This window comes from Talpa occidentalis, unplaced genomic scaffold (assembly GCF_014898055.3).
Source record: "Talpa occidentalis isolate TD23 unplaced genomic scaffold, MPIMG_talOcc4v2.1 talOcc4.16, whole genome shotgun sequence".
Taxonomy (NCBI): domain Eukaryota; kingdom Metazoa; phylum Chordata; class Mammalia; order Eulipotyphla; family Talpidae; genus Talpa; species Talpa occidentalis.
The window spans coordinates 68,532,346-68,675,489 of NW_023601653.1; the positions used below are offsets into that span (position 1 = coordinate 68,532,346).

Sequence of the window (143,144 nt, forward strand, 5' to 3'; positions counted from 1 at the left end):
AACACCTAACTCGTAAGCAAAATATTCAGGGAGAACACTCCAAGCACAAGGGAACAGGTCTAAAGAGGAAGTCTAAAGAAATGACAATGAATTTGATATGTATGAGAACAAAGGCCAGGGGCTAGAGATTTCAGTGGATAGAATAACAACAGATGAAGTGGACGAAGCAAGCCTTAGGTAGGGTAACCATGACTGTCTGCCAGGGCATTTTTGAGAATGAATGCAGCCTATTCAGTCACACCAGGGCAGTAGCAGTAATCTGGGATGTACCATCACCTGATAGGCCATTAGAAAGGAGTCTGGATACCCCTAAGTGTGATAAAATGCAATCAGATTTTCAGCAAAAGTCTAACATGGTCCAGTTTTAAGAGATTACTTTGGTTATGTGGAGAACGAATTAGAGCCAGTGCTCATTTAAGGGGCATAGATTCCTGGAAACAGCAACTTTAAATGAAATGAAATCTGGTGAAGAAGACAGGTTCCCAAATGGATCCACATTGGCAGGGACTTTTTTCTCATCAATATTTTGGTAGATTTGGGGTGTTTCATTCCCTCTAACATGCTAAGTACCACAGTGTAAGGCTATCTCTGGGGAGTCAGGAAGGCCTTATGGAGCTCACACTGGGGCTGAGTAGAGATAAAAGTAGCCATTCACATGTTTGTAGTAAGTAAATGAAAATGGAGGGAATGAAGGCACCGGGATGTTTTCACCTAAAAATGGTAATCACTTGGTCCTGGCGGGGGAGTATAACTGACAGGAGGAAGTAGGAAAGAGCATAGGAGAAAACCAGAACTTTCACTGGGGAAAGAAAGCAACATCATTAATGTTCAAAGCAACGCACTAAGGCTTATTCACTTAACCGGCATCTAAACAATATTGCTGTCTTCATATTCTAAAAAAACCTGCTCAGCCACAGCAGGTCCCAAGCGGCCAAACCAAGACTTAAAGCTGATTTTGTTAAAGGACAAAAACAAAACAAAGCCAGACCTGTGATGTCGTATGTACATTCAGAATTTTTATTTCAAAACAAAGAACCACAGTAACATTAATAGAAAATCCATTTGGAAATACTCACAAAGGGAAAACTTCCATAATGCATTACTACCAAACACCGTTTTTTGAGGAGCCAGAAGCAAAGGTGCAGTTAGAGGAACCTCACCAGTTCCAGCCAAGCCCCATTGCAGTTATAAGACTTACTACGACCAGAGGGAATGAGAACTAAAATACTGTCATAGGCAAGGGTTTGGTTAATTGATCTGAAATATGTAAGCACCAAGGAGGGAAGGGAGATCAAGCAAACTATGAAAAAGGGAAGAGAGGGTAAGTATCTTCAGGGACTAATCTCCATTTATTCAAGCTCAGGGAAACTAGATGATTATGGAGGTGTCCTGTTGAGCTTCGGCAAGCCTTAACCCCTCCATCTCATCCACGTCTCCGAGATGCTCCAGCGCTAGAAGTCTTCAGCTTATTTCTTATCCCCTTAAAAGAATGCCTCCCTCTCCCCTAAGACTCCCCCACTGCACCCCCAAAAGGTAACATCCCAATGTCACTCTTCCCTACTCCCATTACCTGAGTCTAGAGTGAGGTGGAGTCTTCCACCTTAATCTCAAGATTTAGGGAGCTCCTCCCTCCCACTCTCCAACAAGGAAAGGCAGCCAGATGAGATGGAACTGTACAGTTCGGAAGAAAACCAGATGCAAATTCCACCCAACAGAGGCAGTGTTATTTCTATAGAGGGCAGAGTTTTAACACAGTCAATCCAAAGGGGCTATAGGAACACAGAGGAAGCAAGTTACCAATACTTCCACCTAGAGCAAAGTGACAGTGCACATACATTCATACTCAAGTGTGGGCCACACTGCACGTTACTCACACTAGTTTAAATGTGGTCTGTAGGTGACTCAAGTCCTCCAAGGGCACTTGACATAACACTATGGTAACATGGTAACAAGGGTAACTTGACATGGCAAGCCATCAACAAGCATGCGATGACCCTAAAGTAACATACGAACTAGTAATAACCTTTATTATCTAATAACCAGAGCTGAGGTTTCAAATTCCAAGTTTGCTTGAACATTCTCCTCTGAATTTTTTTTAAAGCTACAGGTCAAAAACAACACAACCAACTAAAATCTCCTAAAAAACAAAATGGAGAAATATCGAATACTTGAAAAAAAAAAGAGTCCACTACAAGAGAAAGAAGTTGTTTGGTCCAGTGAGGGGAAGAGAGGATTTGGAGAAATAATATTCCCTTCTCTGGACTCCATTAAAATTAGATCCCATCGACCACCATTACCTACAATGCCCATTTTGGTAATAACCCCAGATTTCAAGTAATAACTACATATAATCTTAAAGAGAAAAGTCCCGAAGGAAACCAGTAGCTTCTTTATACAGGCACATGACTTTTCTGAGAAATAACTCTTCATAGTTTCCATCTGAAATTGTTAAGAGGCACCGTGCAAACTTCCCACACCCTTTCCAATGCATATTCCATTTCTCGATTCTTCCTCTATTGCACCGTAACCTCTCCAGCAATCTCCCACCATATAACTTCTCTTTAAACACCTCCTTCTAACACCTCCCTCTAACCTCAATTTCCTTATGTTTTCATTATTTGATAAAATTACTTTACTTTACATTTAAAAAAATAAACATTTATGCCATAAAACCAGAAGATAAAATAAATAAAACACAAGTTATTTTGCTCTGCAGAGCTGTATGGAAGTGAGGAAGGTGCTCTTCGATAATCCTTCTCTGCTCACACTCTCATGTATGCATGTTTCCTGGTAAGTCTAAGTTTGGGGGAACTGCACCCTCGCTCTTACTCCCCCATAGGTTCTCGTGAGGCAATATTGGAACCTAAGAGAAGAAGAGCTGGCAAAGCTGTCAAATGCCAAGTGGCCAATCCCGCCTAAAGTGAAGGTAGGTTCACTTGGTCTCTCCTAAACAGAAGAGAGTGTCCAAGAAATGAAATATTTAAAAAGCCAGCGAGAATACAACTAACCCCAGAGTTGAGCCCACGAGCACACTCTGAGTGCTCATGAGTGTGTGGGATGAGAAAGGAATCACGTAGCAGCATTCAGAAACAGTCCTGGGTCACAACCTGATGAGGTCTCCCCCTCAGTCAGGGAGAGGTCATTTTTTCATGTCGGGAGGGAGGTGGGCAGGAGATATGGCTTAGACATTGGTGCTGGCCTCTTTAGTAGGCTCGATGCTGTTCATCTCCACAATGTGGCCTTTCTCAGCTCTGTCAGCATCCTGCACCTGATCTTCAAATGCCCGTGTAATGTCTTCGAAAGTCCTGCCACGGGTCTCAGGGACTTTGAAGAAGGTGAAGATCAAGAAGATAACGAGGAAGACGGTGAAGACAATAAAAACGTAGGCTCCTAAGTAGTACTAGTGAAAGAATATGAGAAAGGAGTGTCAATACAAAATTCAAGTCATTGACAAATGCCAGTTGCCCTCATACCCCTATTTCTAAGAGACTTCATGCATGACTCTGTTATGAGTCCACTAACTTACCATATCTTTCTGTAATTTTGGGTCATTCCTTGTCCTATTCTTTAAAGCTAGCTGCTTCTAAATTACTGCATTTTAGGACTTTTGATTATTCCTTTTAAAATCTGGGTTGCTGGGGTCTTTCCTGGTGGTGCAAGGGGGTAAGACGCAACCTATGAGGCGTCCACAGTCACTGCAGCACGAGTTAGATCCCTGGCCAGGGAGCTACACCACATGGTGCAGCAGACCTCTCCTGACTCGCCCGCTGCTCCCCTCAGCAGTGTATTTCATTCAGTTGGTCTGCCTGTTCTGTTCCCCACTCTGTCTCTGGTGTATCTTCTCACCATCCTGCATCTCTGGCCTGTACTCCAGTTCTTGTATGCATAAATAAATCTTTAAAAAAATAAAATCTGGGTTTCTGAAAGGCTCATGAAAATAGGAGATGCATTGTAGATGCTGGCTTTTTTTTTTTTAAATTTTTATTTATTTATTTATACAAGCACTGGGTACAGTCAGAGGTGCGGGAGGGTGAGAGAATTCACCAGAGCCAGAGCGGAGAGTAGAACAGAGAGAGTGACGAAGTACACTGCTGAGGGGAGCAGTGGGCAGCAGGAGAGGTCTGCATACCATGTGGGACCCTCGCTGGTGGCTGGGGAGCAGCCGGGGATCGAACTGGCGCTGCAGAGGTTGCGGGCAGCTTCGCAACCCAGCACTCAACCGCTGCGCCACCAGGGAGGCCCAATGCTGGCTGTTTTATTTAACCAATTAGCTCTAGGTCATTTTATAATAGGGCCTACCTGATTCATAAGAGCCCATGATGGGTGTATTTTTAAGATCATGAAGGCATTAATGGTAACCCAAATTATGGATTAAGTATTCTGCTGGAATCTTGCAGAACAAGCAGATCTACTGAAATACACTGTTGAGGGGAGCAGCGGGCTAAACAGGAGAGGTGTGCTGCACATTGTGAGTAGCTCCCTGGCAGGGAGTGAACTTGTGCTGCAGTGGCTGCAGATAGCTTCGTAGTGCTGAGACATATAACCCCTGTGTCACTAGGGAGACCCTTAGTTGGAATCTTTTGAGGCATATTAAGTACCACCTTTTTTTCTAGGCAGAATTTTGCCTGTACCACCTCACATTTGTGGTCTTTTCCAAGTTCCCAGTCCCCCCGGCCCCCACCTTCAATATTTTGGGCTGTCATTGCTTCTTTTCCTGTGTGTCATTGAAAACAGGGCCGGGGGTAGGGAGAGGGGCTCTAGTTTAAAACCCTAGGCATCTGATCCTTCATGGCACCAGTCACCATTAAGGTGTATCTCACACACATTGGCCTAGGTGGCCAGGTGAGTCTTATTTTAATGTACTTACTGCAGCCGAGGGGAAGAGCAGTCCAACCAAAAAGTTGGAGGTCCAGTTGGAACAACCAGCCACCGCCATGGCAGCTGGGCGGGGTCCCTGGCTGAAGAGTTCGGCCACAATAAACCATGGAATGGGACCTGGACCAATTTCAAAGAAAGCCACGAACACCAAGATAGCTGCAATGCAGACAAAGCTCATCCAGTTGTAATGATCCTGTAAGAGAAAGGAACAGAAGAAAGTCAAGCGCAAAGTCAGCAAGACCGAAGAGAACAGACAGATAATGAAGAGCTCCTCTCATCCTGTAGTATAATGGAGGCACTGGACTTAAACGTGCAAAGTTTTGAGATTTTTGAATCCTAGTTGTATGATTGCACATGTCATGCACTGAGACCAATTCATCATCTGTAAATGGGAATGGTAATTGTCTCAGATGACTGTAAGCATTAAATAGTACATTTATGAGCCCTATGCTATGTAGATAACTGCTATAAAGATTATAGCAGTTTAATTATCTACCTCTTAAAATTCAGGCCACATGCGTCTCCCAAAGTTGACTCCCATCTCCAGCATCAACTGCCCACACTGTCCCAGAGACTAAACTGTCACCTTCCTCCCCTGAATTCTTTTCACTCACCTTTAATAACAAGGAAACAGTCATGAGGAGGGAACAAACAGCCATCCCTCCAAGGCCTATTATGTGGAGAGTCCTCCTTCCTGCTTTTTCCACCAGAAATAGCTGAAAGCAAATAACAAAAATATGGCCAGTGGTCCCTGAATCTGCCTTCTCCACAGCAGGACCCTCGTGATAGTCACACTCCCCCTTTCTGGTTCTAAGTTCAAAGCCCTACAGTATCCCTTCCGTAACCCCCTCTTTTCCATCCACTCCATATTTGTGTGAAGAGAATGAAGACTACTTATACCCATATTCATTATCTTTTCCCCAAGGATGAATTAAGTGCCCCCTCCAAACAAGTATGGTAGGGAGGTACAAGGACATGCTACCCATCTTTGAACAGGTGTAGCCCAAATTCCTTTTGCCCCACCAAACTGTCAAGTCATCCAACTTACAGAAACTACAGTGAATAAAGTGTTAACCACACCCGCACCAATGGTGGCATAGATCGGCTCCTTGACACCTGCATCTTTGAAGATTCCTGTGGAGTAATAGAATACCTGGTAGGAAACAAAAGCAGACGCAACTTTGAAATAGCAACTGTGCACAGCAGTTAAATAAACTCAAAAGTCCCAGGAGGCAGGGAGTCCCTTCCAGGTTTTAATTTTATTCAGTCTTTTCTGCGAGTGAATAATCTTTAGTATTTTATCAATGATGATATAATACTTGCAACGAATATGCCAATTTTCTTCCCTAGAGAGAAGCATGCACACCAAAAACCTAATGGACACACACACTCTATTCTATCTCTCACTCCTCTGGCTTTATTCCTTTTCTCTTTTTAAAAGATTTATTTATACAAGAGCTGGGGTACAGGTCAGAGGCGCGGGAGGGTGAGAGGATTCACCAGAGACAGAGCAGGGAGCAGCAGGCAAGTCAGGAGAGGTCTGCTGCACCATGTGGGTAGGTCCCTGGCCAGCTGGGGATCGAACTTGGGCTGCAGTGGCTGTGGATTGCTTCATAGTGCTATGCTTAAACCCCTTGTGCCACCAGGGAGGCCCTACACCAATTTTTAGACTGTAAGGTCCAGGCTGGGGGTGGGTAGAATGCCAAGGCACCCAAGTTCCCAGATCTAGTTTGGGGAAGGGTCTGCATTATCACTGATGATATCTTATAAAACAGATCAGAGAGGATCGTAAATTTAAAAAGTGAGTGGCCCCAAGAGGGCTAATGAAAATTAGATAAATCTATGATGCGCCATATATTCAAAGAGTCTGGAAGAGGATAAATCCTAAGTCCCCAAACGATAGGTGATGAATTTTACCTTTTACTTATTTTCTAATTTTTCCATGTGTGAAACGTGTTGTAGAAATAATTTGAAGAAATAAAACATAACCTGGGCCTCCCGGTACCACAAGGGGTTAAGACAACCTATGGGGCCTCCATGGTGCCCCAAGGGGTTGAGCACCACACTGTGGAGCAATCCACAGCCTCTGCAGCATGAGTTTGGTCCCTGGCCTGCCAGGGAGCGGCCCACATGGTGCAGCAGACCTCTCCTGACTTGCCCGCTGCTCCCCTCAGCAGTGTATTTCAGCTAATCTGCCTGTTCTGCTCCCCACTGTCTCTGGTGAATCCTCTCACCACCCTCCACCACCTCTGGCCTGTGCCCCAGCTCTTGTATGCATAGACAGATGGATCTCTCAAAAAAAAAAAAAAAAAAAAGGGACACAACCTATGAAGCTATCTGGGGCAATGCAGCCTGTACCCCAGCTCTTGTATGCATAAGTAAATAAATCTTAAAAAAAAAAAAAAAGAAAACAACCAAATCCAAAGAGGGATGACAGACATTTTCAGAGTGGCCACTACATGGCAAGCACTAGAAGGACTGTCCATAGGTGAAGAGGTGAGCAACAAGCAGCACTGCTCACTGCTGGGCAGGTGTTCTATGGAAACGAGTAGATACTCACGGCATTGATCCCAGAGAGCTGCTGGGAGAGCTGTAACATGATGGAGATGATGATGGGCTGCCGGTAACTGCGCACGCGGAACAACTCCAGGATGGTGGCTTTCTTTTCTTGCGCCATCCTTACACTCTCGTCTTTCATCTCCTGGATTTCCGGAGTCACATCCTGGGTGCCCCACAACTTCTGGAGGACTAGCAAGTAAAGTATAAAGATAAGGTGCCATTGCTGGTTTTTTTTTTTTTTTTTTAAGATTTTATTTATTTATGCATACAAGAGCTGGGGTACAGGCCAGAGATGCGGGGGGTTGGCCAGAGAGAGCATCTACCAGAGACAGAGTGGGGAACAGAACAGGCAGACTAACTGAAATATACTGCTGAGGGGAGCAGAGGGCAAGGCAGGAGGTCTGCCTCGCCGTGTGGGTTTCTCCCTGGCTGGCTAGGGATCGAACTTGTGCTGCAGAGGGTGCGAATTGCTTCATAGTGCGGTGCTTAACCCCCTGCACCACCAGGGAAGCCCGATCAAGTGCCATCCTTAATTCACTTTTCCATGAAAGCAGCTAGAAAGAGTCCTGAGCACAGTGATGAGCCAGCACCAGTGCCTTAACATGCTTTAAGGCACCTCATTCCTGAAGGGTTGAAAGTCCGACTTAGGGTCATTAGAAAACTTTCCACACTTGGATTCTGAGGGTCCTCACCCTAACACAAATCACAACCCCACAATATATATATTTTCTTAGCATAGAAGACCTGGGGTGTAGGCCAGAGGAGTGGGGGGAGGGTGAGAGGATTCACCACAGACAGAGCGGGGAGCAGAACAAGCAGACTGACTGAAATACACTGCTGAGGGGAGCAGCGGGCCAGACAGGAGAGGTCTGCTGCTCCATATGTGAGTTACCTCCCTGGCCAGGGATTGAACTCAAGCCAACTCAGCCAGTAGCGGTGATACTGTGATAGCGCAGTGACTTAATCTCTAGGCCACTAGGGAGACTCACTTCTTATCATGAAGGTGTGAAGGATACTTACCCTCCTTAGCTCTGTCTTCCTCCCTTCTGTTAATGAGCAAGAATCTAGGACTTTCAGGGCAAAATGGAAGGGCCGCACTTTGGATGACGGCTGGAACAATGGTCAAGCCCAGAAGCACGGGCCAGAGGTCTTCAGTTCCCAAGATGCCTTTCAGACCGAAGATCTAGAAAACAAACACGGATAATACTATCAAGCCCACACTAGACTGGCCACAAATCCATTTAAAAAAAATTCCAGAAAACAATTTTTTCTTTTTATCACAAAATAAACTGCTCCTTTTCCTTTCTCTGCCCTGCCTGCTTCCTTAGCTGCCTGTGAACTAGTTAGAAAAATAACTGAAACTTAGGTTAAGTTGAATATGTGCCAGACATTTCATGTTTTTATCTGTTAATTCATCCTATGAACCATGAATTCACCCTCATTAAGTGTAAGTCTTAGATTACCTGCGCCACCAGAATTCCCACGACGATGCCCAACTGGTTGAGGGTACCAAAGGCTCCCCGTAGGGCAGTCGGAGACACCTCTCCAATGTACATGGGCACAAAACCAGTGCAGAGTCCGCAGAAGAGACCAATGATCAGCCGACCGATGATCAGCATTTCAGCTGACTGTGCTAATTTGCAGAAGCCCATTAAGCAGCCTCCTGTGATGGCCAACAGGTTGACAATAAGCATTGAATTGCGTCTGAAAGGTTAAATAAACAAAGTTAGCATAACAGTCCTTCTCATGTGACTCCAAATTCTTATACCTTCTTTTTTGGTTTAACTTTTCCAGTTTATTTTTTAATTTAATTTTTTAAAGAAGATTAATTTATTTATGTGTACAAGAACTGGGGTACAGGCCAGAGGTTCAGGGGGTGAGAATTCACCAGAGACAGTGGGGAACAGAACAGGCAGACTGATTGAAATACACTGCTGAGGGGAGCTGCAGGCGGGACAAGAGAGATCTGCTGCACCATGTGGGTTAGCTGCCTGGCTGGGGGTTGCACTCATGCTGCAGTGGCGACCCATAGCTTCATAGTGCTGACAGCCCTTTTCCAGTTTATGAGGACATTTCTAGTTAAGGTAACCAGGATCAATGGTTCTTACACCCTATATGCATCAAACCCACCTAGAATACTTGCTTAAGAGCCTACTCTAAGTCATAGAAGTAACGCAGGATTTTAGAAAATCCCAGGCCAATAGTTCTCCAAGATGTCCACAAACTAACAATATTAGCTAGAAATTAAAATAGTCCTACCTTGAGCCTCCCTGGTGGCCTAGGGGTTAAATCTCAGTGCTATTACCAGGACAGCCTGAGTTCGATCCCCAGGCGGGGAGATAATCCACATAGGGGAGATAATCCACATAAGGCGTGGCAGACTACTCTAGTCTCATCTGCTGCTCCCCCTAGATCTGCCCTCCACTCTTGTCTCTGGTGAATCTTCTCACCCCTCTGGCTCCACCCCAGTTTTTGTATGCAAAAATAAATGTACTCTTTAATAAAATAAAAATAGTCCCATCTCCTTCCATATTGACTAAATCACTAGGTCTGACTCTGAGGTGGGCTGGGGCAATCTGTGTTTTAAAAAGCCCATCAGATAGATCTTCAACTAGATGAAATAAAACACCATGGTTTTCTAGGTAACTCTGATAGAGACGCTCCAGAAACTCACTCAAGAGAAATGTCTGGGCCAGTGTTGATCTTTTTGATTTCTATCGCATCTTGTTATAGCACAGTTGCTCAGATGTCACCAACATATTAAGGATGACAGTTTAGACTAAACTGTGAAAACTACCTAAGACAAAATTGTTTCTGCAACACAGAAAATTTTATGCAAAAAGCAGTCAGTTTCATGTCTCCTGCTGTAGACTAGATAGGTCATGCCATTAATGATTACTGATAACCAGTATAAAATAATAAATCCCTGCATTTATGTGCTAAGTGTGGGAGGCAAAACAGCTGATTTGAACAGCTGATTGAAGACAGAAAAGATCAGTGTTGAAAAACTACTGGAGCTGTTGGAGAACGAGCACCCTGATAGCTCAAAGGTTTGACTGGGGACACTGGAATTGGAATTACTTGGGGAACTTTGAGAAAGTACTTAGAAACATGGGGCTTTCTCCCCAGATATGGATTTAAACTGACTTGGGGCATGGGACCTTTAAAATCTCTCACAGAGAGAACCTCTGTGAAAAAGAAATTTCTTTCCTACTTCTTACTTTTACCATCTCTGCATTGCTTTTCCTTTCTACTCCTCCTCTATTAGGTCCTTTTGTTAATAGAATAATAGGAAGAAAGGCATAATAGTTATGGAAAGAAGATCTTAAGATTCTAATGGCTTTAGTAGACAAAAGACTGTCAGAAAAAATTCAAACATTATAAGACAGGTTGCCTTAAAATTTTTTTAAACTTGAAGTCCATTGCAGAACATGTAATTATCAAGTTAACGGTTCCCTTACCGGTCCTTACTGAAAGTATTCTACCCTTTAAGACATTTTATTTAGCTAGCTCACAGTGCAAGAAGATTCAATTTTCTTCTCTTGGTAAAAGAACTTCAGTTATTTGGCTGTTATGCTCATTTGCCACAGACTAAGAACTATAAAATATTTCCTACCAATCTGTTATGTGAATCAATGAAAACACTTGCAGCAAAACTCCCAAATGTAAAAAAAGCAAACAACTTCTAACCTTGTAAATAAAGTATGTTTCTGGAAAATTCCAGTGGACTTTACTACCTGGCAGAGTCAGGACCAGTTGGCCTAGGTTTCCCCTAATCAGAATGTGAGGTACCCTTATTCAAATACATCATCACTTCCAGACCCTTATTCTCAACACCTGTCCTCAATGCAACCACAACAGTCGTTTTTCTTGCCCATTTCTGGTCAATACCTGCCAAAGCGGTTGACAAAGAGTCCAACGGAAAAGGAGCCAACCATACCACCAACGGAGAAGATGGCTACAGACAAGGACCACACGGTTGTGAGCAACACGGTACTGGGATACTCATTTGTTCTCATTTGCAAAGTGATATTCAGATAGTCCTTTATGATCTGCAAATTAAAATGGTTGGTGGGAGGCAGATTGTTAAAATTGGATTAGAAAAATTATCGATTACCTCCCGCTTCCTATGAGAGAATCCTAATAATTACTTTATAGGTAGAAGACTCAAGGAATGAATAGATGGGGATGGAAGAGACAGATGACACATCGGAGTAAATGGTACTAGTTCTGAAAAGAATAAAACTTTTATTTGTCTTGAAGATCCCTGTAGGTAGTTGCACAGATGTTCAGTGGCTACCCCACAGTCTCCTGAGAGCTACCCCTTTCTTTGTAACTAACCCCCAGGGAATAACAGTGTATCACCATGGGGTGAGAGAAGAACCGGTAAGTGTTCAGAGTCTAAGAGATCCAGTGAGCTTTTTTTTTTTTTTTTTTTTTTAAATTTTTTTTTTTTTTTTTAAAGATTTATTTATTTATTTATGCAAGCACTGGGTACAGTCAGAAGCGCGGGAGGGTGAGAGAATTCACCAAAGCCAGAGCGGAGAGCAGAACAGGCAGAAGGACCGAAGTACACTGCTGAGGGGAGCAGCGGGCGGCAGGAGAGGTCTGCGCGCCATGCGGGACCCTCCTCAGGTGGCCGGGGAGCAGCCGGGGATCGAACCGGCGTCACAGAGACTGCAGGCAGCTTCGCAACCCAGCGCTCAACCGCTGCGCCACTGGGGAGGCCCTCAGTGAGCTTTTTTGCTTCAACTAATGATTCAACTACACTTTCCCATCAACATACTGTCCCACTTCAACCTTAGCAAACTAGACACCAAATCTGTCTTAAACTCTTAATTCTTGAAAGCCTGCTGAAAGGAGAATCATCCCCCTATTCTAAATTCTAACTCCGCGTGCCTGGCACTCACCATCTCGGGAGCATTGATGACTCCAGTGTTGAAGCCAAACTGGAAGGAGCCTATAGTGGCGGTGGTGATGGCAAAGACCAGGTACGCGGTCACCTGAATGGGAAGGAGGAAGGAAAGAAACAGTCGGTATAACTTTTCATTGGGCCTATGAGTGGCAGGAAAATAAAAATCTAATGAGATTTAGGCAATGAATGGGTAACAAAATACGTTACAATGAAGACCTGATCTGGAGATACAGACTCAGTAAGCGGAATGCACCTGGGGAAAAGGGTAAGAAAGGAGTAAAGAGGAACCAAATTAGTGGATTTGGAAGCTTTCAAAAAACTCCTCAGGAAGAAACAAAGAGTTGGGCTCGAGTATAAAGGATTTAGGCCAGTAAAGGAAAACACAGTCTTAGAATTCTTTTCCACAAAAGCCCGGAGCAGGGAGGGAGGTGGTGGTGCTGGGTGCCTTCACCACTGGGATGTTCTGAGAGCATCCTTCTGGGTCTCATACTCCACAGAATCTACCCACAGCATCCAGGCCGCATTTGAAATTCTTTACTGACTACAGTACTGCTATGGCCCACCCAGCAGGGGGCGAACATAAGTCGTGTACAAACCAACAGATTATTTCTTGGGGGGGATGGGGGGAGAATGAGCATCTCTCACCTCCCCCAAATAAAACAAGTGGGTGTTGTCATAACTTTCAACCTCAAGATAGCCCAATTTTTTATGCCCAAGGACATCCCCTACGGACCGTTACTTATCTTAAACTCCTTCTCTCTCAGTGGCAAGCTAGGAGTTTCCGTTCTCCAAATTGACCTTGCCTCTGGGCAACCAGGGTAAGTAAGTGCCCCAGGAGGTCCCCAGCCAGTGCTAAGCTTTTTGTTTAATCCTTTCCCCTTTCCGAAAAGCCTCCTGCTTTCCTCTCAATACCTACTACCCGTTAGGGCCTCTTCCTTCCCATTTTTCATCCCTTTTATTTTCCTTTATTTTCCAATAAGTTTACGTGTAGCATAAAAGCCTTTCTCCCTACTAATAAGGAATACAGGATACAAAACAGCCTCAAGAGATTCTGCACGCTTAACCCACACAATAGCAAGGGCAATGGGAATTCTTAGTATCCAGGGCATCCTGTACGTTACTGAACAGAGGGTTCGACACTTCCACTATCCCCAAACAAATCCCAGGTCCCCTTTTCAAGGTCTAATACTTCCAGGGAAATTCTCAAGTTGGCTGAGACCCACACTTAAAATCAATATGACCAAGCAGCCCCTGAGTACTCGTCATACCAGCCTCAGTGGCTCTAATTACGTAAACTCAGCCTGGCAAGGAAATAAATACTACTCCAGGTGACATTCCCTGCGACCAAGGATGAACCGAGCTGGCATAAATCCTTGATGGGGCTTTGACATGTAAAAAGAGCTGCTTTGAGCCCCGTAGCATTGTCGGCAGCAGAGAAATGGAAAGGCCTTACATTTAAGATGGCTAGGTGACTTAGAGTAAAATACAACATTGCCACCAGCATGAAGGTTTGCCTTTCTGATAGCCCCCAAACAAGCAAAAATAATCGTCAATTATATCATCCTTACCCGATAGGTCCCCATGGCCCTAATTACATTCGTCTCAAATCTTCACGACAGCTGTAGGAGTGGGATTCCAGCGATGCCTCTTCCAGCCAGCAAAGCCTTCAAGATGTCCTCGTCCTCCGCAGCAAGTTTTCCCGAGCCCCCCGCAGCGCTGCCTTCTCCCTCCCTCTCATCGCTAAGAGGCGATCCATCGCCCATTTATAATCTCCGCAAAGGGAGGAGCCTGGACCAAGCCTCCCAGCCCCACCCCAAGCCCCCGCCCCAAGTAATCTCGTGACCTCCCAGAATTTTGTGACACCAAACTCGGCCCCCACCTTAAGCAACAACTTAATCCCTCCCTCTTCAAAACGACATCCTGCAGCCTCCCCTACTCCGTTGTTTTTTTTTTTTTTTTTTTTTTTTTAACCTCTCTCTCTTTTCCTCTTTAAAACGGCGAAAGCCTCTTAGTTTCACAGACAAAATGCCACCAGAAAAGCCTCGAGGGAGGGCAAATACACTTTTTTGCTTCTGGCATCCGCTCAGAATTGAATCCATCTATTTCGAGGTGAGAGCAAATGCTGTCTCTGTGAGACAAAGTCGAGAGGGTGCTACTAACCGAGGTAAGGTTGTTTAAAGGACACGTGTAAGCAGAAAGGATTCAGTAATTCTATGAACTTATCAGCTGGGTTTTTTTTTTCTTTTTTTTGATTGTAGGCTCATGATTGCAGGATCATGAAGGCAACTGTCTCAAAGCAAAAGGAGGCAAAATTTGGGCCCGTTTGGGGCTCTGCTTGTCCTCTGATCAGCATCACTTCCCCCAGGAAGAGGGGGACCTGCCCGAGTGGGAGGCACACCGGGTCTCCTGGGCTTTAGACTGCCTTCACCCATCCTGAATTCTGTCATTTCTGTAACGTTTTGCTTCTAGTCTCAGGTTCACAGCATCTAGAGACCGACCAACCACCAAATTCAGTTGAACAGGTATCTGCTGAAAACACACTCTATATGGGGTACTTGCCCCCCCGCCAAAGTCTTGATCCTTAAAGCATTGCTAGCGTTTCTCTTCTTCCCCTTAAAAAATGAAAAAGGGACAAGGCCAGTTTGTGATTCTCACACAACTGGAGAGATGGTCAACATCCTACTAATTACGCTGTGATTTTCTTGAAAGTGGGGGATAAAGAACCGATTACTAAGCTATAAATGCAAATTGAAGGAGTGGAGCTGACAGGGAAAACGTGGAAAAACACAGGCGGAGGATAACAGTGGTCAGGGGAGAGGCGTCAGCTCGCGAGTCAACAAAACGGAACAATTTAGCTGTGGGTGAAGAGTTGGGTAAAGGAGAGATAACATCGAGGCTCGAAGGGAGGCGAGTATCAGTGGTCAAATCCCCAACACCCATTAAGTTGCAGCCTAGCAACGCTTTCGGGCTAGGGGGAGAGAGTGTTGAGAGCAAAACCCCAGTAAATGGCTCCACTCTTTCCACTGTAGGAAGTGCATCGTCCTTTGGGGTTTTGGTTGTGGGTTTAGACTTCAAACTGCTGGTGCGGAACCAGAAACAACCGGATTATGCTGTCTCCTCCCCTTAAAAGAGGATTTTTTTCTAAATTGGTAAAGTGGCTGAAAGGACGAGTGAAACGAGTGAAACGTGACAAACATCGAAGAAAACCTCCCTGAAGTCACACCTCCCCCTGCCCCCCACCTCCCCTGTCCTTCCAGGAAACTCTGAACCCAGCGGCCCCTTAGTTACCAAGGCAACTGATTTGTGCAGCCAAAGGAAAAAAAAGAATATCCCATGTAGCTGGTCTGCCCAGTAGATTATAATTTGGGCCACTTGTGTAATATAAAATTTCTAGTAGCCACTTTAAAATTTTTTAAAGAAACAAAAAATTAATTTTAATAATTATTGCATGTGACCTGAATCATTCCAAACAATAGCCTTTCAGCATGCAATCAATAGAAAAACTATTAATAAGATAGCTGACCTTTTTTCCCACTGTCTTCCTCCCCTCCCACCGAGCTTTGATCTTTATCAAAGCTCTATTTTAGACTCTAAGGCTTCTACAGTTAAAGTAATATGTCATTCTGGCAAGAAAGCAAAGTTGTGTATAATGGGAAAATATTTTAATTGCTTCCATTTTAATGAGTTAAAAATGAAAAGTCCATAGTCCCACCAGCTCCATGTAGGAGCTCAACAACTAGTGAGCTGGTGGACCTGGTGGTTTAGAGTAAGACTGATGTAAGAACTCATATTTTCCTCCAGCTTTTTCTCCACTCATTTTTTAATCTTGGATTTTCAATATTTGTTTCACAATATCATTTTTGAGTCTAAAGCACTTTCTTTTCTTCTTTTTTTTTAAAGATTTATTTTATTTATTTGTACATACAAGAGCTGAGGTGCAGGCCAGAGGTGTGAGAGGTGAGAGGATTCACCAAAGACAGAGTGGGGAGCAGAACAGGCAGATCTACTGAAATACACTTCAGTGGGCCAGTCAGGAGAGGTCTGCTGCACCATGTGGGTAGCTCCCTGGCTGGGGATAGAACACATGCTACAGTGCTGCTGAAAGCTTCATAGTGCTGAGACTTAACCCCTTATGCCACCAGGGAGGCTCTAAATTACCTTCTTTTCTTCGTTCCTCTCCCTAATCTTACAATAATTATTCTTTACATTTTGTAAGCACCCATGGCACCCATGAAAGAAGAGACTACTCTGTTCTACACTTCGCATAAATTAGAACTGGTTCCCATGTCATTCCACAACAGTCTTCGCCCTGGTAATTATATGCTCAGTATTTATTGAACGAATGCATGAGTTAATTGTGAGGGCCCAGAATTAGACCTATCCCAAATGTGTACAACAGCTATGGAGAAAGATAATGCTGAAGATCGAGTTTTAGATATTTGAAAATCTGTCCATTATTTTCTTCTTGGTTAAAAAATTAAAAGGGTGGAGGTTGAAAAAGAGAGTTTTGAAACCTGTTTTCTCTGGCTAATCCTCACTATGAGAAAATTATCTTTGAAGAAGCTAAGTAGGCTAGCTAGTAGAGAGAGAAACTTTTACTTCTATCTATATATGTTATATATGTATAATATATAACAATATTATAACTTATTAAGCTGAGTCTCAAGAATCTCAAAATGTTCTGAATATATTGAATGAAATGTTCCTTAAGCATGCAGGACCTAATAAACTCTTGTCCTTCAGAAACCTGTTCAGTACTGGGCTTGTCCCAACCAAAACACCAATTTAGGCATTCCTCGCCCCAGGCAACAGATAGTCATTGCTCAATACAACTCTTTGTCCATGTCCTTGAGGAAATGGGTTGGTTGACTGGAGTCTTTGATGCACTTTGGGAGTCGCCCACTAGAGTCTACTCTATTGTAGCCCTAGTCGCATCAACCTAGAAGGGAGTATGCTGGGGAGGCCAGCAAGGAAACGTCTTAAAACACATACCCGTGTATTTGGTTCCTGGGAGATATACTGCCATCTTTTCTAAAAACAAAGGAAGAAGAAATATGGTGGATATATTTAAAAATAGAGTAGGCTGGGAAGGAATGTTGCGAAATTACCACCCAGTAGTTTAATATAGGTCTGCTTAGAAAAAAGTAAATGAATAATGGAGCAGGATCTCCAAATGCAGATTATCTGCAAACCTTTAGTCTCATCTAGCTTTGTGATCCTCTGGGAGAAGGATGTTTGCCAGTGTGATAACCAAGTGGAGAAACAAACAAACCAAAGTCCTAAAATCAGAGAAAACAGGGCTTAAACACTTTGAGGTAATAACAAGGAACTGCTTCTTTTACACAACAATGTAATGGCATTTCGAGGCACACAAAAAAGCACTGCTCTAAAAACTGCTCAAGTTAATCCTATTCTTTGTATTTGTAATATTCGTCATAAAGAAGAACTTTATACCTATCTTATTAAGATAGGTCTAAACAGAGTCAATTTTGAATCTGAAAACACTGTAGAAAATAAATCCCCAGGGTGAAGAAGGCAAAAATTTCAGAAATGTTGATTTTCCTGTCTAAACTGGGTTTCAACCATTCATTATTCTAATTGATCCTCAAGGACTTAATCCCAGTTCCCAGACCCTTAAAAGGGGTCTTCCCTCCTCCAATTTCCATTAAAAAATAAATCCATCACACACTAGTGCTACATGAATTACACGAAATCAAAATTCTAATTGTATCAGTCTTCTACTCATATGTCTTCAATGGTTATCGAGTAATATCTAGACAAGTGCCGTGCAAAAGAAGTAAAATGTGAGCCATATAGGAAATTTAAAATTTTCCATTGGTCACATTAAAAATATATTTAAAATGAGTGGTTCATTTTATGTTTTTAAACTAATGTACCCCAAATATTCTCATTTCAACACGTAATAAATATAAAACATTATCAATAAGATATTTTACAAATTTTGGTAGTAGATCTTTGAAACCCACTCTATATTTTACACTTGGCAAACACATTTTAATCAGGACACTAAATTTCCAACAATCAAGGAGAAACATCCTCTTAAATTTGTATTTCACGGTCTCCCCGGTGGCGCAGCGATTGAGCGCCACGACGCGAAGCTGTCTGCATCCTCTGCAGTGCGGGTTCGATTCCCTGTTGGCCAGGGAGAACCCCACATGGTGCAGCAGACCTCTCCTGCCCCGCCCGCTGCTCTCCTCAACAGTGTCTTTGGTCCGTCTGCCTGTTCTGCTCCCAGCTCTGGCTCTGGTGAATTCTCTCACCTTCCCGCGCTTCTGACCTGTACCCTAGTTCTTGTATAAAATAAATAAATCTTAAAAAAAAAAATTTGTATTTAACAAAAAATATTTTACACTACTCCAATTTTTATGTTCAAAACTAAATGACTTGTAAAATGGGATAGAATTAAGTCAGAGTAGAAAAATAAATGCAGGATGATTTCATTCATATGTGGAATACAGAGAAACAAAGTAAAGGAACAGATAACCAAACCGAAACAAATCCTTGAAATTTGACTGCCATCAGTGAGGCTGCCAGAGGGGCAGTATTGGGGGAGGAGGTGGGAAAGCAAAGAAGCAAGAGGGTCCTGTATTCTAAAGTGGAGGGATATTGGCACATTTGAAGAGGTGTGAGCCTAGACCCCTAAAACCTAATGTTGCAAATGGATGTAACCGCAACAAAAACAATTTAATTTTAAAAAAATAAAATGGGGGGCCTCCCTGGTGGCATAAGTGGTTTTAAGCACAGCACTATGAAGCTATCAGCAGCCACTGCAGCAAGGCACAAGTGAATACCATAAGAGCAGGGATTTTGTTTCATATTCAGTCTCAGGTGTTTCAAATTGGACTGGACATATGAATGAATGAATGCATGCATGAACAAAAATTTATCAACACTTGAGTTCCTACTAAAGCATTTGGCTTAGGAATATTATACAGTTATGTTTACTAGCAAACACTTGGCAGTGGAACTAAACTTAATGAGTACGTTAACCATTATGTAGGGTTTTCTTTTACTTTCTCTATATCCCTGAGGAGTTATCATTGAATTCATAATATGGTGCAACTGGAAGACTCAAGACACAAAGTCATCATGCTCATAATAGACACATTCAAATCATTCTACTTGTTCTGGTGACAATTACTGAACATGGGACAAAATACTGACATCAGGATGACCCTGAAAAATCTGGGGCATCTGATCATTGTAAAATATAGTCTTACTATGAACTCTCTGTGTAATTTTTAAACTATGAAAGTTTAAGTGGTTGGTGCAAAAAAGTTTCTTTTTTTTTAAAGATTATTTATTTATGCATACAAGAGCTGGGGTGCAAGCCAGAGGTGCTGGGGGTGAGAGGATTCACCAGAGACAGAGTGGGAAGTACAATAGGCAGATCTACTGAAATATACTGATGAGGGAAGCAGCGAAGGAGACAGGAGAGGTCTGCTGTGTCATGTAGGTCAGCTCCCTAGCCAGGGATAAAACTCCTGCGGCAATGAATGCCTATAGCTTCAGAGTGTTGAGATTTAATCCCTTGCATCACCAGGGAGTCCCCAAGATTTCATGTTTTTTGTGTTAATTACTGAGCATAAATAGAAACCACCAGCATCTTTTTCTTTTTCTTTTTTTATATGTTGCAGTACCACTTCCAGTCATAGGTCACTCATAGCATTAAAACACTGTCAGTAATTGTAAAACAGTATATGTCTTAATGTTGAGCAAAATTCTCTTTAATTTTCATTCAGCAGCCTCTCTGGTGGAGCAAGGGGTTTAGCATCAGCACTGTGAAGCAATCCGCAGCTACTGCAGTATGAGTTCTATCCCTGGCAGGGAGCTGACCCACATGGTGCAGCAGGCCTCTCCTGTCTCACCTGCTGCTCCCCTCAGCAGTGTATTTCTGTCAATCTGCCTGTTCTGTTGCCCATTCTGTCTCTGCTGAATCCTCTCACCCCCTGCACTTCTGGCCTACACCCCATTCTTGTATGCACAAATAAATAAAAATAAATCTTTAAAAACAAAATCCGGTATATCTTTTGACTCCCTGAAAACTTAGCTACTAATAAATAGCCTACTGTGGACTGGAAGTATCATGGATAACAAAAAGAGTCAACACATAATTCGTATGTTAAGTATATTATATACTGTATTCTTACCATCAAGAAAAAAAAAATTGTTACTAAGAAAATCATCAGGAAGTGAAAATACATTTATAGTGTTGTACTGTATTGAGACAGCAAGCTTACATTGTCTGTTTACAAGAAAATCTGTGTTAAAGTGGACCTGTGAGTTCAAACTCAATCTTATTCAAGGGTCAAATATTCTTTTTTTTTTTTTTTTAATAGAGGCATGTTTTATTTATTTATTTGTTTGTTTGTTTGTTTGTTTGTTTTTTTATACATGCACTGGGTACAGTCAGAAGCGCGGGAGGGTGAGAGAATTCACCAGAGCCAGAGCGGGGAGCAGAGCAGGCAGAAGGACCGAAGTACACTGCTGAGGGGAGCAGCGGGCGGCAGGAGAGGTCTGCGCGCCATGTGGGACCCTCCTCTGGTGGCCGGGGAGCAGCCGGGGATTGAACTGGTGCTGCAGAGGCTATGGGCAGCTTCGCAACCCAGCGCTCAACCGCTGCGCCACCGGGGAGGCCCTAAAAGTCTTTTTCAAAAAAATTTTTTGGGGCCTCCCCGGTGGCGCAGCGGTTGAGCGCTGGGTTGCGAAGCTGCCCACGGCCTCTGCGGCGCCAGTTCGATCCCCTGCTGCTCCCCAGCCACCGGAGGAGGGTCCCACATGGCGCGCAGACCTCTCCTGCCGCCCGCTGCTCCCCTCAGCAGTGTACTTCGGTCCTTCTGCCTGCTCTGCTCCCTGCTCTGGCTCTGGTGAATTCTCTCACCCTCCCACGCTTCTGACTGTACCCAGTGTATGTATAAACAAAACAAACAAACAAATAAATAAATAAAACATGCCTCTATTAAAAAATTTTTTTTTTGGATTTTATTGCCTCATAAGAGTCTTTTTTTTTAAAAAAAAAGATTTATTTATTCATGCATACAAGAACTGGGGTATGAGCTAGAGGTGCGGGAGGGTGAGAGGAATCACCAGAGACAGAGCAGGGAACAGAACAGGCAGACTGACTGAAATACACTGTTGAGGGGAGCAGTGGGTGAGACAGGAGAGGTCTGCTGCACCATGTGGGTATCTCCCCTGCTGGTTGGGATCAAACCAGTGCCGTGGAGGCTAGGGACAGCTTCACAGCGCTGCGCTCAACCACTTGCGCCATCAGGGAGGCCCAGAACTAAAAGTCTAAGGTTACTAATTTTTAGAAAGATTTCATATCGTTTTCATCAATGCTATATGAATCATTCAATACCTATTTATTAAACACTGTGTTGAACTCAGCCACTTGAAGAAAACAAGAGCAGGGCAGTAAATATGCCTTATCTACCAATGACAGATAGAACACGAAGAATCCATTTTATTAATGAGAAAATAACTTGTCCGGGTTTAAGGCTTTGCTCCTAGAAACCAAGTGTGTTTCCTTAAAACAGTTTATAGCCAGTTAGAAGCCCTGGTAACAAAATGGACTTGTGAATGGTGGCTAAGGGGGCGCTCTTGTGAGACTGTGCCCCTAACTTGTGGCATCTGATGCTTTCTCCAGGTAGACAGTTTCAGGGTTGAGTTAAGTAGGGTGACCGATTTGTTTCGATGACCCCTGAAAATCACTTGGTAGTGTGGGGAAGTACACAATGTGGAGACTGCCCTGACAATACACCGAAGACTGTGTGACTTAAAGTACAGAAATGCATTTTGGTGCTGAAGTCCAAGGCAAAGGTGTTGGCCTGAAGCCTTTCCCCTTGATTTGTGGACTGCTGGCGTCTCCCGTGTCCTTCTCACACGACCTTTTTCTTTGTGTGCGTGAGGCCCTGGTGTTCTAGTGTGTGTCTGAATTTCCTCTTCTTGTAAGGACATCAGCTAGATTAGATTAGGGCCTACCCCAAAGACTCATTTAACTTGATCTTCTTTACAGGATCTACCTCCTAATACAATCATTCTGAGGTACTAAGAGTTAGGACTTCAATGCAGGAATTGGGGGGAGGGGGCACAAATCAGTCCATAATACCATGTTATTGGGGACATGTTTTTATTTTCTTCCATCTTGAATAGCCTGTCCAAATGGCTGCTGGTCATACTTCAATAACCAGCATTTCTTCCCCTTTGTGAAACCTACCCAGACAAACCTAAGAATATGCAATTTCTTTTGTGTCACAATCTACCTCAACATATGTGTATTATAGTGCTTATTAAATCCCATAGCAATTACTGGCTTATAGACATGCTTACCAGTCTAAACTGTAAGCCCTCAAAGGCAGAGACTTTATTTTACCTATCTTTACATCCCCAGTGTTCATGAGTAGGTAAACAAAAATGTTTGTTAAATTAACTGACTATAACATGTCTGAAATATATCTCTGGGACTACTGAGTATCTCAGCAAACTATAACTTAGTAAATGATATCACATGATTATACAAATGATTCATTAATCATGGTAGTAACTGATAGAAGTCTCAAAAAATGTACATTAGGTAAGAAAATCTCTTTAGGGATTTAGGTGAATGGGCTTGAAAATTCAGTTAAGATGATTCCATTTTCTTTATTTCCAAAAAATCCTTCCTTCAGTATTTGACCATCACAAATACACTAGCACCCTCAAAGCTTTACTTTTCATTCATAAAGCATGAAGCTAATTTTAATAATTTAGAGTCTTCTGTCCCTTTGGCACCACCAATCTCTGAAACTGATCATTAGTTAAGCTAATGACATTAAAAGACCACTTGTAATAGTCTAGGCTAGTTCAAGTTCCCTTAATTGGTAAGCTGTCAGGACAGGCCATGCTTACTCTAATGCTCTAGGCCATACTCCTGTTGACCTGTGGTAGCCCCTTCAAAATGGTTTTTGTGCCCTTGCCATGTCCCTATCATTGATTGAACATTTGCTTGTTTTGTGGTATAAGAGGATTCGTTTGTACTTTCCTTTCTCCAGACCTGGAATCATCCATTTCTATAAGAACTCCTGGTCCCCTTAAAAAAAAAAAAAATTTGGGCCTCCCCGGTGGTGCAGCGGTTGAGCGCTGGGTTGCGAAGCTGCCCGCGGCCTCTGCGGCGCCGGTTCAATCCCCGGCTGCTCCCCGGCCACCAGAGGAGGATCCCACATGGTGCGCAGACCTCTCCTGCCACCCGCTGCTCCCCTCAGCAGTGTACTTCAGTCCTTCTGCCTGCTCTGCTCCCCACTCTGGCTCTGGTGAATTCTCTCACCCTCCCGCGCTTCTGACTGTACCCAGTGCATGTATAAACAAAACAAACAAACAAATATAATAAATAAATAAATAAACATGCCTCTATTTAAAAAAAAAAAAAAAAAAATTTAGAAGCCAAAGTCTGAGCTCCAAGAGTTGCTATTGCTTTTAGAATGTCACTGGTCCCAGGCCTCCCTGGTGGCCCAAAGGGTTAATAATGCACAGCAAATCAGTGAAATAAGCCAAAAAGAAAAAGAAAAATACCGGATGGTCTCACTCATAGCAGGAATCTAGAAAACTTAAATAAGGGACCAGGAAAATGAATAACTATAAGAAAGTGAAAATCAAAATCAGCAAAAAACTATGAACCAGAGACACTTTTGGGGGGGCGGGGCGGGAGGGGAGGGATTGGGGTCAGAATGGGGGGCCTGCAATTGTATGGGGAATATAACAATAAAATTTATTATCTAATAAAAAAAATGCATAAAGTTGAACTGAAAAAAAAAAAAAATAATGCACAGCAAAATGAAGCTATCCACAAACTTTGCAGCACAAGTTCGATCCCCAGCCAGCCAGGGAGCAACCCACACGGTGAGGCAGACCTCTCCTATCTCTCTCGCTGCTCCCCTCAGCAGTGTATTTCAGTCAGTCTGCCTGTTCTGTTCCCCACTCTGTCTCTGGCGAATCCTCTCACCCCCAGCCTATACCTCAGTTCTTCTGGCCTATACCTCAGTTCTTGTATGCATAAATAAATAAATTTTAAAAAAAAAGGGGCATCCCCTGGTGGCGCAGTGGTTGAGCACTGGGTTGCGAAGCTGCCCGCAGCCTCTGCAGCGCCAGTTCAATCCCCAGCCGCCAGTTGAGAGTCCCACATGGCACGCAGACCTCTCCTGCCGCCCGCAGTTCCTCTCAGCAGTGTAATTCATCAGTCTGCCTGTTCTGCTCCCCGCTCTGGCTCTGGTGAATTCTCTCACCCTCCCGAGCTTCTGACTGTACCCAGTGCTTGTATAAATAAATAAATAAATCTTAAAAAAAAAAAGAATGTCAAACTGGTTCCAGGAACACTCAATAGACAAAGCTTAGGAATCTTGGGAATACGTGTTTGTGTGCATACATGTATCTATACATATTTATATCAACAAGATATCTGCCTGTATATACTGGAAACCACGAGTTCGCAATTAATTCTAATTCTTTCAACTCCATTGAGTTTTTTTCTCAGTGTTCTCTGATACCCTGTTCCAGGCCATCCCACGTGTATATTCCTCCTCACTCTATTTGTTTGATATCCCCTTTATATGACTGGGGGAAAATAGATCTCACTATCAAGTTGTAGAACATACAATTTTTTGAGTTGGTTTCATGTTCTTCATGCTGCAGTGACTGGTGATAGCTTGATAGCACTGAGACTTTAACCCCTGCGCCACCAGGGAGGCCCAGATTCTATTTAATTTTGTAAGAAACCACCAAACTGTCTCCCAAAAGGGCTGTATCATTTTGCATTCTTACAGGCAATGTTTGAGAGTTCCTGTTCACATCCTTGTCAATATTTGGTATTATCTGTGTTCCATATTTTAGTCATACTAATAGCTATGTAGTGGTATCTCATTGTTGCTTTAAGTTGCATTATTATGATACATGAAATGGAGCATCTTTACATGTGTGCTTATTTGCCATCTATATATCTTCTTTGGTTAGGTGTCTATTAAGGTCCTTAGCCTATTTTTTTTTAATTTTATTTTTATATTCCCCTTACAATTGCAACCCCCTTGTTTTGACCCCAATCCCTCCTTTCCCCGCCCCCCTGCCCCCCATAGTGTGTCTCTGGTTCATAGCTGTTTGTTGATTTTGATTTCTTCTTTCTTATAGTTATTCTTTTTCCTGGTCCCTTATTTAGGTTTTCTAGATTCCTGCTATGAGTAAGCTTAGCCTATTTTTTTTTAAGATTTATTTATTTATGCATACAGTAACTGGGGTACAGGCCAGAGGTGTAGGGGAGAGAGGATTCACCAGAGACAGAATGGGGAACAGAACAGGCAGATTGACTGAAATACACTGCTGAGGGTTGCAGTGGACGAGTCAGGAGAGTTCTGCTGTGCCATGTTGGTCACCTCCCTTGCCCACTGGGGATCAAACTCATGCTGCAGTGGCTGCGGGTAGCTTCAAAGTGCTGCATCTTATACCCTTGTGCCACCAGGGAGGCCCCCATTTTAAGTTTTTAAGTCTGTTTGCCAATTTCATCACCAGCCACTGCGGAGAGGAGAGGAGAGGAGAGGAGGGGAGAGGAGGGGAGAGGAGAGTGCAATCCCCCACCAAGGAGCTACCCACATGGTGAAGCAGACCTCTCCTGTTTCACCCACTGCTCTCCTCAACAGTGCATTTCAGTAGATCTGCCTGTTCTGCTCCCCACTCTGCCTCTGGTGAATCTTCTCACACCCCCCCCCCCACACCTCTGGCTTACACCCTGCTTCTTGTATGCATAAATCAATGAAGATAAACATTAAAAAAAATATCTAGAAATATAAAGGTGTCAGTATAGTTGGCAAGTGAAGATCTGAAGAAAAGGAAGAACCAGGTTACTAAGAGGGAGAAGTGTGTCTGTGGCATAATTCAAGCTAAAATAAACCATTACCTTATCCAGCAGCTGCCTACAACTTCAACCCCAAACTCTCCCCAGCTCCCATATGCTAAACTAATTCTGAGAGATAAGCAACACACACACACACCCTCCAAGTTTATATTTATAGACTTTCCCCAGGGCTTTCATAAATGTTTTTTCTCTAAGATTAGATGTGATACTCTCTCCTTGCAGAACCTCCAGGGCTCCCCTCAAGTGATCTACCTTCAAAGCAGAAGCTCTTTATCTTAAACCTCCCCTTACTGATCACAGCTGCTTGGGTATGGCACAAATTTTCTGTTCACTCCTGGTACCCTTTTTATTTTTTTAATTTTTTAAAAAATATAATATTTATACAAGCACTGGGTACAGTCAGAAGCGCGGGAGGGTGAGAGAATTCACCAGAGCCAGAGCGGGGAGCAGAGCAGGCAGAAGGACCAAAGTACACTGCTGAGGGGAGCAGTGGGCGGCAGGAGAGGTCTGCGCGCCATGTGGGACCCTCCCCGGTGGCCAGGGAGCAGCTGGGGATCGAACCAGCTCTGCAGAGGCTGCGGGCAGCTTCGCAACCCAGCGCTCAACCACTGCGCCACCGGGGAGGCCCTAAAATTTTTTAAATTTTTTAAAAAAGACTTACCCATCCATGCATACAAGAGCTGGGGTACAGGCCAGATGCGGGGGATGAGAAGACCCACCAGAGACAAAGTGGGGAACAGAACAGGCAGACCGATCGAAACACACTGCTGAGGGAAGCAGCGGACGAGACAGGAGAGGTCTGCTTCACCACATGGGTTGCTCCCTGGCCCACCAGGGATTGAACTGGTGCTGCAGAGGCTGCAGATTCCTTCATACTGAGGTGCGTAACCCCTTGTGCCACCGGGGAGGCCCTGGTACCCTTTTTAACACTCAGCTGAGACTTGGCATTATTATGCTTTCTTTTCTTTTTTTAAAAAAAGATTTATTTATTGGGCCTCCCCTGGTGGTGCAGTGGTTGAGTGCTGGGTCGCGAAGCTGCCCGCAGCCTCTGCAGCGCCTGTTCGATCCCCAGTCGCCAGCAAGGGTCCCACATGGTGCACAGACCTCTCCTGACGAGCCCGCTGCTCCCCTCAGCAGTGTATTTCGTCAATCTGCCTGTTCTGTTCCCCACTCTGGTGAATTCTCTCACCCTCCCACGCTTCTGACTGTATCCAGTGCTTGTATAAATAAATAAATAAACAAATAAATAAATAAACAAATACAAGAACTGGGGTACATACAAGGTGCTGGGGTGAGAGGATTCACCAGAGACAGAGTGGGGAGCAGACCAGGAGGATCCACTGAAATATACTGCTAAGGGGAGCAGCAGGCTAGACTGAAGAGATCTGTTGGGCCATGTAGGTCAGCTCCCTGGCCGGTGATTGAACTCATGCTGCAGTGGTTGGTGATAGCTTGATAGCACTGAGACTAAACCCTTTTTCCACCAGGGAGGCCTCCAAGTTCCTACTCTTATAGCGCTTAAATTTTGATATAGAAGGCTTATGGGGGGCCTCCCTGGTGGCGCAAGGAGTTAAGTCTCAGCACTATCAAGCCATCCGCAAAAAACCACAAAAGTTAGAACTGCCATATGATCTAATAATCTCACTTCTAGATATCTATTCAGAGAACTGAAAGTAAAGTCTCAAAGAGATATCTGCGCCCCCATGTTCACAGCAGCACTATTCAGAACAGCTGAAGGTAGAAACAAGCAAACACCCATGCCTGTGTGGATGGACAAACTGTGGCAGATCAGCAGGAACAAGATTCAGTCTCAAACATAAACCGTGAGGCCGTTATGCTAAGTGAAATAAGATAGCCACAAAAAGACAATTCATGCATGACTCCACCATTAATGAGGCAGCTAAAGTAGGAGAGGAAATAGCTGAAGGTAGTGACATGGAGTCAAATGAAAGGAGAAAGGGAAACTGTTGGTTAATGGGTAGAGAGTTTCAGTTTAGCAAGATGGGAAAGTTCTGGAGAGCTGTTTTACAACAGTGACCACTATTGAATTGTTCATTTTAAAATGCTTAAGATGGACAACTTTACGATATTTTTAGCCACAGGAAGTAAGAATGAACACAAATTTAATGAAGTTTCTATAAGTCTTAGATGTGTATGGCACCATTGCCGCTTTCTTCTTTCAAATTTCTCCCTTTTTTTTTTTTTAAAGATTTATTTATTTATGCATACAAGAACTGTGAGACAGGCCAGATGTGTGGGAGGTGAGAGGATTCACCAAAGACAGAGCAGAGAACAGAACAGGCAGAATGACGAAATACACTGCTGAGGGGAGCAGCGGGTGAGTGAGGAGAGGTCTGTTGCACCATGTGGGTAGCTCCCTGGCCGGGGATTGAACTCATGCGACAGTGGCTGCAGATAGTGTCATAACTTGTGCCACCAGGGAGGCCCAAATTTCTCTCTTTTCTAATAGGAATGTTTATCCTGTATTTGCCCTACCATCATATTTTGGAGGCAAATAACTTTTTTGATTTCACAGGCTCATGCGGGAGAGGAATTTTGCCTCAGGATACATCATACCTGAATGCTCACCTGTATCTGATTTAGACAATATTCAGATGAGACTTTGGAGTTGGAATTGATGCAGGAAAGTGTTGACTCTGGGGAGCTGTTGGAATGGAAATGAGTGCCATTTGCATGTAAGAAAGATCAGAATTTAAGAAGACCCCTTGGGAAGATTTCATGACTCAATTCTGTGCTCTGAAAGTTAATATGTTGAAGCCCTAACTTCCAATACCTTTTTTGGGGGAAAGATTTATTTATTTATTTATACAAGAACTGGGGTACAGGCCCGATGCGCGGGAAGGTAAGAGGATTCACCAGAAAAAGAGCAGGGAACAGAACAGGCAGACTGACGAAATACGCTGCTGAGGGGAGCAGCGGGCGAGACAGGAGAGGTCTGCCGAGCCATGTGGGATCCTGGCCAGCCAGCAGGGATCGAACCAGAGCTGCAGAGGCTGCGGACAGCTTCACAGTGCTGTGCTCAACCGCCTGTGCCACCAGGGGAGGCCCTCCAATACCTTAAATGACTATATTTGTAAACAGGAGCTTTAAAGAGGTTATGCCGTTTAAATGATGTTACAAGAATGGATCTGTAATCTAAATGACTGGTGTCCTGATAAGAAGAAAAAGAGATGTGCACAGAGAAAAGGCGAGGTGAGGTCCACCGGTGGTGGCCTAGGGGTTAAGTCTCAGCCCTATCACCACTAAGACCTGAGTTCCCTCCCTGGCCAGGGAGCTAACCCATATGGCACAGCCGACCTCTCCTGTCTTGCCTGCTGCTCCCCTCAGCAGTGTACTTCAGTGAATCTGTTACGGAGCAACCCTGATATAAAACGGGTTGCCTAGCTGTGGGTCCTTACCCGCGCTGATGGAATTTGTAGTTCCCAGTGTCTTTTGGCTTTGGTATGGAGTCAGGGTGGAGTCCACAAAGCCTGTATGAAATTAGCTTTAGGACATCCTAACAAATCCTCCTGTTCTACTCCCCACTCTGTCTCTGGTGAATCTTCTCACCCCCTTCACCTCTGGCCTACACCCCAGGTCTTGTATGCATAAAAAAAAAGCTAAAAAAGAAAGGGTGAGGTATAGATAGTGAGAATGCAGCCATCTCAAGGAGAGAGCCCACTGGCTCCTTGAACTTCAGCCTCCAGAGCTGTGAGAATAAAATTGTGATTTAAACAACCAGTCTGTGGAATTTTGTTTTGGCGGTGTTAGTAGATTAACACAACAAACAAATATATAACGTCAACTATAATAAATGATAAGGGATCACTTTGAAGAATAACATAACAAGGTCAGGTAATAAAGAACTGGAGAGGTAGATTAAGACAGGGTGGTTGGGGTTGATCTTAGTAGAGATGTTTTGACATTTAAACAGTCTCTGGTGAATCCTCTCACTCCTCCCTACACCCTCTGGCCTACACCCCAGTTCTTGTATGCATAAATAAATAAATCTTAAAAAAAAATGAACAGAAACCTGAATGACATGAGGGAGCAAGCCTTGGGAGCATTTGTGAGAACAGCATTTCAAATACAAAGACATGCATAGGAGGTGTGTGTTAGGCTCGGTGTCAAAAGGAGTGGAACAATAGGAGGGGTAGAACAAAAGGAGAAATGATGTTGGAGAGATCCCAGGAGTGTGATTGTGAAGAGCACTGTAGCAATAGTGAACTACAAAGACATTTTCAGGATTTCAGGCCAAGGAGCAATGTCAACAGACCATGTGGGTCACCTCCCTGGCCTGGGTCGAACTCATGCTGCAGTAGCTGTGGATAGCTTTGTAGTCTTGACCCTTAGCCCCTCACGCCACCAGAGAGGCCCTAGATTTGTTTTTTATTTTTTATTTTATTAATAGAGGCATGTTTTATTTATTATTTATTTATTTGTTTGTTCATTTGTTTTGTTTATACATGCACTGGGCACAGTCAGAAGCGCGGGAGGGTGAGAGAATTCACCAGAGCCAGAGCAGGGAGCAGAACAGGCAGAAGGACCGAAGTACACTGCTGAGGGGAGCAGCGGGCGGCAGGAGAGGTCTGCGCACCATGTGGGACTCTCCTCTGGTGGCCGGGGAGCAGCCGGGAATCGAACGGCGCCGCAGAGGCTGCGGGCAGCTTCGCAACCCAGCGCTCTACCGCTGCGCCACCGGGGAGGCCCCTAGATTTGTTTTTTTTTTTTTTTTTTTTTTTTTTTTATTTATTATTTATTTGTTTGTTTGTTTGTTTATACATGCACTGGGTACAGTCAGAAGCGCGGGAGGGTGAGAGAATTCACCAGAGCCAGAGCGGGGAGCAGAGCAGGCAGAGGGACCGAAGTACACTGCTGAGGGGAGCAGCGGGCGGCAGGAGAGGTCTGCGCACCATGTGGGACCCTCCTCCAGTGGCCGGGGAGCAGCCGGGGATCGAACCGGCGCCGCAGAGGCCGCGGGCAGCTTCGCAACCCAGCGCTCAACCGCTGCGCCACCGGGGAGGCCCCTAGATTTGTTTTTTAAACAAATATTTGTTGGGGGGCCTCCCTGGTGGCGCAGCGGTTGAGCTCTGGGTTGCGAAGGTGCCCGCAGCCTCTGCAGTGTCGGTTCGATCCCCGGCTGCTCCCCGGCCACCAGAGGAGGGTCCCACATGGCATGCAGACCTCTCCTGCCGCCCGCTGCTCCCCTCAGCAGTGTACTTCGGACCTTCTGCCTGCTCTGCTCCCTGCTCTGGCTCTGGTGAATTCTCTCACCCTCCCGCGCTTCTGACTGTACCCAGTGCTTGTATAGATAGATAAATCAATCAATCAATCAATCTTAAAAAAAAAAAAACGAAAAACAAAAACAAAAAAAAAAAAACAAATATTTGTTGGGCCTCCCTGGTGGTACAAGAGGTTAAGATGCAGCACTATGGAGCTATCCACAGCCCCTGCAGTATGAGTTCGATCCCTGGCTGGCCAGGGAGCTACACACATGGAGCAGCAGACCTCCCCTGACTCACCTGCTGCTCCCCTCAGCAGTGTATTGCAGTCAGTCTGCCTGTCCTGTTCTGTTCCCCACTCTGTCTCTGGTGAATCCTCTCACCCCCACACACCTCTGGTCTGTACCCTAGTTCTTGTATGCATAAATAAATCTTAAAAAAAAAAAAGTATTTGCTGTTGACTAGAGAAGATGCTGGAAACTCAGACCTACCTATAAGGAGGCTATTGGTTCAAATAGGAAATGATAGGGGTTGGACACTGGTAGTAGTAGTTAGTGGAAGCAGTGAGTTGTTGTTGGATATGAAATATAGTTTCAAAACAGATGCAACAGAATTAACTGATAATCCCACAGTATTTATTGACAATCTAGATGTTGGTCATGAAACAAAAAAATAGGACTTGATATTGATCCTAAGGGTTTTGGCCTGAGCAACAAGAGAATAGCTATTTACTTTGACCAGGAAAGCAAAGAAAAGAGCATGTTTGAGAGGTCAAATCAAGAATTTTGTTTGCTACACTCCTATAGAAAATATGTTTATTGCAGCACTATTTACAATAGCTAAGAATGGAAACAACCCAAATGCCCCCAAACCGAAATGCCATCCAATCCAGATGATTGGATCAAGAAGATATAGTAGGGCCTCCCGGGTGGCACAGTGGTTGAGCGCTGGGTTGCGAAGCTGCCCGCAGCCTCTGCAGCGCCCTGGCCACTGGAGGAGGGTCCCGCATGGCGCGCGGACCTCTCCTGCCGCCTGCTGCTCCCCCCAGCAGTGTTCTTTGGTCCTTCTGCCTGCTCTGCTCCCTGCTCTGGCTCTAGTGAATTCTCTCACCCTCCCGCGCTTCTGACTGTACCCAGTGCTTGTATAAATAAATAATAAATAAATAAATCTTTTTAAAAAATAGTAAAAGAAGCTATAGTATATACACACAATGGAATACCAATTAGCAATAAAAAAAAGATAAACTCATGCCATTCATAGCAACATGGATGGAGCTGGTAGGGATTATGCTCAGTGAAATAAGTCAAAAGGAACAAGAAAAATATCAGATGATATCACTTACAGGAGGGATATAGGGAAACCGAACAAATTGTCAAAAAAAAAAAAAGAAAAAATTGTAGGCAACTTTAGTTAATTAATTAATTAATTAATTTTTATATTTATTTATGCATACAAGAACTGGGGTACAGGCCAGAGGTGTGGGGGGTGAGAAGATTCACAAGAGACAGAGTGGGGTGCAGAACATGCAGATCTACAGAAATACTCTGCTGAGGGGAGCAGCCGTCAGGACAGGAGAGGTCTGCTGTGCCATGTGGGTCACCTCCATGGCTGAGGATCAAACTCATATTGCAGTGGCTGCGGATAGCTTCGTAGTGCTGGGTCTTAACCCCTTGTGCCACCACAGAGGCCCCCTGATGCAGATTTTCAACTGATTTAGGTAAGTACCAAGAACTGTGACTTGGTAGATCATAAACAAGTGTTATAAATATCAACTTCTATACAAGCGCTGATGGGGAATGCAGTCTATCGTTTGAAGGAAGCAAAGAGATTTCTCTAGCAGTACTCTACAACTATAAATGTCCTTCCTGTCTGTGTGGTTATTAGAGTGACACTATCACCAGGAAAACTCTGCCTAACTCATTTACAGGAAGAAAGCTACTGAATACTGATAATGGAAGTGCTCACGCTGACTCATATCCATCCTGTCAAAAAACCATAAACTAGTGCCAATATGTGGGCAAGGCACAGAGACCAAAGAATCTCTTCCAGTCTGTATCTACAGGGTAAGTTAGCTCTTCATCTACTGGGTAAATTTCATGCTGTGTGACTTTTTTAAAAAAAAACATTTATTTATTTATGCATACAAGAACTTGGGTACAGGCCAGAGGTGCGGGTGGTAAAGCCATTCACCAGAGACAGAGTGGGGAACAGAACAGGCAGATTGACTGAAATACACTGCTGAGGGGAGCAGTGGGCAAGACAGGAAAGGTCTGCTGTGCCATGTGGGTTGCTCTCTGGCTGGCCAGGGTTTGAACTCGTGCTGCAGAGGCTGCAGACAGCTTCACAGGTAGTGTCGTAAACCCTTGGGCCACCAGGGAGGCCCCTGATGTGACCCTTTTCCATCTTGCATTTCATCATTAAAGCTCTGTGTTCTTTTAGCAGGGCTCTTCCCCAACTTTGGTGATTCTCCAGCCTAGCAGAGCTCAGCAAATAATTGAAGTTCTCTAGGAAGAAAAAGGCTATGGAAGATCTAGGGTGGTGTTTAGTAATGTAAGACTCCAGGATGACTGGGCAGGTACTCAACCCCCTTGAAAGAGAATGCAAATTAATTTTCAGTGTACTTTTCTGAGGGGGGAATTACAATTTCTTTCCAGTCTTAAATGAAAGTACAAGACCTAGAAAGCAGCCAAACACTGCGTGTGGAAGGAAGGGGGAGGGGAAGAATCTGGCTTTCCTGGGTCATCAGAAGAATGATAGTGTGTAAACTGCAGCCATTGTCTGACACAGGTTCTCCTCCCACACTCCGGAAGGTCTGGGCTGCAGATGGAATCATAAAGAACAAGCTCTTTTCAAGCCAGAGGCGCTAATTCCTTGGGGGGTGAAGGAGAGGGGGGATGGGCAAAGTTAAGAGAGAGCAATCCTCTCAGAATGCAAAAATAGTGTCATTTATTATTAGGATTCTTGAGCAAAAAGGACAACCAATCTTCAGAACAGGGCATGATTTAAAGATTAAAAACCTTCACCCTTAGTCATCCAAATTTTCACAGTAATAGTTCATTATTTTTTCCTTTAGCATCTCAAAAAAGGAAAATATGTGAAGCAGTGGAGATTAAAGCTCTCCTGAGCTAAAGCGAGAGTCATGTATTCACCCTATCAAATTTGTCCACACTACAGTCATCCAACAAATTCTGCAGAGTGCCTATTATGTGCTGTCCAGTGGGCTAGCCACTGTACCGACAATAATTTTACGCCTCTGGTATACGCTTCATTTACAAGTGTTATGTGATTTGGGCAGTGAAAAATCAGATGATATCACTTACCAGGATTTACACATCTTTCTCACAAACCAAAAAGCTGAGATCATTGGCTTTCTTGTTTTCGGCCTTAAATGGAATCAGGCAGCTACAGAAATATTTGGGTGAGGCGGGCCCGGAAACCAAAGAAACTCTTCTGGTCTGCGTCTACCAAGTAGGTTAGCTCCGCCTGCCTGCGTGTTGTAGGGGAGCTAGTGCAGACGTGCTTCGTGGACCGTCATCGGCCACATCTCCGGAGCGACCAGTCCCATCACTCAAAGCTAACCAAAGGCTCCTGTCTCATCTTTATTCTTCTGCTTCTCCCCTCCTCCAACGGAATCTATTTTCATGCTGATGTGACCCAGGGATGCAAAACCATTATCTCCTTCACTGCCCAGTTTTTTCTCTTCTTTGGTCTTCCTGTTTGGCATGAATCTGCAGAATCTCAGGGTGTGTAAAACCCTGAGTGATAGCACAACTGAAACAAATGCACTGAATGAATGTGTACCCATTTCAAAAGTGTGTGCAACTTATGTTGCACTTGATGGCCCGATTCTATAATCCTACACCTGTTTAAGTGTTCAAATGTGATAAAGTTCCTTTGATGACAGTCACAATCTAAATATTAGGTTCTAGGTGGGCTTTTAATCCAATTTAATTTTAATTACATGTAAGTGGCTGTTTTAAGTGAATACTGCAAAGATACGTTTGTACATTTTTACAAAGTTAACAGGAAAGAGATAATGGGTTAAGTCTCACACCCTTGACATGTGGCCTTTTAAGGGATTTGGCCTCTGCTTGATATTTTCTGGTCAGCTTCCTCTTGATACCACTAATAAGCAGCCACATATCAACATACTGGCAGCAAGAGAGAAGAAATACAAATGGCCTGAAAAATCCATAATTGGTCTGGTCATTTCATTTATTCATTCATAGAGTCCTATGTTACTGGACCCAGGTGTAGATTTTGGGGCCATTGTGGAGAAGGTATTAGAACTCGATTTCCTGCTTGCATGGAGTTTAAATTCAGGTAGGCTGGGTTATAGACACCTTTTAACTTTTCATTTCCATTAAAAAATTCACTCTAAAGCAAGTGAGGCTAAGAGCACAAATTCTGGAGCCAGATATTCAGGGTTTGAATCCCAGCCACTTACATGTGTGATCTTGGGATCACACAGTCATTTAGATTCACTATGGGCCTTTCTGGTGACATAAGGGTTAAGTCTCAGTGCTACCATTGTAAAGCCCCCCATGACCACCTGAGTTTGATCCCTAACCAGGGAGCTAACCCACATGGCGCAGCAGACCCTTCCTGTCTCTCCTGCTGCTCCCCTCAGCAATGTATTTTAGGAGATCTGCTTGTCTGCTCCCCACTGTGTCTCTAGTGAGTCTTCTCACCCCACACCTTTGTCCTGCCACCAGTTATTCTACGCAAAAATAAATAAAATCTTTAAAAAATAATAGATTCACTGTGCTATTTCCTTGTCTGTAAAATGAAGATAATAATAGGCTGCTTCATAAGGCTTGTTATGAGGATTAACTTAAATTAGTTTATATATGTACATAGCTTAGGTCAGTGCTAGTGGATATCAAGTGCTATATAAATGTCAGATTTAAAAAGATGAAATAAACACATCTATTTAATTTCATTAATATATATGACAGAGAGAGATTACTGTGGGCAAAGCATTTAAGTCTAGATCCCTATTCTCTTTTAGAATCTAAAGACTTTCCAAAGACTCTTCAATTACACATGAGAAGTTCAAACAAATCATCACAGTAAACTATTTTTCTGTAATAGTGATAGTAGGTTCTGGGTATCTTGAAACTGTTTTTATTAAGTGCTTCGTTCTTATCATGTTATCTCATTTACAATTCACAACTATTGTTTAAATTTAGCATGAACACCCTGATTTACCATGAGAAATCTCTAAGTAATTTGCTCAAGGACTTGCTTTGGGATAGAACTAGTTGGATGGACTACACCACATTCCTATAAACTAAGAGAAAAATACAGCCAATGTAGGTTTAGAAAAAAAATATCTGGCATAGCCAGTGTTTCCCATCCCCACTCCCCACCCCTTTCCTCCTAGAAATGGAGACTGTTCTTTGCTCCCTATTTAAGCAGCTCGTCATAAACAGGAAGGGTGACCGGGGAGCAATAAAGCTGAGATTGCTGATAAGTGCCTGTTCAAGAATCATAGGAAAAGGGAGCCATCCCAACGGCCCCCATGCCCCCTACGACCCCTGACTCAGTAAAGATCCTTATAGTCAGGCTACACAGAGATGTCATAGGTTGAGTGGAGATGAGGACGGCAGGCAGAGGCTGTGCAAGGGATGGAAAGCTCTCGCCACTTCTCAGTGTTGTCTCTGTCAACAAGAAATACCGAAAGGAAAAAATGTGGGGTTTCTTTCAAGAATAATGGAATTGTGGAGTCCACCCATAAACTAAGATTAGTTCTTACAATTTTTTAATGGTTGGGGAAAAAATTAGTTATTTCATGACTTGTAAAAATTATATGAACTCCACATTTCAGGGTCCATAAATTGAGCTTTTTGGAATACAGCCATAATCACCTGTTTACATATTGTCAGTGCACTGATAGACCATAGCCAGGAATTTCCCCCTTCTTTTTTTTTTTTTAAGGATTTATTTATTTATGCATACAAGAATTGGGGTGTAGGCCAGAGGTGCGGGAGGTAAGAGAATTCACCAGACAGAGTGGGGAGCAGAACAGGGGGGAGGGATCTACTAAAACACACTGCTGAGGGGAGCAGTGAGTGAGGCAGGAGAGCCTGCAGAGCCATGTGGGTTAGCTCCCTGGCCTGGGATCAAACTCAGGCTACAGTGGCTGGCAATAGCTTGATAACGCTGTCTTTAAACCCTGTGCCACCAAGGAGGCACTCCCCCCCCCTTCTGATATTCTTTTTTTGTGGCTGGGAAGTGGAAATCTCAAAAGCTGGAGATAGAACTGGAGCCAAAGGGTTACCACCAGCGTCCCCCATTTAGAGAGTGAAGGGAGAGGAATGATGAAATGGGATGTGCTCCCTATTAGAAGAATGAGAACCTTAGTGGAATTAGGTCCCTATGATTATAAACAGAATACATTATTAAACATAAATCATTAATTTATTCTACATTTACTGATTTCTATCACTGCTAGATGCTGAGTCATGTTTTTAAATAAACTATGGCAGCCTGTTTTAAAAACACACACAATCTACACAATTTTTAAAGCCGTGTATCATTTTATAACATGAATGTTTTAATCTGGAGTTTCCAGATCGGTACTCGGAGGTCCTCTGCACATTAAGACTCCTCTGCCTGCCCCCAGGGAAGGTGGCTTTGCCTGAAATAAGCTTTTCTTTCGCTAATAAGTGTTCCACTCTCTGTCTATAAATACCTCCCATTTTTGTATAAACTGGCAGAATCTAGATGAGATGCCGCCTGGTCCACCATCACTCAATAAGGCCAATTAAATTTCTAAAATTGCTTGAGTTTTTTTTAACAGTCTTTTCCTGATTTCCACTTGTTTCTTCTCTCACGTCCCTCTTCTGCCACGGCAGGCAGCGTGCAAAACGAACGCATTTGCCTGCAACTGCTCCGTCCCCCCGGCCCCCAAACAGTGGCTTTCTCCCTCTTCCGCGCTGCCTGCTATCTCGTGTGCCGGGCTCCTCTCTCCTCTCTCTTGCGCGCCGCTCAGTCTTTTTCTTCCAAGCCGCTGCCCTTTCCACTCCTCTCTCTCCACCCGGGTCCGAGGCAGAGACCGCGAGCAGGAGCGCGGGAACCGCGCGCGCACCTGTGCGGCGGGTGGGACCGCGCGGAGAGCGCAGCCCCCGGCGCCCAGGTCTGCCCCGGATCCCCCGCCCGGGCGAGACGCGCCGTGAGCCCGCGGGCGCCGCGCCCCCCCCCGCGCCCCGCCCCGGCGCGGCCAGACGCCGACAGCATTGGGGGGAGCACCCACCCACCCAGTCGGCCCCAGAAAGTGGCGATGTCCAGGAATTGAGGCATCTCTGGGGAGATAAAAAGCTTACACCGGGGTCGTGCCTCCAGGACAGGTGTTTTTGCTCTCGGCAACTAAGCCCCAGACATCCCTTTAGCGTCTCCAGGCAGCGAGTCCGCGCCCCGCTTCTGTGTTACCCCCAAGATCCCCCCACAGCCGCGCCTGTTGAGCCGAAGATCTGTCGGGTCTTCTTTTCTTTTCTCCCCCTACTCCCCTCCTTTTTTCCAGCATTCCATACTGGCTCATGGCCTTGGACTTTTTGCAAAATCTTCCCCTTCTTTATGCCTTTGCAGCACCAGCAGCCTGATTTCTATTATGTCAATTTTGTTTAAGTATAAAACACAATCTCCATTTCAATGTACGTTTCAGTGACTTAACACACGGGCGCCGAGAAGTAGTAGATTTGCATTTTCTGGGAAAGTTCCCTCACAGCCCTGATTCTTGCTGCAAAAGCAGGTCGTTTTTCAATCACACCTTACAATTTTATTTTTCCGCATTCACCTTTTTCATAGTTGGTAAGATTTTACTAAAGATCTTAGATGAAACAAACGTGTTGTAGAATCAAAAAAGAAATCACAGAAACTCAGTTGAGAAGGGAAGCCCGTACAACGGACTCACACTCTGTTCTCTCTCCACTTACATATTTTTGATAATCCTTTTGGGGGGGGCTCAGACATCTCCCTCAGCTGACTAATCTTTCCTGAGAAAGATTTGTTTTCTTTTTTCCTAAGGAAGGCTGAAGGTGAGCAAAACATGTTGGACCCAGAATAGCTGCTGAATAGAAAGTAGGGTGGGAAGGGGCCAGGATAGCGAGACTATTCTGGAGGCCTGGAGGGGGCATGCCTTAATGAGAGGGTTCTGTCCCAGGCACTGCTTCAAAAACAAGTGGATGAATGTCGGAGAACACAGCTCTAAAGGCTCCTGGAAGGTTCCTGGAACCGGGACACAGGATGTGAGTCCCTGGCATAGGGTCATAAAAGGTGTCTGCTTAACGAGGCAGTTGGGACAGATGCTACAGTGGGCTACTGAGGAGACAGGAAGAAAACGTGAAGCCCCCCACCAAAGAGCATGTTCTAGGAAAAGTAGGCATAAGGACCCAAAACTTAAAAAGAAAACAAAAAGGAAGAACAAAAGACTTGTTGCAATCTTGATGTAAACCTGACCTCTTCCTGAGCCAATGACGCTGCATCACCATTTTCCTTTACAGTCAAACATTGCTCAAGCCTATATAATGAGGTACCTGAGCATCAGTTCTGAATGAGGGGGTGATGACCTCTAGATCCACTTAGTACATGTTCACGTTACAAAAACTCAGCCTCTTTAATAGTGCCAGGGCTGTTTGAATGGAAACATTTCAAGAAACAGAATTTGTCTTCTAGTGGTGTTAGAATTAAGGGTGAGTTCTTTCTTCCTTCTGCTTATGTCTTTTTCCTTTTGTTATCTGAAGAATGATATACATTCAGTAAAGCAGATAAAAATGCACTGCTATGTGTGCACCTGGTGAGTATTTACATCTGTATTACCACTATCCAGATCAAGATCTTGATTCTAAAACACTCCAGCTCCCCAGAGGCACAGGTTGCCTTGAGCCTGTTCCATAGAGCCTTCCTCACCAGAGGTAACCACTAGAATGACTTCCATCACCATCAGTTAATTTTGTTGTTCTTGATCTTTATATAAATGAAATCAGGTAGTATATACTCTTTTGTACTAGGATTGTTTTTTCAGTCACGTGATTCAATGAACATTATATGTGTATCAGGAGTTCATTCCTTGTTATTGCAGGGTGGTGCTCCAATTATGGATATGCCAAAAGTTACCCGTTCTCTTGTTGATTACTTGTTGATTACATTACTGTGTTCAGTTTCCACTTTTAGCTATTATAAATATCCTTGTCATCTGCCATATGTAGGAATTCTTTTCTTTTTGCTATATACTTATCAATGGGATTGCTGGGTTGCTATTTGGGGGCAATAAACGATACATTCTATTTTTTTTAAAGATTTATTATTTATTTATGCATACAAGAACTGGGGTATAGGCCAGAGGTGCAGGGGTGAGAGAATTCACCAGAGACAGAGCGGGGAGCAGAACAGGCAGACTGACTGAAATACACTGCTGAGGGGAGCAGTGGGCAAGACAGGAGAGGTCTGCTGTGCCATGTGGGTCAGCTCCCTGCAGGGGAGAGGAGGGGATCTAACTTTAATTTGTGCTGCAGTGGCTGGGGTGGGGTAGGGGATCTAACTCTAACTCGTGCTGCAGTGGCTGTGGATAGCTTCATAGTCCTTTGACTTAACCCCTTGTGCCACCAGCTCCCTAGGGAGGCCCTGTACCCCAGTTTTTGTATGCACAAATAAATAAATCTTAAAAAATTAAAATAGAGAATTTAAATGCTCAATTGAAAGTAATAAAATTATGAAACTACAGTGCGAAAAACAAAGCAAAGGAACAGACAGACAAAACAAACCCTTGAAGAAATCTGACTGCACAACTGAGGCTGCCAAGGAAAGGCAGGTGGGGATGGAGAGTGAAGGTGGGAGGGGACCCAGTGGATTATGGTGATGGGTATGGTGTATGTACATACTTGTAAAGGTGTGATCCTATACCCCTAAAACATATACAGTGTTGTAAATCAACATTACCTCAATAAACCTAATTAAAAAAAAAAACCCTGAAAACCAAAAAAATAAAATAAAACTAGTAAGCTGTGAATTAGGAGTAGAGAACACCTTTGCTGATTCTTAATCAGGTTCACTTTTTGTGTAGAAGACTTTTTGTCCTCCTATTTCACTGCCCTCATGTGAATGGTGAGGTCACCAAATGTCCAGTTTGCCCTTGACTGTTCCAATCCTAGAACTGAAAGGCACTGAGCAAACTGGGATTGTTGGTCACTCTGCAGAACAAAGAAAGGAAATCAAGTGGATCCCAAAACTTGCATACAGGCAGAGAAAACCAAGCATGCCTTATTAAATTAATTCATGCTACTCCAGTCCCAAAGAAAAATTTATTTTAATAAAGAACAATGAAATAGCCACACCTTGACTTTGGGAATGATCTAGATTAGTGCTACTCAAAATTAGGGTCCAAGGACCAGCAGCATCAGTATCCCCAGGGAGATTAGTAGAGATAGAATGAATAACCCCCTCCATGTTCAGCCCCTCCCCCCAACTCCAACAGAATCAGAATCTCTCAGGAATTTGTTTAACAAGCTCTCCAGTGGGAAAGGTCTTAAGTAGCTCTAGACAGGAGGATTCCATTATCTCACTGAGTAAACTTTCCCCATGTAAAACAAATTCCACTGTTGATAAAATCTTCTTTCTTTCTTATTAAATCTCTTATCTAACATTCTTTTTAAAAAAAAAGATTTATTTATGCATATAAGAACTGGAGTATAGGCCAGAAGTGCAGGGTGGGGAGAGGAGGTGCTGGTGGTGGGGGTGAGAGGAGTCACCAGAGACAGAGTGGAGAGCAGTACAGGCAGACTGACCAAAGTATACTGCTGAGGGGAGCTGCGGGAGAGTCAGGAGAGGTCTGCTGCGCCATGTGGGTTTCTCCATAGAGATGGAACCTGTGCTGCAGAGGCTGCGGACAGCTCCACAGTGCGGCGCTCAATCGCCTGTGCCACCAGAAAGGCCCTCTTATCTAACATTCTGGTCCTAAATGATAGTACACAATACCTCACACTTGAGTTTTGGGGTCCTTCTCTAAGGTAATTCCAATAGTTCTTTGTTATCACCAAAATTATGGGTCCAGAACTAATCCTAGTGAAAGACTAGATTGTACATCAAAAGACCTTGTGGTTCCAATGTGAATACTCCTGAATCTTTTAAGAAAATCCTTTCCAAGGTGCAATGCCTTCAAAACCATACATGTATAACACTCATGAATAGCCTAGAAACAGAGGAAGAAAGAAGAAATAGTCAATGTGGGTTACATTGATGAAAGACTAGTATAAAACAGGGATTTGCTGAAAGAGTTTTGCTCTCAGGGACTGATTCAGGCCCCCTAGGATTTTGTGTAGTGAGGCTATAAAGTGTGCCTGTCGTCAGTTCCAGGACTCAATCCAAATGGTCACCCTTCAACTCCAATCAGCTTCTTATTGTCCATATATTCTAAGCCCTCTTTTCCTCTTCCTTCTATTCCTCTCCTTCTTCCCCAGAGAGGGGTTGCTGTGGGGACAGAATCATAATGAGCCAGTTGGTGAAGAAAAGTAGTGACAGAAGCAGAATGAAAGTACAAAGAAAAATAAAAGACTAGGCAAAAGGAAAATGTACACACATAGATGAGACTTGAGAAAGTCAAAAGAGGAACTGCATGAGTGATAAGATGCCTTAAACAACTTTCTTACAGAAAGGTATGGAGACAGACTGCCCACAGCTAGAGGAACATCAGAGTTACTAAGGCAACAGGCAGAAGGAGACCCAGGGAAGACATGGGAGGGGAGAGACACGCTCAAGTGTTAAAGCATGTCATATAGGATTCTGGAAAAGGCAGCTGCAGACAAGCTAGTTAGAACAAGGACATTTCCAATTTTATCCTCATAAACCTCCCCGAGTCACTCCTATTTCTCAGGAAGGGAGCAGTGGAAGTTACAAGGAGGATACCCTTCTACATTGTTTTCCACTTCCTTTTGTGCTGGGCAAGGAAAGGAACTTCCCCAAAGACAATCAAAGGTGAGGATCTTTCCAGTAGACATAATCTTTTTTTTTTTTTTTTTTTAAAGATTTATTTATTTATTTATTTATACAAGCACTGGGTACAGTCAGAAGCACCGGAGGGTGAGAGAATTCACCAGAGCCAGAGCAGGGAGCAGAACAGACAGACTGACACACTGCTAAGGGGGTGCAGTAGGCTTGGCGGCCGGGGATCGAACCAGCGCTACAGAGGCTGCGGGCAGCTTCGCAGCCCAGTGCTCAACCGCTGCGCCACCGGGGAGGCCCTAGACATAATCTTTTTCATCTCTGGAAGATTCCTTCTTCCATCTCTGTCTTTCAAAATTTCTGTAATTCCTTTGTTTCTTTTTCTCTTTCCCCATGTACCCCAATCTCTTTTCAAGGATCTCCCTTTCCCTAAGGTCATACTTGTCCCTATAATCCAAGCCAGAAACTGCTTTCAATTCTGTTCTCTATTTTCACCCATTAGTTGCATTCTTGTTTGGACCATGCCAATCATTGGGTAAGATATTATCTAACAAACAACAATTTTCTAAATTTGGGACAATTTTAATGAAGCTTATAAAAAAAAATCAATGTTGAGGGCCTTCCTGGTGGCTTAGGGGTTAAGCCTAAGCACTATCACTCTTATGGCCTGAGTTCCATCCCAGGCCGGAGCTAACCCATATATGGCGCAGCAGACCTCCCTTGTCTAACCCACTGCTTTCCTTAGCAGTGTATTTCAGTATATTTGCCTGTTCTGCTCCCCACTCTGTCTCTGGTAAGTCCTCTCACCCCTCTTCCCTCTGCCCCCACTCTACCTCTGGCTTACACCCCAGTTTTTCTATGTGAAAAAAAATTAAAAAGCAATGTTGAGAAAAATTAAAACACATGTATACAAAATATACAACACTCAGCTGAACAATGCAGAGGGCCCAAAGTCCCTGCCCTCTAACTGATGCTAATCTGGTTGTGGAGGGGACAGACAAGAGAGCCTCAGAAAACCAAAGAATCAAGAGAATTTTTGTTTCATGTGGGAACAATCCAGAAAGACTTCATGAAGTCAGAATTTGGAATGGATCTTGAAAGATGGTGCGCTAAGAGATAGGAGACAGGCAGAGATTAAAGAAGGGCATTTCGGGAAGATGGAGTCATCTGGGCAGAGGTATGATGATGGAAATTTGTGCAGAAGGTTGGGAAACTTGCTTAGTCTGACTTAGTTGAAAAGCAGGGTACTTAAAAGAGTTTAGTGAGAGATAATGCTAGAAAAGCAAGTTTGGACTATGTTCCAGCAGTCTTTGAATACCAGACAAGCTATTTTAATATAAGCCCTTAGGTGGGGAACAAAGTCAGATTTTATTGCATTTTTTTTTCTTTTTTACAGACCCACATAAGCCTGTACTTCAGAGATACCAAGTGTGTCTCTTTAACCTTACTAAATTATGTTGTGCTTTTCCTCATCTTCCCTTTCCACAGCTTACCCCAAGCCTGAACCCCAAATTCTGTTGCTTCATTTCACAATCCTATCCATTGTTTCAGTCAGGGCTTTACTGAGTAGAAAGCAACCTTGAACAATGGTGGGAAGGGTTTTCTGCAAACATTGCCTCTCACCTCTATTTTCAGAACAAAGAAAAGGCTGAAAGTTCGAAAACCCAGCCTGCAGTTCTCACTGCATACCGGGCTGATAGTTACTTAAACTGTTAAATCCGTATTTAATTTCTCTATTCTAAAATTATCTTAAGGCTGAAGGAGAAGGACCCTAGCTATTTTATTCTCTGTAATCTCAAGCTCCGGACAAATACACCACCTATACAAATACTTGATGACTTACACAGGTAAAACAATTGTGGAAGACATAAGTTACAGCAATATTTTCACAACTAATTAGGTATTCATTTACCATTCCTCTTTCAAATATATACTTGAATTTTTGAAATTTTTGACGTTTTCCCCTGGTTCATGTATGCCTGGTCTATATAAACACATTTGGTCAATGTTTGATAAATATCTGGCTGTAAACATAAAGGTATTGGGAAAGGAAGGTTTTTGTTTCTAGATCCTGAGTGCTAACACAGTTGGAATTTGAAACATCAGAAGTATCCGAAAAGAACTACTTGCTTTTGGGTATGGGTGAGGAATTTATTTCTCTCCTTTCACTTAAGCTCCATTAGCCCTTCTTCCTTTGCTTAGGTACTCCAAGAATGAAGCTATTTACTCTTGTCTCATTATTTCCTCTTTGATCTTGACAGCTGCAGTCAATACCAAGAAATATGACAGCCCCAGGAAAAGACGCCCCTGTTCCCACCTCGGAGGACGTGCAGTGAACAGCGTTCGTCCCGCACACCTCTCCTCTGAGTACACTCACAGGGCAGTGATTTCTATCTCCACCACTTACTAGGGAACATTAGTGTAGCCACATCCCCAAATAACTGCATGCTTCCCCGGGGCTCCTGAAAGATAAGGAGAACAGAGCTTTTAGTTTCAGTTGTATTATTTATCTAATATTAAGAGATGACAGAAGGAAAGCAGGATTCCTTCTCAGGAAACATGACTCCCCTTCTCAAGAAACTGTGGGAAAGAGAAACTAAAGATCAGAAAGGGCAGTAAGCAAGAGTATAATTTTATTTAAATAAAGACACAAAAATAAAATATTGTATAAATTTGATCACTGAACATTAATATTCTAAAAATTAAGGAGATTGGGAGAAGTGACAAAAGATGCAATGATGAAAAGATTTTAAATGAAAAAAAGTAATGTTTCATTATTTTCCCATTAAATTCTAGATAGACTATGAACAGATGGCTGGCATGCAACAGAAGGAAAAAGGAGTGATTAGTTGGAAGCAGAATTAAGTTTAAATTATGTCAACTTTTCACATAAGGTTTTATTAACCTTTTTTTTCCCCACTAAGGTTAATAAACAAAATCAGGGAAATACAATGGCCCAGGGTTCTAAATATAGATAGTACTGACATTTTAGGTCAAATAAATTCCTCGTTATTGGAACTTGACCTGTACATTGTATGCTATTTAGGAGCATCCTGGCCTCTGCCCACTGGATGCCATTCTCTTTGGCACAAGTCATGGCAACCAGATATGTCTGCAGAAACTGCTAAATATCTTTGGGGAGCAAAATCACCGCTGGTTGAAAACCCCTGCCTTTGACTGAGCACATATCTAATGAGATCCTTGTGGAAAAGATTGAAATACTTCACCCATTTGGAACACAACTATTTGGAAAATTCAATTACTTAGAATGTAGCTTTATTTTTTTTTTGAAAAAAAGATTTATTTATTTATACATACAAGAGCTGGGGTACAGGCAGAGATGCGGGGTGGGTGAGAGGATCCACAGGAGACAGAGAGGGGAACAGAACAGGCAGACTGACTGAAATACACTGCTGAGGGGAGCAGCGGGCAAGACAGGAGAGGTTTGCTGCGCCATGGGGGTTGCTCCCTGGCGGGCCCGGGGATCTAACTCATGCTGCACAGGCTGTGGATTGCTTCACAGTGCGGTGCTTAACCCATTGCGCCACCAGGAAGGCCCTGAATGTAGCTTTAAAAAAGCAAAGCAAGGGAAGAAGATTTTCTCACCAGAATTCTAGTCTTACTAATACGAGGACTCCTTTGGTCCCTTTCAGAAAACAACCTACTCGCTTTCTTTTTGAATTATTACAAAATATCCCTAACGTGACAAGCAAAATGTTAATATCTGATACACAGCATAAGTCAGTTTTTGGTTACCAAGTCACAACAGATTAGAAGAGCTGCCATATGCCACAGACAGGGGACCTAACAGTCATGTCTGCAGAAAAGGAAACAGACAAACAATAAAAAGGGAACCTATTTCTCAAAGAATAACAAAGAAGAGGGATAGGAGTGCTGCACTTGGGGTACATTACTCATGTGACTGTAGCCCTTGGCATCCAACTTTAAAAAGGATATGACCAAGGAGATGACGTATCTGGAAATAAGGTCATGAAGAGCAGCTGGAGGAATCAGCTTAGAGAATAAAAGACACGGTGAGAACATGGTGACTTTCTTCCAATATTTAATGTGCTTTCAAAAATAAGCATTTTTCAGTGACCCTAGATGGAAATGGACATCACAATTGTATTACATTTACCATCATCTCAATGTAACAGAATGTTGTGGTAACTAGAGCTATCTCCAAAGTATACAGAGGGGCTTTATAAGGTCATAAGTTTTTCACAGTTGACTTATTACCTATTGATTTCCAGAGTCCTGTATCTCTAGGCTGTCTGATAACGCCACAGGAGTGGTCAAAAGGCATCTCAAACTAAGTACAGCCCAAATAGAAGTACCAATTTCTCTTCTAAACCCTCCTTCCCTCCCCCCATTTTTTCTTTCCTTAGCCTTTTCTTTTTTTTTTCCCCCCAAAGACTTATTTATTTATGCATACAAGAGCTGGGGTGCAGGCCAGATGTGCGGGGGGTGGGGGAGGTTTAAGAGTATTCACCAGAGACAAAGTGGGAAACAGAACAGTCAGACTGACTGAAGTACACTGCTGAGGGGAGCAGCGGGCGCGACAGGAGAGGTCTGCTGCGCTATGTGGGTTGTTCCCTGGGCAGCCGGGGAATCAAACTCTTGCTGCAGAGGCTGCGGACAGCTTCACAGGTTGTGTGTTAATCCCTTGCGCCACCAGGGAGGGCCCTCCTTAGCCTTTTCCATCTCAGTAAACATTATCACCATTCACAAATGTTAGGCACTATTTAGGATTTCTCCCTTTCTCACACCTTCCACATATAATCCAACAGCAAGTCCTGCCAGCTTTACCTCTACAATATACCCAGATTCCTTCTAGTCTCTCATTCCCATTGTACCACCCTTGTCAAAGCCATCCTAATTTTCACATTATTTATTACAACGGTGTCTAAATCAGGCTTACTGATTTCATTCTTACTCTACAATTCATTGTTCGAAGAGGTATCAAACTGTATTTGGCCCCTAGCTCCCTTTCTTGCCTTATTGTCAACCACTAGTTCTTGTTCACTAATTTCCTGCCATACAGTTATTATTATTTTCTGTCCTTCTGTCATATCAAGTTCATTTTTTAAAAAAGATTATTTATTTATGTATACAAGAACTGGGGTACAGGCCAGAGGTGCGGGGAGTGAGAGGATTCACCAGAGACAGAGTGGGAAACAGAACAGGCATACTGACTGAAATACACTGCTGAGGGGAGTGGTGTGTGAGTCAGGAGAAGTCTGCTGGGCCATGTGGGTAGCTCCCTGGCTGGCCAGGGGATCAAACTCATGCTTTAGTGGTTGCAAATAGCTTCATAGGTCGCGTCTTAACTGCTTGCGCCACCAGGGAAGCCCTCAAGTTCATTTCTAACTTCAGAGTTTTCCTGGAGAAGACTTTACAAAGTCTTCAAATGCTTGATCCTTCTTGTCAGTTGGAACTGAGATCAAGTCTCGTCTTCAGAAAGGTTTTCTATATTATCCTTCCACACACTCACTCCTTAGCACGTCTCTGTTGTAATTTTTTCCATAGTTCTTATTTCTTTTTTTTTAAAAGACGTATTTTATTTATTTATTTATCTATTGTGCATACAAGAGCTGGGGTGTAGGCCAGAGTTGTGGAGGGGGCCAGAGTGAGAGGGGAACAGAGACCGAGTGGGGAACGGAACAGGTGGATCTACAGAAATACACTGCTGAGGAAAGCAGTGGGCAAGACAGGAGAGGTCTGCTGTGCCATGTGGGTCAGCTACCTGGTTGAGGATCGATTGCATGATGCAGTGGCTGTACATAGCTTCATAGTGATGCACCACCAGGGAGGCCTACAGTTCTTATTTTTATTTGAAATTATTTCTTTGGTTATTGTTTGCCCCATGACAAGCTAGAACCTTATCTATCAACATTAATTGTACGCTATAGGGCCTCCCTGGTGGCGCAAGGGGTTAAGACTCAATCTATGAAGCTAACTACAGCCACTGCAGCACGAGTTTGATCACTGGCCAGGGAGCAACCTACATGGCACAGCAGACCTCTCCTGACTCGCCCGCTGCTCCCCTCAGCAGTGTATTTCAGTCAATCTGCCTGTTCTGTTCCCCACTTGGCCTCTGTTCCCCTCTCACCCAAACCCCCCTCCACAACTCTGGCCTACACCCCAGCTCTTGTATGCATAAATAAATAAATCTTTAAAAAAATAAAGTACTATCCTCCTCTTTATAGCTTCCACTTTCTAGGATGGTGTTGCTCCAGAATTCTTATTTTTATTTCTTTCTTATTTTTATTCTTTTTATTAAGAAATAATTCTTATTTCTTACCTTGCTTTAAATCTCTAACTTTTGTTTGTCCTTTTCCTACTGCCAATGAGTTTCTAAAGTTCCCCCATCCTGAAACACGCTCATTCATCCTATACCTCTATTTCCCATAAGGTATTCTTGTGATTTACTTTCAAATTCCTCCAAAGATTGGTCTTGTGTTTTACTTTCAAATTCCTGCTTCTACTTCTTTCCCTCCCATTCAGCATCAAATTATTTCAAAATATCTAGAGGTCTGCACAGAAGTTCAGACCTCTATTTGAAATTACACACCCACTCCTAATACTACCTCTGCTTTAGCTAGAATTCTTTTTTCCCCAGTAAGTCATAATGTATTCATAAAATGAAAAGCTCTCCATTAAAATATACTTTTCACTGGATCTATATAAAGTAAGACTTAATTTTGGTAGATTTCAGTGTAAGGCAGTCAGCACTAAACTTATTTGCTCTTATTTCCACAGAGCTGTTTACTTTCCAGCTAAGATTTAAAAAATATATATTTGAGACTATTATGTTGATGTTTGTTTCTCACTCAGCCATCTTCCTCTCATTATCATCTTCAGACCAGCTCTGCACACTTAGAAATGTCTAACTGCTGGAAGCCTAGTCAGAAGCATCTGGAACACTGGCAGTGGCAGAGTCTGCTTAACACTGGCAGTAAACCCTGCGGCTGTGCACACACAGCAACATGTTTGTCAGACTGTCACACTCTTCTCGTCTTCACATTGTGCTAGTAACCCTTCACCAAGCTGTATTTCTTCGAGGAAGAATTTCTGAACAGCTTCTTCATCTTTAAGGTAAAACAGCTTCTTCATCTTTAAGGAAAGTACAGCTCTCCTCAGCAAGCTTTTGTTACTTTCTTCATTCTGGCAATCTGTTTTTGAACTTGGGAGTCACCAGGTCTCTTGCAGTCAAAATGAAGGCAGTACCTGATGAAAAGGGCCCTGGAGCCAGGGCCCTCCAGCCCACCATCTTGTCGCCATCACAGTTGCGTGGCAGAAGAAGCTTTAGACCTTGATCCCTCAGCTGACAGAACCACCCCAGCCTGACATCTGTCATAAGGGAATTGGAAAGTCTTGAGAATTCTTATTTATTTTATTGAAAGGCCACACCCTCATGAGGTTTGGTTTCTCATAACTGGAGAAAAGAAGTGAAGAGAAACAAAAGAGAAACCAGAACATCTTCGTATGGAAGCTGGACCTTGTTCCCTTAGACATCAAGTTTAGATGGCTTTGAGGATGCTCCCAGGGGGTACATGGAAGGGCGCTGGCCTCTGACAAATGGAAGTGGGGGTGCTTCTCGGGAAGACAACTCTGTAGCGAAACATATCATAAAAGAAATGTCTGTTGAAATATTCTTTTTTTCTCCTTGTATCTCCTAGTCTTTGGAAAGTCTTGCTGTAACATTCTAGACTTATCTCAGCTGTATTAACTACTGAGTTAGAATTAAAAAAGAAGCGCTTGCCCTTCCCTTAGGCTATCAAAATGGTAGTTACAGTCTTTAGCAATAATTTCCAAAGGAAACATGTTTTTTTCTTGAAGGTTCAAGCATTCTTCCCCACATTCCAGTGCAACCTCACTACTGAAGCTTTAGCCAAAAATAACATGAGGGCCTCCCTGGTGATGCAGGGGTTAGGAAAGTGCTATCAAGCTTGTTTTTCGACAGCCACTGCAGCCAGGTTAGATCCCCAGCCAGTCAGGGGGCAACCCACATGGTGCAGGGGACCTTTTTCTTCCTAGCCCTCTGCTCCCCTCAGCAGTGTGTTTTGGTAGATCTGCCTGTTCTGCTCCCCACTCTCTCTGATGAACTGATGAATCCTCTCAACACCCTGCACCTCTGGCTTACACCCCAGTTCTTGTATGTATAAATAAATAAAACTTAAAAAAAAAATAATAACATGAGCTACCTAATTGCAAAACCAGTGAACTCCTGGTCCAACCCTACCTCTCTTTATCATGTAGAGTTAATGAATCTCCTAGCCCCTCTAGGCTTTCCACAGCAATCTCAAGGTACTCTTTGACTTCTCCAACCCCTAATTGTACATTGCTTTCATTGGTTCTCCCTCCTCAATGACTCTTAAATGTTGGATTCATCTTTGATCAATTTCCAAATATATGGCTTCACTCCAAACATAGTCTTGCGTTCTAGACCAAATTTATAACTGTCTGCTATGAATCTTAACATAGATATATCCTATAAATATCTCAAGCTCACATGCCCAAAACAGATTCTCCAAATTTGCTTCTTCTCTTCCCCTCTAATTTGCCCACTCTGATTAATGGCACTTCTAATGATCCAGTTTCTAAATTAAAATTTTTGATTTTTTAAATCTCCTTCACCTCCCAACTAACAAATTCTTTTTAGTCTGCTTTCAAAAAATGTCCCTCAAGTGCCCTCTTTGGCAGCATAAATGCTAAAATTGGAACCTACAGAGAAGATTAACTTGGCCCTGGGCAAGGTTGATATGCATATTCACAAGCGTTTCATATTTATTATGATGTAGTCTATAGTATCAAATTATAATGCTGTACATCTGAAAATTATATTATAAACCAATGTTATCTCAATAAAATTTTATAGATAATTTAAAAGTCCTTCAATAACCATACTAGTTAATGACAAGATCAAATCTTATTTTGAAAACGGTGCCATCACAAATGGATATCCACAAGCATAAGAATGAAGTTGGATTGGATGCCTTCCTCACATTATACATATAAATGAAAATAAAATGGTTCATAGATCAGAATGTAAACCTTTCTAACTTGACTTCAATGAAGTCTTTTGTGATTATGAATTAAAAGTACAAATAACAAGAGAAAAGTTAGATAAAATGAATTTCATCAACATATACACGTAAGTTTTTACTATCAAACAAGTGAAAAGACAGGGGTCTCCCTGGTAGCACAGCGGGTTGAGGGCAGCACTGTGAAGCTGTCCATAGCCAGCAGCACGGGTTCAATTCCCAGCCGGCCAGGGAGATACCCATGTGGTGCGGCAGACCTCTCCTGTCTTGCCCACTGCTCCCCTCAGCAGTGCTTTCAGTTAGTCTGCCTGTTCTGCTCCCTGCTCTGTCTCTGGTGAATCCTCTCACCCTCCCATGCCTCTGGCCTGTACCCTAGCTCTTGTATAAATAAATAATTTTTTTTTTTAAAAAAAGTGAAAAGACAACCATACAATGTGAAAAAATATTTATAACTCTTATATCTGATAAAAGACATATTTACAACTCAACAAAAACACAATTCATTAAAAAAAATGGGTAAGGATTATATACTCAATGGAATACTGCACAGTTGTTAAAAAGATGAAATAGTTGTTTTGGGGACAGAATGGATGGGCCTTGAGCTGATTATGTTAAGTGAAATGTCTGAAAGTTTAAGATAGATGTCGAATGGTTTCATTCATCTGAAGCATATAAATAACCAAAGATATACACAGACAAAATATAGCTGGAATAAATCTTGGACTTAGTGAGAGAAAGGTTACCAAAGGGAACAGTTGGAAAGTTGGAGGGGTTGGGCAGGGAGGCATATGGAGTACTGGCACAGGTGGTTTGGTGGAGGGTGAGTGGACCACATGCACATTATTTGGAGCAATAATGTAACTCCAAAATTAAAATTAAAAAAATGTGTAAAGGAGTTGAATAGACACATCTCAAAACATAAACAAAGGCCAATAAGCAAAACACATAATATCTTTAGTCACTAGAGAAATGCAGATGGGAATCCATAATGAGACATCAAGTTACACCCACTAAAATGGACACAATGAAAAAATATATATAATAACAACTGCTGTTGGTGAGGATATGGAGCAACTAGTGCCCTCATACATTTTTGGGGGGAGGGTATGTGAAATGGTGTGGTGCTTTGGGAATTATTTTGGAATCTCATAAAGTTCATCATATCCCATATAATACAGAAATTTCATTGCAATGTACATACTCAAGGGAACTGAGAACTGATGGCCACACAAAAACCTAAATGAGAATGCTCATCGCAGTATAATTTATAATAGGCGAAACTAGGGAAAACCCAAATGTCCATCAATTGACAAACAAATGAACAAATATAGCATAATCATCATACAGTATAATATTATCTGTCCATAGAAAGGAAACTACTAATAACATGAATCACATGAATGGATGTAGAAATGCAGTGGAACCCTGAAGTATAAGTCTATGGGAAAGAGGCCTATCACAAAAGGCCAAGTATTCTATGATTCATAAAATGTCCAGAATTGGAAAATCTATGGAGCCAGAAAATAGTTTAGTGGTTGCCAAAGGGTGGGACTGATTAAAGAGGAATGCAAGATGACAGCTAATGGTTATGGGCTTCATATCAGGGTGATGAAATGTTCTAAATATTGACTAATATTTGCACATCTCTGAATATACTAAAGCCTCTTGAATTGTATAGTATGTGGACTAAAGCCCAATAAAACTATAACATAAAAAAAAGTACCTAAAATCTGTCTTCTACTTCCCATGCCATGGCCTCAATTTATAGAGAATAACTTCTTTCATTTCCCCAGCCACATGCAACTCTAAACCCACACCAACATCCCCTGCTCCACCCCCAGCAGATACCTCTCAACATCATTAGCTCTAACATAAAGATCTGTTCTAAGCAAAATAGGGAAGTGGTGAGTTATAAAGGATAAAATTTATAAATACTACCATGTGAACTTAAAACTTTCTATTGTGATACAACACCATCATAAAAATTAAAGGAAAACTGGCAAAAATGTGTCCAAGATGACAAAGGCTTCATTTTCATAATCTACAAAGGGCTCTTTCAGAGCAGTAAGTGAAGAATGAAAGACCAAAATAGACCAAGCAGAGGAACAAGCATTCATATAGGAAGAATCAATAATGGCCAAAATGAAAAGACATCCACATTTGCTAACAATAAAAGAAACAGAAATAAAAAAGATTTTTTTTTTTTCTCTCTTCAGAGATTGGTAAAAAATTTTGAAGACTTGTCAATATCCAGGCCTGGCTAAATTTTTTAAAATTTGGAATGAATGTAAAATTATCAGCCTTTTTAGATGGTAGTTTGACAGTACCTATTAAAATTTAAATATTCACTCTTTTTGATCCGTGATTTTTGTGCAGGAACCCTACAAATCACTGCCACATACATAGAGATAAAAGTACAAAGGTCGGATGGTCTCACTCATAGCAGGAATTTAGAAAACCTAAATAAGAGACCAGGAAAAAAACTACTCAATACAAAGTAAAAATCAAAATCAACAAGCAACTATAAACCAGAGACACACTACAGGGGGATGGGGGAGGGAGGGAGGGGCGGGGAAAGGAAGAACTAGAGTCAAAATAAGGGGTGGAGGGTGCAATTGTATGGGGAATATAACCAAAATGAAAATGCATACATTGTGCAAAGATGAAAAAAGATGTAAGAATTATACAAAATAAAATATTTTAATTAAAAAAAAGGTACAAAGGTGAGGGGCCTCCTTTGTGGTGCAAAAGGTTAAATGGTGGAGCTTCTACTGGTCTTTTTATTCCTTGGTCCAGGCACCACAGTTACAGTTTTCACTTGGGAACCACAGTGCCATATCCCCATGATCATCTCTTCTCTTGGTTTTGGCAAAGAAAAAACATGTGGGAGCCTCCCTGGTGGCACAGGGGTTAAACTCTTCAGCATTTTCAAGCAATCAAGCTATTGCTAGCCACTGTAGCACCAGGTCCATCCCCAGCCAGGGAGCTGACCCACATGGCACAGCAGACCTCTCCTGTCTCACCTGCTGCTTCCCTCAGCAGTGTGTTTCAGGAGATGGCTTGTTCTGCTCCCCACTCTGTTTTTGTATCCTTTCTCCCCCAACACCTCTAGCCTACACCCAGGTTCTTGTATACATAAATAAATAAAAATATGGCACAGCAGACCTCTCCTGTCTCGCCCACTGCTCCCTTCAGCAGTGTATTTCAGAACAGTCTGCCTGTTCTGTTCCCACACCGTCTCTGGTGAATCATCTCACCACCCGCCCCCCCCCCCAGCCCCCCACCTCTGGCCTGTACTCCAGTTATTCCATGCATAAATAAATAAATCTTAAAAAAAAGAATCTTAAAAAAAAAAAAAACGTGTACTTGGCATGTTGACTGATTTCAATTTTCTTCACCATATTCTAGAGGGAGGTACTGAATGGGTCTCAGCCATTTCCACCTTCCTGGTGCATTTGGTCACACCAAGTGCTACCCTCAGAAAGGAGATCACTCTAAGCAGAGTACATTTTTTTTTTTAAGATTAGCTTCAAGGACTACCTGGTGACACAGCAGGTTGAGCGCTGTGCTGTGAAGCTGTCTGCAGCCTCGGCAGCACGGGTTCGATTCCCAGCTGGCCAGGGAGAAACCCACATGGCTTGGTAGCCATCTCTTGCCTCGCCCACTGCTCCCCTCAGCAGTGTCTTCTGTCTGTCTACCTGTTCTGCTCCCCACTCTGTCTCTGGTGAATTCTCTCACTCTCCCGCGCCTCTGCCCTGTACCCCAGTTCTTGTATGAATAAATAAATCTTAAAAAAACACAAAACTATAAATTAAAAAAAGATTAGCTTCATAGTGCTGCGACTTAAACCCTTGTGCCACCAGGGAGGCCCCTAAGTGGAACACATTACATTTATACATGCTCATGTTTTCTGTTGCAGTTGATAATGTGTATGATTTACCTGCTCGTTCATCACCATTACTCAAAAAAAAGCAGTGTCCAAACGTATGGTTAGAATGATTTCATTGTTACAAATACATGAGTTATAATACAGTTATAGACACATACACACATGCACATGTGCACAGGGAAAAAGAGGAAATTACAACAAACTATTAACAGTGGTTAACTCAAGTGAGCTGACTCATAGGAACTTTTACTTTAATAAATACATGCGTGTGTATATATGTGTGCCTGCATAAATGTGTGTGTGTGTGTATATATGTGTGTGTATGTATATATACACACACATTTAAAATCCATAGTAATAGACTTTAAAAAGCAGAATGCTGGGCCTCCCCGGTGGCGCAGCGGTTGAGCACTGGGTTGCGAAGCTGCCCGCAGCCTCTGCAGCGCCGGTTCGATCCCCGGCTGTTCCCTGGTCACCGGGGCGAGGGTCCAAGGGGCAAGGGTCAGCGGGGCGAGGGTCCCACATAGTGCGCAGACCTCTCCTGCCTATCCTGCCTATCCTGCCGCCTGCTGCTCCCTTCGGCAGTGTACTTCGTCACTCTCTCTGTTCTACTCTCCTCTCTGGCTCTGGTGAATTCTCTCATCCTCCTGCACCTCTGACTGTACCCAGTGCTTGTATAAATAAATAAACAAAAATCTTTAAAAAAAAAAAAAGACCTTTCACTAAAAAAAAAAAAAGGCAGAATGCTTTGTTTTGTAGTAAAAAGTAATAATAAAAAATGTTTTTTTTTTTTTTTTTTTTTAAAAGATTCATTTATTTGTTTATACAAGCACTGGGTACAGTCAGAGGTGCGGGAGGGTGAGAGAATTCACCAGAGCCAGAGCAGGGAGCAGAGCAGGCAGAAGGACCGAAGTACACTGCTGAGGGGAGCAGCGGGCGGCAGGAGAGGTCTGCGCGCCATGTGGGACCCTCCTCCGGTGGCCGGGGAGCAACCGGGGATCGAACCGGCCTTGCAGAGGCTGTGGGCAGCTTCGCAACCCAGCGCTCAACCGCTGCGCCACCGGGGAGGCCCCCATAAAAAATGTTTTTAAGCACAGATTTGATTACAGAACAGTTGTGCTACAAATTCTTCAATGATTTGCTGCCTACGGAATAAAATTCATATTGATTAGTGAAGCACTCAAGGCCTTACTTAACACAATTCACCTAACATCCAACCTCCTTATTTACTGCTGTGCAATCTGCCACACAAACTACCTCTTTATTGTGATTCTTCTGCTGTTGCCATAACAGCTGCTGCATCTTCAAGGCCCAGCTAAAATGTCCCTCCACTTGAAATCTTCTCAATTTTCGGAAAAACAATCATGCTCTCCTGAGTGCTTATATACAGTAGTTTAAATTTTGTTTACAATTCCATCATAGGATGATCCTCTTTTTTTTTTTTTAAGATTTATTTATTTATGCATACAAGAGCTGGGGTACAGGCCAGATGTGTGAGGGTGAGAGAATTCACCAGACAGAGTGGGGGAGCAGAACAGGCAGATTGGCAAAGTACACTGCTGAGGGGAGCAGCGGGCAAGACAGGAGAGGTCTGCTGCGCCATATGGGTAACTCTCTGGCTGGGGATCGACCTCATGCTTCAGAGGCTGTGGACAGCTTCATAGGTTGTGTCTTAACCACTTGCGCCACCAGGGAGACCCACATAGGATGATCCTTAATCTTGCTATGCATTATAGTTGAGTGCACACATTAATTTCTTAGTTTCCCTTTGTTTTCTTTTAGCACTAAGCACAGGATTTTAGAAACAAAAGGTCGCAGTTATGAGAGGGAGAAGGACAACAGGCAACATCACGACAGAACATTAGTCTTAGAGATAGAAGCCTTGGAGACATACTGGACTCATAAACTTCAATGGTGACGCCACAAAACATTGTGTCCACACACCCAAGATTATCACTTACATCAGAGTTCCTATGAAGGGTGGCCCAGGAACTGGGAGTACGCAACTTCCGGACTTGCATGAAGGACTTGGGGGAGAGATACAACACCCTGCGGAGGAAGGGGTGTGGTAGTGCCCGGGAAGCCTTCCTCTTTGAGAAGGTAGGTTGAGAAAGACATGAAGGCTGGTTGTAGGTGCCCTGACAAAGTAGGAGGGAGGGAAATAGGAGAAAAATAATGTTGTAGGTTGAGGGTACAGTATGTTAAAAGGTTTGAAGAGAGGACCTCCCTGGTGGCACAGGGGTTAAAGGCACAGTGCTTTCAAGCTATAGCCAGGTACTGTGGCATAAGTTTGATCCCCAGCCAGGGAGCTGACCCCTCTCCTGTCTCGCTTGCTGCTTCCCCTCAGCAGTATATTTCAGTCAATCCGCCTGTTCTGCTCCCTGTTCTGTCTCTGGTGATGCCTCTCATACCCCACACCTCTGGCCTACACCCCAGTTCTTGTATGCATAAATAAATAAATCTTTAAAAAAAAAAAAGGTTTAGGGCCTCCCCTGGCTGTGCAGTGGTTGAGCGCTGGGTTGTGAGTCTGCCCGCAGCCTCTGCAGCGCCAGTTCAATCCCCGGCCACTGGCGAGGGTCCCACAAAAAAAAAAAAAAGGTTTAAAAAACAGAATGGTGTGTGTTTGTGATCCTGCAAACACTTCTGCATAGCTGAAGTGTAGAGGACCAGGGGGTGAGAAGCAGTGGGGATGTAATTAGGGATAGTATCACAAAAGGTCTAACATGACAGGTTAAGGAGTTTAGAATTTATTCTAAACAGAGAGCAAGTAGGTTAATCACAGTAATAACATGAGCAGGTTTGGATTTTAGAAAAATGACTGTACCAAAACTATTTGATAAAAGATCTTTATGCATACATAATAGACTAGTGATGACCTGAACTGAGATACTGGCAGTGGAGTCGGAGTATCAGACATCAAAAGGACTTAAAACATATATCAAATGTAAAACTATTTTCAAATACATCTCTTTGAGAGGCAGATCTTATGATTTCTCTCTTGACTTTGTTTTGTCTAAACTGCAGATGGGAAAAATAAGGCATATAAATAGCCATGACAAAAGTAGGGAAAATGCAGGAAAAAAAATGCAGAACCTGAACTTGGCATATTTGTCCTACAAACATTAATTGACCAACTTCTATATACCAGGCCCTCTAGGCAGTTCTCTGCATACCCATAGAGAGCTATATCTGGTAGCTTAAAGTAACTGCCAAATTTCTAGATACAGGCAACCTGACTGTGGAGAAGAGCCTTTCTGAGGTTTGGTGACCTCCATGCAGAAGAAAGTCTCAAACCTCCTTGCAGAAGAAAGTCTTTCAGCTAATCTGTTCATTTCTCCAAAACAGAAGTGACATTCTGTCAGAGGATCAGCAGCTGACTAACTTGGCCTTTGCAGCTCTTCAGCATCCTGGACCTCAATTTTTATTGGTTTTGGAATAACTTTATGTCTCTTCCCTGCAAGAAGCCTGTGTGGGTTGAGCTTCGCCTGTCTTCCTCCATGTCGGAGTGAACTATTCTAGGCCTATCTCAGTGTTCGCCACGGGAATTTGCCCATGTCTCGGGCATGTTTATTTTCATCTCTGGTCGTTCCATATCACATTCTCTCTCCTGCTTGGTTTTATCACCGCCACTCTGGAGCCACAGATAACACTTTACAACCTAAGAACAAAAGATATTTGGAATGTTGGGTACTCAGACAAGCAGTGTCTGGCAGGGAGCAGAGGTAGAAAAGGGGAAAGGTAAGGTAGGCTGACACCTGGCAGTAAGCACAGTCACCCCCACCCACAAGGTCCTCTCAATGCCTGGAGACTCTGGTTCTCACTTAAGACTGAGAGGTAGATTCTAGAAATTCTGAGAATTAAGATCATCTCTAAGGTTCCTTCCAGTTTTAAAATTTTACAATTCTTGCCATCAGATTTCACCAACATATCTATCCATAAAGTTGATTTGCAAAGAGAACTAAATTATCCTTAATTAAAGTGAGGATAAGCACTTGAGACTCAGATAAATCTGGAAATAGTACAACAAGTTAGATTTTTGGAATTTCCTACAGTTCCTTTAGCAGATTCCTGTAAACACTAACCTTTCGCAGGTAACATTTTTTTTTTTTTAAAGATTTATTTATTTATGTATACAAGAGCTGGGAAACAGGCCAGAGATGCAGGGGGTGAGAGGATTCACCAGAGACAGAGTGGGGAACAGAACAGGCAGAATGACCGAAATACACCCCTGAGGAGTGACAGGAGAGGTCTTGCCTTGCCACATGGGTTTCTCCTTGGCTGGCCGGGGATGGAACTAGTGCTGTAAAAGCTGCGGATTGCTTCATAGTGCGGGGTGCTTAACCCCTTTTGCCACCAGGGAGGCCATCACAGGTAACTTTTTTTTTTTTTTTTTATAGAGGCATGCTTTATTTATTTGTTTGCTGGTTTGTTTGTTTGTTTTGTTTATACATGCACTGGGTACAGTCAGAAGCGCGGGAGGGTGAGAGAATTCACCAGAGCCAGAGCGGGGAGCAGAGCAGGCAGAAGGACCGAAGTACACTGCTGAGGGGAGCAGCGGGCGGCAGGAGAGGTCTGCACGCCATGTGGGACCCTCCTCTGGTGGCCGGGGAGCAGCCGGGGATCGAACCGGTGCCGCAGAGGCCGCGGGCAGCTTCGCAACCCAGCGCTCAACCGCTGCGCCACCGGGGAGGCCCCTTCACAGGTAACTTTTGACTCCTCTTACAATATAAACATCATCAGAAAGACAAAAGAGTATCATTACCTAGAGAATTTATGTTCTGCAATATGTTTTGAAGGAAAAGAAGTCATTTTTAATATGAGCTATAAGAGAAACAGGTGGAGTTGCCAGGTTTAGATTTAGATTTAGTTCCCAGATATAATGTTTGGGATGTGATAATTATATTAAAAACTATTTTAACTGGCAACCCTAAAAAGAGGCTGCTCAAATTCTGTTCCACACCACAGGTAATTAGGAGGATTAAGTCAGATAAAGTGGAGAAGTACCCAATACAATATCAAGAAATGTCTTCTCCTTAGGCAGAGGAATATTATATTGATAATTTTCTATTACTCATTTGTAGACTGTCCATAAAAACACTTAAATCTCAATTATCAAGCATACTTCTGGTTTATTTTCCCCCTGCTGTCCATATCTTAGTTACATAAATGAAAGAATTCTTAGTGTTGATAAAACATTAGAAAAGGAAATCTGTAAATATCTATAAATCAAATTAATGTGGTTTAATCATACAATAACAAAAAGAACTGGCTTTCTGTTGGGCAGCTTCAGATGCTGGAAACAATTTATTGCATGAAGTGAAAAACCTGTTACAAACAGTATAACCATGGTTGGGTTGTGCTTTAAAGTTTAGCTCTATAGAGAGATGATAAGTATTGAGTGATTGGGAGGATTAAATAATGGAAAAAAAAAAAAAGATTTGAGGGGTAGTTTATTCATAACTATTTTGGGAGTAAATAAGTTTCCCTAAATCACCACTCTGTCCTCTGGTACCCAGTCCCCAACCAAGACTCACATCATACATACCTATGCTAGATTCTGATTTCCAGTCTTTTTGGGTCATAGAAACCAGGAAGGGAGCCTCACAGTGATACATTGCCATCTGCTGGTCGGTTGCTAAGCACTCTGGCAACAAGAGGGGGCTCATAGCAACGCAGCCCTGAGGCCTGCCCAAGGCATACTGGCAAAGACTCAGTCTTGGCTGGAACAGTGAGGCCCTCCTCTTTGGCTGTAGCATTTTCCCTGGCTGGCATTATCTGTCTAAATCTACTTCTCTCAAAATCTTTTTCAAAAGTGGAATTTCTGAATTACATGGTAATTCTATTTTTAAATTTTTGAGGAACCTCCATACTGTTTTCATAGTGGCTTCAACAACAAAGAGTTCCATTTTCTCCACATCCTTGCCAACTACTTGTCATTTCTTGTCTTTCTGCTACCAGTCATTCAGACAAGTGTGAAGTGATATCTCATTATAGTTTGCTCATTTTTCTAATTATTTTGCACATTTAAAATTTTTTTTTAAATATTTATTTATTTATTTATTTTAAAAGATTTATTTATTTATGCATACAAGAGCTGGGGCACGGGCCAGAGATGCTGGGGGTGAGAGGATTCACCAGAGAGGGTGGGGAATAGAACAGGCAGACTGACTGAAACACACTGTTGAGGGGAGCAGCGGGGGAGACAGGAGAGGTCTGCCTCACCGTGTGTGTTGCTCCCTGGCCTGCCGGGGATTGAACTCATGCTGCAGAGGCTGCGGATTGCTTCATAGTGCTGTCTTTAACCCCTTGCACCACCAGGGAGGCCCAAAAGATTTATTTATTTATGCATACAAGAACTGGGGTACAGGTCAGAAGGTGGGGGGGGAAGGAGCGGTAAGAGGATTAACAGGAGACAGAGTGGGGAACAGAACAAGCAGACTGACTGAAACATACTGCTGAGGGGAGCAGCAGGCGAGACAGGAGAGGTCTGCTGCACCATGTGGATCAGCTCCCTGGCCAGCGTTAGAACTCATAGCTTCATGGTGCTCAGACTTAATCCCTTGCGCCACCAGGAAGGCCCACTCTGAGGGTCTTTTACAGAGTGAACACATTTCATTTTGGTGTAGCCCACCTATCTCTTTTTCTATGGTTCCTGCTTTTGATGCCTCTGCCTGTTTTTATAAATCAAGTTTCACTAACACAATCAGGCTCATTTGCTATAATGTCTATGGTTGCTTTAACTTAGAATAGCAGGGTTGAGTAGTGGTGACACAGACCATATGGTCACAAAGTCTAACATATTTACTTTATGGCTCTTCACAGGGGAGTTTTGTTGACTTCCTGTTCTGATCTGATAAGCCTTTGTACTCCAGGGCCTTTGCATAGGCTGTTTCCTCGATCCAAACATTCTTTCCCCAGATTTTCTCATGATTGGCTCCTTACTATCATTCTGGTTTCTCCTCAAGTTCACCTTAGAAAGGCCTTCCCTGACTATATTACTAAGAATATGCCTCCTTCTCCCTCCATTCTACCATCTATGGTCTTACCTTGCTCTTTATTTCTTCACAGAATGTATTCTTCACTAGAATGCAAGCTCTATAAGGGAAGTCCCTGGTACCAATAATGCTTTCTCAAGAATTATCTGAATGGAGGGCCTCCCCTGGTGGCTCAGTGGTTGAGCGCTGGGTTGCAAAGCTACTCGCAGACTCTGCAGTGCTGGTTTGATCCCCGGCCACCAGCGAGGGTCCCACATGGTGCGACAGACCTCTCCTGCTGCACCTGCTGCTCCTCTCAGCAGTGTATTTCCTCATCTGCCTGTTCTGTTCCCCGCTCTGGCTCTGGTGAATTCTCTCACCCTCCAGTGCTTCTGACTGTACCCAGTGCTTGTATAAATAATTCTTTAAAAAAAAATCATAAATTCTAAAATTAATAAATAAAATAAATCTAAAAAATAAAAGAATTATCTGAATGGATAAATGAGTCACAGAGAACTACCTTATCTTTCTGGTCAAAATGTTACTTATCACCCTGTAAATTATTTAGCTAGAGGGGGATATTTGAATAAAAGAATGATATGTCTTGATCTTTGTTCATTGTGATTTGTTGGTGATATTTATATGTTACTTTACCTCCATAGCATTCTTTTTTTTTTTTTTTTTTTTTTAAAGATTTATTTATTTATTTATACAAGCACTGGGTACAGTCAGAAGAATGGGAGGGTGAGAGAATTCACCAGAACCAGAGCGGGGAACAGAGCGGGCGGAAGGACCGAAGTACACTGCTGAGGGGAGCAGCGGGCGGCAAGAGAGGTCTGCGCGACATGTGGGACCCTCCTCTGGTGGCCGGGGAGCGGCCGGGGATCAAACCGGGGCTGCAGAGGCTGCGGGCAGCTTCGCAACCCAGCGCTCAAACGCTGCGCCACCGGCCACCGGGAGGCCCTCCATAGCATTCTTTACCATTATAAAGCTGAGGAGTTACCTAGGGTGAGGAGAGCAAGGGTGTTTGAAAATCTCTACATTTGTTTATAACTTTGTACTACTTTTTTTTTTAAAAGATTTATTTATTTATACAAGAACTGGGGTACAGGCCAGAGCAGTGGGAGGGTGAGAGAATTTACTAGAGAGAGAGTGGGGAGCAGAACAGGCAGACAGACGGAAAACACTGCTGAGGGGAGCAGCAGGCGAGACAAGAGAGGTCTGCTGTGCCATGTGGGTATCTCCCTGGCCGCTTCACAGCATTGTGCTCAACCCACTGTGCCAGCCACTGGGGAGACCCATAATTTTGTATTGCTTTCTGATCAACTCTTGAACATGAACTGAAATCCAATGGGTAGATAATAATGGAGGTTATATTTTTCATACTATCACTACTTCTTCCCAATTTCTCTTGAATTCTGAATCTGTTACTCTCTCTACCAGGAGAAGAATATAGAACAAAGGAAAAGAAAGAAAATTTTGATTTATAAAGACGCTGGTCATAGGCCAGCTCTAGTACCCACAAGTTAGGTTGTGACCTTGGAAACTTATCTCAAGGTCTTAAACCTTGATGTTAGATAATAATATCTACCTCGTAAGTTAATATATAGAAATATTAAATTCCTGGGGCCTCCTGTGGCACAAAGTGTTAAGCATAGCACTGTGAAGCTATCCACAGCCTCTGCAGCACCAGTTTGATCCCTGGCCAGCCAGGGAACTGACCCACATGGTGCAGCGGACCTCTCCTGTCTCTCCCGCTGCTCCCCTCAGCAGTGTATTTCAGTCAGTCTGCCTGTTCTGTTCCCTGCTTTGTCTCTGGTGAAACCTCTCATGCCCCACACCTCTGGCCTGTACCGCAGTTCTTGTATGCATAAATAAATAAATCTTTAAAAAATATTAAATTCCCAATTATTTAACATCTCTTAGATGCCAAATGTTGCCAAGTTCTTATATAATATATTACCTAATTTGTCACAATAATCAGCAAAGATAGATGTCATCCAAAGAGCAAATTATACCATCTGATTGATAGCTATGAAATAGGTCAAATTTTCATTGTCAGTTGTATCTGGCTATGTCAAAAAGGTCTTGACAAAAGTAAGATCACTTTTTTTTTTTTTAGAGGCATGTTTTTATTTATTTATTTGTTTATTTATTTGTTTTGTTTATACATGCACTGGTACAGTCAGAAGCGCGGGAGGGTGAGAGAATTCACCAGAGCCAGAGCAGGGAGCAGAGCAGGCAGAAGGACCGAAGTACACTGCTGAGGGGAGCAGCGGGCGGCAGGAGAGGTCTCCTCTGGTGGCCGGGGAGCAGCCGGGGATCAAACCGGCGCCACAGAGGCCGCGGGCAGCTTCGCAACCCAGTGCTCAACCGCTGCGCCACCAGGGAGGCCCTAAGATCACTTTTTAATGCCAATAATGACAGCAAAAAAATCTTAAGCCTTTACTTATTTTTAATTTCCACCAAAATTCAGAGCACTTTGTCCTTTAATTTCTGTATTACTGAAATGTTTCCCTGGCACGTAATTCTTTTAAATTGACAATATGTGATATCTTAATAATGACAAAGCAGGGGCCTCCCTAGTGGCACTGGGGTTAAAGAGACATTGTTATCACTAGCCACTGCAGTACGAATTCAATCCCTGGCCAGCCAGGGAGCTGACCCACATGGTTCAGCAGACTTCTCCTGTCTTGCCTGCTGCTTCTCTCAGCAGTGTATTTCAGTAGATCTGCCTGTTCTGCTCCCTACTCTCTCTGGTGAATCCTCTCACCACCTTCCCCTGCCCCTGACCCGCACCTCTGGTCTACACTCCAGTTCTTGTATGCATAAATAAATAATTCTTTAAAAAAAAACAGTGACAAAGCTGGCATAAATAGGAAGCCCAAAATATTGGAGGCAGGCTGTCCTACGATTTTTCAGATGGAAAACAAGTAACATTTACGTAGTCAAATCTAATTATTAAATTAAATAAGTAAATATGCAACAGCAGAAGCTTGGTGAGAAGATGGGACAGCAGGGGGCACAGTAGCTTTGCTCCTGATCTGTAGAGGAGTGGATATATTTTTTAGACAGCATCACTCTGATTTCTGTGTCTTATATCTTGCTCTTACAGTTTTCCTCTATTAACATTTTTCCAAAACAGCCTTAACAAGTGCTATGTAAGTGTATCCTTTCAAGAAATGTGTTGACTCTACAAGAGATGCCATGGAAGAGCAGGTGTACCCTCTACTCGTCCCCAAGTTCTACTTCCCTTAGTACCACCATTCAAAAGTTCAGGAAAAAAATCTGGCAGTTTGAGATACCAACTCTTCAAGATACGGATGAATGCTTAATGAACAAGGTTATTTCAAGTGTTTTTAGGTGTGATAAATACTTGTCTGGTAAACCCCTGACATCAGTCTATACGTGATTTAACCACCCAATCTGCCTGTCATTCCAAAGGTTCACATATTAGCACAATTTTGTGGATCTCCTTCTCGACGCTTTACAAACAGTTGGCCTCAGTGACACTCTAGAGTTTACAAGATCATTATTATCGTGCACCTTCTACATCGCTCTTCACACCCACACAGCCATGACCACAAGAAGTCTCAAGACCAGTTGTTTATGACTTTTCCAGAGGCTTGTTTGCAATGACAATGCTGAACCTGGATGTTTTATCTTATCATTCCTATTATTCTTAATACTATGAAAGCACAAGATGCCACAAATGCCAAATACTAGTTAATTCTGAACAGGAAGAAAGTGGGGCATACCAGGTCTACTGGCCACAATCACATCTCCCACCACCATTTATGTGGATCACACGTTGTTATCCAGATACAAGATTCAACATGATACTGTGATTATTAACATAACCATGACAAAACAATTTGATAGCACACTGACATAAATTCTTAATACTCACACCAGGTTCGTCACGCTCCATCTCTCTGCTATACTAAGAATCTCCCTCCAATTCCTCTTCAAGGTACTGCTTCCTGTAAATTGTAATTGGCTGGTTATTTTTTCACTCTAGCTACTTGACTTCTTAGAGAGAAGAGGCTGAGACATTATACCTTAGTCAATGGGCACACACTAGTAAGTACTTGTGAAGAAAGTGAAATCTCACATAATCCTAATGATGTCTTAGATTAACTCAATTCTGGGAACTTCAACGAAACTCCTTCCACTTGCTCTGTAACCAATGGAAAGAATTTCATAAAACCAAGGGCTGTGGGGAGAGAAAAGGGAAAGTACTGAATATGGTGAAAACAGAACTTTATATTTTGAGTCCTTGCTCAGTCACCAAGTAACACCATTTCCCCATGACCAAATGAGCACGGATTAGATTAGGTGATCTTGTTGGCAGTAAAAGTCTGTGATTTAGGGCCTCCCCTGTGGCGCAGCGTTGAGCGCTGGGTTGAGAAGCTGCCTGCAGCCTCTGCAGCTCCAGTTCAATCCTCAGCCACCGGGCAAGGGTCCCACATGGCGCGCAGACCTCCCCTGCCGCCTGCTGCTCCCCTCAGCAGTGTACTTCGTCAGTCTGCCTGTTCTGCTCCCTGCTCTGGCTCTGGTGAATTCTCTCACCCTCCCGCGCGTCTGACTGTACCCAGTGCTTGTATAAATAAATAAATAAATTGTTAAAAAAGAAAAAAAGAAAGTCTTAAATATTTAAAAAAAAAACCTCTGTAATTTAATGTGACTTACTTTGCAATATAAAATTGATCACATTTGAAATGTGCCACCTCACTGTAGCATCACCTAAGTGAGCTGCAGCAAGATGGGAAAGCATGATCTGCATAACAGTTATCAAGTCTGAGTGGCCTTGTTCTTTTAGATTATATGTATTTGGGAAAACAAAACAAAATCCCATAATTATTTCAATACTAATAAATACACTTTTCATTAATAGTTCGGTGCTGCATCATTATTTGTAAAATTAATTCAGATGAACTCTTGAAAACCAATGGAAATTGTAAATTTTGTCAATACATTAAACTGGGATGAAATTAATGACAGTATTTTGCCTTATGGGCACTTGCCTTACTCTCCTTTCGCACTTCTAGAATCAAGCACTGAATTCAGCACTGAATGAATGAATGAATGAATGAATGAATGAATAAACAAATGATCTTTCATTTTCTAAGAAATTCTAACTTTCACTTTCAGAAAGCTACAAAACTAATCTCATCTGCATAGCACTTAAACCTTGAAAGATGGTAGGCATCTTTCAAAGCCAACACAGGTCCCTCTCAGTTAGTCCAGTTCCCTCTGTCGGGATCATTCCATGGCTCCCATGCCTCCTGTAGGTGTCAGGTCAAAAGACTTTCTCAGAGAGACCTTCTCAGACCCATCCAGGCCCTCCAATCTAATATAGCAACCCCCTCCCCATTCCCTACTATATATTGTCTTCCTAACATGCATCATTGTCTGGCGTTTCATTACACATCAATGCATTTTCTTGCCTAGACTATAAACTCCAGGAGGGCAGGGCCTTGGTCCACATTGGGTGCCCCAACACACAGAGCAGAGCTCAGGACCTAAGAGGTGCTCAGCCCCTTCCCTGGACTATAAACTCCAGGAGGGCAGGGCCTTGGTCCACACTGGGTGCCCCAGCACCTCGAGCAGAGCTCAGGACCTAAAAGGCGCTCAGGAAATAAAGATCTCCAAAACTTCGAGGTGCCTGAGGAGGGGGGGCGGGTTTCTCCAGCGCCCCAGGTCCATTCTCCCGCGGGCCAGCCCACCCCAAGTTACCCACCCAGCCACCTTTGCCCAGCCCAGCGGACGCTGGTCCTCCCACCTGGCGGCCGCAGGGACAGCGCGGCGCACCCACCGCCCGGAGCCGGGAGCCGGCGCTGCGGTTGGCCGTGCGGCTCGGTTCAACCGCCCATCGCCGGAGCCGCCCACGCCCGTCCCGGGCCGGCGCGCTCGGGGGTGACAGCGATGGCGCCACCGCGCTGCCGTCGGCCCCGCGGCGCAGCCGTTAGGGCCCCCGCGCTGCGACCGGAGGCCAGGATTCTTTTTTGAATAATCCGTTGAGGTGGGAGGAAAACGTGACTCGGTTTATCCGGTTCCCATCGCCAGCCGGACGCCGGGCCCCCACCCCGCTGTCCGAGCAGGGGTCCCGCGCGCAGGCCCGCCCCGGGGCCCGCCCGACCCTCACCTGCGCCCAACCGACCGGTGGGGCCGCCGCCCCGCGTCCCTCCCGGCGCCCCCGCAGGCCGCTTCCGCCCCAGGGCTGGGGACCCTTTACCGGGAAACCGTTCTGGGGCCCACGATCGAGAACGCCGCCGTTAAGAGGGTGTTGACATTTCTGCTTTAAGAGATACCCGTCCCCCTCACCGCGACCTTACCCCCGCGATGGTGCCCCCAGATATCCCCGCGGGGCGGGCCAGAGGGGAGCTGAGAAGGCCAAAGACAATTTCTGGGAAGTTCCTCCGGACCCAGTAGTTCGTTTTGCTGAAAAACCCTTCGTTTTTACCTCCACGTCCTGGAAAGGACTTCAGAGTTTGGGGGTAAGGAGTGATAAAGGTGGGCTCGCTACCGCCTCGTTGGTGCTGTCTAGGAAAGGTGGGCAAGAGATGGAACTCAGAGGTGTTTGGGAGAGATTGTTCTTCCTTCACCTCTCCTTCCCCCCATCTAACTTGGGATTACTTGGAGGCTTCCTATGACAACCAGGCACAGTGGGTAGGCAGTGACAAGGGTTTTCTAAAAGGTCTACATGGCCCTTCTCGAAAGAGAATATCCCAGTGAACAATTAAGTACATGGAAGGTGTGCAACTGAATTGGTCATTTGAGCTTCAAATTAAAACCACACAGTTTTCACTGTGCAGAATGGTTCAAAGGAAAGAAAACAAGCCCAGGCCAAGATGTGGAGTGTTCAGAACCCTCATACTCCATTTTTTAAAAAGATTTATTTATTTATGCATACAAGAGCTGGGGTACAAGCTAGAGATGCTGGGGGTGAGAGGATCCTCCAGACACAGAGCTGGGAACAGAACAGGCAGAATGAGGGAAATACACTGCTGAGGGGAGCAGTGGGTGAGACAGGAGAGGTCTGCCTCGCCATGTGGGTTTCTCCCTGGCGGGCCTGAGGATGGAACTTGTGCTGCAGAAGCTGTGGATTGCTTCATAGTGTAGGACTTAACCCCTTGGGCTACCAGGTAGGCCCCCTCATTCACCATTAATGGAGGTATAAATAGGTAAGTTAGTGCAATTACTTTGGTAAACTGTTTAGCAATATTTATTTATTTTTAAAGATTTATTTATTTATGCATACAAGAGCTGGGGTACAGGCCAGAGATGCGGGGGGCGGAGGGAGGGTGAGAGGATTCACCAGAGACAGAGTGGGGCACAGAACAGGCAGACTGACTGAAACACACTTGTTTAGCAATATTTATTAAAACAGAGCATACACCTACCCTGTGACCCAGCTCCAATGCTAGGTGTATGCTTGATAAAAATGCATATACGTGTTTATCAAAAATGTAATAGACTATTCCTCTTTACAATATTCAGAAATGACTCCAAACTGGAAATAATTCCAAATATCCATTAAAAGAAGAATGGACAGCAATCAAAAATGATAAACACATGCAGTTTGCAGCAACATGGATGGAGCTAGAAAGGATCATCCTCAGCAAAATAAGTCAGAAAGAAAAAGAGAAATACTGGATTGTCTCACTCATAGCAGGAATTTAGAAAACCTAAATATGGGACCAGGAAAAAGACTAATTAATACAAAGTAAAAATCAAAATCAACAAGCAACTATAAACCAGAGACACTATGGGGGGGAGAGGCGGGGAGAGGAAGGATTAAGGTCAAAATAAGGGGGGGGGTGCAATTGTATGGGGAATATAACCAAAATGAAAATGCATATATTGTGCAAAAATGAAAAATGATATAAGAATTATATAAAATGAAATATTTAAAAAAATGGACAAATATATTGTGGTATAGTCACACAATATTGACACAATATGAAAGATTGTGAATGTGCTAGAGCAACCTGTAAATGTATGGCTGAATCACAAAGTTGAGTGAAAGGCTCCACGTGTAAAAGAGAACAGATCCAGTGATTCCATTTACATAAAGGCCAACAACAGGCAAACTTATCTTTACATAAGCATAAATCTAGTTTGGGAGTCGGGCTTGTGATTGGGAAGGGATGCCAGGACGTCTGGGGTATGTTCTCTGACTTGATCTAGGGGCTGTTAGGTTTGTTAAAACAATCATTCAACCAAACACTTTTCCATGTGTTTCACTTTTTTTTTTAATTTTAAGATTTATTTTATATATACAAGAACTGGGGTACAGGCCAGATGTGCGGGAAGGTGAGAGGGTTCACTAGAGACAGGGGAACAGAACAAGCAGAATGACCGAAATAACACTGCTGAGGGGAGCAGCGGGCAAGACAGGAGAGGTCTGCTGTGCCATGTGGGTTGCTCCGGGGCCGGTGGGGATTGAACCGGCACTGCAGAGGCTGCAGACAGCTTCACAGCGTTGCACTCAACCGCCTGCTCCACCAGGGAGGCCCCCATGTGTTTCACTTTGAAAGTGTTTTTATTAAGGTGTGTGTGGGGGAAGCCTGAAGTACTAATTTGTTCCTCTCTTCAATTCAACATACATTCATTTTATAGTCACTATATATAATGTACCAGTAGGCACCGGAGTCCTGGAAAGATGGCACTGCCTTCCAAGAATTTACAACCTAAGCATTAATGCAAACATAAGTCATTGCTTGGAATTGTGAACATTAATATTCAGAAATGAGGTGGGGAGGCCAGAAAGAGTGCCCATGCATGCATAGATTAGCAAACTACAGGACCCAACATTCCTTGCATCTCCCAGAGGAAGTGATGCTCTTTCCCCCTTCCCTCCATGTGAAAGGGAGGTTCTCCAGAGGTTATTCAAGAGGGTCTTCAGCCAATTCTGCACTTTCCAATTGCCATTTTTTTCCTGTTGTCTGTTTCTGAAAAAAAAAAAAAAAAAAATCTTATTGTTGGAATAATTGATTGCTTTTGTTTGAGGTCAACATACCTGTCTTTGACACTATTAAAATTGTTAGGAAAGTCCAAAATAATTACTTTGGAAGAAAATTGGAAGTCAAGAATATACATCTAGGCAGTTTGACTTAAGTATTGGGGAAGACACTCAAGAAAACATGACGGAGGGCCTCCCTGGTGGTGCAGCAGTTGAGTGCTGGGCTGCGAAGCTGCCCTCAGTCTCTGCAGCGCCGGTTCAATCCCCGGTTGCTGGCAAGGTCCCACATGGTGTGCAGACCTCTCCTGCCGCCCACTGCTTCCCTCAGCAGTGTATTTGGTCAGTCTGGCTGTTCTGTTCCCCGCTCTGGCTCTGGTGAATTCTCTCACCCTCCCGCGCTTCTGATTGTACCCAATGCTTGTATAAATAAATAAATCTTTAAAAAAACCCCCAAAAAACAAAAATCATGACGGACTGTTGACCCTGTGGACCTGGGCTGTTGGAGACGCCTCGCTTCTCCTGTCCTTGGAATATGCATTCTTCTTGCCTTTCCCACTTCTAGAAACTACTCTAAGGATGCAGTCTTGAGATAGTTTTGTACTGTGGGACAGAGCATGTGATTAAATCTCATAAAGGCTTCTCCATAAACTCTCAAGATTTGGTGGATGGGTGCAGGAAACTATTTATTGTGCTGTTGCCCACAGTCCTTTGGCTACTAGAACAGCCACCCACCAATATAGAGTGGTCTGCCGTCTTCTTCTGGCTCTCCTTGTCTGCTGTGTATGGAAGCTGGCTTCTGGCTACAGAAGCCATAATACCATGTGCAGGGTTATGGTGACCAATCATGTTTCACAGGACTGAAGGGTTTCCAGGGACCAGGGACTTCTAGTGCTAAGTTTATAATAATCTTGGGCCACTTGGGATGGCTGGTCATTCTAGCGGGGGCTAAGAGGAATTCATCTTTGAATTTGAAGTACCTAGCACAAAGTCTGGCACATAGAAGATGCTCAATACAAGCTCAGTGCATGATTGTTGAAATGGAATGGGGGAAAAATGATAACAGGTAATGCCAGTCCTTTTCAGGGAGACAGAGGGTTGTGGGAAAAATGGACTGAGACCAGGTTGAGGAGGTCCTTGAATGCCAGACTGAATACTTTGATTATGTCTTTTTTTTTTTAAAGATTTATTTATTTATGCATACAAGAGCTGGGGTACAGGCCAGAAGTACAGACCAGGGTACAGGCCAGGGGATGAGAGGATTCACCAGAGACAGAGTGGGGAATAGAACAGGAAGACTGACTGAAATACACTGCTGAGAGGAGCAGCGGGCGAGTCAGGCGAGGTCTGCTGTGCCATGTGGGTCAGCTCCCTAGCCCGCCGGGGATCAAACTCATGCTGCAGAGGCTGCAGATTGCTTCATAGTGCTGTGCTTAACCCCTTGTGCCACCAGGAAGGCCTTGGATTATATCTTATTCACCGTTGGTAACCATGGAATGCTTTGGAACAAAAGAAATGACATAGAAAAAAAATCATGCTTTTCCTTATTCTTTTTCACAGAATATAACAACAATTTTCTTTTATTTAAAATAATTTATTGAAGTAACATTGGTTTATAACATATAGGTTTCAGTTGTACAGCATTATAATTGATCCCCACCCAAAATCGAGTTTCCATCTATCACCATACTATTGATTCCCTTTACTGGATTTGCCCGCCCCCCCCACCCCCCCCATCCTCTCCCCTCTGGTGACCACCATTTGTTCTCATAATTTAAGAGATTGTTTTGTTTGTTCTTTTGTTTCTGTCTCTAAGTCTCAGATGTATAGCTTTGTATTTTGACATGTTATAAACTACATTATGTTCAGCACTGAAGATCTAGTTTCCATCTAATTGCCCCCTTTACAGTTTACTTATCCTGCATCCTCCCTTACTTCACTGCTAACCACCATTCTGTTTTCAGACTCAGGGCTTATTTTTGTTTTAATTGTTTGCTTTGTTTCTTTATCTTCCATGTGAGTGAAATCATACAGTATTTGTTTTTCTCCACTTGACTCATTTCACTTAGTATATTTGCTTTTCCTTAGTAAATCTGGGTCCTGAACAGGGTGAGTTGACATAAGTAGAGTATGCAACCTTACGTTCAGGTAGAAGGTTATAGGAGTCTAGAAAAAAGTTTAGTAACAAACTTTTAGAACTGTAAGGGAACTACAGGCTTCACAAACCTAATGCCTTTCTTAGTGTTTAATTAAAATTTTCTTGTACGTTCCTTTTAGAAACTGCTTTTCCCATACCTTTCCTTCTCCCTTCTTAAATATTACTATTTATTTGTAATATTCATATTAGTTATCAATAAATGAAGATCCAGTGGTAACATGACTTGTTCAAGGTTATTCAGCAAGTCCTAAGAAGGCTGGGCAAGAAGTAGTTCCTTCCCTGATGGGACAGTGACCTTACATTACTTGAGAAGTTCCATCGCCCTGCCACACTGGGAGTAAGTGTGCACTGAGAAAGGAAGGGAGAAGGCAGCATCTTTCTTTTTTTTTTTTAAATAAATTTTATTTTTATATTCCCCATACAATTGCAGCCCCCTTATTTTGACCCCAATCCCTCCCCTCCCCGCCCCCCACCCCCCATAGAGTGTCTCTGGTTCATAGTTTTTTGTTGATTTTGATTTTCACTTTCTTATAGTTATTCATTTTCCTGGTCCCTTATTTAAGTTTTCTAGATTCCTGCTATGAGTGAGACCATCCGGTATTTTTCTTTTTCTTTCTGGCTTATTTCGCTGAGCATAATCCCTTCCAGTGCCATCCATGTTGCTGCAAATTGCATGTGTTTATCTTTTTTGAATGCTGAGTAATATTCCATGGTGTATATGTACCACATCTTCTTGATCCACTCATCTATTTTGGGGCATTTGGGTTGTTTCCAAAGCTTAGCTATTGTAAATAGTGAAGCAGCATCTTTCTTGAAGTTAAATACTGCCAGTTCTTAAATTCTGAGAGTATAACCTTCCACCTTTTTGGTAATTAAAAATGTGAATTCTTGGGGCCTCCTTTGGTGTTGCAAAGGACTAAGACGCAGCACTATGAAGCAATCTGCAGCAACTACAGCACAGGTTTGAGCCCTGGCCAGGGAGTTTGACCCACATGGTGCAGTCAGACCTCTCCTGACTGGCCCACTGCTCCCCTCAGCAGTGTATTTCAGTAGATCTGCCCATTCTGCTCCCCACTCTGGTGAATCCTCTCACCTCCCCCACACCTCTGGCTTGTATCACAGTACTTGTACACAAAAATAAATCTTTTAAAAAATGTGAATTTTTTTTTTTTTTTTAAAGATTTATTTGTTTATTTATTTATACATGCACCGGGTACAGTCAGAAGCGCGGGAGGGTGAGAGAATTCACCAGAGCCAGAGCAGGGAGCAGAGCAGGCAGAAGGACCGAAGTACACTGCTGAGGGGAGCAGCGGGCGGCAGGAGAGGTCTGTGCACCATGTGGGACCCTCCTCCAGTGGCCGGGGAGCAGCCGGGGATCGAACCGGCGCCGCAGAGGCTGCGGGCAGCTTCGCAACCCAGCGCTCAACCGCTGCGCCACCGGGGAGGCCAAAAAAATGTCAATTTTTTTTTATGAGATGATGGTTAAGGGGAGTCGATAATGTCTTTATGTGACAACATCAAAAGTTTCTCCTCCCTATATGGGCCTGCTGCTTTATAAAATATGTCTGAAACAGACTTTCGCTTCATCCTTGTGCTACTTCTGGCTCAGCATCCTTTCATTCTCCTCATTACCAAAGAAATTTAAAGGATGGAGATCCGGATCCACAAGTGTTTGTGGTAGCCATGGCTCACCCTCATTCTATCTTCTCTACATACGTCTTCCTGTACTATAGAGGATGCAAAATCAAAACCTTTATTTCCCAGATTTCCCTGCAGCTAGGATTCTAATTGGAAACTTGAGCTACTGATAATTTGCAGAAGATTTGAAAATTAGAAGTGAGGCCATCTCCAGGCCAGCAGGGTCACAGGATGTTGGGGTCCTCTGCAGCAGTGCTCCAAGATCCATTCGCTAGCTTCACGCCTCAACAGCCTTGGAGTGTTTAGATTCCTGGATCACCACCAGGGCACGGTGTTCTACAACCTAACAGTTTCAACAACACTGTCTGGAATCATCATCACCTTTCTGTAGCTTCCCAGGTGGGTAAGTTGAGTAGTCTCATTTGGAGAGTTATCTCTAGGACAGAGCAGAGAAGCGCCTCCTCCAGTCCTTCCAACAATTTTTCTAAGTGTCAATGTCCCTGTATTAAGACCTTTTCCACTTAAAGTGGTTTCTGTTTACTGCAAGCAACTCTGACAGATACAATACTGGACTGAATAATAGTTAAGTGTATTGTCCTTTCTCTACCAGCCCATTCTAGACCACTGCCTTCCTTTTCCTTCTTCTTTCCATAAATGCCAAACGCAATATAGCCTGGTATTTTCATCCTTGGTCTTCTGAAGTCTTGTAGCAGTTCCTTGGGTCCCAGAGAGGAAAGAAATTCATAAGTACCATAAGAAAGGGTAGTGCTTAGGGAGGGGGAACAGTTGGGCTCCAAGAAAGGATGTGGACAATACTTCTGAGGCCCAAGGTCCTGACTCAGTATTTCCCTTCTAGGTAATCAAGATGGCCCTGGTTTATTTTTACCTGCAGTGGGGCGGAGCGGGGGTCCTGCGTTCTTGATTAGGAACAATGACAGTATTTTTTGTCTTCCCTGAACTGAGGGAGAAAAGGGCTCTAGGTCACCTTATAGATATATCTGGCTTTGGCCTTCTGGGCATCATCAAAGGGCAAATGCCAGAGCTCTACATATATGAATTAGTAACTTTTAAAAAATTATGCATTTCCATATAATTCAAAAAATACTACAAATGGAACAAAATGTACTTTTAGCTCATAATTTTGAGCTTTCTTAAATATCCTCTCCTCGTACCTTTGGCATAAAAACAAATATATTACTATGATAGAATTATTTATAGCCAAGTAATAACTTTCCTCTGGTATTTTTATTATTATTTATTTTTTAAGATTTATTTATTCATTTACACAAGAACGGTGGTACAGGCCAGATGCGCAGGAGGGTGAGAGGATTCACCAGAGACAGGCGGGGAACAGAACAGGCAGACTGACTGAAATACACTGCTGAGGGGAACAGCGGGGCGACAGGAGAGGTCTGCTGCGCCATGTGGGACCCTCGCTGGCTGGCCCGCAGGGATAGAACTGGCTCCGCAGAGGCTGCGGACAGCTTCACAGCACTACGCTCAACTGCCTGTGCCACCAGGGGAGGCCCTGGTATTTTTATTATTGCGAATATAACTACTACCTGATTTTTTTTTTTTTTTAAGTAAAGATTTATTTATTTATTTATTTATTTATACAAGCACTGGGTACAGTCAGAAGCACAGGAGGGTGAGAATTCACCAGAGCCAGAGCGGGGAGCAGAGCAGGCAGAAGGACTGAAGTACACTGCTGAGGGGAGCAGCAGGCAGCAGGAGAGGTCTGCGTGCCATGTGGGACCCTCCTCCAGTGGCCGGGGAGCAGCCGGGGATCGAACCGGCGCTGCAGAGGCTGTAGGCCTCTTCGCAACCCAGCGCACTACCTGATTTTTAAACTATTGTCATAATGAAACTCAAGAGGCAGTCAGGATGATATGCTCTCTTATAAACTAGCCTGGAAAATCCAAGATCAAAAAATAAGGGATCACTTTGGATAAACTGCAGGTACCTGTTGCTCAAACGTGACCAATATCCCTGTGTGGGAATAGTTCTGATACTAATGTGAAGTACTTGCACTGTTCCCTCAATTTTATTTTATTTTTTTCCTTCTTTTTATTTTATTTTATATATTTTTTACAACATTTTTCATTTTTGCACAATGTATGCATTTTCATCTTGGTTATAATCCCCCTATAATTCCCACCCCCCCTTATTTTGACCCTAATCCCTCCTCCTCTCCCTTCCCTCAATTTTAGAGCACAGTTTTTAGACAACGTTAAAGCATAAGCTTTAAGAAAGAATGGGCTAGAAAAAAGGGTACATGTGTACAAGGAAGCAAAGGTTTGCACAGTAGCGATTCCATTTATAGTACAGTGGTATCTCTCAACCCTCTCAAATGATTTCTTCCAATCCTTGAATCTCAGATTATAGTTTAAACACCTTCTTTCCATTCACTGGATAAGGGCATTTTTTCCTACTTTCATCTAATTTTTCAATGTTTCTGGGAAGGCTGGTTGAGAGGAAAACTACTTTCAGATTTTAAGGGCCTCAAGTGTTACAGAGAAAATGGTAGCATTTCCACAGATAGGTGGGGCTGGGGGAGCAGATCTACCTCTCAATTTCTGACTGTATTAACCCAATTGAGTAAGAAGTTTTTTTTTTTTCAGGATAATAAAATCGGCGCAGACACCTTTAAACACATTCTAAAAGTCTGGCATCTTTAGAAATTGTGCAGCATATTTTGTAAAAGTGTTCTCATTCTGAGTTGACTGGGATCACGTTGTGCATGTTGGCCACTGTCAGGCACCCGAAATTCAACCACGAATAAAATATACTCCCTACCTAAGAAGGTTCTGGATATGACTAATACCCTTCCCTCAGGCAAATCTTTGCAGTTCTCTTCATCTCACCCACCCTCTCCGATGATTTTATGAATGGTTTCTTTAGCAACGCGCCTGCTGAATACTGTGATCCAGGGTCTGCCCTGGGCTTGGATGGTAAAGTCTGTGCCCCTACCCGTCTCTGGGCGGGGGAAAACCTCATGCTTGCCCTTTCCTTTGTGTCCTCCTTAGAGTGAGTGTGAATAAATGGGAAGAGGAAGGCCAAGGCTCAGAGAAACGGTCGCGTATATTCCAGACAGCCCGGGCACCCTGGTCGCTGAGTAAACAGGAAACTTACAGATCCCCTGCAGGAAATGACCTTGTTCGAGGGCAGCGAAGGTGTCGCTGGTTTCCCTCTTTTCCCTCCAGGCCCCTCACGCCCAGTTCCGGGTTGCAACCCGCCGGGCCCCTCACGACAACAGCAGCGCCCGGGGCGCTCCCGTCCCACCCCGGCGACGTCCCCGCAGAGCGGCCAATCGCCGCCCCCTCCGGGGGACAAGTCCAGGCCTTGTTTCGCCTCCGAAAATGCCAACCAATCGGCAGCGGGGGTAGGAGGCACCCGAATAACCTTCACTTCCTCCCCGAGTCGCCCCGCCGGCAGGCGTCACCCTGATCGATGACCCCGGCAGCCAATCAACAAGCCTCGCCGGGCCCAGCCCACCTTAAACCTCTATCAGTTAAAACGCCGCCGGGGAATGGGGGCGGAGAGTGGGAAACGCGCCCCCTCCTCGGGCAGTGGCCGGGGGGGTGCGCCCCGACCTGGTGAACCCTAATTTTCGACTCACGGTCACTGGGTACAGCCTGTTTCACATGCCCGAATTCTGTCCCTCCTCGACCCCACCCCAAGAGGAGCCTACCCCCCAGCAGGCCCCCCGCAAGCGCCATCTCAGGGGCACACGGCCCCGCCCCGCACCCCCCGCGCCGTCCCGGGTCTCCGCGCTCCTCCCGGCGCGGCTGGAGTGGGACGGAGAGCCCGGCGGCGGCCGGCGCCAATCTTTCCATTCAGCGCGGCTCTCCTCCCCGGCCCACGTTCCCGGGTCGGCGCTGACACGGGAGTGGGCGGAGCGGGGTGCCGGCTCGGCGCCGGGGGCGGCTCCGGCTGCTTAAGGTGGAACGGCCTGGAGGGGGGCTGGGTCCCCAACGCGCCCGCCGCGCGCCCGCGACTCCCGCCCGCCGCCCACCGCCCACCCCGGCCTCTCCGGCCGCCCCTCGCCGCTCGCCCTCTGCCCTAGGTCCTAGTCTCTTCAGGGAGGAGAAACAGGTTAGAGGATAAAAAGAACGTAGGAAGCTTAAAAATATCAGACAGTTACGTAAAAGACAACAACAAAAACGCAAGCCACGCAGAGAACTTTTCCTTTATGATTTCACTTCAGCGGGGCGCCTTTCTTTCAAACTCTCCTTTTTAAATAAAGTAGCTCGAATTTCTGATACGAGCTCAGATTCTGTCTGATAACTATTTCTAAGGAAATCCTTGGGGGGTCCGCTTATTCTGTCCCTGCTAGACCTGACTCGGGCCATTAGAGGACCCTGTGATTAGTGGCTGCGGGCACCGCCTCCTCTTAGCACCCGCGCCCCGGGAGCAGGAAGAGTGGGAGGTGGATCGTGCATGGCCTTGCGGCCTCGGCTCTGTACCACTGGTCCAGGCTTTTCTTTGGTAAAATGTAGACAGTGACTACCACTAAGGTTTGGTAGGGATCGTGTCAATGCAAATGCGTTGTAATCTGACAGGTTGAAACAAACATTAGACGATATTAAAAGTGCTAAGTATAAAGTTGTGAACCTTTACAATAATCCACTGTGTTCCAGCACTTCAACAGTATTGAAAACACCTTCTTGGAAAATTTCAAGCACATACAAAAGTAGAGTTAATAGTGTTTTAAAAAGGGCCTCCCTGATGGCACAAGGGGTTAAGATGCAACCTATGAAACTCATCGCAGCCACTTCAGCATGAGTTTCATCCCTGGCCAGGGAGGTACCCACAGACCTCTCCTGACTCGCCCGCTGCTCCCCTCAGCAGTGTATTTCAGTCGATCTACCTGTTCTATTACCCACTCTGACTCTGGTGAATCCTCTCACTGCCTGTACTCTAGTTCCTGTATGTATAAATAAAAAAATAAATCTATAAAAAAATAGTGTTTTAAAAACCTATATCCTGATAAGCGACACTTGTCAATCATTTATCATCTATACTGCTCTTCTCCATCACATGATTTTTTAAAAAAAAGATTTATTTATTTATTTATACAAGCACTGGGCACAGTCAGAAGCGCAGGAGGGTGAGAGGATTCACCAGAGCCAGAGGGGAGAACAGAGCAGGCAGACTGACGAAGTACACTGCTGAGGGGAGCAGCAGGAGAGGTCTGCGCGCCATGTGGGACCCTCGCTTGGCGGCCTGGCGGCCGGGGATTGAACTGGCGCTACAGAGGCTGTGGGCAGCTTCGCAACCCAGCGCTCAACCGCTGTGCCACCAGGGAGGCCTTCCATCACATGATTATTTTTTTCCATTCCTTATATGAATCAATAAATGCCTTCCTATATCCAAGTTGTTTTGAGTTATTTTTTTGGTCTATTGTAATCAAAAGTTAACACAGTTGCTAATGCTACTGAGCAGTTTACTCACTGTCAAGCAGTGCCCTGTCTTGGTCATGGTGATTTAATCCTCGTCACAACTCCACCAGACACGGACCATTATTTTTATTTTTTCCTAATAATCTCAAATGTTGTTTTAATATTTTTTCCTAACTGTTTCTGTTTTTTACTATTTATTTGCTTGTTTTCTCCCCCCCCCACCCCCATCCTTTTCATCCCCTTAACCCTTTTCCACACCTTCCCTCATAATCTGAGTCCTCAGGGTGTTTGTAGATGTCTAGTAATTTCTACAAGTGTTTTACCTTGTGGAATTGTGTGTTATATGACTGTCCAACATTTTTACCGTTTTGACTTGGTTTACTGCATATGAATTTTTCAAACTCCCTCCTTTTTGTTAAAAATGGCTGCATTTCATGCTTTCTTGTGGCAGTGTACTCTTTCATGGTGTGTATGTACCACATCTTTTTTTTTTTTTTAAGATTTACTTATTTGGGCCTCCCCGGTGGCGCAGCGGTTGAGAAGCTGCCCGCAGTCTCTGCAGCGCCGGTTCGATCCCTGGCTGCTCCCCGGCCACCGGAGGAGGGTCCCACATGGTGCACAGACCTCTCCTGCCGCCCGCTGCTCCCCTCAGCAGTGTATTTCGTGAGTCTGCCTGTTCCGTTACCCGCTCTGGTGAATTCTTTCACCCTCCTGCGCTTCTGACTGTACCCAGTGCTTGTATAAATAAATAAATAAATCTTTAAAAAAAAAAGATTACTTATTTATGCATACAAGAACTGGGGTACAGGCCAGAGGTGTGGGGGGAGGGCCAAGAGGATTCACCAGAGACAGAGTGGGGAAGCAGAACAGGCAGATTGACTGAAATACACTGCTGAGGGGAGCAGTGGGCAAGTAGGAAAGGTCTGCAGCACCATGTGGGTAGCTCCGTGGCCGGGGATTGAACTCGTGCTGCAGTGGCTGTGGATAGCTTCATAGGTTGTGGTTTGTTTGTTTTTTTAAGATTTATTTTTATTTATTTTATACAAGCACTGGGTACAGTCAGAAGCACGGGAGGGTGAGAGAATTCACCAGAGCCAGAGTGGGGAGCAGAGCAGGCAGAAGGACTGAAGTACACTGCTGAGGGGAGCAGCAGGAGGCAGGAGAGGTCTGCTTGCCATGTGGGACCCTCCTTCGGTGGCCGGGGAGCAGCCGGGGATCGAACTGGTGCAGCAGAGGCTGCAGGCAGCTTCACAACCCAGAGCTCAACCGCTGCACCACCAGGGAGGCCCCATAGGTTGTGTCTTAACCCCTTGTGCCACCAGGGAGGCCCTGTACCACATCTTTTTGATGACTTCCTCCAGTGAAGGAGATTTAGGTTGCTTCCATGTTCTAGCTACTGTAAATAAATCATGATGATTATTTTGAAGTAGTTTTCAGCAATTTTTGTGACTAAATCATTTTGCATTTTCACAAAATGTAGAGACAAAAAAAAATAACATAATTCCATTAATATATCTAAAATACAACAATAATTCCTTGATATCACCACCATCTGGACTGAAATTTCACCATTTCATAAAAGTTTTCCCAGTTGCTTTGTTTATATCAGGAGCCCTCAATGTCCCCTATTGTATTTGATGGACCAGTCTCCCGTTTCATAATATCCAGTTTGGTTGGTGAGTCTTTTAAGTCTCTTTCAATCTCCAGGTTCCTCTTCCTTTATGCACTTATCTAAATGCACTATACACATGAAGTCAGGCAGTTCTTCCAAAATACCATGAAGTAGGGTATTTATTTTTATTTATTTATACATACAAGAACTGAGGTATAAGCCAGTGGTGTGGGGGGGTGAGAGGTCTCACCAGAGACAGAGTGGGGAGCAGAATAGGCAGATCTACTGAAATACACTGCTGAGGGGAGCAGCCAGGCAAGACAGGAGAGGTGGCCATGTGGGTCAGCTCCCTGATGGGGCATCAAACTCATGCTGCAGTGGCTGGCGATTCCTTGATGACTTTAACCCCTGCACCACTAGGAAGGCCCTATAGAAACATTTTGTGTGTGTGTGTGTGTGTGTGGCACCCTCGCTGGTGGCCGGGGATCGAACTGGTGCTGCAGAGGCTGTGGGCAGCCTCGCAACCCAGCGCTCAACCGCTGAACCACCAGGGGAGGCCCCCCTATAGAAACTTTTTAAACATGATTTTCTCACTGAAAAATAGATGCATGAAAAATTGATTCATTAAAATAGTAAAGCCTTTTGCTAAATATCTAAATGGTAAAGAAGATAAAAAAGGAAAAAAACTACTACTATTTAAAAGCTAAACTGGTATTCTATATAAAGGCATAACATAGATTATTTAACAGTTACCCTGATATTTTTATTGAAGTTGTTTCTAATTTTCTAGTTACAAATAATGCTACAGCAAATATCATTTATATTTCAAATGATTTCTGGAGCTTTTCACTTTTCCACATTTCCTGGAAAAGAGAGTCTAATCCTTCCCTACCTTTCCCAAGTGGTAGTACTTTTCCCTCTCTAGCCCTGCCCCCCAAATTCCATATACATAGAAAAAGTGTGAGAAAAAGAAGCATAACAATACATCTCAATATAGCAAGAAACATTCGATGCCAAATTATCTGTGTCAGAACTGAGTTTGTTTCAAAGAGGGGGATAAATACAGATTTAAACCTATATTTAAATGTTTTGGATATTGGATATTAGAAGGGTGGGGAGGGGAAAAGGGATCAATTGGACTTCATTTTCTTAAGTTTAAGGATGACTTTTAATTCTGACAATTCAGGATAATGGAATAGAAATTTAGCCTGGTCTTTGAATTCATTTAGATTTGCTGGTGTGAGTCCTGATTTTCCTACGTACTAATCATGTGAACTCTGATGCAGTCAGTAGGTAAGTCATAATTTTCTCATCTGTAAAAAAGGTATAATAAGAGTGCCTTCTGGAATTGTTAGAAGAATTAAATGTGGTAACACCTGCAGAGTGCTTAGCTCAATGCCTGGCACACTGTCAATGTAATGTAATTATTACATACAATACACTTTACTATCAAGTTATACATAGTCATCAGGCTGTAATCCTGAGTATGCAGTCTTTATTTTATTTTATATTTTTATTGAGGTAACATTGATTTACAATCCTATATATGATTTAGGGGAACAGGTTCACACCTTCTCAGAGGTATATCACCACACCACACCCACCACTAAAGCACCCTTAGTCCTTTACCATAGACCATTGGACTCTCTCCCTATTGACTCTCTCCCACCTCCCTAATAGCCTTAGCTCTACAGTCAGATTTCTAGGATTTGCTTTGGCTTAGTTTTGTCAGTTCCTTTGCTTTGTTTCTCTTATTCCACATGTGAGTGAAAACAGCCAGTATTTGTTTTTGTTCTTATGACTCAATTCATTTAGCATAATCCTCTCGAGTTCCAGTCATCTTGTCTTGAATGGCAACATCTCATCTTCTTTATTCCTGAGTAATATTCCATTGTGTATATGGACATCACATCTTCTTAATCTACTCATCCTTTGCTGGGCATTTAGGTTGTTTCCATACCCTGATTATTTTATGCAGTTTTTTTTTTTTTAAAGGAATTCAAATATTTCATGAGTAACATTTTTGCCTTCATAGTATTTTATGTGAAAAAAATGTATGAGGACAGAGAATGAAATATATATAACAATTTGCCGAGAAATAATAGGACTAGAGGAGTAAAAGTGGAGGTGGGCTCCCTCGTGGCATCTTCTGTCTCTGGGTGGGGATTCGTCTATAAGGGACAGAGAATTTGAACATTCCACACTTAGTGATGAGGATAAGGAATATTATAGAATTGTCAAGTGAACTGAACAATAGTCATATTTTGCATACGTTGTATAGGGGACAGTCTAACAAGCAGAGTCACATAAATTATCTCATTTGATCTTTGCGACACCTAATCGGGAAGGCTGGGCGAGCAGCAAGGTCCCCCGCTCGCTGACCAAGATCCCACAGAACAGGGGCCTTGCACGAGTTTATAAAACTAGATTTTCTAATGTTTGGTCCAGAGTTTTCTCCTGTACATGCACATTTGTCCCTTTATATGGTCTCCCATTCAAAAAGCATTCTGGGGACCGATGGTACCAGGGTAACCTCTGGTATCATCAGGGGCGTCCCCATAAACCATCTCAGGGCAAAGAGCAGCCCGTCGGAGACGTTCCTGGCAACGCTGTGCATCGCATATCATTTTCGCTCATCCGTCCGTAGAAAGACGACAGCAGGATGAAACAAGGTCAGCCGACCCGAGGTAGAGCAAAATCGGAATTGGCAGCGGGCGCCTGGCGCGAACCCGGGGCTCCGCGGCGGAGCGCGGCGAGTCGTCCCGCGGGGCGCCGGGCGGGCTGCGGCGGGGCGCGGGGGCCGGCGCGGCGGGCGCGGCGGGCGCGGGCTCGGGCGGCGGCGCGGCTCCCGGCTCTGCGCCCCGCTCCGCGCCCCGCGCTCGGGCGCCGCTCGCTCCTCCTTAACCCGCGCGGGGAGGCGGCGGCGCGGCCCGGCGGGCGGGGGAGGGGGAGGGGCGCGGAGCGCGGCGCGGAGGCCGGGGAGGAGCCGGGGCCTGCAGCGGAGCCGAGCCCGAGCCCGAGCCCGAGCCGAGCCCTGACACCGGCCGCCCGCCTGTGGCGCCCCCGGAGCCCCGACTGGCCGGAGCGCGAGAGGTGGCAGCGCCGGGAGCCCCACGCGCCGAGGAGAGCGGACCGGACGGGACGGGATAGCAGGAGGCGCTGGCGCCACAGTAGCCCGAGCCGGGAGTCGGGGAGCCGCGGCCTCCCGGACCCTACTGCCCAGGCCAGCTCGGGGAGAGCGGGGAGTACGAAAGCCCCACCCTCGGGGGCACCCCAGGAGCGGAGGCGGGAGCGGGGACGGGTGCAGCCTCTCTCCCGCTTGGAGAGAAGACCCTGGCCACTCGGGCGAGGGAAAGAAGAGACCCCTTCCCGGGGACGATCTCGCCTGCCTAAGGGCGAGGAAAATCCCCATCCTGGCCCGGGAATAGACCTCCAGAAGTAGAAAGGGGGGATCCTTACGAAAGGACGCAAGAGTGAGCGCGCCCCAGCGCGCCTCCGCCCCTCCAGGCACACACTCAGAGCAGTTCAGGACTTTTGAGGCAAAGCGAGAGGGACTCTGCCTATGGAGTAGGCACCTCCATCCTATCCAGTACTCACAGGCTAGTCCTGGAGCAGAGGACACTCCCGGGAAAGACGAGGGATCGGCTTTCAGCCTTTCAGGGGAGGGGCAGAAACCCCCCCTCAACTTCCTTGCACCTAGACAGTGGAACAGGGCAGAGCCCCTCCACTCAGATCCTCAGCAGACAGAAAGAGCCCTCCACTCCCGAAAGATCCAGTTTGGGGGGGAGGGGGACTCCCCCAAGGGGGAGGAGACAACTCCTGGTTGGGAGAGGCTCCTCCCCTCCTCCCCAGGATTACAGGCCGGGTGTGGGGGGTGTGCCACCTTCCCCAGGTAGGACCTCCCTCTCCCCCCCCACCACCTCCTCCCTCCGCTCCTCATCCTCATCCTCGGGGGACCCAGTTCCCCTCCACTGCTTGGGGGGCTCAGCCAAGTACGGGAAGAGCCACTGAGGATGAGACTGTCCATCTGCCTTTGAAGAGGGGCATCCCTCCAACCCCAAACGCCAGTACCAGGTGGTTCCCTCCCTGTGCTGGGGGAACCTTGGAGACAGGTTAGTGCTTCATCTTCTGTCTGTCATCTGTATGCACTAATGGGTGGAGGGGCCCAAGATGGTGGCTCTTGGGATTTTGATTGGGGAAAGTAAAGAGTAATAATAGCTCAGAGAATCCTCTGGCAAGTGTTTTCTGATGAAACTCCAGGAGTTGAACCCACATCTTGTTGCAGAGACATTGAGAAGTGGGTTTCTTAGTGTTTGGGGACAGCCGGTGGGGATCATTTGAGGTCCCCAGGGAAGGTTGTGTTTCCACACTGACAGCAAAAGGATATCAGAGAGCACCTGCACTTTCGAACGCCACTCATGCTGTGTGATAGTGATTGATGATCCAGCCAGATTCCCACACTCGTCCTTGGGCCTTTTCACCCTGACAGTGGGCTCTTCCTAAAATCACAGTGGCAGCTCATGGCCTGGCCTTGTCCAGGGCTTTCTCTGTGTCACATCTTCTTGTCCCTAACCCTAGGTCAATTCAGTGTCCACTTGAGCTGTGCTTGCCAAATACTTCGATTTCTGCTCCCTTGACAAGAAAAGCAGTGTGTCCCCACTCACCCAACTTCAGACACCAAGAAACCTCTCCCTATTCCTGGCTGGCAGCCTGCCTCTACCTATAAAGTCCAGAGGGAAAAATGGGAATCCCACATGTCCTGAGGTGAGAAGAAAGGCTGTAGAATGCCTGTAACTCCTGGGTGGAAATTCGTCCCTAAGCCTGGCCCTGTACCACTGGCCCAGTCCCCTGTCCTTGACAGTTTCTCAGGAAAAATGTGGTCCTGGAGAGGAAGAAAGGCGTGTTATGGCTCAGCCTCCTTCCTGTCTTCCATCTAAATAAGTTGCTTACCAGGATTAGACTCTGATGTGTTTCCTTTTAGAGATGCGCCTAATGGTTTTACCCTCTCCTTTCCTGTTTCTTGTGCAGTCCTGGGTCACTGGAATCTTGTACATAAGTTTTCTTTCATAAGCTAGGAATGAAAGTCATCAAAACCCAGAATCTTCCCAAAAAATCAGAAAAGGGTGCCAGGAAATCCTTGGATCACTAGCTGGGTCTTGCTTTCCTGTCTTGCCATTCAGAAACACCTTTTCGTCTGTAAGGGGGTATTGATACCCCAGAGTGAGGCCAAGGAGGGGGCTTTATCCTACTTTGGTTTTTATGTCCCCTCTCCTCTGTCCGGGCCTCTGGGTCAGCTGCCTACGACCCTAAGCGCGTCCTAGAAGCTACCTGTTGGTGGTGGTATGTGAGCCCCGGCTATAATGCAGGTTGTGGTTGGGCTCTAGCAGGATGTGCATACTTTTCTTAATTCAGAGGTGAGTGTGGTTCTATCTCTGTGTTTCAAGTGGGATGTGTGGGAGATGGATACATGTGTGCTTTTCAGACAAAGCCTCCACCTTACCTAGGATTATAGATTTCTGGTAGGCCTCTAAATGCAGGTGACCTGGTGCTAGGACCAGGAGAGGGTGCTGATGAGGATGCCCAGCTGGGAGGAAGGGCTTGGCCTCCCCTGACCGGTGGGAGCCCTCCCGAGCAGCTGTGTGAAAGTCATCCCAAGGAGCAGAGCAGCTCCGGCTGACTGCGATTCTTCTTCCAGGACTAATAAGAGAGCTTCATTTCTGAGATCTCTGCTCTCAAAAGCATGAAGATCCTTGGCACTTAATTCTAGAACTCCCTCCCCCACTTTTCGAAAAGAGCCAACTCTGGTGTTACCAGCAAGCAGTCTGTTTTTCACAAAGCACCTTACAGATGCTGGAATGCAACTTGTCCAATGGCTCTGGGTGACCTGTGTCACAGCACCTCTGGTGAGTTCTGCCACACACTTGAACTACCTGGACTCAATGTTCCTGGCCTATGTGGAATCTGTTAGAGGCAGATGGTTCATGGGTTAGATTAGGTGTGATTTAGAGAGTGCTATTTTCCAGATCATGTCTCATGACCTGGTCTTATTCCATACCCCCCCCCCAAAAAAAAAAAAAAAAAAACAAAAAACAACAAAAAGATGATGTTACTCCATTTCTTCATTCTTGGACTTTTTGTGCTCCTGGTATTATTGGTCAGTATTGGGGCAATACTGTCCATAAAGGAAAAGTTCGAGATTCCAATGCCCCGAAAACCATAGCAAACTCAGTGCAGGCTTTGCAATGCAAACCATTGTAGACTTCCGCTTCTAGTCTTACCTTTAAGGTCTGTTAGTTTATTACTTACTAGTTTCTAATATTTTCCCCCCATTCAAAAATACTACTAGCCACACTTAATACTAAGTGCATTTAAAATATCACCAAGGTAATTCTCGTAACAACTCTGTGTTGGTGTGATCTCTATTTATAACTGAAGAACCTACAGCATGGAGAGATTAGGTAGCTTACCTGAGGTTGCACAGTCAGTAGGTTGTAGAGCCAGGATTGAATACCAGGCAGCCCGATTAGTAACTGGTAATGTGGTAAACGTAGCCACTGCTCTGTGAGTTTGGGCATTATGTACAAAGCAGGAAGTTATCCCTCCTTAATACCTCACCTTGGCACTGTGCAACAAACAATCACTGGCATTTTGGATGAAATGGGGAAAAAAAAACAACTGCCTATTATTTTGGATCTTATACATCTCATCCAGGATCAGTCTTCTACGCCAACAGAATGTCTTTCTGTTTTTCTCTGCCTTTCTCCCAGTCCTGTAGTCTTCTTAGACGCCCTGTGGATGTGATGGAGCCTGTCCTTTGGCTGCCTTTCCCAGTTTCTCTGGGTATTTCCTTTCAGTCTTCCAGCACGCAGAGAAGAATGTGGCCTGACTCAGGTTCTGCCCCAGCCCAGTGGCACGAGGCCCACCTGGAGAGAGAGGTCTGGGTAACTAGGTTGGTTGGACTGAGAAATGGAAGTACCTCTTGTTTGCCTTTCTAATAATAGCTACGAATATTAGCCTCCTGCCATTATTTTGGGGAGCGTGGAATGTGTGACAGCCACGAGCTCATTAAGCCTCATTCACTTCCCTCCAGGGATGAAGCTTTGGCAGGGCCTATGACTTCATCCTTTTTTTATGGAAGGGGACACTGAGGCATCAAGACCTCAGGGAGCAAGGGGGTGGTTAGAGACGTTTAGTGAGTCAATGTCAAGATTGGTTGTAAAACCCAGGTCCCTCAGTCTCTGAGGTTGTATGTACCAGGCTGCCTTTCAAGAATGGGGAAGTGAAGGGGTGAGGAAGTGGAATGGGTTCAAGGAGACTGGTGCTGAAAGATCAGAAGGATCTTTTGCTGCAAGCATCTTGTAGTTGGTAAGACTGGAATGTATTTGAGTGTAGGGGAGGGATCTGGAGGGCTGACTGGGAGGGTGCTAGAGAAAGGTTAAATTTAACCTCAGAGGCCGGACCAGATGCTGGGGTAAGGATAGGGAAGGGCATAGGACCACTATCAAGAGCCAGAGGAGAGTGCATCTCGTTCTAGAATTCACCGTGATTGTGGATTGTATGCCAGTGGATTCAGTAAACCTCTTTAAACCAACTCTCATGCCCCAGTGTGATGTCGGGAGATTTTCTTCTTTATGTCTGCTAAAGGCTTCTGTGTTATTGAGATTTCCTAGGGAGCTTTAGCAGGAGATAATAGGGAATAGGGCCAGATGTCTTTGCAGACCTTCCCTTCTGGGGAGCACTGGGAGAAGCATGGTCATCGAGAACCTGCTCACTGCATGTTACTGTCGGGTAGAATAACCCAGGACTGGGTTATTGCCCAGAACACCCTGCTTTACCCCAGAAGCTGTGGAGTTTTGACTTAGTAAAGTGCTATGAGGTCTAAGGCTTGCTGGCATGATGAACTGTCCCTCCAACTTCCCATGATTTTAGGGTGAGGTGATGGTGGGATGAAAAGGGAGGGTGGTGGGAGAGGAGCTTAGGATAAAGGGGAAACCTCTTCATGATGCTATTTATAAACAGGGCCCCCTCTTTTTTTTTCTTTCCTTTCTCCTGTCAAACAACTTTTTGGGTCGCAATGGAGTCTCTTGCTGCCCAGGCCCCTGAGGCATTAAGGTGTTTCCTTCAGCCTTGTGGAGTGGGTGTGTTGCATATTGCTGGTGAGGAGTGCAGGGCAGGGTACCTGTGTGTACCTGCACAGACTGCGGGGGTGGGGATATGGAGGAGGAGAGATGAGTGAGCAGCTGACCCTCAGGAGAAAGGGGTAAGCATCTAGGGGAGAATGGCTAGCCAGCAGAGCCAGCCAGCAGCCTGAAAGATGTGTCAGAAGAGCAGGGAGGCAGTCATATCTGGGACTGAGCTTTTACAGTGCATGGACTCGTGTGTAGTTGTATGGATCTGCTTGTGCCTATCATCTGGGTGTGGCTTGAGAGATTACGCACGCAGTCTGTTCCCGCCCAGGATTCTGAACTCAGGCTTACTCTCCCTGGCTGCTCAGGACAAACGCCTGGCTGGTGGGACTGTCAGCAAGGGCACAAGGAAGAGACACTTGTTGGAATTAGACAGAGGTGCAGACCCAGACCTGTCAGGTGGCCAGTGCTTAGGGGCTTGCTGTCGTCAGCACTCTGGGAGTGTCAGTGGCTACCAAACAATTCCCGCCAGCTTTCTTAGACCCTGCAATACAGCTATCACCCATCCTTGATCTTCACCTTCCCCCACTAAGACGTCACTCTAACTACACCTCTCTGCCAGCAGGAGCGCCCAGGCTGTGTGGGTGGCAGCAGGGCGTGCAAACATCAGGCGTGGGCGGTTTGGCAGCGCCAAGAGTTTGCATGGAGGTGCAGTGAGCGTGCATGCCTTGCTGGGAAGGAAGGAGAGAGGAGGAGGGCGGGAGTAGAAGAGCTAGCTCTTAGCCCCAGAGTGGCTATTTTTAGCCAGGCTATCTGATTGTTACCGGTGTGCACACAGCTGGGTGTCTCCCTGGCTCAGTGAAGCCCAGACGGCTGAGGCTGAGTGGTAGGAGGTCCTTCTGGTGCCTTCTTCCTGGTGTTGGTGTCTGTGGGCGGGAGCTTGCCAGGGGGAGCTTTAAAGGTGTGAGGGCAGCTGTACTCAGGATCTGTTACCTCTGTGTGTGACTTTGTGCCCTGTTGGTAATGTATGCTGTGTATCTCACCATGATCTCTTGTGTCCATGGGTCCCTCTCTGTCTTGCATTTGTCCTTGGTGGGTTGTCATAGGTAACAGATGCCTGGGATGTAGCTCATGTGCTTCACGTGTGCAAGTATGTGGGAGATGTGGGAGGTGCTCAAACATACTTTATAGGAAACGTCTTTAGGTGTTGGTGTGTGATTCATTAGTGTCTTTGTATTATATATTTTTTCTTTATGTATTTGCTTGTGCTCTCTATCTGTAGGTTATGTATGTGAATAGAATAAGCTTCACCTAATAGGAGAATAGACTTTGTCTTGTTTTACCTGCTAAGTGTTCTTTTTTTAAAAAAAATATTTATTTATTTATGCATACAGGAACTGGGGTACGGGTCAGAGATGTGGGGGGTGAGAAAGACAGAGACAGAGTGGGGAACAGAACAGGCAAATCTACTGAAATACACTGCTGAGGGGAGCAGCAAGTGAGTCAGGAGAGGTCTGCTGCACCATGTGGGTGGCTCCCTGGCCGGGGATCAAACTCGTGCTGCAGTGGCTGTGGATAGCTTCATAGGTTGCGTCCTAACCCCTTGCGCCACAAGGGAGTCCGTAAGTGTTCTTTTTTAAAATGATCTCTACATGGTTTTAAGATATAATGGTGCAGGGCTTTAAGTAAGGAGAGTGGGGGAGTAGTTCCATTTGGTGGGAAGTTTTGTCCCTCTTTTAGTCCTGTGTGAAGGGAGAGACCTCTTGGCCACGTTGCACATTAAGATGTGGAGTTAGTATACCAGCTTATCATTTGGTAGGTTGTGGGTGATATGTCCATTTGGAGCTTCTGGGGACACTTGGTTGAGGGCTGTCCCATTCGAGGATTCTGCTGTGGGGATGATAGTGGGACAAAGCTACTTCGTAAAGCACTAGGATTTGTGTCTGCTTGTTCTCAGTAACCAGGAACATCACCCATCTATTCTGTTTCCCATTTCTCTTTGTCCTTTTCTCTGCAGAGCCCAGAAGTGCCATGGCTTCTGACCTAGAGAGCAGCCTCACCTCCATAGACTGGCTCCCCCAGTTGACCCTTCGGGCGACCATTGAGAAGCTTGGGAGTGCCTCCCAGGCCGGACCTCCAGGGGGCAGCCGCAAGTGTCCACCAGGCTCACCCACAGATCCTAATGCCACCCTGAGCAAAGACGAGGCGGCTGTCCACCAGGATGGCAAACCACGATACAGCTACGCCACCCTCATCACCTATGCCATCAACTCCTCTCCAGCCAAGAAGATGACTCTCAGTGAGATTTACCGCTGGATCTGTGACAACTTCCCCTATTATAAGAATGCCGGCATTGGATGGAAGGTGGGACCACTTCTGTAACCCGGGATTATTTTTGGTGTTCAACAACTATTTTCTCTACTTTTGTTTCTTCCTATATCCTGGTCCGGTTCACTCTGACCTGTTTCAGAGATGAGATGTGTGAACTTAAAATCTTGTTCTCTCATCCTGTAATTCTTCTCAGAGTTGAACAGCTTTTGTAAGGTAAACTCCACTGAGACTGAGCCACTAAGTACAGTTACAGGGATGCTGCTGCTCATCACACACTTTTTTTAAAAAGATTTATTTATTTGTTTGTTTATTTATTTATGTGTAGAAGAACTGGGGTATACTCCAGAGATGTAGGGAGTGAGAGCATTCTCCAGAGACAGAGTGGGGAGCAGAACAGGTGGATTGACTGAAATGCACTGCTAAGCGGAGCAGCAGGCGAGACAGGAGAGGTCTAGCTCTCTGGGTTAGCTCCCTGGCCGGGATTGAACTCAGGCCGTAGAGGTAATAGCACTGAGACTTAACCCCTACACCACCAGGGAGGCCCTCTCCTCACACCCTCTTATCTTCTGATTCCTCAAAAGGAGACCCCTTCATTTCACAGACATGCATTGCCACTCTGCTAGGTTCAAGCCTTGCTCCTTCCTACCTAGAGGTGGGAATCTCACCAGATTGCCAAAGCTTTATTGTACACAATCATCATCTTTTGAAAAATTGCATACCAAGAAAAACATAATATAATTAAATCCTTCACCAACAGCTCATCCACCAAGCAAGTAATGAGAGGATAAATTGTTTGGCTGGAGATAAAGGAAGAAGGGACTCCTCTTCCAGGCAAAGAAGGTCGACTGATGTTCTGGATCTTTTGGAACAGCCAGCTGTTGAGCAGAAAGGGGATTTAATGTAGTGCTCTCACTCTATAAGTCACCACTTATCATATAAACCAGGTAATAACCTGGAGACTATTGAAAGCATTCAATAGTCTTTCCTTTATAGTATGTCCCTGCTAGCTACCACAACCCCAACCCCACCCAATACCTAATTCGAAGCGATATTTATTTCCTCCTAATGTGACCCTTTTATGGGCTGTTGAGGAAACAAAGATGAAATGTACCTTTGTTTCACTCCTAATTTATTTCATTTTCATTTGTGTAAGCAGTTTTGCTACTAAGAGTTAAGGAATTGGATAGATGTGAGCTAAAGCATTTGTGTACCAGTGTCAGTAGAAGGGATAGATCGAAAAACTATTGAATCAGCTTTCCAGAAGCACCTGGGAATCAGAATTACAGTAGTGCCCCCCTCATCTGTGGTTTTGCTTTGTGAGGTTTCAGTGACCCAAAGTCAACCGTGTTCTGAAAATATTATATAAGGTATTTTGAAAGATACAGGGACCACTTCCATAACTCTTATTACGGTAGACTATTACAGTTCCACTTTATTATTAGTTATTATTGTTAATCTTTCTGTGACTAACTTATAGTTAAACTCTAGCATAGTTGATATTCCGAGGGAAAATGTAGTCTCTATGAGATTTGGCTCTATTTGTTATTTCAAGCATCCATGGGGGTCTTGGAATAATGTATCTTCCATGAATAGGGCAGGATGATTGTATAGCCATTATCAGTTTATTTCTGCATTTTCTCGTCTCATTGTTTATAGCTATTTGATAGTGTTTTCCTCCATCTGTTAGTTAAGAGGTGCTAAGTTCACCCTCAAACTTGACATTGTTATATGTTACATCCATTTCTGTCCCATTGGAAACTTTTTTGCTTGGTGTAGTGCTCTACTCTAACTTAGTTCTTTGCTTCCCCAGAATTCAATTCGGCACAACCTTTCGCTCAACAAGTGTTTCCGGAAGGTGCCCAGACCTCGGGATGACCCCGGGAAGGTGAGATCCTCCTATAAGCACTGAAGGGAGGAGCAGGAAGGAGAGAGGAGTAGTTGACAGCCCCTGAGTTGTGCTGGCTGTTTTAATTACCCTGAAGAGGAAATCGTGTTAATTAGAGAAGCAGCTTTAGTTTTTCCTCAAAGGAAGAGCTTGGTTATCAAGCTTGTGACCCCCATCCAAATGGGTGACTAAGGAAGATTATGAAATCTGTCTTTAAAAATAGAAATACTTATGATCAAGCTGACTTTGATGCCTTCCTTTTTGGTGTGTCGCACCTTTTCTAGATGTAAAAGGAAGACTTTAATAACCTTTGTAGAAACTTTTCTATACAAAAATCCCATGATTTTAAATCTTCATAATGGAGACAGGATAGATGGTTCTCTTCATTTAACAGATGTGGATGCCAAAGTCCAAGAGAGTCTTGCCTCAGAGCACGTGGAAGGGAAGGGTTGTCTCTGACATTTCCAGCTCTTTGAACCCAATACCACTGTTCTGCCACTCCAGAACAATCGGGCCTGTGTCTGGACCACAGGGGGTGCCTCAACGTACTCAGTGAGCTTTTAGGACAAATTTATTCCTCAGAAATAGCCAGTATCCTCAATATGTGAATCTTTGGTAATTTTTCTTTTCTTTCTTTTTTTTTTTTTTTTTAAAGATTTATTTATGCATACAAGAACTGGGTTACAGGCCAGAGATGTGGGGGGTGTGTGTGAGAGGATTCACCAGAGACAGAATGGGTTGCAGAACAGGCAGATCTACTGAAATACACTGCTGAGGGGAGCAGGGAGCGAGTCAGGAGAGGTCTGCTGTGCCATGTGGGTCACTTCCCTGGTCGGGGATCGAACTTGTGCTGTGGCGGCTACGGATAGCTTCATAGTGATGCATCTTAACCCCTCGCACTACCAGGGAGGCCCCCTTTGGCCATTTTTCTTAATATATTTGTTATCTATGCTCAAATCCTTCCAAAAATCTACTTTCCCAAAGGTGGGAATTTCCATACATAATGATTTTGTTCTCTGTGGGGATGGGTCCTCCATCTAGGGCTCCTACTGGACAATCGACACCTGCCCTGACATTTCCCGAAAGAGAAGGCACCCTCCAGATGATGATGTAAGTCCCTACCATGTGGGGAGATGCCATTTCTAAGCAACCCCCTCCTTTCCTTTATCTCACCCTTTCCTATATTTGGGGCAAAGGATAAATACCAGCAGAGGTGAAACTGTGGGTCTTGGGAGGATGTTTAGCTTGTGCATACAGATTTCTGTTTTTTCACCACCCTCAGTTATCCCAAGACTCACCAGAACAGGAAGCAAGCAAAAGCCCCCGGGGAGGTGTTCCAGGGAGTGGAGAAGCCTCACTGCCTCCAGAGGGTAATCCTCAGATGTCACTTCAGAACCCCACATCCATCACCAGCTACAGCCAGGTAGGAAGCAGGGGTGGCAGGAGGCATAAGGATGGATGGATGGATGGATGGATGGATGGATGGATCAGTAAATGGATGGGTGGATAGATGGGTGGTGAGTGGATTGATGGATGGATGGGTGGGTGGATGGGTCAGTGGATAGATGAGTAGGTGGTTGGGTGGGTGGATGGATAGATTGATATATTCGTCAGTTCAAAACTAGGTATTGATTAGTATCTATGATATATAGGCAAATAGATTGGGAGCGAAGGGGAAAGCAAAAGAGGGAAGAGAGAGACAGAGAAGGGAAGGCATAATAGAACTTGAAGAAAGATCAGGAAAAAAAAGTGCTAAAAAGGGAACAAGGGGAGCACCAAAAAAATTTCTGAGCAGGGAAAAGCAGGACATAGGGGCAGCGTGGGAAAAGGACTATGGCTACATCAAAAAAGAGTGAATGAGACAAGAAGATAAAAGTGGTGCTCGCTCACTGAACAGTTAGGAGAAGATGAAGAGGCCAGGCAGTGGAGCTTCGTGACCACTAATGAGCTGTATTGGTCTCTCATTGAGGACATGGATCAAATCTTTCTTCCCTCTATTTGCAGAGCACAGGATCTGTGGATGGTGGAGCAGTGGCTGCAGGGGCTCCAGGTCGAGAGAGTGCTGAGGGCCCTCCTCCCCTGTATAGCACCAATCACGACTTCAAATTCTCCTACTCAGAGATCAATTTTCAGGACCTAAGCTGGTCCTTCCGCAACCTCTATAAATCCATGCTGGAGAAGTCGTCTTCCTCCTCCCAGCATGGTGAGTGAGTCTGGCCTTGGGATACGAGCATGGAATTGTCCTTACACATAAGAACAAGTATGACAATCTCTTCTCTCCCTTCTCTCTTGTGTTTAGCACAAGAAGTTGGTCACTGGTCAGACAAAGCGTGTCATGAACCCACACTGCAGCTGAGCTGCTCTGGCTTGGTCCTTTTTTTTTTTTTTAAGATTTATTTATTTATGCATGTGTTGGCCAGAAGTGCAGGGGGTAGGGGGAGAGGATTCACTAGAGACAAAGTGGGGAGCATGTTCTGGCTTGGCTCTAAGGATAGCTGTTTCAGGAGGCAGGCTGTGTTACTAGCTTTGGAAAATGAGTTGGAAGAATCCGTGAGCAAGTGATTTAAAGGTTGGCCTCTAGAGGGCAGCAGCAGTACCCTCTTCCCAAGAATGCTTGTGTTTCTTGGTGAGAACAATTTTATTTTTTAGTATATCTATATTTATTTCAATTTTTATTAGAAAAATTTCAAGCAGATGCAAAGATAGAGAAAAAAGTATAAAAAAAACCTTCATGTCTCCATCATCCGCTTTTATAGTTACTAATTATTCTAGGCTTGTTTCATTTACTACCCAGCTTTTTCAAAATTGGGAGTCAATTAATAAAATCCCTGGACATGTTGTTCTACCTGTGAATCCCACTGCAGTATGCATGCTTAGTGATAAAGACTTTTCTTGTCTGTTGTTATCATTCCTAACACAGTATCAGTTTATCTCTTGTCCATATTCAAATTTCATGAGTTGTCATGTGAGAATGACTTAAGGTTCTTATTGGCAGGCTTTAGGAGAAATCATCTGGTTCAGTTCTCTCTTGGTTTGTGTGTGTATGTGTGTCTGTGTCTTTGTGTGTGTGTGTGTTGTTGTTGTTGTTATTTTAAAGAAACTAGAAGTAAGGGTGAAGGCCAGACTTCAGGTGAGTTGTCAGAACTTCTTTTTCTACGGGGTGCCCTAGAATAGGCAGTAAGATATGAAGGGAATGATCAAGAATTTGTTAGAAGTCACTCTTTGGAAAATTATACTGACTGTCATGATTTTCATCTTTTAGATCTTCGGGGATTCTTATTTAGAGCTGTCGTCCAAGATTACAGCATTTGTTTGAGAAATGAGTCCAATCAGGTGATTGGTTGATTGAAAGCAGAGAACAGGGACTCAGATATAAAGTAACAGATTAGAGAGGACAGCAAAGTGTTCCCCCAAGTTCCACTGTGGCTGAAAACCCCTGCCTCAATCAGTCCTTCTTCCCTGTCCAGTCTGCTATACTCCTCACCCAAGTTCCATCTGTTGGTAGAAAACAGAAGTGGGGTAACAGTAGAGCCACTAACTAAGAGGAGAGAATAGACATCCCCAAGAAGTCATGTCTAATTGCTTTTATTTATTTATTTATTTATTTATTTATTTATTTATTTATTTATTTATTTTTAGAGGCATATATTTTTATTTATTTGTTTGTTTATTTATTTGTTTGTTTATACAAGAACTGGGTGCAGTCAGAAGCGTGGGAGGGTGAGGTGAGAGAATTCACCAGAGCCAGAGCGGGGAGCAGAACAGGCAGAAGGACCAAAGTACACTGCTGAGGGGAGCAGCGGGCGGCAGGAGAGGTCTGCGCACCATGTGGTACCCTCCTCCGGTGCCTGGGGAGCAGCCGGGGATCGATCCGGCGCCACAGAGGCCACGAGGAGCTTCCACGAGGAGCGCTCAACCACTGCGCCACCGGGGAGGCCCTCTAATTGCTTTTTTAAGTTTCATCTACTGTTGTCCAGAATCTCTGGGAAGGGAGATTCTGATGCTTTTGAAATTATGATTCTATGTCTACCCCCAAATTCTTGAAAAATAGCATATCAAATTACATGCTGATCTTTTTTGCTAAAATTTCAGTGACTGCCATGCTGTCAGGCCCCTCCCTTTCTGTCTGTCAGAGTTGCCAGGGTCCTGGCTTAACCAGACACCCTTCCCCTCTGACATCTGTGTTTGCTATCTGAGTCCTCCCTTCTTAATCCTGCAGAAATCCTTTTAGTAAAAACTGCATAGCCCGAGTAACTTGCTGCTTCCTTCGGCCCTGCAGGCTTTTCGTCTCTCCTGGGGGACATGTCACCCTCCAACAACTACTACATGTACCAGCAGCAGCAGCCGCCACCTCAGCAGCAGCAGCCGCCAGCCCAGCCACCACCCCAGCAATCACAGCCACAGCAGCAGCCGGCACCAGCCCAGGGCCCCTCAACTGTGGGCAGTGCTCCTCCGCTGCACACACCAAGCCCAGATGGTTGTACCCCTCCAGGGGGTAAGCAAGCTGGGGCTGAGGGCTATGGGCCGCCCCCTGTGATGGCCATGCATCCGCCCCCACTGCAGCACGGAGGCTACCATCCCCATCAACACCACCCCCACTCCCACCCTGCCCAGCAGCCGCAGGGTCAGACGCCTATCAACAGCCCTGGTTTTGGTGAGTAAGGAGGGTGCAGGGAAATCCTAGAGGAGAGTGGAATCAGCCCCTCTTTGGACTCTGACATGGAGATACAATTGCTTAGAAAGTTGCTAGTGGGCCTTTTAACCTCACTCTTCCATGCCAACTCATCTGAGTAAACCTAAGTTAGAACATAGAGCTTTATTTTATAGAATTCTTGCAGAAATCGGAATTGTTTTACATAGTCCCCTGCCTATGTGCTGGTCTGTCTGTACCTAAAGCATAGATAGAATTACATGGCCCCAAATCTCTAAGGGGCAAGATTTCAAAGTTATCTTGGTATGCAGCGGATCACTGGCGTAGATGCCTGATTCCGGCATGTGGCCAGTCTGCTATCAGTTGGCTCCATCTCACGCTTTATCACATTACACACTTTCCCTCCTCTCTGCAGCCTTCCCACCTGACTGGTGCTCCAATATCGACTCCTTAAAGGAAAGCTTCAAGATGGTCAATCGGCTCAATTGGTCCAGCATCGAGCAGTCACAGTTCTCAGGTCAGTGAGCAAAGGATAATGGCTGGAGGGACGCCCGAGCTGTGGCCAGTGGAAAGCCTGGAAGAAGCCAGAACAGAAGGGGGTGGTTTGGTGAAGACTGAGGATTTCATTGTTTCCCTTCCACATTTATATAAGGTGGATAATATTGATGTTATTTTCAAATTAATATTCATGAATTTTGCCTTCACTCAAAATGGGACAGTGGTTTATTCTCACTGGTTCTTTCTGGGAGAGGGAAAGCTCACAGAAACTCAGACACCCCAGGCCACACTTTTTTAGTATTGCCTCCATTTGCTGACTGTGTGACCACTGCTGCTTCACTCAGTGGCTTTGCAGTTTTGTTTTATTCATCAGTGAGGTGGAAATGATAATACCAAATAGAACAAATAGAACGAGAGTTTGGAAACTTGGAGCTCTAAGAGATGTCCCCCACTGCTGGAGTTTTTGTCCTCAGTGGTGGTGATTCAGGGTGTGGCTGGTACAGTGGGACGGGATGGGCTGGTAGGCGCATAGGTGCCTCTGCCAGGCTGGCATTTCTTGCTTCTCTGTTTGTAGAACTGATGGAGAGTCTGCGGCAGGCAGAGCAGAAGAACTGGAGCCTGGACCAGCACCACATCGCCAATCTGTGTGACTCCCTCAACCACTTCCTAACTCAGACTGGTCATGTGCCCCCCCAAGGGGGCTCCCACCGGCCCTCAGCCCCTGCCCGGATTGCTGACTCCTGTGCCCTCACCAGTGGCAAACAAGAGCCAGGCATGAACCAAGGTACTGCACAAAGCAAGGGGGAAAGGAGGTGGCAAGGATGATGAAAAGGAAGACCATGGGGAGGGCAGAAGAGAATTGAGAAAAACCCAGCTCATGGGCAGTGATCCAAATGAGCCATGAGACCAGCCTGTCTGTCCCATTGACTGGATTTATTTATTTAAGATTTATTTATTTATTTATACAAGCACTGGGTACAGTCAGAAGCACGGGAGGGCGAGAGAATTCACCAGAGCCAGAGCGGGGAACAGAACAGGCAGACTGATGAAATACACTGCAGAGGGAAGCAGCGGGTGCAGCAGGAGAGGTCTGCGCGTCATGTGGGACCCTCACTGGTGGCCGGGGATCGAATTGGCGCTGCAGAGGCTGCAGGCAGCTTCGCAGCCCAGCGCTCAACTGCTGTGCCACCAGGGGAGGCCCTCCTTTTAAGTTCTTGACTTGGGAGATAAATTTCTTTCTTTTTTTTTTTAAAGTTATTTTTATTTATTTTTGAGGTGTAGGCCAGAGATGCCAGGGTGCGGGGGGTCGGTGGTGAGAGGATTCACCAGAGACAGAGTGGGGAGCAGAACAGGCAGACTGACTGAAATACACTGTTGAGGGGAGCAGCAGGCAAAACACAAGAGGTTTGCTGTTCCATGTGGGTCAGCTCCCTGGCCAGGGATTGAACTCATGCTGCAGTGTCTGGTGATAGATTGATAGTGCTGAGACTTAACCCCTGCAGCACCAAGGAGGCCCTGGGAGGTAAAATTTCTTTCTTTTTCTTTCTTTTTTAAAAAAAAAAAAAAGATTATTTATTTATTTATTTATTTTTTATAGAGGCATGTTTTTATTTATTTATTTGTTTGTTTGTTCATTTGTTTTGTTTATACATGCACTGGGTACAGTCAGAAGCGCGGGAGGGTGAGAGAATTCACCAGAGCCAGAGCAGGGAGCAGAGCAGGCAGAAGGACCGAAGCACACTGCTGAGGGGAGCAGCGGGCGGCAGGAGAGGTCTGCGCGCCATGTGGGACCCTCCTCAGGTGGCCGGGGAGCAGCCGGGGATCGAACCGGCGCCGCAGAGGTCGCCGGCAGCTTTGCAACCCAGCGCTCAACCGCTGCGCCACCGGGGAGGCCCTATTTATTTATTTTTTAAAGATTACTTATCCATACATACAAGAACTGGGGTACAGGCCAAATGTGTGGGAGGGTGAGAGGATTCACCAGAGACAGAGCGGGGAACAGAACAGCAGACTGACTGAAATACAGTGCTGAGCAGTGGGAGCAACAGGAGAGTCTGCTGTGCCAATTGGGATTTTCCCTGGCTGGCCGGGAATCAAACCAGCGCTGCAGAGGTTGCGGACAGCTCCACAGCGCTATGCTCAGCCTGCTGTGCCACCGGGGAGGTCCGATAAAATTTCTTAAGGGAAAATTGAATTCTCATTCTACGTCTGCTACCTGAATCATAGCAGGTGGAGATGAGATTCTCTACACTTTCACGATCTTCATACCAGTGAAGTGAGAGATTCGGTGATGCCACTTCTATAGCTTTCATGCTAATAGCTATGATATTTCACAATTCCAGAATCACATGCCTTTCCCTGCTAGGAGTGGAGGTCCAATTGTTTCTTCAGAAAGCTTCTGCACCTGCCTATGTCCAAGTAACTCTTGTTTGCTTTGGCAGTCAACTCTTATGGGCACCCGCAAGCCCCCCACCTCTACCCTGGCCCATCACCAATGTACCCGATTCCTACGCAGGACTCAGCAGGATACAATCGCCCAGGTAGGAGCCAGGAAACTTGGTTCACCGTGAGTCAAGCACTCTCTACCCTTATGAGTTGTTTCACTTTCTTCTGGCTCTGAGTCTGCATTTTGCCTGCATGTGCTAGGTGGGGAGAGTGGGACACCTGGGGGGCAGTGAGCCCTCATGATTCCCAAGATCACGAAAGATGGGCCCCCTGCTAGGGAGATGTGTGTCCTGGAAGACCAAAGAAGACCAATCTATTCTAAAATTAACTCATACTCACCATAATGAAGGGCAGCAAAAAAGCATAAATTAAAGGAATGATAGTCATGTAAAATATTCATATCTAACTTTGGAATCTAGATAGGAGATAGACTTCCATCTAGAGTAAGTTCAATGAAATGAACTTGTAATAGAAGCATATCTGCCTTGCGCTCATGACCTCTGGTATCAGACTTCTGAGGTTTAGCTCTGTCCCACCTACGTCGATAGAACAGCTTCCTAACCGCTTTCCTGTTAATTTCCTTTTCCTGACAGCACACCATATGGTCCCTCGGCCATCAGTTCCACCTCCTGGCGCCAGTGAGGAGATCCCTGATGACTTCGACTGGGACTTGATCACTTAGTGAGTCATGGAGTGTGACCTCAGCCTCGGGCTGGGTGGTGAAGTCTGGCAGTGGGGAAAGAAGCCCTGGCCCTTCCCTTCCCCCCTTGCCTGTATATAGATATATATCCTCTTTTTTTTTCTTTCTCTGTCAGAGAAGCCACCGCAAGATGCTGCCGAAGATAACCCCCTCTTTTCTGCCTCATTCTTCCTCTTCCTTCTTGTTTTTTCCTAATTCTTTTATTATTATTCTTATTATATTATTGTTATTATTATTGATTATATGCTGTCCCCAGTCTCCTGTCCCAACACCATGGACCATGTCCACCCCTTGCTAATTTAAAACCATCTGGCTGGAAGGTGTGGCCATGACAGCTACAGAGAAAGGTTTCAAATCTGATTTGCCCTTTTGAAAAATTCAATGCTCACCCCACCTTCCAGCCCTCATTGCCTTCTGTTCTTGTCAGTTCAGTGCAGGGCTGGAGAGGCCATATTATGTAAGCAGAAGGCATCGAAAACACTGTGTGGCAGCCATGAATTTGCAGGGTTTACTCAATGGTGCTAACTTTGTCCTCCAAGCTCTTCCTTGTCCCTTTATATCTTTGTTCCTTACTTCTGCCTATCCTCATTCCCCATCAAGGGCAGGAGTGATGGGAGTGGTCAGGCGGGTAAAAATGCAATCCGAGTAAGAGGTGGGGGAGGGGTAAGGGTAGAATACTGTAGAGGTACAATGGAATGTAAGAGAGTCAGGGATTGAGCATCTACTACTGTGTCAAACTCCCATTGGCTTCTTCCTAGCCCATTCTCTACAGGAGAGTGGGTTAGTCTTAGCCAGAACTCTGCTTCTAGAGCAACCATCCAGCATGGGCTCAGCTTTCTAGAGATGGTTTCAGTTTATCCATGTTAGCTTTATAGGCATAATTTTCTCTGGAAACGAACTGTGGCTCTTATTTGCATTTGCAAATTCTCTCTCCACCCTCCTTTCCCATTCAGCAGATTGCTCAATTCTTCCACCCATGTTCTTTGCGCTTCCCATTTTTTCTGGGGTTCTCAAGAAAGAAAAGTAAACCATCATCACTCAGTTTTCTCCTGTCCTAGGGCCAGATGAGAATCTTTCCCACCTCTAATAGCAGCCGCAAGCCTGAGGGCAGGGAAAGGAAAGGGAGCTGCCATAGATATGGGTAGGGAATGTTTCAGTTGTCAATTCTGTAGGCAAGTACTTCCCTGGGAGTGCCAGTCAGTGGGACTGCAACTTCTGCAATCAGGCTTTTGAGGGGTGAAGGAAATTATGTGGGGAGTAAATCATCTAGATGAGGGCTGAGAGAAACTCTCCCTCCTTGAAAAAGTTATGTGGGTACCTTGTCTCCTTCAAAAGGAGTAGCTGTGATTTATTGCTGCAGAGTGCTTACTGGATCTTTAATGTTCATGGTGAGTTGTAGTTTGGAGAGGGAAGAACAATTCTGTTTCTGTTTCTGCTTCACTGTTCACTCTCTGGAAGTTATTGGACAAAACACATGGAATGGACAAGGCCGCTCTCTCTGATTTCTGCTTTTTGTTCATATTCTTTTATTTACCCATGATTTCCAAGAGATGTAGTCTTCTGCTCTCCTGCTTTTTCTCCTCATTCCCCCCCTTTCCTGTCTTTCTGGGGGTTATATATGAGACTTTTGTAAACATGTCCAGTGAGGTGAAGTAAAGGGGCAAGAAAGGGCGGTTAACTAAAGAGCACTTTATTTCTTTGATGTTCTTTGTAAGCAATGGGGGTATGAGTGGTTTGAATCCCCCTTTGTGTTGGAGGGCGGTTAATGGGGTTGAAGAATATGTACTATTTCCCATTGGGGAAAGGAGAATTTCCCTTAGAGGGTGGCAAAATGCTTTTGCCCAGTGCCCCTATGTTAGGCATCTCTTTCTTATTTTTCCAATCCAGGTGCCTCCTACACCCAACTTCCCATCTGTCCTCCCCAAGATTTCCCCTTTTCAAATGATGACTCCTCTTTTCTAAACTCCTTTTCTACTCATATCCATACAGGATTTGCAAGAGTAGACTAAATCAGACATGTACATGTCCTTTGTTTATGACTCATCTGTGTCTTCTGAAAACTGTTCTCATTCAGAACCCTGGCGGGCAGCTAGGGAAACTAAAGTTTGGGCCTGGGATTTTAGCTTCCCTCCACTTAAAATCTGCCTTGCTAAATGGCACAGGACAAACCTGACCCTCTTGGGCCTCAGTTTCCCTTCCCCTCCATGAAATGGAAAGATACTACTTTTTCTTGTTGGTCTGGCATTCTGGACTTAACGTATAGTCATTGTTGTATGGGGTGATGTGTGCAAAACTGTAGGAGCTCACTGCCGACAAGAGGAAATAAGGGAGAAAGTGGAGGAGAGGGACAGAAGGGGCAATTATTTGGTATAGATCCACCCACCTCTGCCTATCTCTCTTCAACCCCCATGTTTCTGGTTTGGTGAGTCCTTCATACCACCCGTAATGCTTTGCATTGGTGCAGGCTGGGAAGGGGGTGTACGGTCTCACAGTTGTTGTTTTTTGCATGCTTTCTTAATAAAAAAAAAAAAAAAGAATGTTGTGGTTTTAGCTGTCTGGTGCTGGTCTCAAGGTTCTTTTTGCCAGGGTAAGAAGGGAGGAGTGTGAAAGTGTATTCAAATGACCTTCAGCCCCTCTCCCACCTCCTACCATTCGATTTGGTTAGTTGACCCTGAAATTTCTTGTAAGATTGATAAGAAAGAAAAATTAAGAGTATGCCTTGAATATTTTTTGAATGCTGTTGCATCCAGTGAAATCGTGTTGGAGAGGCTGTCAGCCCCTGCTGGATTGTGCATAGACTAGGGTACCTGGCTTACCTTCTGGGGTGTTTTAAAGATTAAAGAGCCCAGTTTAGCAAGGAGTTGGGTCCCTGTCTGGGACTTCCCATCTATACTTAGTAGTTTCCAGAGTTTTTCATCAGAAATGGGGGAATTTTGGTTGTAGGAATTTTTCATGGCAAATGGAACTCTCAAAAGGAGTATAGAAATACCAACTATTGAATATTTATATCTGTGCCAACATCATTCACTCCGATATCCCACATACTAACTCCAGGAGTTTAGGACTTACACCCTGGGCCGTGGGAGATGTGTTAGGTCTTCCAGAAGCTTGGCTTATTGCTGCTACCCTAGCGAACCTACTGTGAGCTACCCATTTGCTGCATATTTAGAGATTATGGTACATTCTAGTCTCAAACAATTAACAGGATTCATGAATCTCCATGTCGTTCAAAGAACCACAAGAAAGAAAGCTTTTATTTATATCCAGTAGATAAACATAAAATTAAAGGTAGCATTGCAAATTTTACATGTTATCAGACATTATTATTTCACAACTGAAAGAACTTCTTGTACTTTGAAATTCTGCTCCATGGTACTTTATGAAAAATTTGTAATCCAGATGCTCACCTCAATCATTGAACAAATTATAGTACCTTGCAAGCCTAAGACATCATGAGACCGTGTTGAAGCCCCAAAATCCTGAAATCTTAGAGGCATAACACAAAACTATACAGAGGAAAATTAGAAGGTGTCAGGGGGTGGAATTACATATTTATTCTAAAGATTTATTTTTTTATTTTTATACAAGCCAGAGGTGCAGGAGGGTGAGAGGATTCACCAGAGACAGAGCAGAGAGCAGAACAGGCAGATGACAGAAATACACTGCTGAGGGAAGCAGCGGGCGCAACAGGAGAGGTCTGCCACACCATGTGGGATTCTCGCCAGCCTGCGGGGATTGAACTCGCACTGCAAAGGCTGCAGAGAGCTTCACAGTGTGGCGCTCAACTCGCTGCGCTACCGGGGAGGCCCTGGAATAACATTTTTAAAAATGAAGGAGAGAAGGAAAACTGATTATGGGATCGGAATGGATAAAGTAGAAGATAATGAAGCAAATTAAAATATGGTTAATGAATATTGGGATGGTAGATCCAAAAATATGAATGTGGATAAAATTCTTCATTTCTCAAAACAAGTTTTATGTCAGCAAAAACTAGCAGCATAGGCACATGAGTTAGAAATATGGTGAGTATCAGAAGGAACATCTAAAATGTTGCAAGGGTTATCTGGACGTAAAGAGGGTGGAGGGGACACTAGGCAGGAAACTTACATTTCCTTTTGAGGCTTGACTTCTCTTTATAAGTGTGTATTACTTTGGAAAACTGAAAGATACAGCTGGTCTTTTTGGCATGAAAGAGTCACACCTATGGTCATGTTTTTAAAAGTTTGACAGTATCCTAGAGGGTCCTCAGTCATTTTGCAGTGAATTGAAAACTTGCTCTACCCCCCCTTTACCCTCTTTCTCCTTGCATTTGAAATGGGTTTCTTAATTTGGCAGAAGAGGAGGTGAGTGATTTGAACTTACGAAATTAAAGATGATTTGAGGCACAAAGAGCGATGTGGAAGAAGATTTAGAGGCAAGGGAGGGTTGAGGGAATTAAGGAGCTTAAGGAAAGGAATGGTAGAAAGATGTTCAATAGGCAGAAAGAGTAACCACTCAGAGATCTCCTCAAACGGCAGCTTCCGTACCATTTCAGAAGATTTTAGATGCCTTGGTGGTCTGTCTATGCAGTAGATGCTTATTTAATTGTACTACTGAAAACCGGGCTTCCTCTGGAAACTGGGCTTCTCTGTCCTGTAGACAGGGCTGCGTTCCTAGCAGGATGTGGCACTGTGCTCTGCTTCAAACTCAGTCTCCTAACTCCTTGTTTCTATGGACTTTATTTTAAACATCTTGTTTTCATTTAAAAACACCAGAATCACTGCCACAAAAATAAAGCCATTGAATACATGATCATCTTTCACTCAGATAGGACTAGAAAATATGGATTTAAATGGCATCTGGAAGAGGATTTAGATAATACTAAACACTAACACTGAAAAATGACATAAAAAGAATGTCATGATGGAAATATCACCAGACTAGAAACAGACTAGAGTCTCCTTTATCTCACTCTCTTTTATCTTACTGTGGGATAGAAACAGACTAATTTTTACAATGATTCCCCCAATTTGGCATTTTTTTATGAGAAACACAAGAGCTTATTTGCTGGGCCCCATCCTCACAGATTCTGACTCAGTCAGTCTGTGGTGGGGTTGGGCAATTTGTATTTCTAACAAATACCAAGAGATACCAATCGCCTGGGACCACACTGAGAAGCTCTAAGTTCAGACTTCGATGGTTTCTCACCACATCCCTCCCTTGTCCTTTTAGAAATACATTGCACTGAGCCAACACTCCAAAACTGTGTCAACTGCCCCTAAACTCACACAGCTGTACTTATACTGGTTTTGTCCAAAGAGACTTTGCTTGGGGGAAAACTGATAGAGCGTGTGGCCTCCTCACTGAAGGCTGCTTCCAGAATACCCTGCATGGACTGCTTGGCTTGCTTCCTAAAATCTTTCCCCAGGAAAGCGTAGAGGAAGGGATTGAAGCAACTGTTGGCAGATGCTAGAGCAAGGCACACAGAATCCCAGGAATTCAGAGCTCTCTCAAAGGGAGTTTCTGAGTCAACAAACAACAGCAGCACTCCAATGATGTGGTAGGGAGCCCAGCAGACAAGGAAGACCACAACCACCACCATGGCCACTCGAAAAGTTTTGCTCCGAGACTTGGCAAAGCGGCCCTGTCGCATTCGGAAGATAATGAGGCTGTAACACACGATCATGAGGAGAGAGGGTAGCAGGAAACCCATAACCAGCCTGGTGAAGGTTATTGCTCCCTGGGGTGTTGCCACTTGATTGTCATATGCATACTGGCTTTCATTATAATCCACCCATTCCCCATACCTATAAAAAGAGTTGTTATAATCACTATAGAGAAAAGCATCAGAGTCATTCGGTGGGTTCCTTCTGTGATCTTCAATGGGAAACCCACTGGGGATTGTAGATGAGACCACATCAGCAGGTTTAAATAAATTATAATTTGGCCTTGGACTAGGTAGTTCAGTTGAATTCATAGGGAGAGAATTTCCAGAAGGTGTTTGTAATGTTTGAGATGGGTGATCAGGCAGCTGGTCAATGGCATCGTTCTGAGTTTCATTTTCCAGTAGGTCAAAGTGGTAGTCTGCAAAGTCAAAAGGGTAGTAACAGATAGTATGGTGGCCTATCGTAGCCACGTCCCGGTATATGAACACAGGTATACACATTACAAGAGCCACCGCCCAGATGCATCCACACATAGCATGCGCTGTCCTCACTCTGCGATGGTTCTGGCACCAGACTGGCTGGAGCACCAACAGACAGCGGTCCAGGCTAATGGCCGTCAGCAGGAAGACGCTGGCAAACATATTGAGAATGATGACTGAGGGGAGGAGTTTGCACAGAAAACGGCCATAGGGCCAGTGTCCTTGGAGAGCCAAGTTAGCCAGGGAGAAGGGCAAGGAGAGGCAGCAGATAAAGTCCGCCAGTGTGAGATGCATAAACCAAACTGTGTTCACTGTCCGGCGCATCTTTAGGCCAATGATCCAGAGCACCAGCCCGTTGCCAGGCAGGCCCAGTAAGAAAGTGAGGCTGTAAAGGACCATGGAGAGAATTACTTGGGGTTGATCCCAGTACTGTTGGTCCATTGAATTGGTCTCAGCAGAGAAAGACTCCATTGCTAAACATCTATAAAAATCCAAACAGAAATGTTAAAAATAACATTTGTTTTTAAAATTGCACCTTCCCACATAATGACGTAGAATCACCAAGGGCCTCTGTGGGCATACAAGGCTCCTTTCAAGTTAGACAAGAGCAGGACACTTGATCGCCCTGGAGCAATAGATATACATCACAAAGTATGACAGGGAAAGCCCAGGGGCCTGGTTGATAGATGTACTTTGTGTCCCAGGGATTGATCAGTGGGGTGCCTTGTTAATATCTTTGGAGCTGTGGCTGGGGTTCAGGAGTATATCAGCAGACTCACCCTCCCTAAAGCCCTAAATCCAGTATTCAATTTGACCCATCCTTTCCTTTGTCAAAAAAAAAAAAAAAAAAAGGCCAGGCTCTTGCTTTTGAGCAGTATCCTGCATCCCACAGCCTGCTCTACAACTCCTGTTTCTTTTACTTATCAGTGCGGTGTTGCTGACGCAACAACCCTCACTCTGTTTTTGTCTGTATTTCTTGACTTCACTTTGGATCACACAAAGGTATTGTCTGATAGATGATTTAAAATCTACTGTATCATACTATACATAATGTTTTAAATTTTAAAAATTGTGGTAAAATACATATAACATGAAATTTAACACCTTAACCATTTTCATCTTGTAAAACTAAAACTCTTCATTAATCATACAACTGCCCACTTCCTCTCACTGCAGTTCTTGCCAACCACTCGTCTGCTGACTACCTTTTCTATTAATCTGACTACACTCCATTTCTCCTGTTAGCACAATCATCCAGCATTTGTCTATTTGTGTCTGGTTTGTATCAATTAGCGTGTCTTCAAGGTTCATTCATGTTGTAACATGTCAGAATTCTCTTCCTTTTCAAGGCTGAATAGTATTCCATGACATTTATCTGGAACATTTTGTTTAACCATTCATCTGCTAATGGATGATTGAGTTGCTTCCACCTTTCAGCTGTTGTGAAGAATGTTACTATAACACAGGTATAGATGCTGTCACATTGTTTTATAAACTGCTTTCTTTTTTTCACCTTACACAGTAAGATTGTACTGTTAGGAATACCCAATCTTTCTCTATTTTTTCCCAATTGTTGTAAAATATTTTTATAGCTGATTTATCCACACGTCTTTCCCACCTAGAATCTTACTTTACATCAAGATTTTATGTTTAAGTCTACTAATTTTGTATAGTTTTTCTTTCAAAGATACTGGCTCCATTAGGGTCTGTTTTTCTCACCATTCACTTCTTAACCCTTTGATTTTTTCCTCTGCCCTGACCCCTCCACTAAACTTGCCTCTAAATAGCAAACCCAGGCATATTTATCTCTGTCTTCTTCCTTCACATTATATCACTTGATACACTGACTTCCTAACACTGTCTTGTCTTGGGTTTTGTGACATTACTTTTCACCAGTCATGAGTACTCCCATGGCCTCCTTTCCAACTTTCCAAGTAAGTCATTATTCCAAGTTAATTGCCATTTTCTAGTCCTTGGTTAATGCTGTTTACTTCTACTTGGAATATATATGTCTTTCTCCTTACCCTCTTCTTTCTTTCACCCTTAATCTCTACCTGTTGTAATCCTAACCCTTCTGCAAGATCAAGATCAAATATTATGTCTTCTCGAAACTGTCTCTTATAGTCCCAATCAGAAATGAGTTCTTTAATGTCTTAAATTTACGTGTGTGTGGTTTTGGTTGAACCTCTTTTCATATTGTCTCCACAATGACACATTTGTCTTATATTATAATTATCATTGTTAGCTGCCTTATCTATCATTCTGGCCTAACATTTTATGATGGTTAAAAATGAGTCTTGTACCTAAATACTTGTTTCATAGAAGTTAGCACAATGCCTTATATGACAAAGATCAAAGATGACCTGAATGGATGGATGGGCATTGTTGAGGGTTTACTTGTTTTTTCTTTTTCAACTAAATTTAAAGTCCTTATCCTTATCCTTTTAATCTACTAAGGCTATAGTCTCTTCTAACTTCCTTTCTGTTTCCACTTCCCAATTCTTACTGGCTTTAGTAGCATTTTACGTTTCCTCTTATAGAGGCCCCCAAAATATATTTTGACTTGGAAGACATCTGCTGAGTGAACCAAATGTTGTCACAGGGTCTTCTATATTAGCAGAAGTTAAACCAACGGAGTCAACAAAATAATAAGGAAGAAGCGATTCTCATTCCTCTTTCTTTAGCTTCATTTACTCAAATATCTAAGTTACACTGTCGCAACATAAAGAAACTGAATCATCTCGCTTGAGCTATATTTTAAATAGTGCATATTATCTCTCTTGAAATTGGAAATATATATGAACCAGAGTCATAAAAGTCTTTCCAAGCAAGATCACTTTTTACATTTCTCCAAGTAGCTTGACTGAAAAATACCTTTACATTTAAGATTAGTAGAGGATTAGTTTTTGTTGTTTACAGACTATCAATAGTTTAAAAAGAAACAAAATCTCAAATTCATTATAATCACGGCCATCTTATCTATCATTCTGGCCTTAAATTTCATGATAGAAAACAGAATCTTGCTCCTACTAAATGTTTATTCCACAGAAGTTAGCACAGTGTCTTATAGAAACTAAAGGTCACAGATTACTTGAACTACTTGAATAAATGCTCATTTTGAGAGTTATTTTTTTCTTTCCTTCAACTATGATAGGGAAGGAAAAGTTCAACCATATTAGGGATAGGATCAAAAATGAATGATAGCATGACAGAATGAGCATAAGAAGAAATGAGCAAACGAATAAAAGAAAAAAGGGGAAAAGAGGAATGATAAAATAGATTGAATTGAAAAACAAAGGTTAATGAGGAAAGCTGGACTCAAAGTTCAAATGGAGAAGAAGCCAATTCAAGATTGGAGAGAAGAAAATAAAAATTCACTGTTAGATTCAGAATGAAAATGTTATGAGCAAATATAAATAGAATGTAGAGTGTTTAGGGGAATAAAACAAAAGTTGGGGAAGGGATAGAGGGAAAGAAAAGATTATGATTTTTTAAAATGTTATCTATATAAGCAAAACAAGTTAGGCACACGTCATCAAGTGAATCTGGGTTTTCTTACCAAAAATCTGAGACAACAGTTGAAGTCTCAACTATCTGGCGGGTCCCCAGGAGGTCTTGCCAGGTGTCCACATTTAACCACAATCAAGTCATTAAGAACGTTTAGGAAGTTTGCTGGACTCCTCTTCCTTCCTCTCTCTCTTTTGTTGCTAATGGTAAATTTAACCTCATACTTTTAAGTAACTATCTAGATTCACTGCAGAGTTTCAAAAGTGAGTCATATTTAAATGTCTCAGATAAGAGATGTGAAAAAACAGAAGTGGGAGGGCCTAATTCTCAGAGGTTTTTCTGTAGGACGTGGGGTATGGCTGAGAAAGTGTTCCCTGTGCAGAAGTTTCTCACTTTAGAGGAGTTTGGTTTTTTGTTTTTAGAAATGCAATGTGAAGTGAGTGGGGAGTGATTGGGAAGAATGACCTGCATTACTCTATGGAATGGATATTAAATAACATCTCTTGAATGTACCATATGTGTAAAGAAATGTGTTATGCCAAAAATCAGACAAATTAAACTATGTTCTATTTACTAATGATTCACAATCTGGTAGGGATATGTCCCATGCATAAAAATCTATAATATAATATAATTTAGACTACTATGATAGAAGTAAAATTGCAGAACTTGAATGGCAGATAGAGGTGTATTAAGCATGGGACATTTGAGGATATAAGATCTGAGCAGGTTTCTTGCAGGACTCCTCTACGTTCAAGTAGAGCCTATCAAAGGCAGGTAGGTGGAAGAGCACGTCAGGTTAATTGGATTGAGTTTTATCAGGACGAGGACAGAAGACTGAAGAAGAACCTTGAGCAAATGCTTCCTGCTTACAGTCTATATTTTAAAGAATTCTTACTCAGGGCCTCCCCTGGTGGCGCAATGGTTGATCGCTGGGTTGCAAGACTTCCTCTAGCTTCTGCAGTGCCAGTTCGATCCCCGGCTACCAGAGAGGGTCCACAAAAAAAAAAAAAAAAAAAGGAATTTTTACTCATGTTATGCTTTTACATATATGCATATGAAATAAAGTTTATCTGGGTCAAATATATTTGCTTCTCCCCCCAAATTATGTTTATTGTAAAGTAGGGTTATACCTTTGTATAACCTCTGTATAGGTTCAAACCTCTATAAATGTACACTTTTATCTCCTGCCTATCCCTTTCTGTGGTTCCTTGCCAGAAGGTGCCTGAGACTCCTGGCCAGCTTTCAGGACTCAAGTGCTCTGCTTTGGGCTGAGCCTGTTTGACTGGGCATTTACCCATGAGGGGATGGATAATAATCAGAGTTTCATTTGGAATCTGTTATTTGAAATCTTTCTTGCCACCCCATCTTAATCTCTCCCCACAGCAATTAAAGACTTCACATCAAATCTTGCTTTCTTTGCCTTTGTGTGTGCAGATAGCTGGGACTTTTTAGAATGTACAATAACAGTTGGAGGTCCCTTGGTATCGGTGCAGGATTGCACTAGGAGAGCCCAATGCACCCTGGGAGCGCAGAGAGGGAAAGTCTAATTCTCACTGAAGCAAACTGGAAGACAATGCTCTGAAGAGGTCGCCCTTGAGTTGGGCTTTGAGGATGAGCAGAGATCTGACAGGCACTAACTATCACATGAAATTATAATTTACTTTTCTTTGCCTTACTAAAGTATGAATTTGTTCTCCTCCAGTGCCTGCTATTATGCTGGTATAACACATGTTTGGGGGCACCAATAAATGAATGTTTTGGTTGAAAAGGATATTGACTTTTGAATATTGTTCAGAGTTCATTTTGAGTCTTTAAAGTTGTTTTTGGTATAGGTTCAGATTTCCTGATCTCTCTCTCTCTCTCTCTCTCTCTCTCTCTCTCTTAAGCTAATAAAACAAAACCAGCCAGAGCACTTCCAACTGTATCCTTGGATTTTTAGATCAGGAAGGAAATGATCAAAAACAGCTAGTGAATAGAGCTCCTGTTTCTGGATGACTTCTGTCCACCGTTTCTTATAAAGTGCTGGTTGTTTTGCCATGTAATATGGAAAATTATGAGGAATTTATGTGGTTTTGGTCCTGTTTAATATCTAATTATACATTTCTAAGCAACTATCAGATGCTTTGGAAAGAATGAAACGCAGTCATATTAAAACTTTTTGTGAGACACTGATTAATCCTACATTAATCACTTGGTCAAAATAAAAATTTTAGAAAAGGTCAAGGAAAAGTCAAAACTAGCAAGTTGACCACAGATCTGAGGTCTACAGCAAGAGAGGGTGCCGGTGGGGGTCAAAATGGGTTCAAAACAAGGGAGGGAAGAATACAAGGGAATATGGTGATGGTTCACGGGTGATATGGTAGGAGAACTATAGGGACAAAATGATGTAAGAAATAAATTAATTAAAAAAATTAAAATAAAGTTAAGGAAACTAAAAAAACTAGAGAAAAATTTTAGAGCATAGAATTTCTAGCTTGTTTTACGTGAGATGATTAGAAATGAATATATGACAAAATTCCTGTACTCTAAGTTACATATAACCACTGCCGCAAGCTGGAAAACACAGAAAATTCTGTGACTAGTCAGCAAACAGCTTGTTCATGTTCTATTGGAAAATGGAGTAAAAAAGAAATCATTGCATTTGATCCTGGACCTTTGTTTGTGTGAAGATTGCAAATTTATTTTAAAAATAAAAAACAAGAACTAGAAACCAAAACAGGCATCAGAACTACTAAAATCAAAGGTTGGGGGAGAGAGGGAGAGCAGCAGACACTTCGTCTGCAGAGGACCCTGTAATGGTGACCTGTCAGCTGCTGGGGACCAGGGCTGAGGGCGGGATTAGTGCTTCCAGCAGCAGCAGCAGTAGTGATGTTGGCACCAGATGACCTGAAGAGTCCCTTTGTGGTTGCCAAAATGATGGAGTCTTGTAGAGTTGCGGGGTCCTTGGGTTCACTCTGGAAAAAGTTTTGTAACAGGGTGGTCCCCAGGAAAGGGGGAGGTTCCCTGCCCCACCCAAGGGAGGGTGGAGCTGAGTAGGAAGAGGAGAAGCTGAAGAAGAGACTGAGGAAGAAGCAGGATGGAGCCTAGAGACACGTGAAGAAACTGAGCTTGTCTTTTGGTCGTGGACTGGGTGACACAGATGTGGGTGAGACCCGTGGGGAGGTGACAATAGCAGCTTTTATCTTGATGTTGATTTTGCTCTTTTCCTTCCGGGCTTGTCCAGTTGTTTCTGGCCCTTTCCTGTGGGTCCCCACTGGAAGATGCTTTAGACTTGTAGCAGGCTTTGGGGCCTTGTTCTGGGCCAATCCCATTTGGATGGACTTTTACCCACGAGGGGACGGGTAACTCTGGAGGCTTCATTTAGAAACTAGACTCTTTACCTTACCTGTATTGTTTCCTAGTTTTATTAAAGTTCCTTCCCATTAAAGTCTCCTATGTTTTGTGTTGATGTGGCGGATGGCAGAACCCATGTAGAATAGGCAGGTTTGCGGGGCTTGGGCTGCCCCTCTCCCTGTCCTATAACAGATTCACCAGAGCTCCTGTTTCAGCGGCCTGCAGCGAGTTTCCCAGGTGGGTTTCTCCATGAAACAGAGACATTAGTTTTATTTAAAGAGCAGGCTTATTAGGGAAAGGGAAAGGGACAGGTTTGCTGAGAGAGACCTGCATGGTTGCAGGCTGGTGGCCTTGAGGAGAGTGGCCTCCGCTGAAGGAGGTCAGTGAAGAGAAGTCCTGGTGTGATACAGGTCGCAGGCAGGCAGGAGGCTGCTGCCCTACAGAGGGAGAGAGAGTTGGTGAAAAGAAGCACCTGAATAGTCACAGGTGGGCAGTGGGAGTGCTGCCCCGAACCTGTGCAGAGACTGCACTGATATAGTCCTTTTCTCTTTGGGAGGGGTCCCTCTGTGGAGTGGCTGTTTTTTGCTAATGTTGGATAACAGGCAAAACTAGGAAGGGACCAGAGATTCCAGGGTGGGCCCAATCTCCAAATCTTTACCCTCAGGCCTGTGCTCCACGCCCTGTAGCATCTGGTCCTGCTTGGGTCTCTTGCCTTGTGATAAGGCACTGGTGCCTGAGGGTCATGACCTCTACAGCTGGGTTAATGGTCATGTTATTCCCCTCAACCCCCACCTCCTTGTGTGAGTCAGGTTTTAGTCTTATGAGGCCTCCTTTCTAGTCTTTCTATTCTTGTCCTTCATCAGTAGCAGCAGCAGCAGCAGCAGCAGCAGGCTTAGGGGCTCCTAGATGCCTGCTAAGCAGCAGCAAGACCCACAGCCTCAAAGGCAAGTCCACACTTGCCCTTTCTGTTCTCTTTTCCAATCCTAGGGAAGCAGCTTCCTGCAGTGATATCCTCTTTCCTCTTCTTCCTCTCACCCTTCCAATCTTCCAGTAACCAAGTTCTTTATCAAATGCCCTTTCTGAAGCACTTACAGTGGTTTCCATTTTGCTAGCTGAGTGTAATAGTATGGTATGTAGTAAGAAATAAGTATTGAGTCTTCCTCCCCATTTATGGCACAGAGCTCCTAAAACCCTTGGAATTTCCTTAAGTACTGAGGGTGATTGTAGGGTAATAGTAATTATCAGGATTTCCCCCCTCCTGCCGTTAGCATCTATGATTGACAACTGTGGTCTCGTACGCATGCCTCATGGTGGCACCTGCAGTGCCGTATGGGCGTGCATGAGTGGGCACACCTGAGCCAAGAGACTTAGCATATAAGGGCAGCACGGCTGCAGAGGATTGTGTGGTGGGTTGCAGTGGAGACCAGGGAAGAGACCAGGAGATGATGCCAGAGAGCCCAGAAGGAGTGAAGATTCGCTGGTGGCTAGGAGGCCCATCAGCCTCCTGTCCCCCTGGGTCCCCTGCCTGCCCTGCACCTGGTTGCCTCATTACACATGATGTAGAAAGATCATTAAAAGCCTGAAAAAGCCACTGAGTGCCCTAGGACTCCTTTACCTGTCTGCCTGGATCATAGAAAACCTGCTCCTTGCCTTGCTGGCGCTACAGTGATAAAGGAGTCTTTTGTTATGACAAAAGGTGACTTTTGGACCCCACCTAGGCTGGTTACCAAGAGAACCAACCATGTGATTAGAAGGTAGGAATTTTTAATACCCTAACTTCTGGGGAGGGGAGAGGAGCTGGATGTTGAATCAATCAATGGTCAATGATTTAATTAATCATGGTTATGTAATGACACCTCCAGAAACACCCAAAAGGGATGGGTTCAGAGAATTTCTGGGCTGAATGTAGAGATTTAGGGAGAGTTGCACAGGGAGGGCAGGCAAGCTCCTCTTGCACATCTTGACCTATATAGCTCTCCATGTGGTTGTTCCTGAATTGCATCCTTGTATAATAAACTGGTAATTTACTAAGTAAAAGTCTGAATTCTGTGAGCCATCCAGCAAATTAAATTTAAAAAATTTTAATTAAAAAAAGTCATTCTAGTAAGCTCTAAGGAAGGGGTTGTGGGAACCTCTGATTTATAACCACTTTGTCAGAAGTTTAGATGACAATCTGAACTTGCCTTTGTTGTCTGAAGTGGGGAGGAAGGCAGGTTTGCGGGACTTGGGTATCTGAGGCTTTCTCCAATTTGACAGCATCAAATTGAGTCAAATTCTCAGACATCCTGCTATTGACAGAAGTGTTTGTCATTGTGGGGAAGTCTCCACCACCACACAAAATCTGAAAGACTGCAGTGACTGACCTGAGGAATGTTCACTGTACCTATTCTGTAGGATTGTCAGGAGTAAATAAATACATGCAAAGCAGTTAAAAGCAGTGCTGACACATAGCACTCAATACATGCATGCAATTACTATATCAAAAAGCCACTGTGGCTTCCAGTTGTTTATCAGATCAATAGTTAATGTTCCCTTCTTAGTGTTAAATCACATACTTTGAAATCAAATCCCAACCGCTGGCCCTCAAGGATGCAGATGAGATGTACTCGCTCATCCTTATAGCACAACTGCCTAATGATGCAGTTATAGTAAAACCAGATAGAAACACAAACTGAAGAACAAAGTCACCCAGAAATTAAATTCAGTGAGAAAGTACAAAAAGCCCAGAATTCCATCACTATCAGTTGCACTTATGATGCATGGATCTTGAAGAAATCAGCCAGATATGACATAAATCATTCAGATCTCAGAGATTTAAAGAAAATTTAACAAACTTTGTCACTTCTGTTGATTTTTTGGCTGAAAATTATGACAGTACATCAGTCTAGGACAGCTCTGGAAGGGAGACTGAAAGGGAAGTAAATTGAGTTTCATACCCCCATGACTTTCATTCCATGCAAATAAAAGTGGACAAGGGAACAAAGCCTCAGTTTGTGTTTGTCTCATCTACTGAGAAGTCATAGGAACACTTTTTGGGGGAACAGAATCAGGACAGTTGAGGGGGTGAAGGGCTCTCATAAATGTAAGTTGACATAAATTTTTGAGTAAATATTGATGGATTTTTTGGGTTAGTTATCCTATTTGTGCATTATTTGGACAATGTTTCCTCTATTTTTCTTCCTCATTTTATTTCTAATAGAAAGTAGGCAAAAGAAGGGGGTGATAGAAAAGGATACTGGGTTGGAAAATCACCCATTTTTCCCCTCTGTGTTGGGAAAAACCCATTTCTTCATCTCTGCATTGTCTTTAGTTTCACACAGCTGACACCACTTCTGACATTCTGGTCAACAAACATGTGGGGTTTTTTTTCCACACCACAAACAATTTTGTAATAGCAGCTGGGTGTCCCACAACTTAATTCTGATGCTGTCTACGTGCAGATAACCTTATATGCAGTACAGAGTCCTGGGAACTTGGTCCTTGTTTGTGTTATTGGGTTAACCTGGTCCTTGTTTGTTACATTCTGTTGTTGAAAACCTAATCAGTGCCTCCCCTGGTGGTGCAGGCAGTTGAGCGCCACACTGTGAAGCTGTCTGCAGCCTCTGTAGAACAGGTTTGATCCCACTGAGCAGGCAAGAAGCCCACATGGCGCGGCACACCTCTCCCATCTCCCCGACTGCTCCCTTCAGCTGTGTGTTTCGTCAGTCTGCCTGTTCTGTACCCCGCTCTGTCTCTGGTGAATCCTCTTGTTATAGGACAGGGAGAGGGGCAGCCCAAACCCCGCGAACCTGCCTATTCTACATGGGTTCTGCCATCCGCCGCATCAACACAAAACATAGGAGACTTTAATGGGAAGGAACTTTAATAAAACTAGGAAACAATACAGGTAAGGCAAAGAGTCTAGTTTCTAAATGAAGCACCCAAAGTTACCCGTCCCCTCGTGGGTAAAAGTCCATCCATATGGGATCGGCCCAGAACAAGGCCCTAAAGCCTGCCCCAAGTCTAAAGCATCTTCCAGTGGGGACCCACAGAAAAGGGTCACAAACAACCGGAAAAGCCCGGAAGGAAAAGAGCAAAATCAACATCAAGATAAAAGCTGCCATTGTCACCTCCCCATGGGTCTCACCCACATCTGTGTCACCCCGTCCACGACCAAAAGACAAGCGCAGCTTCTTCACGTGTCTCTAGGCTCCATGTGCCTCCTCCAGGTCTCCTGGCTCCATCCTGCTTCCTTCCTCAGTCTCTTCTGCAGCTTCTCCTCTTCCTGCTCAGCTCCACCCTCCCTTGGGTGGGGCAGGGAACCTCCCCCTTTCCTGGGGACCACCCTGTTACACTCTCACCCTCCCGCACATCTGGCCTGTACCCCAGCACTTGCATAAAATAAAAAAATAAAAAATAAATAAATCTTTAAAAAAAAAACAAAAACCTAATCAACTGGGATTTGAGAGATGCACGTTCCCTTGTAATGGGGTGGGGGTAAATGTGAGACCAGATAAAGCACCTGTGTGTGCTCAGAAGTCCTGCAGCCTGTGCTAGAAAACTTCTGAGTCCAGTCCACACCCTGCTTCCCCACTACCTTGTCCTAGAGACCAATCCCATAAAACCAGGCCCTCTCCCCAACTCTGAACCCAAGAGTGTGGTTCAGGGCCATTGCTGCCCTTCCCCTACTGCAAGATCCATGATACAATGGTCTTCCCTTGAAACCAGTCATTGGTTATTTCAAAATTGGTGTGGGGTTAACTGGTGAAAACTAGGTAAAGACCCCTCAGAATTGTTATCAGGCAGGGTGAGGGGTATCCCAAGACTCCCAAACCTGCCCACTCTGAATGGGTTCTGCCATCCATGGCATCAAGACAAAACATAGACTAGTGCATAAGACCTTTAATGGAAAATAATTTTAATATAATTAATGTACAATAAAGAGAAGGGAAAGAATAGATAAAATAATTTTTTACAAAACACCCAAAGTTACTCATCTTGTGGGTAAATGCACAGCCAAACAGGTTTGGCCAAAAGCAGGACAGCTGAGGCCTAAAAGCTTGTCACAAGTCTAAGGCACCTCCTGATGGGGACCTATAGGAAAGAGACAGAGGGGCCAGACGAGTCTGAAAGGAAAAAACCAAAATCAAAATCAGGATAAAGTCACGATTGTTAACCTCTCCACAGGTCTCTCACCTACATCTGTTTAAAGTGTCTCCTTCCAATGTCCCCCAAGTTCCTGGCACAAGTCCAGGCCAAGAAGCAAGTGCAGCTTCACATGTCTCTGCTCCATGTACTCCTCCAGCTCTCCTTCTTGCTCTCTCTGTCTCTCCACTTCTTTCTCCCAGTCTTTCCTCCAGCTTCTCTTTCTCCCTCCTTAACCTCACACTTTCTTGGGAGGTCTAAAATTTAGAAGTTTCTAATAATGGCTTTGTCTTCTCAATGACCAGCCGTCACCTAAGAGTCAACCCCGCTTTCACCCAGAGATGTCTCATTGAAACAAGACATTTCTGTCTAGGAAATTATAGGACATCAGGAGACCTGGGTCAAGGACCAAATAATAGAGCAAAAGATATTCCTAGTACTCTTATCACTTAGGAATTTCAAGAGAGTGTTAGGAGCTCTGTATCAGAATCTGTATTTGTTATCATGAATTACAGCATCACATATATCAAATTTCACATGAAATAACTTCTAAATCTCTCCAAATCATATTACATTGGTCACATTCCTCAGCTATTTAGGGGAAAATGATTTTGGAATGGTAATTCCACTTTAGTTATTTTCTCTGTTGTATAGCTTCTAAAATTCTAAAAGTGAGACTCAATGCTTATATTTAACTAAAAAATCATGACAATTCTTATTTCAAATATAAATTAGTATTAGTAATAATAATGACTTGCACGTGCAGGGCTTATCCATCAGATTCTGTGCTATATACTTCCTTGGCTAAATGTTAGTTAATTCATAACACCCCAATGGTGAGGTAGGTACTAATATTGATACATCCTTGTCAAAAAGGATGGTGAGGCAACTCAACACTGATGAGTTGCCCAAGTTCACACCGATACATCAGTGGCAGAATTGGAACCAGACAGCTGCTGTGCAGAGCCTGTGCCTTTGACCAACATGCTCCCTCTGACCGCTTTGCAGATAGATGATTCTCTGGTATTTGTGGCATTTGTGGTATTTGTGGCAGTTATGCTCTGTCAAGTCACTAAGAACTCTAAATTAGCAGGTACTGAGCCACAGCTCCTAGGGAAAAATGAAGGGTTAGGTTTAGGCCAGCCCCTGGCCACAGTATTTGGGTCACCTGGTCGACACATGACCTTGATGTGTCTTAATGTATGCTGTTGATTCATTAAGATTGCCTCTCTGCCAACAGCATTATTAACTCATGCCTGAATGAAATTTCTCTAACACACATATTTCTCTATTGGGCACATACATCTGGTACCTGCCACATATCTCAAGTTCTGGGGGTGGAGTGGAGATTTGTAAACAATGAGTGATTACTGTAAAACAAGGAGTAGGGCTTGCTAGATTTTGGTCAATGACTGATTTTTTTACTAATCAAATTTTTATATCATTGTAAGAGCAGTATAGTGTTTTTAGCTTTTCCAAAAAAATTCATTTTATTGAATTACAAAACAAATACATGCTCATTATAATACACACACACCCCCACACACCAAAGAAGACATGTCTTAAACAAAAAGTTAAAATTCTTTCTCTCCTTTTTCTCTCCCCAAGTCCATTGTCCAGGAGGTGAGTGCTACAAAATGTAGACATATACCCCTTTAATTTTTTTTCTATGTACACATGTGAGGTGTATATATGAACATTGCACATACTCATTTTAAACTATACTTACAATTGTGCAACTCACTTGCTGAGTAATTTGTCAGATAATTTCTTTGTTATTAATTTTAAATGTTTACCTCTTTGACTCCTATTCTTCATCTTATAATGAAATATTTGTTTAAAATTTTTTATATTCCCCATACAATTGCACCTCCCTTATTTATTTATTTATTTTAAAAGATTTATTTATTTATTTATACAAGCACTGGGTACAGTCAGAGGCACGGGAGGATGAGAGAATTCACCAGAGCCAGAGCGGAGAGCAGAGCAGGCAGAAGGACCGAAGCACACTGCTGAAGCGAGCAGCGGGCGGCAGGAGAGGTCTGCGCACCACGTGGGACCCTCCTCTAGTGGCCGGGGAGCAGCCGGGGGATCCAACCGGCGCTGCAGAGGCTGCGGGCAGCTTCGCAACCCAGCGCTCAACTGCTGCGCCACCGGGGAGGCCCCACCCCGCTTATTTTGACCCCAATCCCTACTTCCTCCCCCGTCCATAGTGTGTCTCTGGTTTATAGCTGTTTGTTGATTTTGATTTTTTCTTTCTTATAGTTATTCTTTTCCCTGGTCCCTTTTTTAGGTTTTCTAGATTCCTGCTATGAGCGAGACCATCTGGTATTTTTCTTTTTCTTTCTGGCTTATTTCGCTGAGCATGATCCCTTCCAGTGCCATCCATGTTGCTGCAAATTGCATGTGTTTATCTTTTTTGATTGCTGAGTAATATTCCATTGGGTATATGTACCACATCTTCTTGATCCCATCATCTATTTTCGGGCATTTGGGTTGTTTCCAAAGCTTAGCTATTGCAAACAGTGCGGCTATAAACATAGGGGTGCAGGTGCTCTTTGGAATTGATGTTTCTGTGTCCTTTGGGTAAATACCTAGGAGTGGAATTGCTGGATCATATGGAAGCTCTATCTTTAGTAGGTCCAGAAATCTCCACACAGCTCTCCATAGTGGTTGGACCAGTTTGCACTCCCACCAACAGTGCAGGAGAGTTCCTTTTTCTCCACATCCTCGCCATCATTTGTTGTTGCTAGTTTTTTTAATATGTGCCATTCTCACTGGTGTAAGATGGTATCTTGTAGTTTTGATTTGCATTTCCCTGATTACAAGTGATGGTGAACATTTTTTCATCTGCCTGTTGGCCATTTGCATTTCCTCTTTGGAGAAATTTCTTTTTAGCTCTTCTGCCTATTTTTTGACTGGATTATTTTCTTTGTTTTTGTTGAGTCTCATCAGCTCTTTGTAGATTTTTGTGAACAGTCCTTTATCATTAGTGTTGTGTGCAAAACTTTTCTCCCAGTCACCGGGGTTTCTCCTTGTTTTGGTTATTGTCTCTTTTGCTGTGCAGAAGCTCTTTAATTTGATGTAGTCCCAGCTGTTGATCTTTGCCTTCACTATCACTGCTTTGGGTGATGTGTCTGTAAAGATGTCTTTGAGGTACATGTCATGTAGTGTTTCACCTGTATTTCCTTCTATGTATTTTATGGTTTCAGGTTTTATGTCTAGTTCTTTAATCCATTTTGAGGTGGTTTTTGTGCATGGTGTGAAGTAGTAGTCAAGTTTCTTATAATGAAATATTTAAAACAGACAAGTCTACAGAAATACAAAAAATATGATTAACATCAGCTCTATCAAGTTGTAACTAACCAGCTTTATCAAGCTTTTTATTAATAGCTTTCTGTTTTTACTTCAGGTATTTTTAAAGATGTGGACTCCTTTCCCAAATCTTTTTTCTTCCTCTTTCTCCAGAGATAACTGCTTTTCTTTTCTTTCCCTGTACCTTTTTTTTCTTTTTTTAAAAAAAGATTTGTTTTTATTTATTTATGTACATAAAAACTGGAGTATGGCACAGAGGTGAGGGGATTGAGAGGATTCACCAGAGACAGAGTGGGGAGCAGAACAGGCGGATCTACTGAAATACACTGCTGAGGGGAGCAGAAAGCAAGACAGGAGAGGTCTGCAGTACCATGTGGGTCAGCTCTTTTGCCAGGGATCAAACTCATGGATCCAACTCATGCAGCAGTGGCTGCGGATAGCTTGATAGCACTGAGACTTTAACCCCTGTGCCACCAGGGAGGCCCCTTTCCCTGTATTTTTATTCCATATATATTGGAAGGGTAACAAATAGAGGATGTAAAATGAAAATATCCTTTTCTTTCCCCTTTTCCATTTCCCAGAAATAACAGCCCCTATTATGCATCTTGATTATAGCCACATGATAATCTTGTGCCTATCAAAACTAAGTGCTCTATATTCATTTTTTTCTACAAATGATCTAATAATTAACATTTTTCTTCTGAACCTTACAGTTTTCACTTATTGATTTACTTTTTCATATTAGAATATATAGATCAATGTCAACAGGCATGTAGTACTTTACTGCTAGATGTGCCATTTAGGAATTGATCAATCTCAGATTGATGGACATTTATTTAAATTTTTAAATTATAAAAATATTGTAGTAAATATTCCATATGCCTTTGTGTACTTGTGAAGGTATCTTTGTGGTTTACATTAAATGAAAAACATAGATCTGTGGATAAAACAACACAGTTGCTATTCTGGGGGCCAGTACCTTGGGTGCTTCTTCTAGATAGTGGGATATTGCAAAAAGTGATCTTCTATAAATTATGAGATACGAAGTTCCAATTCTGACTGCATCACTAACTGTGCCTTTGGGCAAATGATTAAATAAGTCCAGGATCCAAGACTTTCCTTTTGGCACTAAGGTCCATTCTAAGTAAAAAAGATCTGTAAACTTCAATTCCAATCTCATTAAATTTTTATTCCTGAATTTGTGACAACTTCAGGATTTAGGAAAATCGTAGCAAGTACTATGCTTTGAATAACATTTTTATTGTGTTACCTTTGGTTTACAAAATTATGTAAATTTTGGGAGTATGGCTTCACACCCTGATACGTGTACATACATGCAACATCCCACCATAGTTCTAGTGTCATTCGTCATTAGCAAATTGACTCCCTCTACCCATTCCTGCCCTTCCCTCTTCCCCTTACCCTCTGGTAAGTTCCATATTTTTCTCAGAGTTTAATAGTTATACTTGTTCTGATATTTAGTTCATTTTCTTTATTTACATTTCACATCAGAGTGTGATTTCCCAGTATTTGCCTTTCACTTTGATTTATTCTTAGCACAATCAACCTCATGTTCCATGTTGTCACAAAAGGCAAGATTTCTTCTTTTTAATAGTTGGATATATTCCATCAAGTATCTATCTCACGACTTCTTTCAAGGCATTTAGATGGTTTCCATGTCTTAGCTATTGTAAATTGGTCTGCAATGAACAGAGGGGTGCATTTATCTTTTTGAATTAGTGTTGTCATATATTTTGGATAAACGCCTAACTGGTATGCTGGATCATATGGTATTTCTATTTTCAGATTTTAAGAAATCTCCATACCCATTTCCATAAAGGCTGCATCAATTTACAGTTTTACCAATAGTGTATAAAGGTTTCTTTTTCTTTATACTTTACAAAACTTGTTTTCAATTTTTTTAAAAAAATATTTTTATTTATACATACAAGAACTGGGGTGTAGGTACTGGGAGGGATAAGAAGAGTCACCAGAGGCAGAGTGGGGAGCAGAACAGGCAGATCTACTGAAATACACTGCTGAGGGGAGCAGAGGGCAAGACAGGAGAGGTCTGCTGCGCCATGTGGTTTAGCTCCTTGGCCAGGGATTGAACTCATGCTGCAGTGGCTGATGATAGCTTATAGTGCTGAGACTTAATCTTTTGCACCAATACGGAGGACTTGTTTTCAATTTTTTGACATAGGTATTCTTACAGGTGTGAGATGATATAGTAGATTTGATTCGCATTTCCCAAGTAATAATTGATGTGTCAAGCATTTTTTCCATGTGCCCGTTGATCATCCGTATATTTTATTTAGAGAAATGGCTGTTCAAATCTTATGCCCGCTTTATTTATTTATTTTTTTGGTTGGGTTGTTTATTGTTTTGTTGGCTAATTATATGACTTTATATATTTTGGATATTAACCTCTTGTTGAACATATGATCTACAAATATTTTCTCCTGCACAGGCACCATTTTATGATAGATAACCCTGAACAAAGGTAAATCAGAATTTAAAATCCGTGATAAATATTTATGTGTAAACAAAGAAGAAAGAACTAGGAAATATGTTCCCAGTGGAGATAAATAAAAAAAAAAAGACATTTATTTTCATGTTTGAATTATATTTAGGAAAAATTGAGTTTGGGATGAATGAGTCCTCTATCATTTCAACAAAAGTACTTTTGTTGCACTTAATTACATCACATATTCTTAGAAATTCACACCTGTGAGAAAATTAGCTTGATTCCTAAGAGTGTATTTTTTTTTTTTCAGTCCAGAACCTTTGAATTGTGTAGCTACTACCCCCTAGTGGTGAGCAAAAGCTAACTCCAGCCAAGACATTTAACGTTTTCTTGATTGGAGAAAGAACAAAATATCCTTGTAAATATGGACAGATACGGTTATTTATTTAACACGAAAATTTACGAAATTCTTACTATGCTGTGGAAACTGAGATAGGTGCTGGGAAATACATATTTCTTGTTCTTGGAAAATAGATCTACATTTAAACTTGAATACAATGTGAGAAGAACTAAAACCAAAGAATAAAAACTGTTGCAGGACTCTAGAGAAAGGAATTACTAGTTCTATTTAGGGAAGTTAAGGATATTCTCAGAGAAATTGACATTTAAATTGTGTCTAAACTTATTTGCCAAGGGATGAATGGGAAGGACATTTCAGCCTGTGCAAATATATTTAGCATGAACAAAAGTGGTGTGTTTGGAAAAACTATGGCAACGTGATCACTTAAGCTATAGACGATATTGGGAGTAAGAGAGGGTTAAAGAGAGGGGAAGGGGTGTGAGAGAAATGTTTCTAAGTGAGCGTGGAAGGAGAAATTGGGACGATAGTATGAATTATCTGACTAAAGACATTAGATTTTATTGTACAGCCAGTGGAGAGTTTATAGGATGACTCAGAAAAGCAGCATACAATGTATATAATGATCTTAGTATAAGATCTAATCATGAGACATAGTTTTTGGTCTGTCTTCATTACTTTTTTTTAACCTGCAAAATGGTGAGTAATCATTTCCTAATGATAGACATTCATGTTGTTTCCATCTTTCATGGAATTATAAATTCCATTGTAAACATTATTGTACCTACTTTTCGTGCATGTAAAAATTTCTCTACGGTATCAGTGAATATCCTAAATTGAATGTTATACTCAGTATTCTGATCAATTTTATTAAATTTCCTTTCAACAAAGTATACCAATTTATATTTCTGCCAACAGTATATGAGAGTATCCAATTCCCCACATCCTTGCCAGGGATAGATATTATAATGGCTTTTGACATTTGCTACATAGAGTAGACAAATTAGAGACAGGCTTTCAACCAGTCAATATAATGAAGTGTCATCATTGAAGTTGTAGTCAGACTGGAGTTCGTATCTCAGTTTTATCATTTGCTGTTGTGCTAATTAAATCATTTAACGTGATAGCGTTGTGGCAAGTTCATATTTGGAGTGTAGAGGAACATATTTATGGAGAGTTCACTGGGAGCAAATAGTGGCCCTAAATAGTTCATTATACTTTCTGGTTTTCTCAGTAATTGAACTGATCCCACATTATTTTCAACAGGAGTCGTTTTATAAATTCCAAGATAAAAGGGTACTATTAAGTGAATTAGGTTGGACATTTTTAAAATTTAGACTCTGGAGGGTTAAAAATCCACCATGTGTAGGACTGGATCATAAGTTTCCTGTAGGAATCCAAATGCGACTAATCACTGGAGGATATTCCATGCCTGCCAAGAAACTACGGTTAACAAGTGACGCTTGGAAGAAAAATTCGCCCGATTTCAAGATGGTCCTCGTCTCCCCAAGCACTGCGGGAACCTGCTGGTCCAAGATGGCGCTTTTCCTCATCACCTCCCGGGGATGGAGATTTCCATAACGTGAGTCACGCAAAGGAATTGCATTTTTGCCATTACTGAAGATGGCGAGCTTCACGACCTCACTTTGCCAGGTTTCAATATGGCTTCCTTAACATCCGCGTCTAGAGGTTAATTTTAGGAACGAAGCTAAACTCACGCGGAAGTAGCGTAAGCGGAAATTGTCTCGTCTCACAATGCCCCGCCTCTGTCCCGCCCCCGCTCCCTATGCTCCGCCTCTGGTGGCGCGGAGAGCAGAGCCAAGATGGCGGCCGAGTTGGAGTACGAGTCGGTGCTGTGTGTGAAACCTGACGTCAGCGTCTACCGGATTCCGCCCCGGGCCTCCAACCGCGGCTACAGGTACTAACTTCGAGGCACCGCAGCATACGCTTACCCGGTCGGGGATGACAGAGTCCTCCTCAGGTAGCACGCCGCCCGTCCCTGCCACTGCCACCTCCGAGTTGTCACCTTGCTAGCCTCCCCACCAGGGTGGTTAGTGCCCGGTCACCTGCTTTTCCCTCACTCCGGATTGCCGGGATTGCCGTTGTCGTTGTTTCCACCGCTTGAAAAAAATGACCATCCTGCATTCTCCCTCCCCTCCTCCCCCGGACCCCGCCGGGTTGCCCATCTGCTCCCTGTCATCCACATCCTGTCTTCCCTGCGTCCTTCACTGTGTCATCCTTAGTCCCCTCTCCCTTCTTGGTCGTTCACACACGTTTCCAGCACCCCCTGCACATTTGTGGATGATCATTGTGTTGTTGGCCACCCTCCGAATGATCTCATTAATCGTTTGTGCTGTTGTCAGTCTTGCCTTCAGGTATCACTTTTCCATTTGGTTTTCCCTTCAGTCGCTTGCCAGTGGGCAAAGGTTAGGACCACAGGTTTTCTAATGGTGGGTCATTCTGTTTCTTTTCAATGTATTTTCTTGATTATATAGTGTTCTTTTCCTTCCTTCGTCCGCTCTGAACCTCTTCTATAGATTTTCCGTCCGGATTTAACTCAGCATTTTCTCTGTAGGGCTAACTAACCATCTTGTGACTCTCAGGATCTGAGGATGTTATTTGATGCCATATAATCGAAAGACTTAACCAGTAACTTGGGTTACATTTTTAAAAATATGAGTATGAGCCCTGATAACCAAACAGCTTTATGATTTGGAACAAATCTCTTAACCTCATCAAACCTTAGTTTAAAAAGAAAAAAAGGAAGAAAGTTATTGGTGATGTGGTTATGATAATATAATTATCACATATGATAATAAAACCTATTCTAGTTATGTACCTCATAGGAGTTTTTTTTTGGGGGGGTTAAGTGAAATTACATAATAAATGTAAAAGAATTTAGGAAACCGAAAAACTGTATTTAAACACGATACTGCTTTTACTCCTCTCTGATCGAAATCGCCATCATGGCATTTATTGTTACCGAGGCTGAAAAGTCATCTTCTCCCATTGTCCATTATTTTGCTTCCTTAGCAGAAGTTTGTTCATCATGAATAAATATCTTTGTGCTTGGTTACCTGTGCTAATGGGTTGTACTTTTTGGTAAAGAGATAGTCCTAATTTCAAGCTTTCCTTCAGATCCCAAATTGAGCATGATAGGAATGTATATGTTTTTTGATAGTAGTTACAGGTATGTGTGTGACTCATCTGAGACAGCACCTTGTTTACGAAGCCCTCCTTGACCCTTTCATTTTGACTTAGGTATGCTCTGCCTGTTTCCATAGTACCCTACACTTGTCTCTGTCATGGTGCTCTTTATTCTGTATTGTAACTGATTGCTAGGTCTCTATTTCTTTTCACTAGATTAGGAGCAACTTGAGATTCTTTTAAACTTTATCTTCCCAGGTCTAGCACAGTGCCAGGCACATAGTGGGCACTTTGTAAATGTTGACTGAGAGAAGAAACTGGTAGATTACACTTACTCACATATATTAGTATTGACTGAACTGGTAAAGTAAGAAGAAATAACTCATGGCTTCTAACTCTAATAGTTAATTGATTGAACTGGTAAAAAAAGATGAATTCAAGACTTGTAGCTCAAGACTTCCTAAAGGATATGATACACACTGAAGTGGGATTCTGTTCTTTTCCTTCACTTCTGGCTTCCTTCTCTTCCTCATCTGCTTTCTCTGTCTTCACTCCCTAGTTTATATACAGCCTTTAAACTTGTGCCACTTAACTGCATGGAGCCATCAAAACAATTTCTTTTCTCATTATCCTGTGTTTTCCATGCCTATTATTGACATTTCTTATTCCACAAGAGGCATTTTTTAATCAATCACTCTTACAGTGAGAGAAGAGAGCAAAACTAAGTTTGAATTGTAATTCTCATTTATTTATCAAGATGCTTGATAAATATTACTTCTGTATCTTTTTGTCTGCATATTCGTTGTAGTTTACCAGAGCCTCTTTTACAATGTGAGCATGACATATTTGCCAAATTGCCATTAAAGGAAAGACTGGACTTTTAGGAAGCAGGAAAAACCCTCACTTTGAGTGACTAATAAGGTCAAAGGACATAAATGACTTTGATTCATCCTGGTGTAAGCTGTTGCTTCTCAGACTTGCACTGACCAGACATACAGAAGGAAAATTTAGGTTGATCAGAAACTTATAATGATTAGGAAATGATTTTCCAACCTATAAAACTTTATTCATCACTATCTTCTTCCCTATCTAAATCAATATTAAACTCCATAGTATGTTTTTTTTTTTTTTAAGATTTATTTATTTATGCATACAAGAGCTGGGGTATAGGCCAGAGGTGCGAGGTTGATGAGAGGATTCACTAGAGACAGAATGGGAAGCAGAACAGGGTGGATCTACTGAAATACACTGCTGAGGGGCACAGTGGGCAAGACAGAAGAGATCTGCTGCACCATGTGGGTTAGCTCCCTGGCTGGGGATTGAACTCATGCTGCAGTGGCTGCTGATAGCATCATATTGCTGAGACTTAACCCCGTGCGCCACCAGGGAAGCCCCTTCATAGTATGTTTTAATGTAATGAAAAGAATGCTGAACTTTGAAGTTAGTCATTATTGCTATGTTTCTTGTCCTTTCCTTCATTTTTGTGAGGGATGGGGAGGCAGGGAGAGAGAGACTTTTTAATTCCCATTTCCAGAGTACTTAAAAGCATTGATTGCTAAAGTAAAATTTGAAGTCACTTTAGATATTGTCAGAAGACCAACAAAACCAAGAGTTACTCAGGCTGTGTCTGGGAGTGGGAGAGGAAAGAAGGCTCAGGACTGAATTTGTTCAATATTGGCTACTAGACACACTGGATAAATAAGAAGGCCCATTTCTAATTTTCAATAGTCCTTTGTACTATGTCTAGCTCTTGTGGTATGGTAAGGTAAGTAATGAGTTATGCACCTACTTAATAGACGGGGACCTCTAGGGTGCTCCAGTCTGGATCAGATTCGGGTACTGAGGGACTTCGAGGGCAAGGCATCAGCTGAGAAGGGCATGACAAGAACTTATCTTATAAATCCTGTTCAAAACCTGTGCTAATTTTAATTTTCACTTCCTTTCGCCTTTTTTTACTTCTTTTTCAACTCCACTCATTCTTGTTTAGATAACCTTTATTATTACTTTTCCATCCTGCAACTATCAGTTTTCAGATTCTTTTTTTTTAAAAAAGATTTATTTATTTATGTATACAAGAGCTGGGGTACAGGCCAGAGATGTAGGGGCAGAAAGGACCCACCAGAGACAGAGTGGGGAACAGAACAGGCAGACTGAGATACACTGCTGAGGGGAGCAGTGGGCAAGACAGGAGAGGTCTGCCTCACCATGTGGGTTTCTCCCTGGCCGGCTGGGGACCGAACTCGTGCTGCAGAAGCTGTGGATTGCTTCATAGTGCAGTGCTTAACCCCTTGAGACACCAGGGAAGCCAGTTTTCAGGTTCTTAAGAGGTGAGTTGCTACTACCTTTTACTTTGCTTTCCCTTTTCCACATTCCTGGCAAAACATAATCACGAATGTAATTTTTATATAATTCATCGTATTTAAATAATATATTGGATTTCATTCAAATTCATTTATAACCTTTGCCTGAAATGCTCCCGGCCAACCCTCCATATCTGTGTAGGCATCTTCCTTCCTTCATATTTTTGCTCACATTTCACCAAGTTGGTAAGGCCCACCTGGAATGCTGCAGGTTGTTCACTCTCCACCCTCTCAACCTCTCCTTTTTTCTTCCGCATTTTCTTTTTTAACTTAGTACTTGTCATCTCTGAGATAATTATTTTACTTATTTTATTTTTTATTGTCTATTGTCTGATAGAATGTAAGCCTCATGGGACCAGCAGTCTGTTTTGTTCACTGTTGTATCCCAAGCACCTGAAACAGTACCTGTGACTTTTCCTGCACTCTGTAAATATTGGTTGAAGTCAGTAAGTGATAATATGGTTAGGGATTTGGGAAGGCTTCTGTTACTTGCTACATTTCATTTATATTGTTTTACTTTGTTGTTACCTGATCAGTAACATACTATTACCAAAAAAAAAAAAAAAAAAAACATCCAAGCAGAATCCCAAATAGTAAGGTCTGATATTTGCTTTGGACTGTATATAAGGTGGGGTGTCTTTATAGAGGAGATCATGAGTTATTCTTGTTGATTATTTAATAGGTGGAAAGAATAAGCAGTGGAGGACAGGGAACTAGAAATAGGACAGGGATTCTGTGTAGGCTTTTAGTATCTTAAAGGCATGACCTGAGGCCTGAGGCTTCCCATTTTCCTGTCCTAGGGCATCTGACTGGAAATTAGACCAGCCTGATTGGACTGGTCGCCTTCGAATCACATCAAAAGGGAAGATTGCTTATATCAAACTCGAGGATAAAGTTTCAGGTAATCTGTGTTGATGACCCTTTGACATGTTAAGGATATTGGTTTGGCATGCTTCTATAAGTATGGTATTTTTCAAGATGGGGACTGAAATGGAAGTACTTGTTAATTGAAGTTTTAAATCTTTGCTTCCTTTGCTCAAAGAATCCTTTTTCTTATCTGTCAGGGGAGCTCTTTGCTCAGGCCCCAGTAGAACAGTATCCTGGTATTGCGGTGGAGACAGTGACAGATTCCAGCCGCTACTTTGTAATCCGGATTCAGGATGGTACTGGTAAGGGATCTGGTGTTTTGAAGGGGATGAGATTAGGAAAATCATCAATGCACTTCGCTGAAAGTTTGTCCTGATTGCCTTTATTCCACTTCAGTTTACTAAATTTTTCCTCCCCTTATAAAGGAAAAGGAAGATCCTAAGAGAAAAGGATTAACATATTTGTAATAGATATGAACATTAATTAAAGAGATGTGAAAGTTAATAGATTATAAATAAGTCAAAATTCTGTCAAACAAAATAATGAACACATCTTGCTGCTGCATTGTAATGGTTTTTGATGGGGCTATCTTAAGTCATCTAAGAATATGGTGATAATTCCCTTTTTCATACCAGAGGTTGGCAAACTTTTTCTGTAAAGAAATAGACAGTATATATTTTAGGTTTTGTGGACCAAATGATGTCTTTGTAGCTACTCACTTCTGTTGGCATAGTGTGAACATAGTCCTAGATAATTTGTGGACAATTTACTATGATATGTGTTCCAGTAAAGCTTTATTTATGAAACAAACTCTGGCAGCATTGGGCCCATGGGCTGTCGATAGTGTGGGAACCCCTGGTATATGAGACAATGTTTTGTATCCACAGACTTTTTCTAGATGGGGTAGTTTTATATTTTCATTGGGCAGAATTTGTCATAGGGACATTTCCTGATCTAAGTTTTCCTCTTTTTCCTCAGGGCGTAGCGCTTTCATTGGCATTGGCTTCACGGATCGGGGTGATGCCTTCGACTTTAATGTGTCCTTGCAAGATCACTTCAAGTGAGTGAAGATTTTCTTTACTTACCAGGTTAAATGGTTTGAGGAATGCTGCTTCTCAGCTGAATGGGTATAATCGCTCTTACCTCCTGGTTTCTTTATTTGGTAAAATAGTTCATTTTGAATATAACACTGTCCATTCTATTTCCTTGCATTATCTTTGCATCTGTTCTACCTTATCCTTGTTTTAGATCCCTTGCACAATGGTTTGAGTTGATGCTTTTGTTTATGCCTCTGGGGATAAACCTTGGCTTTTAGCTGCTTCAGGAATGTATATAGTTATAGCATAGTTGTGTATGAGATGTGGGTAGCTGTGTGCAAATTTTGTTATTTCCTCTAGCTGGCATGCTTTGTGCCTATTGCAACATTTCTTCAGTCCCTGTGACTTTGGCACAACTGCAGTGGATAGCACCATGTACACTGTCAGCTGCCCACCTCAAGGGCAGGTGTACCTCTGCCTTTTCCTCAAGACTCCTGGAAATTGCAGACAGAATAATGGAAGGAATGAGAATTAACACCTCCTCAGTCCATCACTTAACCTGGTCAACCTCAACCAGGGCAGCTGTCAACCAGGGGGATGGGAATTGATGACTGAGTAACCTCCTTTGGAGGGACAAGTTTAATGCAAATTCTGTGGGTTTCACTGAGATATTGGCATCCCAATTGCCCTCTTTTTGACTTTTCTTCCATTTTTACTCTTCATATTCCCTCACTCTGCTTCCTGGAACCCTGTTCTGTATACATTAGAAATACTCAAATTTGTGTGTCAAACTCAGCTTTTAGGGACTCCCAAGTTAAGATAACTCACTCTTTCCCTGAAGGTGGGTAAAGCAGGAATCTGAGATTTCCAAGGAATCTCAGGAAATGGATACTCGCCCCAAGTTGGATTTGGGTTTCAAGGAAGGACAGACCATCAAGTTGAGTATTGGGGTGAGTATGGTTGCCCCCTCTCTGTATTTCCATGAACCTTTGACTTCTCTTTTTCTTTTTCTCACCTCCCTCATTTTTTTTTTCCTTTTATAGAATATTACAACTAAGAAAGGAGGTGCTTCTAAGCCCAAGACTTCAGGGACTGGGGGCCTAAGCTTACTCCCACCCCCACCTGGAGGCAAAATCACTATTCCCCCACCGTCCTCTTCAGTTGCCATCAGCAATCATGTCACCCCACCACCCATTCCGAAGTCTAACCATGGCGGTAGTGATGCAGGTAAATATCTAGTACTTTAACTTTTGAGAAATAATATCATGTTTTAATTGGGTAATACATTTTTGCTAAAAGGAGTGTTGATGGTTTTTTTATTAAATGCCACTTGGTACCAACAAGGTGATTCTGATAGCCTCTCGTAAGAGATCAAAGCTTTTCTGGTGAACTTAGAGCCATGATATCGGGTAGGTTCTTTGGCAAAAAATTGGGTGACGACAAAAAAGACTATTTCCTTGTTGGACCTTGGTTAGGTACATACTGGTCTAACAGTCAGATGGACCAAGATTTTGGTAACAGCTCTGTGAACATATATATATGAAAGCTTGGTAGCATTATTTAAGTTCTTTGAGTCGTGAGTATCCTTATCAGCACATGATGTAGAACTATCCCAGAATCGTGAAGGCTGAATGATGTGAGGATGCCTACACAGTACTGGAACATAGTAGTCATTCAGTAAATGTCATTTCTTAATCTTTTCAATTTCTTCACAAGGGCAGTTGGGAGGAAATGAGACACTGTGTAGGTTTGTAAATACACTTTTGTTCTTCCTTACTCCTTGGTTGACAAAAGAATAAATATAGGGCCTCCTCGGTGGCGCAAGGGGTTAAACACAGCACTGTGAAGCTATCCTAAACCTCTGCAGCATGAGTTTGATCCCCGGCCAGGGAGCTACCCACATGGCATAGCAGACCTCTCCTGACTCACCTGCTGCTCCCCTCAGCAGTGTATTTCAGTCAATATGCCTGTTCTGTTACCCACTCTGTCTCTGGTGAATCCTCTCACCCTGTACCTCTGACTTGTACTCCAGTTCTTGTATGCATAAATAAATAAATCTTTTTTTTAAAAAAGAATAGATATGGTTACTCTCACTTAAGGAGTGAAACCATTGGAACTTCGAAAGGAATTTTCCTAAGACTAGAGAAACCAGATTTTAGAATCTGGGAGTTTTAACCTACTGTATTAGATAATGCAGATCATTTATATAATTGACTGCTCAAAGTAAGCTTTCTGGAATTTGTGAAGTAAAAAATGGTTATGGCTTACTTATCTTCGCAAGTTTTCACCAAAAGGCATTGGGGGCACCTCCCTGGTGGCCAAGGGGTTAAATATCAGTGCTATCACCGCGACAGCCTAAGTTTGATCCCCTGTCACAGTGCTAACCATATAGGGCACAGCAGACCTCTCCTGTCTTGCCAGCTGCTCCCCTCAGCAGTGTATTTCAGTAGATCTACCTGTTTGGCTCCCCACTCTGTCTCTGGTCAATCCACTTACCCGTCCTGTACCTCTGGCCTACACACCAGTTCTTCTATGCATAAATAAATAAAAAGAAATCTTTAAAAAAATTAAAAAAAAAGATACTTGGGTTAATACTTAAGATTTATTTTTTTAAAATGAACTTTTTATTTTGAGAAAGTTGGTAGATTCACATGCACTTGTAAAAGAATAGTACAAAGAAATCCTGTGTATGCTGTACTCAGTTTTTCTCAGTGGTAACATTTTGCAAAACTAGTTGAATTTCATAACCAGGAAATTGATGTTGATGCCACCTACCCCCAGCCCCCACTTAAGATTTCAGTAGTTTTACATGTTCTCATTTGTGTGTGTATGTGTTTAATTCTGTGCAGTTTTATGGTGTGTAGGTTAATGGGCTGCCACCATGGTGAGGGTACAGAAGAGTCTTCTGTAAAGGTTCCTCATGTCACCCTTTATAACAGTACCTTCTCCCATAACCCTTGGCAATCACTAGTCTTTTTTCCATCTCTGTAATTTTGTCATTTCTGGAGTTTTATATAAATAGAATTATCTAGTTTCTAAGCTTTTTCGTGTGGCTTTTTGCACCCAACATAATTCCTTTGAGATTCATTAAGTCTTTCCTAGTTATTGCTAAATAGCTCCAGGGGTATGGACGTCCACTGTGTGTCTCACCATCATTCATGGACAGACATCTGGGTAGTTTCTGGTTTTGGACTGTGATGAATAAAACTGCTCTGGATTTTTATGTGAACATAAATTTTCATCTTTCTAAGAATGAAAATTCTAAGATTTGTACCATATTTTTATTATGTTTCCTCTTTTTCTTCTCTTTATCTTCAGATATTCTTTTAGATTTGGATTCCCCTGCCCCTGTCACGACATCAGCACCAGCTCCAGTTTCTGCAAGCAATGACTTGTGGGGAGATTTCAGCACTGCATCCAGGTATGACCCAGTGAAACCAACATAGTCTCAGACAGGATATAGATGAAATGTACAGTCAAATGAAATCTGGGAAGGTGGGGCATTCGCAGGTCACGTAGAGTCATTGGCAGGAATTTTAGGTAAGAAAGTGTGAGTGTGGGGATTGTGGGAAAAGAAAACTGTCAGTAAAGTTTGAGTGGGACATTTTAGGCTGTGGTAAGTATAATCGCTATGAAGCATAGTTTCTGAAATTCTGGGTGGTGATTTCTTGCAAAGTATTAAGTAAAGGATGGAGTAGCTGTCCTAATTTTATGCATTCAGCTTTCTCTCTTTTTTCCTGTCTTGCAGCTCTGTTCCAAACCAGGCACCACAGCCATCCAACTGGGTCCAGTTCTGAACAGCATTGGCAGGATGTTATGGATAGACTTGAAGAATAAAATGATCCTGAGGGCACCAATCTGTGAGGGAAGTTAGAACCCTTCCCTGCCTAGAACCAAAATTACTGGACAATCTTTCTCATAGCTTCTCCATTGAGTTCAAGTTGGTTTATGCCACTCCCCTATCTTAATACTTGCTGTACTGGCAAGAAAATATCTCTTCTCTCCTGTTCACTGTGAGGACAGGAGAATAGTGGGTTTTTCATATTTGTGGCTAATGATTTAGGGCTCAAAAGGCCAGGGTCTCTTCAAAGGGGGAAATGACCACTGTCCTCTGTAAAATTTTTCTCCATCTTTGAACTTCGTAAACTTGTTTCAGAATCATCTCATGACCCTCGTGTGCCTCTTTGTGAAGCCCTATTTAGCAATTGCAGGGGAGACAAAAACCTTGAAACTTTCTTTTTTCACTAACCTAAGACTCTAAAAATGGACAGCCTGACCTCAATGTTTATAAATTCAGAATTTTGATAGGAATAGGTATGAGAAAGACCTGTGCTGGGTTTCTGCTGTGTGTCCTCCTTCAGGCTTATCCTGGTCAGTGAACATCCAGTGCTGGTGCAGCTCCATCGCCCTCTCGTGTGTTTACATGTTTCCTATGATAAGAGGGTTGTGTTGGGGGCACCCCCACTGTCCTTGTGTTTGTTAAATAGTGCAGCATCTCTGATCAGTGGTGTCTCTCAGATAAGGGAGGTTCAAGGAGCTGTGTTTTCCAAGTTATAATCTAGAGAAGCATTTACTTGCAGCTCCATCAAGCTGCTGTGTTTGAAGCACGGCATTGCTTTGTATTGGCCCCATTATTTGACCTGAAGTTGAAGGGTTGAGAGTTTTTAACCTCATCTGTAGAGCAGAGAGATTGAAAACACTTAACTCTTGTTCATACCCACATTGCCTTGCTGCCTGGGTATCTTTTCCCTTTCCATAAACATTTATTTTTCAGTCCGGTAGCTCTTAGTAGAAAGCTGCTAGTACATGTACTGTCTTCTGTGAAGGAGGCTGGAGAGGCGCAGCTTCAGCTCTGCTAGGTTTTGCCTGGTGACGGCTTTGATACCCATCACCCAGGGTGTCTCAGAAACGAGTTGCTCTCCCGTAACGTCCCTTCCCTTTGTGCCACCATTCCTTTTACAAAGCTGTGAAGAGTTCCTTTCTTAGATAAATGGACACTACCTATTCTGTTTGCTAATGGGCAGTTTGAAGGATGAAATGGAAGAATGTCATTTCTTCCCTTAGCACCTACTGAGAGGTGTACACTCTGGTGGAAGGGAGTCCTTATATTTAGTTTCAAAATACATATATATTCTGTCTCTGCTTTTCTTCTTGACTCTTTCTAACTTTGGGTCCATATTTTTTCATTGCCACCCCTTCCAGGCAGCTCTATTCTTACAGAGCCATGGCAGGATGTTATAAAATTCCACTAGAAAACACTAAAAAGAAACTATAGAATCACTAGTGACTAACTACTGGAAACCTATTTTCTCAATCTTCCTCCATGTTGTGTTCTTTGTATTCTCAAGATGATAATATATTATGTATTCGAATTGCTGGAACATTGAAGATGAAGTTTAAGATATATGTATATAAAGCATATGCTGTATTGGTGCAATAATGGTAATTAAAACTATGGAAAAAAGTAGTGTCTCTTTTAATTCGTCTATTTCATTACATATTTTATTAAATTAACCCACTATAAATGGGCTAGTAAGTAATAAAAGGACATTTATGCATATTTGCTGTTTTTCAAGAAATAGGGCCTTGAAGTTGAGGCTGGACTTTCGTGTTCATCATCCCAAACCCTCAGAGCACACCTTGTAGAGGTTGTTTATGGTCCTTCTCTGCTGCTGCAGTTTATTTCATTTGCTTTATATTACCTTCACTATTGAGACTACCTTTCACATCCTGAGGCTATAATCAGAGTAATTGAAGGAACTCAGTGTAAGAGAGAACTGTAGTCTGTGTTAAAAACTTAGGAAGGCAGAAGGATCTAGGAGCTCTCATTCAGTGATTGTCACAGAAGATGAATGTGAAGGGTGTGGATGCTTGCTATTTTTATTTGCAATGACACACGTTCTCTCTCTCTCAACTCTCATTAGCTCTTATTAACGCTTTTCCTTCCCAGGATAGCTTCCCCAACTATGTCCTTGTCATTTCTGAGGTTGTGAGTCACTGTATTGATAGAAGTATATCCTAAGCCTCAGGCTTTTGTTAGGAAAAAAATGTGGACTTTTTTTTTCAAGCTCCGCACCATCAAGTATATATACGTTAGTAACTGCCTTCACTGCTGTAGTCTGAATCTTTATCACTTCTCTCTTCATCCCTTCCGATAGTCTTGGTAGTTGTTTGCCTCTAGCTTAGTTTAATTCCACTTACATGTTGCCACTAGAATAATCTTCCTTAAACAAAACCTCCCCATGCCCTGCTTACCCCTGCTTACTGCCTTTAATGATTTTCATTTTGAAGTACTATTTCATCCTTAACTCTGTTTCCTCTTTCACTCAATGAGCATCAGCAAACTGGGGTACTGGTTACTCTTCAGATGCCACCAGCACCATAAGTACTGATGCTTGCTAAGCACCCTCTGTCTTGAATATCGTCCCTTCTAAACATACCTGTTGACATCCTTCCTATCCTGTAAAGCCACTCAAATAACAATTCACAAAAGGTTACCCATCCTTCCAGTCTGAAGGATGATGTCCCTTGTTTTGCTGTTGAAATTCTCTTCTCCACTATTGTATAAACTCTCTGAATATAAGGACCATGTCTGCACATGTCTCCTTTCTAGATATGCCTTAAGTACTTGTTGAATTAACAGTAACTTTAGTGAAGAGGGACTGGAAATCAGTTTAAGTGGGGTTTTTTTCCTTCCCTTACTCATTCTCATTAGGGTTGTCCCTAGCTTCATGGCATAGGTGTCTCTTTGTATGCTTTGTCAGAAGGTCTTATTTATATGCTTCAGAGTCAGACAATATTTGGACCAAGAAAGCAGTACTTTGGTACATAGACCCAATGGCCAGAGAAAAAGAAAACGATATCGTGTAGAAAACTATTGATCAATTTGGTAGCTTCCTGTCTCAATTATCATGACTGGCTAAGATTACATTGCACTTTATCTTACAGATTTTTCTCTAGCAATTTATGTTATTGTCTCAACTATACTTCAAAAAAATACATAAGGTTTTTGGTTATCGAACTCATCCATAAACATATTCTTGAGAAAGAAAGGAAAAAAATTTGTACTTACTTGCAAGTCCTTTATATCTGGGGTATGTATGGGCTTGTGATGGTTTCATGGTGATTTTATGGTCTGACATTTCTAACTTGTATTAGAATTGTCATTTTCAGTTCTCTGGAAAAATATCAAGATGTGAAGGTGGTATGTTTTTAAAAAGCTCTAGTACATTTGAATTACCAACATCAGTAAAAGAATTGCCCATTGTGACCTCATGTTCTGCCCTATTAATTTAAGGGTAGTGTAATTCCTTCAATTAAACATGCATTAAGACCCACTGGGTTTGTTTGCTTTTCAATATTTTCTTTTTCTTACTACATACACTCTGCCAGGGCATCTACAATAGGAAAATAATCAAGTTTTTCCTGTGAACGTTGCATCTGGCTGTATATCAGCATGGGGACACTAGAGGGCATGTTCCCTCCAGCAAGTCTAGCACAACTATAGGAATGCTATAGTTCAGACCTGGTGACAGGAGCATTTAAAAAAAAAGACATAAATAGATACTGTCAAGGGATATTTCATCTATGAAACCTAAGACTATACCTTAGCCAGAGTTTGCTGGGAATGTAGAAAAAAATTATTTTTTGTAGACAGAAAATGAATTACAGAATGATACTATCCTCACACATTAATACTTAAAATGGGGAATATACTTATTAATTTCAATGACCCCCTTTGCTTCCCAGCCCCACCAGTAATAGATGACTAATGGG

The 143,144-nt window shown here is 43.5% G+C and overlaps 4 protein-coding genes, 1 long non-coding RNA gene and 1 other non-coding gene across 11 annotated transcripts; 4 read left to right on the forward strand and 2 right to left on the reverse strand.

Moving 5' to 3' along the window:
- Positions 1–970: 970 nt before the first annotated feature.
- Positions 971–69,505, reverse strand: SLC2A3 (solute carrier family 2 member 3). Of its 4 annotated transcripts, none has more exons than XM_037514390.2 (11): positions 69,464–69,505; positions 67,226–67,298; positions 12,348–12,440; positions 11,329–11,489; positions 8,901–9,141; positions 8,458–8,620; positions 7,439–7,626; positions 5,927–6,031; positions 5,493–5,594; positions 4,868–5,071; positions 971–3,400 (listed from the first exon to the last, which is right to left on the reverse strand). In XM_037514390.2, exons 2-11 carry the CDS (start codon positions 67,244–67,246, stop codon positions 3,182–3,184), a joined length of 1,497 nt encoding a protein of 498 aa, XP_037370287.1. In that variant the 5' UTR covers positions 67,247–67,298; positions 69,464–69,505; the 3' UTR covers positions 971–3,181. The 4 variants fall into 4 exon arrangements, with proteins under 4 accessions (XP_037370287.1, XP_037370286.1, XP_037370288.1 ...); XM_037514389.2 differs by lacking the exon at positions 69,464–69,505 and adding an exon at positions 69,101–69,152; XM_037514391.2 differs by lacking the exon at positions 69,464–69,505 and adding an exon at positions 67,377–67,465.
- Positions 52,096–52,199, forward strand: LOC119248562 (U6 spliceosomal RNA). Its single transcript, XR_005125979.1, has one exon. It is a non-coding gene; the product is annotated as a U6 spliceosomal RNA (small nuclear RNA).
- Positions 69,494–78,890, forward strand: LOC119247741 (uncharacterized). The gene is made up of 3 exons (XR_005125820.2): positions 69,494–69,815; positions 76,203–76,475; positions 78,698–78,890. It is a non-coding gene; the product is annotated as an uncharacterized LOC119247741 (long non-coding RNA).
- A 7,265-nt stretch (positions 78,891–86,155) lies between these two features.
- FOXJ2 (forkhead box J2) lies at positions 86,156–107,271 on the forward strand. Of its 3 annotated transcripts, XM_037514396.2 has the most exons (12): positions 87,861–88,993; positions 89,858–90,039; positions 93,234–93,580; positions 95,358–95,432; positions 96,474–96,542; positions 96,715–96,855; positions 97,437–97,635; positions 99,712–100,086; positions 100,499–100,600; positions 101,156–101,365; positions 103,023–103,121; positions 103,620–107,271. In XM_037514396.2, the coding sequence occupies exons 3-12, from the start codon at positions 93,248–93,250 to the stop codon at positions 103,706–103,708; spliced, it is 1,692 nt and encodes a 563-aa protein (XP_037370293.1). In that variant the 5' UTR covers positions 87,861–88,993; positions 89,858–90,039; positions 93,234–93,247; the 3' UTR covers positions 103,709–107,271. The 3 variants fall into 3 exon arrangements, with proteins under 3 accessions (XP_037370290.1, XP_037370294.1, XP_037370293.1); XM_037514393.2 differs by lacking the exons at positions 87,861–88,993; positions 89,858–90,039 and adding an exon at positions 86,156–87,202; XM_037514397.2 differs by lacking the exons at positions 87,861–88,993; positions 89,858–90,039 and adding an exon at positions 87,209–87,854.
- On the reverse strand, positions 106,969–113,619 carry C3AR1 (complement C3a receptor 1). The gene is made up of 2 exons (XM_037514398.2): positions 113,410–113,619; positions 106,969–110,331 (listed from the first exon to the last, which is right to left on the reverse strand). The coding sequence occupies exon 2, from the start codon at positions 110,319–110,321 to the stop codon at positions 108,990–108,992; it is 1,332 nt and encodes a 443-aa protein (XP_037370295.1). The 5' UTR covers positions 110,322–110,331; positions 113,410–113,619; the 3' UTR covers positions 106,969–108,989.
- A 16,109-nt stretch (positions 113,620–129,728) lies between these two features.
- Positions 129,729–140,834, forward strand: NECAP1 (NECAP endocytosis associated 1). Its single transcript, XM_037514399.2, has 8 exons — positions 129,729–129,875; positions 134,265–134,365; positions 134,529–134,633; positions 135,310–135,391; positions 136,210–136,318; positions 136,412–136,595; positions 138,687–138,789; positions 139,117–140,834. Exons 1-8 carry the CDS (start codon positions 129,781–129,783, stop codon positions 139,163–139,165), a joined length of 828 nt encoding a protein of 275 aa, XP_037370296.1. The 5' UTR covers positions 129,729–129,780; the 3' UTR covers positions 139,166–140,834.
- Positions 140,835–143,144: the final 2,310 nt, after the last annotated feature.

What these genes read in the sequence shown, in the direction of transcription:
- SLC2A3 (XM_037514390.2), bottom strand. Translation starts at nt 67,246, where the DNA reads ATGGAGCGTGACGAACCTGGT. An exon ending in TGGGAATTCTGGTGGCGCAG is followed by an intron (nt 8,621 to 8,900) that starts GTAATCTAAGAC and finishes TTTGTTTTCTAG; the next exon opens with ATCTTCGGTCTGAAAGGCAT. An exon ending in CTTTATTCACTGTAGTTTCT is followed by an intron (nt 5,595 to 5,926) that starts GTAAGTTGGATG and finishes ATTTGCTTTCAG; the next exon opens with CTATTTCTGGTGGAAAAAGC.
- FOXJ2 (XM_037514393.2), top strand. Translation starts at nt 93,248, where the DNA reads ATGGCTTCTGACCTAGAGAGCAGCCTCACCTCCATAGACTGGCTCCCC. An exon ending in CTCGGGATGACCCCGGGAAG is followed by an intron (nt 95,433 to 96,473) that starts GTGAGATCCTCC and finishes TCCTCCATCTAG; the next exon opens with GGCTCCTACTGGACAATCGA. An exon ending in CGAGCAGTCACAGTTCTCAG is followed by an intron (nt 100,601 to 101,155) that starts GTCAGTGAGCAA and finishes CTCTGTTTGTAG; the next exon opens with AACTGATGGAGAGTCTGCGG.
- C3AR1 (XM_037514398.2), bottom strand. Translation starts at nt 110,321, where the DNA reads ATGGAGTCTTTCTCTGCTGAGACCAATTCAATGGACCAACAGTACTGG.
- NECAP1 (XM_037514399.2), top strand. Translation starts at nt 129,781, where the DNA reads ATGGCGGCCGAGTTGGAGTACGAGTCGGTGCTGTGTGTGAAACCTGAC. An exon ending in GCCTCCAACCGCGGCTACAG is followed by an intron (nt 129,876 to 134,264) that starts GTACTAACTTCG and finishes TTCCTGTCCTAG; the next exon opens with GGCATCTGACTGGAAATTAG. An exon ending in CCATGGCGGTAGTGATGCAG is followed by an intron (nt 136,596 to 138,686) that starts GTAAATATCTAG and finishes CTTTATCTTCAG; the next exon opens with ATATTCTTTTAGATTTGGAT.